Source organism: Pseudophryne corroboree, chromosome 7 (assembly GCF_028390025.1).
Source record: "Pseudophryne corroboree isolate aPseCor3 chromosome 7, aPseCor3.hap2, whole genome shotgun sequence".
Taxonomy (NCBI): domain Eukaryota; kingdom Metazoa; phylum Chordata; class Amphibia; order Anura; family Myobatrachidae; genus Pseudophryne; species Pseudophryne corroboree.
The window spans coordinates 363,560,618-363,704,796 of NC_086450.1; the positions used below are offsets into that span (position 1 = coordinate 363,560,618).

The 144,179-nt window shown below is 45.8% G+C and overlaps 1 long non-coding RNA gene across 2 annotated transcripts; it reads right to left on the minus strand.

The window, feature by feature from the left end:
- Positions 1–640: 640 nt before the first annotated feature.
- LOC134943710 (uncharacterized) lies at positions 641–120,120 on the minus strand. Of its 2 annotated transcripts, XR_010181696.1 has the most exons (9): positions 120,021–120,120; positions 9,808–9,914; positions 9,622–9,721; positions 9,434–9,535; positions 9,257–9,347; positions 9,022–9,041; positions 3,462–3,597; positions 1,911–2,058; positions 641–782 (listed from the first exon to the last, which is right to left on the minus strand). It is a non-coding gene; the product is annotated as an uncharacterized LOC134943710 (long non-coding RNA). The 2 variants fall into 2 exon arrangements; XR_010181695.1 differs by lacking the exon at positions 1,911–2,058.
- Positions 120,121–144,179: the final 24,059 nt, after the last annotated feature.

Below are 144,179 nucleotides of genomic sequence, written 5' to 3' on the forward strand. Positions count from 1 at the left end.
AACGAAGAAAAAACCTCGTAATGCCGTGAGTAAAATACCAAACTTCTTAGCAAATTTACTTGGCGCAGTCGCAGTGCGAACATTGCGCATGCGCAATTAGCGGAAAATCACTGCGATGCGAAGAAAATTACAGAGCGAACAACACGGAATGAGGGCCAGCAATGGGGTTTTTTTTTAAGTTAAATTACATCTTTCAGTTAAACCTCCACAAGCCTTCCTAAATTACGATTACAATTAGTGTAATGAATGATAATGGTCATGACCAATTAAGTCTTCAAAGAATACCTGAAGAACACTTTGTAGGCATAATTGGCCATCAACATTGAAATGTATAAAAGTAAAATATAGATGTGATAAATGTGCCTGGTCTAAAGCTAATTTGTTTATTTTTGTGTAGTGGTGTAATTTGTGAATAAATGTGGTTACATGTTTTTATAAACAATAAGCTCCTAACTCTATTATTATTATTTTTTTGTTTAAAATAAAAAAAAAATAATCTTAAGTTAGATGTGTAAAATGTTTAAGGTAACCAATTTCTGCTAGCCAATCTGCTTTTCCTTTATTGCATTAATAAACACAACACCCGTTAAACTTGAAATACATTTTTTTTTAATTTATGAACATAAATTTTTTGGTAGCCTTTAACTTTTTTTTTTTTAAATTAAACATGTATTTTTAAGAATTTTTTTGCAGTAGCTCCACATTGGCCAGCAAGGCTTGAATGTGCTGTTGCATGCTGGCCAGAATGCCCGCAAAGGATGTTGTATGTCCAACTGCAACATCTGAAATTAAGAGGCAAAATAAACATTACTAACTTCCTCACATTACCTATTATACAAGCAAGGCACAAAGCACACTTTAATGCAGGCATGTCCAAACTGCGGCCCTCCAGCTGTTGTGAAACTACATATACCAGCATGTCTTGACCCAGTTTTGGTGTAAGAGAATGCAAAAGCTGTGTCAGGGCATGCTGGGATGTCTAGTTTCTCAACAGCTGGAGGGCCGCAGTTTGGACAGGCCTGATTTAATGGCAAAGTGACTACATCATGGATGTTTTAAGGATAAAACAGTAGCTGAACAACACACAAGCCTGCTCAGCAATGTTTTTTTTTTTAGAAAGTGTACCACACCATGGTATATTTACTAATATGGGAGTTCTATTTAAGATGGGACGTTGCCCATAGCAACCAATCAAATTCAACATATTATCTTGTAGAAGGGGACAAAAAAATTACAAGTATAATCTGATTGGTTGCTACGGGCAACATCCCATCTTAAATAGAACTACCATCTTAGTAAATGTAACACCATGTTGGGATTCATTCACATCTGGAGTGAAGCAGACTTATCTTTTTTGGGGTTGGCCCTGCATCATCACACTGCATATCAACATCTTCAGAAGGACAACATATCCTAGCATGCCCACACTCCCTGAAAGCCTGCCTTACTACATAAGGTCAAACAGCTTTTAAAATGTAAAAAAAATTTTTGTAGGAGTGTAACTTTCACAACACAAATCACTGTGTCCTTAGCCTGCCTGACAAAGTGAAGCATGCGACTTCAATGTGCAAATATTGGAATACCCAGGCACAAGTGTAAAACTCAAACAACATACTAAACTCCACTCAGGTCTAACTGTTTTGCTGATAATGTCGCACATATAAACCCTGTTGTCCAGGCAACCCTGTCAACATAATGAGTGTCGACCTAGAGTGGGCATCCTCAACATTGCAGACGTAGACACTGTACATCTAATGTTCCTCACACAAATGTAAATGCAACATCCATAACATGATGAAGAAGACAAACATTTTATCTTGGCAAAAGATTGGCCCCAGTACAACACTGCATTTATTAGAATGTGAAGTTAAATAATTTTCTAAATGAAATGTCAATGTGTGTGAACTTACTCTCCTCTACCACTTGACCACCTCCCTGAAGTGGCTCCGGGGCCTCTGCTGCCCATTCTGAAGGCGGGGATGGCGGCTGGATGGGGGATGGCGGCTGGATGGGGGATGTTATCTGGATGGGGGATGTCGGCTGGATAGGGGATGGTGGCTGGATGGGGGAAGGAGGCACTTAACATTAAAATATTCTGCAAATAATCTAAGTGTAATAATCATATTTTATGTAATGTGTTTAACTTACTGCGTCTACGGCGGATGCTAATTTGTTGGCGCAGCTCCGCCAACAGCTCTGGCGTGCGACGGCGGAGGTCACTTCACCACCTTTCGAGCTGTATGATGCTGCGCCGTGTCCGGGTGTGTGTCCGCAGTTTGCGGCGGACATCCGCGTAGGCCTCGCGCTTAACCCTATTGGGTATAAAGGGTCCTGCGCAGCCTACGCGGTGGTCCATGACCGCTATTAGCACGCGCAGTTCCCGGCGTGAAAAGGCAGCTGCGCGCATAGGGCCTAATTCTGAGTTGATCGCAGCAGGAACTTTGCTTGCAGTTGGGCAGATATAACATGTGCAGAGAGAGATAGATTTGGGTGTGGTGTGTTCAACTGCAATCTAAATTGCAGTGTAACAATAAAGCAGCCAGTATTTACCCTGCACAGAAACTAAATAACCCACCCAAATCTAACTCTCTCTGCAAATGTTATATCTGCCCCCCCTGCAGTGCACATGGTTTTGCCCAATTGCTAACAAACTTGCTGTTGCGATCAACTCAGAATTACCCCCATGGTGCCAATGGCGTTTTCCATACATGGGCATATATTTATAGTGTGTGGTGGCATTTGGTTGGTTGTAATTCTATGGTGTCAACTGTATTAAACTTTATTGATGTGTACATTAATGTGCAGGACAGTGTGTACAGTTAGCATCAGCGGAGATTCGCACCCGCGGAAACACACACACACACACACACACACTCACACTCACTCACAATCGCACACACACACACACACACACACACACACACACACACACACACACACACACACACACACACACACACACACACACACTCTTATTGTTTAAAATTTGTATTCCAAAGTCATGCTTCTAAATTACTATCATGGTAGGTTTGTAGGATAAAAGCAAAAAAACCCAAACATGTCAATGCTTCTATATATGTCTCTAGATAGTTATATAGATACATACACATACATATACCAGTAATATTTTCCCAGTATTCATAAACATATAAGTCTATATATATATATATATATAAAATTTAAAAATAAATATATATATATATATATATATATATATATATCTATGCAGTAACCCCGGCACTCACGTAATCCACAGCGGGATATGGCTTGCTCCTGTGCCTTCCCCGTCCGGGGTCTCCCTCCGGTATATGCAACAAAGGAACAAAGAGGCGGCACTCGGAGTCTTTATAATCAAGGTGTATTCACAAAAAGTGTCATCAACGTTTTGGGGACCAGTTCCCCTTCTTCAGGATAAAGTGACAGTGCATAAAACAGTTTAAATAACATTCCCCATTACTCACCCCCTTTACACGTGTGTTCCAACTTCTCAGCGTTACCAGCTGGCCGCCCGTCGGAGCCTCCGCTCGGCGCCTCCGTTCGCGTCAGCATGACCCGGAAGTGACGTCGCGGGACCCCTCCGATGTGGCCATGGTAACACTGTACACAAAACAACCAGATCATCAGTGTAACCAGCGTTTGCTGCAACATCTTAATGTATAAAATGACAACTCAGTCACTAAGTGCTTCTGTGCAAATCATTAAAACCATGCTATGCTCTAAATGATTAAACATATATTACAATAAAAGTTATACCTATGTAATCAATACGTGATTTAGAAGAAAATTCATTTCTAGAGCAACGAACCACATGCTTGGCATCCTGGTTACCCAGTGCTTCCACTATCATTGTTATATTAAACACCATACATGCCTCATCTAGGGCTGAAATACATATGTGTCATTCTACTGCGACTGTCACACAGTGCGCTGTCGATCAGAAAATGACACTACTCAATTAAATTCACTTAAAACATTACTTATTACCCTATCAAGGTGCATGAAAGATAAAAGGACCATTAAGTAATTTCTAAAAATTTATGGATCTTTCTACAAAATTTTATTTGAAATTTTTTTTTTCTTTATAGAAAATTAATCAGGCCCAAGTTGTCGTTGAGACCATTTGGTTTTAGCGTATTAAGCCTATGTATCCAAATTGACTCAAGTTGTAGGAGTCTTTTGCCCCTGTTGCCCCCCCGAGCTGACTCTGGGATGTGGTCTATAATACGATGTTTTAGGGTGGCCATACTATGACGATGTTCCACGAAGTGCTTAGCAACAGGCTGGTCCCCTCCTCCTGAGGCTAGAGCGTTTCTAATAGCCTGCCTGTGCTGTGCCATTCTAACCTTGAATTGGCACTCCGTTTTGCCTATATAGTAGCGCCCACACGGGCACATGATGGCATAGATCACAAATTTTGAACTGCAGGTTAATGGCCATTTGATTTTATAACTCTTCCCTGAACAAGGGTGGGAAATGGAATCACCTGGTGACATGTACGTGCAGGTCGTGCACCCGGTGCATTTAAAACACCCATTTTTTCTTGTCATGAAGTGGGTAGGTTTTGTCTTAAGTTTGGACATGTCTGTTTTAACCAATAAGTCTTTAATACTCCTGCCCTTTGTGTAGCTAGGCATCACTCGTGCACCCCGAAAAATTTCCAAATCTGGGTCACTTGATACTATAGGCCAAAGGGCCCGAAGTTTATGCTGCACTTGCCTGCTATTGGTTTTATATTCACATACCCAGGGGATAGTTTTAGACATATCTTTGGTATTAGCTGGTATAAATAAATCGTTTCTCTTTGCCGCAGTTGCTTTAATGCAGGCCGCAGAGAGTAATTTCTGTGGGTACCCTCTCTCTAGGAACCTGTGTTCCATTTCATCAAGTTGTGCATCCCTCATTTGTTCCTGACTATTGGTCCTGCACACTCGGAGGAACTGCGAATAGGGCAGGCCTTTGATGGTCGCAGGTGGATGGAAACTGTCGTGACGCAGTATTGTATTGCGGTCTGTAGGTTTCCTATACAGACATGTATCAAGCCTACCATCTTGAAGTTTGATCAAAATATCTAAAAAACAAATTTCTTGGGGACTGCTGACCAAAGTTAGTTTGGCTGGGCAATCGGATTGATTATGTAACTCGACCGCATTAATTAAATCCAAAACCTCCCCTCGCCACAGTATGAGTACATCGTCAATATAGCGAAAGTATAAAAATAGACGTTCTGCTATTGTTGGATTAGCCAGAAAGAGGTCACTTTCCACCTCCCACATGTAGGCGTTCGCGAACGAGGGTGCCACGGAGGATCCCATGGCACACCCCGTTCGTTGGCGAAAAAATTTGCCATCAAAAATGAAAAAATTATGTGACAAAGTGAATTGCAACAACTGCATAAAGAAATCAATGTCAGGGCCTACGTAAGAGATGTTGCCAGTAATCAGTCTCCTAACTGCCTGTAAACCCACCTGGTGCGGAATGCAGGTATACAAGCTGGTCACGTCTATGGTAACCAGGGAAACATCCCCTGGAACCTGTTCTATGTTGGCTAGTGTTTTCAACAAAGAACTGGAATCTTTCAAATGTGTACTGGTGCCCTGTACACAGGGTTGCAAATAAACATCGAGATAAATAGCCACTGGCTCACACAGAGACCCCCGGGCAGAAATGATGGGTCTGCCCGGTGGTCTCTGTGCGTCCTTGTGGATTTTCGGTATAGTATAGAACAGCGGAGACACAGGATATTCAGTTAATAATTTCGCATGCAAAGATCCATCGCGGGAGTATAAAGAAGAACTTAAAGTACTATTAGATCAAGCATGGGCGGAAGGCATTATTTCTTCTGAGGTGCATGAGGTCCACCGCGGCACTTCCTGAGCATTTTCAAACCCCCCTCTCCTCCCAAGTGCCCAGCTCGGGGGGCGGGGTTTCGCGGAATGACGCATTTGCGTCGTGACGTCACGACGCAATCGCGTCATTCTGCGAAACCCCACCCCCGAGCTGGGCACTCGGGAGGAGGGAGAAGGGGGAGCCAAGTCAGCCAGCGCTGCGCAGACGAGGGAGAGGCGGCTGAAGAGCAGGAAGAACCGCTTCAAATGTAAGTCAGCCCCTCTCCCTCTCTCTCTCTCCCCCCCCCCCACCACCTGCCGTACTGTGTAAAATGGGGACACCTGTCTGCCAGAATGTGTAAAATGGGGACACCTGTCTGCCGAAATGTGTAAAATGGGGACACTTGCCTGCTGGAATGTGTAAAATGGGGGCACGTGCCTGCCGTAATATGTAAAATGGGGACTCTTGCCTGTTGTACTGTGTAAAATGGGGACACTTGCCTGCCGGAATGTGTAAAATGGGGACACTTGCCTGCCGGAATGTGTAAAATGGGGACTCTTGCCTGCCGTAATGTGTAAAATGGGGGCACGTGCCTGCCGTAATGTGTAAAATGGGGACACTTGCCTGTTGTACTGTGTAAAATGGGGACTCTTGCCTGTTGTACTGTGTAAAATGGGGACTCTTGCCTGTTGAACTGTGTAAAATGGGGACTCTTGCCTGTTGTACTGTGTAAAATGGGGACACTTGCCTGTTGTACTGTGTAAAATGGGGGCACGTGCCTGCCGCAACACACTCTGAACTTTACCAACCTACCTAAATGCCATCAGTCCAAAAAAAAAAAAAAGTACAGACAGTTTTGGGATATGTTCCAATAATGAAAATTACAAAACTCAACCAATAGCCACATGTCTTGGCCTTCCATCGTACTTAATCTTTGCCATATCCCTGATTGTCTAATGACATGGGCATCATGGGAGTTCTCAGGGAACTTAGCATTCAGGGACAGGATCTGGAGGGATGGGCCACAAACAACCATTACATTCAGAGAATGAAACAGTTTCCTGTTTCTAAAGATTTCTTAATTATGTCTTGGCGCAACAATAGCAACATGTGTCCCATCCACAACCCCAATAACGTGTGGGAAGCGACTACCCCCTTCCTGAAATTGGCGCTTCACCACAGCCAGGGCACCAACATCCAAAGGCATTGATATAAATTGCTTAACTCGGGTTAGGAAAGCTTGGCTGACACGCCGCAGGACCTTACTGAACTGGCCCTGCGACATGCCAAACAGATCTCCTACGACATGCTGGTACGAACCAGTGGCCAAAAAATGTAACACAGCAAGGAATTGTGTCAATGCTGGTATTGCCTGCCGGAATGTGTAAAATGGGGACACTTGCCTGCCGGAATGTGTAAAATGGGGACTCTTGCCTGCCGCAATGTGTAAAATGGGGGCACGTGCCTGCCGTAATGTGTAAAATGGGGACACTTCCTGTTGTACTGTGTAAAATGGGGGCACGTGCCTGTTGTACTGTGTAAAATGGGGACTCTTGCCTGTTGTACTGTGTAAAATGGGGACTCTTGCCTGTTGTACTGTGTAAAATGGGAACTCTTGCTTGTTGTACTGTGTAAAATGGGGACACTTGCCTGTTGTACTGTGTAAAATGGGGGCACGTGCCTGCCGCAATGTGTAAAATGGGGACACGTGCCTGCTGTAATGTGTAAAATGAGGACTTTTTTTTCTTTTATCCTGTGGTGGCCGTGATGATGAGATCAGATGAGGCCACGGCCATCTTAACAAAGCCACGCCCATTTTAATGAGGTCACGCCCCTTACTTTTCCTCTTTATATCTATGGGGGGGGGGCGCATTTTTTCTTATGTGAATGGGGGAGGGGGGCGCATTTTTAAATCTCGCACTGGGAGCCAAATTGGCTAGAAACAGCCCTGGGTTAACACAATTAACCCAAATAAAAAAAACAAAAAAAACATTGTCTACAACAATCTTACACAACAAATATGATAAGGAGAACATTACAGATTAATTATCTAGTGAAACAATAATAAATACTCACAAAACACAAGCAACACACTCTGAACTTTACCAAGCTACCTAAATGCCATCAGTCCAAAAAAAAAAAAAGTACAGACAGTTTTGGGATACAAAACTAAATAAAAAAAAACACAAAACCTGAAATAATCCCGCACAATTTGAGCCCTTACAGCATTCCCACGGTTGGGCACACTCCCCCCAGGGAATGTCCGGCCAACCCCTGGCTCCTCATCCGGCAATTCCTCCGTGTGGGGAAGCTCTACGCGACTCCTTACAGCGATGTTATGTAGGATAGCGCACAGGACCACAATTTTACTTACCATCTCCGGCGAATACATGATGTTGCCACCAGTGCGGTGGAGCACACGAAAATGCCCTTTAAGAACACTAGTCGTGTGCTCCACCAGCTGTCTAGTGGCAGTAAGCGTGGAGTTAAATGCCGACTGTGGTCCTGGCCTGGGTTTACTGTAAGGAGTCATGAGCCAGGGGGTGCAAGGATATCCACGGTCTCCTGTTTGATAATATGAGAATAGAAAAAGGATAAAAAAAACATTAAAGAATGTAATTCCAACAATATGACTGTTCCAATAATGAAAATTACAAAACTCACCCAATAGCCACATGTCTTGGCCTTCCATCGTTCTTAATCTTTGCCATATCCCTGATTGTCTAATGACATGGGCATCATGGGAGTTCCCAGGGAACTTAGCATTCAGGGACAGGATCTGGAGGGATGGGCCACAAACAACCATTGTGTCAATGCTGGTATTGCTGTAGGATACCTAATGGATTGTTCTAGATCACTCTATATTATGGAGAGAGTGTCTAGGATTAGATGAGGTGGCAGTCTGTATCTGCGCAACACAACATCATCAGGCATCCTAAAAAGGAGGACACGGGTACAGAAAATTGGTGGCCTTGCACGCCTCCGTTGCCTTGGAGGATGAGGAGCCGGTTGGGGTTGGAGGGCTTGCGCCGGTTGGGGTGGGAGTGGTTCCTTGGGTTGGGGTGGGAGGGCTTCCACTGCCACATGAATGGACATCACCAACTTCAAATGAAGGTAAGAATCATTAAAACACACAATTAACACAACACATTGACATAAATTAAAAAATTTAAAAAAGTATGGGTGTTCACTTACTGCAGGAGCGTACTCCATATCTTCATGATGAAAATACGGAACAAACAACCCAAAAAAAAAACATTAATCCACAGTTAGCTAAGTACCTACAAAATAGGTTACCATCACAAATAACAAAGAGTTTTTGCAAAAAAACATACCCATATAATTACTGCAACAAGATATTAAATAGCTACTAAGTATGTTTTGTTTTTAACACAAAAAAAAAACAATAACCAAAAAATAGGCCACTTACCTGCTCAGAAAACCAACACAAAACTATGCACCAAAACACCAAACAAAACAGGCCTACTTCGGCAAAAAAACAAAAATAAATATAGAGACACCTACAAGAGAGAGAAATGGCAATAAGAAAAATAACATACACACTCTCCTAAACCCACACCATGCCACCCAGGGACAGGCAACTTACCTGCTCAGAATATAAAGGAACACTTGGTTGGTAAGTAGAAAAGAAAACTGGCCTACTTTGGCTCTCCAAAACTTTTATGCACCAAATTAACAATAGAGACACCTACAAGAGAGAGAAATTGCCAATAAGAAATAACATACACACTCTCACCAAACCCACACCATGCCACCCAGGGATAGGCAACTTACCTGCTCAGAATATAAAGGAACACTTGGTTGGTAAGAAGAAAAGAAAACTGGCCTACTTTGGCTCTCCAAAACTTTTATGCACCAAATTAACAAGAGACACCTACAAGAGAGAGAAATGGCCAATAAGAAATAACATACACACTCTCACCAAACCCACACCATGCCACCCAGGGATAGGCAACTTACCTGCTCAGAATATAAAGGAACACTTGGTTGGTAAAAAGAAAAGAAAACAAAACTGGCCTACTTTGGCTCTCCAAAACTTTTATGCACCAAATTAACAATAGAGACACCTACAAGAGAGAGAAATGGCCAATAAGAATTTAAAAAAACACTCTCACCACTAGAACGGGAACACTGCAAATTACATGTAACATAACTATTAGATACTACATGTAAACAAATATAATAAAATAAACATTAAACACCAAACAAAAAAAAAAAACATTTTAAACTACTACAAAGGACCATTGCACACCCATACATACTTGGTTTGGTAATATACTTTTTTATTTTAAAATACAAAAAATAGATGTGTTAAATACGCCATCCGCAACACAACAGTAAGAAATGTGCAAGCTAACAAACGCTCATTTTCATGCTATATACAGCAATAAAAACTCACTCTGAAATGTGCTAGGCCAGTGGTTTCCAAACTTTTTTGAGTCATGGCGCCCTAGCGTATAATAATTCTTTTCACGGCACCCCTAGTTTCTTATTGAGAAATTTGGAAAGAAATATTAAATTAAGTAAATTGTGTTTATATGTCATCCTTATGTTCAACTGTGTTGAGGGGAAAGATTTGCTTCTGTTTGTCTACATAGTTTATGACTTGCAGCCACCAGCACTAGTTTTGCCTATTACATTGACCATAAATAATTTGAATTGGTCCCGGACCACAAATCCAAGGCACCCCTGCAAGTGTCCTGAGGCACCCCAGGGAGCCACGGCACACAGTTTGGGAACCACTGTGCTAGGCACCACGTCCAGCTTGCTTGTGTCTTGATTCACGAATTCTCATCATACACCCACTCACACAGGCTGCAGTCAAGGCTTTTAAATAGCCAGGACAACAATTACTGGAAGTATTAGCATAATTGACACCTGTGCGAATTACCGCACTCGAAATCACACGCAGCTATAAATCGCTAGACACCTTTGCAAACACACATGACACCAGCAACATGGCTACTCGTGAGCAGATGGCAGCAGAGATGGAGATGGTGCAGCAGCAGATGTCCGCTTTGACACATAGGCGCCTAGCGCTGCGGAGGCAGATGCTGGAAGCTGCCAGTGCGGATGTTGAAAGTGCAGGACCCAGTACTGTTCAAACTCCATCTTCTGATACACAGGAGTTAGGAGTGAATCCCCTGCCAGACATAGATACTGGGGAAACTGAGGGAGATTCAGGACTACCATCTCAAACCCAAAGTACACAAGCAGCTAGTGAAGAGGAAGATGGTGAGGAGGGTCAGGACGATAGCTCACAGGCTTCATCAAAAAAACGAAGAAGACCCGCCTTCACTAAGTGGGAGTTACGTGTTTTGGTCACACAGGCCATGGAAAAAATTCATTGAGGCAGCAAAAACATGGGTGCTGCATCCAAAGATAGAATCTGGAGGGACATCACTGATTCTGTTAATGAAGTCGGCTCAATTGTCCGCACATCACAGGAAGTTAGAAGACGGTAAGTGTACACCATTTTCTGTCCAAATTATTATTATTACAAACTTAGCTAGATGTGATGTTGCCTATAGCAACCAAATACATAACATGTGTACTATCAAGGAAAACAGGTATTCTTAACTTTTATGTCCCTTGCCCCTAATTCTCATCACATATGCAGTTGGGCCGACTTCAAATCCCGCCTGAAGGGCAAGAGGTCCGCGGAGTGGAATGCCTCGAGGGCAACAGGGGGAGGTCCAGCTGCCACTGTGGAACCAGCTTGAGGAGCTGGCGATGGACTGTGTGAGCTACGAGGAGGGGGTTGGGGTGTCTCATATGGACACGGACCTGCCTGAAATAGTGAATCCACATGACTTGCCAGGTAAGTTTACACACACATATTCCGAAAAAAGAAATTTAGTGGTTCCAAAAGTCTAATGTTGTTTTTTTCTACCCTTTTTCCAAACATTCTTCTATTTTATTTTAACATAACACAGCACAGGTGGGTGAGCAGGTAGAGTCACAGGAGGGTTATGTGGCTGAGGCTGAGGTGGGGGGACCTAGTGTCTCTGCCACTGTGGGACCACAGATTCCATCGGTCCAGATTCCAACTGGCCCCCCACCCAACCCTCTGCTATCCCGGACATCCTGTCTCAAATTACCAGGTATGGTGAGAGCCTGAATGCTTTTCAGGACAGGATGATCCGGGAGGTAAGCCAGATACCTGTCCGGCTCACTGAGCACAGAACCAGTGTGGAGCAAGGTGTAGGTCAACTCTGCCAAGGTCTGGCAGAGATCAGGCAGGGCCAAGAGCAACTCGCCTCCTCGTTCCAACAAATTGCCAATTCCATTCTGCAAGGGCTCCAGGACATCACTGGCTGCCTTGCCCACAGTGGCAGAGAGCCAGCCACATCTGCTCCCTCCCCTCCCTCTGCCCAGGAAGAACATCCCACTGGGCAGGGCCCTCGAAGGTCACTTCGCAGACCGAGCCGTGAAGAACAACATCAGGCGGGGAAAAAGAAGAGAAAGTGACGTCTCTCCAGATGCCCAGCACCCATGTTTGACATGTTGCCTCGATGTTTTATTTTTTTTTGCTTGTGTGGCCAGAATGTACAACTCCCTCAAGGTGAAAGGTTTTTTTATTTTATTTAAGATTTGTAGCCTGTGAGTTATTTTCGTGTACACCTGAGCCATCTTCCTCTTCCTAGCGTGCTGTGTATGTTTGGGTTGGTGTATTGGTTCCAGAATCGACCTCAGTTGCCCTGAAAGTATCGTCTGGCTGGGGGTTCACAACATATACGTAGTAAATATTAAACATCATATTTTGTCAGAAGATGGGGTTACCATAGTACTGGGTTCTGCTATGTCAAATTTGGCACTGCCATCTGCTTGTTGCTATGTCCATCTTTGTATGTGATGCTCATTTGTAGCCATGTTGTGTTGCTGCTTTACTTTATTTATTGAAGTAAAATAAAAAAAAATAAAAAAATTGTTTGTGTGTTTTATTAAAGGTTATGCACTCTGGAAAACTGTGCCCTGTAAACTTTAACATGGCATATTGACATTTGTAGAACAAGGGAACAATCAGAATATTCATACAAACATTGAATATTATAATTGTAAAAATGTATGCCTTGCACAACACCTAACTGGGCATATAAAAAATACAAACATTAGATTTGAACTTGGGTTACTAGCAGTGGTGCAAGTGTGTGGGTACGGGTGGGTACGGCGTACCCATAAGAATTTAGCCGTGGGTACGCCGTACCCACACCGACGGGCCGCCGCTCCTCTTCCCTCCCTCCCTCTGCTGCTCCCCACCACACCGCCGCTGATGTGAGGGAAGGAGAGCGCAGCCTGCGCCTCTCCTTCCCCTCAGTCTCCGGCGGGTGTCTCAGTTTAATTCAGCGCCGATCCGTGAGCCAATCAGAGCTCGCGGGTGCGAGCTCTGATTGGCTCACGGATCGGCGCTGAATTAGACTGAGACACCCGCCGGAGACTGAGGGGAAGGAGAGGCGCAGGCTGCGCTCTCCTTCCCTCACACAGACAGGACGGCGACGGCAGTGGCAGCGGTGAGCAGGGGAGGGGGGGGCATGTATACCTGACACTGGGGGATATCTGGCACTGGGGGGGCATGTTATACCTGGCACTGGGGATATCTGGCACTGGGGGCATATCTGGCACTGGGGGATATCTGGCACTGGGGGATATCTGGCACTGGGGGGGGGCATGTATACCAGGCACTGGGGGGTATCTGGCACTGGGGGGGCATGTATACCTGGCACTGGGAGCATATCTGGCACTGGGGGACTTGTGTACCTGGCACTGGGGGATATCTGGCACTGGGGGGGCATGTATACCTGGCACTGGGAGCATATCTGGCACTGAGGGGGACTTTTGTACCTGGCACTGGGGGATATCTGGCACTGGGGGCATATCTGGCACTGGAAGGACATGTGTATCTGGCACTGGGGGCATATCTGGCACTGGGGGGCATATCTGGCACTGGGGGGACATGTGTATCTGGCACTGTGGCCATATCTGGCACTGCGGAGACATGTGTATCTGGCACTGGGGCATATCTGAGACTGAGGGCATAAATGGCAATGGGGGCATACTTGTGTATCTGGCACTGGGGGCATTTCTGTATCTGGCACTGGGGGCATATCTGGCACTGTGGGCATATCTGGCACTGGGGGCATACTTGTGTATCTGGCACTGGGGGCATATCTGGCACTGTGGGGGCATTTCTGTATCTGGCACTGGGGGGCAATGTATATTTGACACAGTGGGGGCATTTGTGTATCTGGCACTGTGGGGCAATGTGTATCTGACACTGTAAGGCAATGTATATCTGGCACTCTGGGGGCATTTGTGTATCTGGCACTGTGAGGCAATGTGTATCTGGCACTGTGAGGCAATGTGTATCTGGCACTCTGGGGACATTTGTGTATCTGGCACTCTGGGGGCATTTGTGTATCTGGCACAATGAGGCAATGTGTATCTGGCACTGTGGGGCAATGTATATCTGGCACTGTGGGGCAATGTGTATCTGGCACTATTGGGGTCATATGTGTATCTGCCCCTTCCCCCATATGTGTATCACGCCCAATTTTCATTGGCCACGCCCCATGTGGCATTTGGCCACACCCATTTTTTTGCGTGCGACTTCGGCACGCGCACACAGTACCCGTAAGACATTTTTTATACTTGCACCACTGGTTACTAGGGGCAACATGGCATAGTGTTAGATATGGACACATATTCCCACAAACAAATAAAACATTTGTATTAAGTAACATTAAGTGTAGGCTGCATTATGTAACTCATGTTATTTGGTATGTACAAAGGAAGATGTCTATGTCGAGAACATTTAGCTGATGTAGTTTATAAGTTGGTTTATTCACACTTGATTAAATTGCAAAGTATTCATCAAATAATTAAAACATGCAGTTAACATCAAAGTATTTCACCAAATAATTAAAATACAGTGCATTATTTGTGAGTATGTCAGATTTATACCTGGTAAATTTAAAATTGCTATGTGGGCATACAATTGCTGTTTGGAGTCATTTGTAACTGCAGTGTTTGGCAAGTAATTGGTCAACAGGTGAATTAATTTGCCAATTAATTGCTAATTAGGGCAGACACACTTGTAACAGTACTTCGCAAGTGCTGAGTATTCGCAGACTTACTCCTCGGCTGCGTCAAGATAGCGAACATTTGTTGTGTACTTTATACCATCGGCTACGCATTTCTGCACAAAACACGCCTACTGCCGGTTGCATACTCCCACACTAGCCGCCCACTTTCACATCCATTTCGTTAGATAGCGAAGCCGAGCCTCTGCCACACCTCCATCACTCCCTGTTTTCGGTGATGTATTACGAGCTGATTTTCAGTTATTAATTTTGCACAAGCGTCGTATCGCTCCCTTTGCGCACGCGCATTTCTGCTTTCGCGCATGCGCAGTTTGCGATTTTTTGCCGTTTGCGATGCGATGAACTGCTACGATCAACTCGGAATGAGGGCCTGAGTGAGATACATGAAATGGAGATCACACAGCAGCTATATTCACACACACAGAGTCACGGTTTTTACAATGCAGAAATTATGACATGCAATAAAACTGCACTGGACTAGCAATACATAGTAGTACTAAAAACATAGAAACATAGAATTTGTCGGCAGATAAGAACCACTGGGCCCATCTAGTCTGCCCCTTTTTTTTTTACATTATTTTTATCTCTAACCTTATTTGATCCTTATTTCTTTGTAAGGATATCCTTATGTCTATCCCATGAATGTTTAAATTGCTCTACTGTCTTAGCCTCTACCACCTCTGATGGGAGGCTATTCCACTTGTCCACTACCCTTTCTGTTAAGTAATTTTTCCGCAAATTTCCCCTTAACCTCCCCCCCCTCCAGTCTCAGTGCATGTCCTCGTGTCCTATTGCTTCTCTTCATTTGGAGAATGTTTCCCTCCTGCACTTTGTTAAAACCCTTGATATATTTGAAAGTTTCTATCATGTCCCCCCTTTCCCTTCTCTGCTCCAAACTATACATATTGAGATTTCTTAGTCTTTCTGGGTATGTTTTGTGATGTAGGCCGTGCACCATTTTAGTTGCCTTTCTTTGGACAGTTTCTAATGTATCAATAACCTTTTGAAGATATGGCCTTCAGAATTGAACACAGTATTCTAGATGAGGCCGTAGCAATGACCTATACAGTGGCATTATCAGAGCCGTAACTAGGACAGGCTAAGGGGGCATGTGCCCAGGGTGCAGGATTCGAGGGGGCGCCAAGGAGTTAGAGATGAGCGGGTTCGGTTCCTCGGAATCCGAACCCACCCGAACTTCAGTTTTTTTTACACGGGGCCGAGCGACTCGGATCTTCCCGCCTTGCTCGGTTAACCCGAGCGCGCCCGAACGTCATCATCCCGCTGTCGGATTCTCGCGAGGCTCGGATTCTATCGCGAGACTCGGATTCTATATAAGGAGCCGCGCGTCGCCGCCATTTTCACACGTGCATTGAGATTCATAGGGAGAGGACGTGGCTGGCGTCCTCTCCGTTTATAGAGAAGAGAGTGAGACTAGAGTAGAGAGAGACACAGTAGTAATTTTGGGGAGCATTAGGAGGAGTACTTTAGGAGGAGTACTACTACTTGCTGAAGTGATAGATAGATAGTGTGACTGTATAATGTATATCTGACTTGTGGGGGAGACACTGACAGTGGGGAGCAGTTAGAGTCTGAGAGCAGGACTTGCTGCCAGAGTGCCACACTGCCATTGTGACCACACTGACCACCAGTATAATATATATTGTGATTGTCTGCTTAGGAGTACTACTTGCAAGTTGCTGATAGTGTGACCAGTGACCTGACCACCAGTTTAATAATCACCACCAGTTTAATATATATAATATATATATATAATTGTATATAATATATATATAATATTGTATACCACCTACCCGTTTTTTTTTTCTTTCTTCTTCTTTATACATACTACTATAGTAGCTTACTGTAGCAGTCTGCGGTGCTGCTGAGCTGACAGTGTCCAGCAGGTCCGTCATCAGTCATTACATAATAAATATATATTATATACCTGTCCGGCTGCAGTACTAGTGATATTATATATATATATATATATATATTGATTTCATCTCATTATCATCCAGTCTATATTAGCAGCAGACACAGTACGGTAGTCCACGGCTGTAGCTACCTCTGTGTCGGCAGTCGCTGGTCCATCCATAATTGTATACCACCTACCCGTGGTTTTTTTTCTTTTTCTTTCTTCTTTATACATACTACTATAGTAGCTTACTGTAGCAGTCTGCGGTGCTGCTGAGCTGACAGTGTCCAGCAGGTCCGTCATCAGTCATTACATAATAAATATATCTACCTGTCCGGCTGCAGTACTAGTGTGATATTATATATATATATATTGATTTCATCTCATTATCAACCAGTCTATATTAGCAGCAGACACAGTACGGTAGTCCACGGCTGTAGCTACCTCTGTGTCGGCAGTCGCTGGTCCATCCATAATTGTATACCACCTACCCGTGGTTTTTTTTTTCTTTCTTCTTTATACATACTACTATAGTAGCTTACTGTAGCAGTCTGCGGTGCTGCTGAGCTGACAGTGTCCAGCAGGTCCGTCATCAGTCATTACATAATAAATATATATTATATACCTGTCCGGCTGCAGTACTAGTGATATTATATATATATATATATATTGATTTCATCTCATTATCATCCAGTCTATATTAGCAGCAGACACAGTACGGTAGTCCACGGCTGTAGCTACCTCTGTGTCGGCAGTCGCTCGTCCATCCATAAATATACTAGTATCCATCCATCTCCATTGTTTACCTGAGGTGCCTTTTAGTTGTGCCTATTAAAATATGGAGAACAAAAATGTTGAGGTTCCAAAATTAGGGAAAGATCAAGATCCACTTCCACCTCGTGCTGAAGCTGCTGCCACTAGTCATGGACGAGACGATGAAATGCCAGCAACGTCGTCTGCCAAGGCCGATGCCCAATGTCATAGTACAGAGCATGTAAAATCCAAAACACCAAATATCAGTAAAAAAAGGACTCCAAAATCTAAAATAAAATTGTCGGAGGAGAAGCGTAAACTTGCCAATATGCCATTTACCACACGGAGTGGCAAGGAACGGCTGAGGCCCTGGCCTATGTTCATGGCTAGTGGTTCAGCTTCACATGAGGATGGAAGCACTCAGCCTCTTGCTAGAAAAATGAAAAGACTCAAGCTGGCAAAAGCACCGCAAAGAACTGTGCGTTCTTCGAAATCCCAAATCCACAAGGAGAGTCCAATTGTGTCGGTTGCGATGCCTGACCTTCCCAACACTGGACGTGAAGAGCATGCGCCTTCCACCATTTGCACGCCCCCTGCAAGTGCTGGAAGGAGCACCCGCAGTCCAGTTCCTGATAGTCAGATTGAAGATGTCAGTGTTGAAGTACACCAGGATGAGGAGGATATGGGTGTTGCTGGCGCTGGGGAGGAAATTGACAAGGAGGATTCTGATGGTGAGGTGGTTTGTTTAAGTCAGGCACCCGGGGAGACACCTGTTGTCCGTGGGAGGAATATGGCCGTTGACATGCCTGGTGAAAATACCAAAAAAATCAGCTCTTCGGTGTGGAAGTATTTCAACAGAAATGCGGACAACATTTGTCAAGCCGTGTGTTGCCTTTGTCAAGCTGTAATAAGTAGGGGTAAGGACGTTAACCACCTCGGAACATCCTCCCTTATACGTCACCTGCAGCGCATTCATAATAAGTCAGTGACAAGTTCAAAAACTTTGGGCGACAGCGGAAGCAGTCCACTGACCAGTAAATCCCTTCCTCTTGTAACCAAGCTCACGCAAACCACCCCACCAACTCCCTCAGTGTCAATTTCCTCCTTCCCCAGGAATGCCAATAGTCCTGCAGGCCATGTCACTGGCAATTCTGACGAGTCCTCTCCTGCCTGGGATTCCTCCGATGCATCCTTGCGTGTAACGCCTACTGCTGCTGGCGCTGCTGTTGTTGCTGCTGGGAGTCGATGGTCATCCCAGAGGGGAAGTCGTACTCGTAAGCCCACTTTTACTACTTCCACCAAGCAATTGACTGTCCAACAGTCCTTTGCGAAGAAGATGAAATATCACAGCAGTCATCCTGCTGCAAAGCGGATAACTGAGGCCTTGGCATCCTGGGTGGTGAGAAACGTGGTTCCGGTATCCATCATTACTGCAGAGCCAACTAGAGACTTGTTGGAGGTACTGTGTCCCCGGTACCAAATACCATCTAGGTTCCATTTCTCTAGGCAGGCGATACCGAAAATGTACACAGACCTCAGAAAAGAGTCACCAGTGTCCTAAAAAATGCAGTTGTACCCAATGTCCACTTAACCACGGACATGTGGACAAGTGGAGCAGGGCAGGGTCAGGACTATATGACTGTGACAGCCCACTGGGTAGATGTATGGACTCCCGCCGCAAGAACAGCAGCGGCGGCACCAGTAGCAGCATCTCGCAAACGCCAACTCTTTCCTAGGCAGGCTACGCTTTGTATCACCGGTTTCCAGAATACGCACACAGCTGAAAACCTCTTACGGCAACTGAGGAAGATCATCGCGGAATGGCTTACCCCAATTGGACTCTCCTGTGGATTTGTGGCATCGGACAACGCCAGCAATATTGTGTGCGCATTAAATCTGGGCAAATTCCAGCACGTCCCATGTTTTGCACATACCTTGAATTTGGTGGTGCAGAATTTTTTAAAAAACGACAGGGGCGTGCAAGAGATGCTGTCGGTGGCCAGAAGAATTGCGGGACACTTTCGGCGTACAGGCACCACGTACAGAAGACTGGAGTAACACCAAAAACGCCTGAACCTGCCCTGCCATCATCTGAAGCAAGAAGTGGTAACGAGGTGGAATTCAACCCTATATATGCTTCAGAGGTTGGAGGAGCAGCAAAAGGCCATTCAAGCCTATACAATTCAGCACGATATAGGAGGTGGAATGCACCTGTCTCAAGCGCAGTGGAGAATGATTTCAACGTTGTGCAAGGTTCTGCTGCCCTTTGAACTTGCCACACGTGAAGTCAGTTCAGACACTGCCAGCCTGAGTCAGGTCATTCCCCTCATCAGGCTTTTGCAGAAGAAGCTGGAGACATTGAAGGAGGAGCTAACACGGAGCGATTCCGCTAGGCATGTGGGACTTGTGGATGGAGCCCTTAATTCGCTTAACAAGGATTCACGGGTGGTCAATCTGTTGAAATCAGAGCACTACATTTTGGCCACCGTGCTCGATCCTAGATTTAAAACCTACCTTGGATCTCTGTTTCCGGCAGACACAAGTCTGCTGGGGTTCAAAGACCTGCTGGTGAGAAAATTGTCAAGTCAAGCGGAACGCGACCTGTCAACATCTCCTCCTTCACATTCTCCCGCAACTGGGGGTGCGAGGAAAAGGCTCAGAATTCCGAGCCCACCCGCTGGCGGTGATGCAGGGCAGTCTGGAGCGACTGCTGATGCTGACATCTGGTCCGGACTGAAGGACCTGTCAAGGATTACGGACATGTCGTCTACTGTCACTGCATATGATTCTCTCCCCATTGAAAGAATGGTGGAGGATTATATGAGTGACCGCATCCAAGTAGGCACGTCACACAGTCCGTACTTATACTGGCAGGAAAAAGAGGCAATTTGGAGGCCCTTGCACAAACTGGCTTTATTCTACCTAAGTTGCCCTCCCACAAGTGTGTACTCCGAAAGAGTGTTTAGTGCCGCCGCTCACCTTGTCAGCAATCGGCGTACGAGGTTACTTCCAGAAAATGTGGAGAAGATGATGTTCATTAAAATGAATTATAATCAATTCCTCCGTGGAGACATTGACCAGCAGCAATTGCCTCCACAAAGTACACAGGGAGCTGAGATGGTGGATTCCAGTGGGGACGAATTGATAATCTGTGAGGAAGGGGATGTACACGGTGATATATCGGAGGATGATGATGAGGTGGACATCTTGCCTCTGTAGAGCCAGTTTGTGCAAGGAGAGATTAATTGCTTCTTTTTTGGTGGGGGTCCAAACCAACCCGTCATTTCAGTCACAGTCGTGTGGCAGACCCTGTCACTGAAATGATGGGTTGGTTAAAGTGTGCATGTCCTGTTTATACAACATAAGGGTGGGTGGGAGGGCCCAAGGACAATTCCATCTTGCACCTCTTTTTTCTTTAATTTTTCTTTGCGTCATGTGCTGTTTGGGGAGTGTTTTTTGGAAGGGCCATCCTGCGTGACACTGCAGTGCCACTCCTAGATGGGCCCGGTGTTTGTGTCGGCCACTAGGGTCGCTTATCTTACTCACACAGCTACCTCATTGCGCCTCTTTTTTTCTTTGCGTCATGTGCTGTTTGGGGAGTGTTTTTTGGAAGGGCCATCCTGCGTGACACTGCAGTGCCACTCCTAGATGGGCCCGGTGTTTGTGTCGGCCACTAGGGTCGCTTATCTTACTCACACAGCTACCTCATTGCGCCTCTTTTTTCTTTGCGTCATGTGCTGTTTGGGGAGTGTTTTTTGGAAGGGCCATCCTGCGTGACACTGCAGTGCCACTCCTAGATGGGCCCGGTGTTTGTGTCGGCCACTAGGGTCGCTTATCTTACTCACACAGCTACCTCATTGCGCCTCTTTTTTTCTTTGCGTCATGTGCTGTTTGGGGAGTGTTTTTTGGAAGGGCCATCCTGCGTGACACTGCAGTGCCACTCCTAGATGGGCCCGGTGTTTGTGTCGGCCACTAGGGTCGCTTATCTTACTCACACAGCTACCTCATTGCGCCTCTTTTTTTCTTTGCGTCATGTGCTGTTTGGGGAGTGTTTTTTGGAAGGGCCATCCTGCGTGACACTGCAGTGCCACTCCTAGATGGGCCCGGTGTTTGTGTCGGCCACTAGGGTCGCTTATCTTACTCACACAGCTACCTCATTGCGCCTCTTTTTTTCTTTGCGTCATGTGCTGTTTGGGGAGTGTTTTTTGGAAGGGCCATCCTGCGTGACACTGCAGTGCCACTCCTAGACGGGCCCGGTGTTTGTGTCGGCCACTAGGGTCGCTTATCTTACTCACACAGCTACCTCATTGCGCCTCTTTTTTTCTTTGCGTCATGTGCTGTTTGGGGAGTGTTTTTTGGAAGGGCCATCCTGCGTGACACTGCAGTGCCACTCCTAGATGGGCCCGGTGTTTGTGTCGGCCACTAGGGTCGCTTATCTTACTCACACAGCTACCTCATTGCGCCTCTTTTTTTCTTTGCGTCATGTGCTGTTTGGGGAGTGTTTTTTGGAAGGGCCATCCTGCGTGACACTGCAGTGCCACTCCTAGATGGGCCCGGTGTTTGTGTCGGCCACTAGGGTCGCTTATCTTACTCACACAGCTACCTCATTGCGCCTCTTTTTTTCTTTGCGTCATGTGCTGTTTGGGGAGTGTTTTTTGGAAGGGCCATCCTGCGTGACACTGCAGTGCCACTCCTAGATGGGCCCGGTGTTTGTGTCGGCAACTAGGGTCGCTTAGCTTAGTCATCCAGCGACCTCAGTGCAAATTTTAGGACTAAAAATAATATTGTGAGGTGTGAGGTATTCAGAATAGACTGAAAATGAGTGGAAATTATGGTTTTTGAGGTTAATAATACTTTGGGATCAAAATGACCCCCAAATTCTATGATTTAAGCTGTTTTTTAGTGTTTTTTGAAAAAAACACCCGAATCCAAAACACACCCGAATCCGACAAAAAAGATTCGGTGAGGTTTTGCCAAAACGCGGTCGAACCCAAAACACGGCCGCGGAACCGAACCCAAAACCAAAACACAAAACCCGAAAAATTTCAAGTGCACATCTCTACAAGGAGTTACAGAGAAGCAGTTTTTTTTGTTTAGTTTTTTTTACCGGCAGTGCTGTGCTGCTCCAGTGAGACAGCAGACAGCTCCCAGGGCAATGTATCTTACCCACCTGTCTGCCCGCAGCTGGCTCCGACGCTGTGTGGGTTAGCTCCAGTACCTGGGATCTCTCCCATGTTGGCTACTGTCTTAAACTCTCTTCTTTGCCATGCAATGCTGCGACTAGCATGCGGTGCACCATACAAGCTACTATAGAAGCGCACTGTGCACCCAGTTAGCAGTATCAACCTACGCTTTGCCTCCCAGATGTGGGGATTTGGTGTAGCTTATAGGGGGGTGTAGTGCAGTGATGTAGTGTACCATATAGGGTATGTAATGTGGTCATGTATTGCAGTATACAGGGGCATGTAGTGCACCGATGTGGTGTAGCATATAAGGGGATGTAGTGTAGTGATGTAGTGTAGCATATAGGGTATGTAGTGGAGTGCATAGGGGCATGTAGTGTAGTAATGTAGTTCAGTGTGTAGGGGATGTAGTATAGTGATGTAGCGCAGTGGATAGGGGAGTAGCGCAGTGATGAAGTGTTATGATATAATGCATGGTATGGGGACACACAGAGGAGCATGTAATTGAACATGCTGGCGGGGCATGTGACGCATAGGGCATTTGAGGCACAAAGGGGAATATTGTCCAGTGGTAGCCCCTTTTTTCAAAATATTTGAAAATCTGATTATTTTAGTCTGATAGGTTTATTTTTTGTGTGGTGGTGGTGGGGTATGGGGGTAGGGGGGCTTCAAATTACTGCCTTGCCTCGGGTGACGAAGTTTCGGCCCTGGCATTATTACTTCTTTCTTTCTGCTGCTGATTCCTCTCCCAATGCAGCCAAGCATCTGACTAGCCTTCCTCATTACCTTGTTACATTGCTTACCTGCCTTTAAGTCATCTGAAATAATGACGCCTAGATCCCTTTCCTCCTCAGTAGTTTCCAGTATAGTGCCATTAATACTATATTTAGCCTTTGGATTTTTGAGACCCAAGTGCATGATTTTGCATTTTTTGGCATTAAACTATAATTGCCACACTCTTGACCATTCCTCTAGTCTACCTAGATCCTCAATCATTTGTTTTACCCCACCTGGTGTGTCTACCCTGTTGCATACCTTTGTGTCATCTGCAAAAAGGCATACATTCCCTTTAATGCCATTTGCAATGTCACCAATAAAGATAATAAAAAGCACTGGTCCAAGTACAGATCCCTGGGGTACTCCACTGGTAACATTTCCCTCTTGTGAATGCACTCTGTTTACCACAACTCTCTGTTTTCTATCCTTCAACCAAGATCTTATCCATTCAATAATCCTAATATCCAAACCCAAACTTTCAAGTTTATTTAGCAGCTTGCGATGTGGAACAGTGTCAAAAGCCTTACTAAAGTCTAGATAAGCTATATCCATGGCTCCACCTTTATCCATCACTTTAGTCACACAGTCAAAAAAGCCAATAAGATTTGATTGATATGATCTCCCCCCAGTGAATCCATGCTGTTTGGGATCCTGTAAATTGCTGGATTTGAGATAATCTACAACTCTTTCTTTTAAGAGTGTTTCCATCAATTTCCCTACTACTGAAATTGATGGAAACACTCTTAAAAGAAAGAGTTGTAGATTATCTCAAATCCGGTAATTTACAGGTATAGAAGAAAACCGAAGCCTCAGCTGTAGGTACCCAGCAACTAAGTATAGCTATACACTCAATAGATATAACAATGCACAGTAAAGACTGGATGTATATTACAGGGTACTTGTACTAAATAACCCTGACTAAATGCACTTTTTCTTAACTAACACTGTCAGCAGACATGTAGAATACTTAAGTGTCCTGTAAAATGCACAGCGCTGATAGACAGGTGGCTTTACAGAGGAGGATTTGCCCAAACAGTCCCAGGATCAGCTCAGCTTGTCCTAATGGCTGCACAAACGCTGACAGGGAGTGAGAGAGAGAAAGATATGCAGCTCCAGGACGGGAACATTTACTCTAAATGGCGCCCTGGGGCTGGGGGAGGAGCTACATGTCAAAGCCTTATCCCTCTGCTGGACTTCACCACCGGGTGCTGGGGGCTTAAATAAACGGTTTTATGAGAGAAAACCAACCTGTTCCCATGCCCTGGTGGTCTAATGGGGTCCCTGTACTGCCACAGAGTCCACGCCAGCGCGTGCACCCCGCCTCCCACCGGCAGCGCGGATCGCGATTTACAGCGGGTCCCGCCCGGGGGACCCAATAACCTCCTCCCTGTGTGCGGCCACGTGACCCGGGAGAACATCGGTGGTGTGTGTGACTAATTGGATGAAAACTGAAGCCTCCGCTGTAGGTACCCGGCAACCAGGGCGTGGGAGTGTACAGTGCCGCTGGGGGAGGTGATGGAGCTGCAGCAGGAGATGTCTGACTGACATCTAACACAGTCAGTGTCTCTGCTGCAGCCCTTGAAGTTTTCATTTTTCTTTAAAAGCTTCTTCTCAGGGCTGCAGGAGCAGCCCCCCTGTTGTATGCCTGCTTACTGCATGGCACTAACTACAAAACTGAGCTCCTGTGCACAGAGGCGAGGTTATAGAGGAGGCAGCGCTAGGCATTCTGGGAACAGTCAAAACCTTGAGCCTGTTGGTGCCTTGGATCAAGATCCTACTCTACACCCCAAAGTCATTCCCTGTGGAGTCCAGTGTACCCCGCAGCAGAAAATTGTATAGCGTATGCCCAGTTTAAGGGATTGAGTTATCAACAAGTTTTATCATATGCAACGAGTTTGAAAACTCGTGCTTCGGCCAATCAGCTCCAATCAGCGTCTCCCATTGCCCGACAACTGTTTCCAGCCGCAGCGCTGATTACAGCACACCAAGGATTAATTTGGAGGCTACTAAGCAGAGCTGAAAGTAGTGTGGTTTCTTGTCATTAAGAAATATAGCCCACTGCCGGCACCACAGGGCGCAGGGTCTCTGTCCGCAATGAGCATGCAACCCCTGGCAACGAGCAAGAAACTAGAGATGAGCGGATTCGGTTTTACTCGGTTTTACTCGGTTCTCAAAACCGAATCTTATTGGCTCACGGATGTCACGTGTTTTGGATAGCCAATAAGATTCGGTTTTGAGAACCGAGTAAAACCGAGTAAAACCGAATCCGCTCATCTCTACAAGAAACCCCTGACAATGAACATGTAACACCTGGCAATGAGCAAGAAACCCCTGACGATGAGCATGTAGGGCAGTATGTACTATTAGAGGCATTATGCATGTAAGCAGCACAGCAGGGGGCATTGTGTGAGTTAGCAGCACTACAGGGGGGCATTATGCGTGTAAGCGGCACTACAGGGGGCATTATGCGTGTAAGCGGCACTACTATACCATGGGGGGGGGATTGGGGGGGGACACAAAATGTATATTTACACCACTGCATATATAGTGTTATCCTGAGGTGACGAGAATGCTGGCGCCGCCAGGAGATGATGCAGAAAGTTGCAACTTTTGCCAGGAAACCACTGGCAGCAAGTAAATAGAAGCCTTACTGTGGGGCATAATTTGTAAGGGGCATTTTTGTGTGTGGGACATAAAATGGTGTCAGTGGCATAACTGTGTGTGGTATAATATGTAATAGGCATTACAGTGTATGGTATAATATGTAATGGGCATTACGGTGTCTGGCATAATGTGTAATAAGCATTCCGGTGTGTGGCATAATGTGTAATAAGCATTACGTGTGTGGAATAATGTATAAGGGCATTACCGTGTGTGGCATAATGTTGCCATGCCCCTATTGTCGTGTAGCCACTACCCTAGTTTTGTGTGACCACGCCCCCTCATAACACATGACCATGCCCATTTTTACTATCAGTACCACTAAGAAAAAAAATCTACTTGCACCACTGCTACTAAGCCACTTATGGTCTTAGCGTGAGATAACACATTTATATCTGGTTAAAATTCATTCAATCAGGTGACATGCTAGCGGATCTGGCAGACTGTAGTGCCGCCGCTGTTACCCTATGGACGGCTGACCAAGCGGTAATTTATCCAATACCACTGGACCCTTAGTGCACTTTAAGTTCTGTTCATTCAGCGAATAGGCTGTCTCATTTTATTTAATTCTGTATTCCTTTAATTTATTCTGTGAGATATACCATGTTATTTTTATATGTCTGTTAAGTGCATTTTTTATATATATACCCCCGGGAGGTTTATACATTTTTATTAAATATTATTCATCTATATTCCTGCTGCCTGGGTATTATATACAGCACATTACACTGACAAAAGGGTTTATCACCTGTGCTGTTCTGAAGGAGGAAGTGGATCTGTGGGTCATTACTGGCAAAAACAGAGATATGGGGACCATATTAATAATAATAATAATAATAATAATAATAATAATAATAATACTTTAATTTAAAATTGATAGATTTTGTTTAAGTTTCATTTGCTCAAAGCCCTAAAAAGCATACCTCCCTACCACCCTCACGCCATTTTCAGTGAGGCCACTCCCCTTTTTTTGCAAACGCAAATGTCCCTGCTTGGTAGATCACAAAAGATTTTCAGCTTTTAGAGTAGATCACCAAGCTCCAAAATCTGGCCACCCCTGTTTTAGACATTTTTCCATACAGTATATGACATAGAGATTCGGATTGGTTGTACTAGGGACTGGTTGTACTAGGGATTGGTTGTACTAGGGACTGGTTGTACTAGGGATTGGTTGTACTAGGGACTGGTTGTACTAGGGATTGGTTGTACTAGGGACTGGTTGTACTAGGGATTGGTTGTACTAGGGACTAGGGTTGTACTAATACTTTATTAAAACCTAGTAGTGCGTGTGTATTTTGCAAGCAGAACACATGATTAAAAGCATGGAGCGTGATTCCAAGCTGAGTTTGAAGCAAAAAGACAAGTACAGTAACTGCGCACATTGGCAAACCATGTTGCACTGCATGTGGGGCAGATTTAAAATGTGCAGAAACATTTATATGTGTGTCTAACCTACAGTAAATTGCAGTGTAAAATAAACATCTTTATGTGTGGGCTAGATGCAAAAGCAGCAAATATTTACCTTGCATGCAAAAAAAAAAAAACATTATCACCCTTTATATTGAAAGATGTTTTGTCCAGGTGCAGTTACTTACTTGTTTTGCTTGAATCCCCCCTCAGAATCAGGCCCATGGTTTTAAGTGTGATGTATACCTAGTGTAAACCTGGCACATTCACTATTAGTACAAACCTGCATGTATCTACTGGGTGTAGTATGTTATGCCGGCGGTCGGATTCCCGGCGGCCAGCATACCGGTGCCGGAATCCCGATCGCTGGCATACCGACAGGTGGTCGAGCGCAAATTAGCCCCTTGCTGGCTCGCTGCACTCGCCACGCTGCGGGCACGGTACACGCTATCTATTCTCCCTCCAGGGGGGTCGAGGGAGAAAAGCTGTCGGTATGCCGGTGGTCGGGATTCCGGTGCTGGTATGCTGGTCGTCGGGAACCCGGCCTCCGGCAAACTGAAGACCACCCATATCTTCAATTCTGCCTTTCAAAGTGAACATATTTTAGAACTGTCATTTGGGGAGTAATTGTGGCCAATTCTGCAATGGCCCATAAATGCAGTTCTGTCCTTTCTGAGCCATAGAGTATGCAGAGGATAATAGCATGTTCAGGGTTAGCAGCTTGTGAGTAGAGATGAGCGGGTTCGGTTTCTCTGAATCCGAACCCGCACGAACTTCATGTTTTTTTTCACGGGTCCGAGCGACTCGGATCTTCCCGCCTTGCTCGGTTAACCCGAGCGCGCCCGAACGTCATCATGACGCTGTCGGATTCTCGCGAGACTCGGATTCTATATAAGGAGCCGCGCGTCGCCGCCATTTTCACACGTGCATTGAGATTGATAGGGAGAGGACGTGGCTGGCGTCCTCTCCATTTAGATTAGGAGAGAGAGAGAGAGATTGACCTGAGGCTGATACTGTAGAAGAGAGTGCAGAGTTTAGTGACTGACCACAGTGACCACCAGCAGTGCAGTTGTTTTATTTAATATATCCGTTCTCTGCCTGAAAAAAACGGTACACACAGTGACTCAGTCACATACCATATCTGTGTGCACTGCTCAGCCCAGTGTGCTGCATGCCTGCATCATCTATGTATATATTATATATCTGACTGTGCTCAGCTCACACAGCTTATAATTGTGGAGGAGACTGGGGAGCACTGCAGTGCCAGTTATAGGTTATAGCAGGAGCCAGGAGTACAAGACAGTCACATACCATATCTGTGTGCACTGCTCAGCCCAGTGTGCTGCATCATCTATGTATATATATTATATATCTGACTGTGCTCAGCTCACACAGCTTATAATTGTGGGGGAGACTGGGGAGCACTGCAGTGCCAATTGTAGGTTATAGCAGGAGCCAGGAGTACATATTATATTAAAATTAAACAGTGCACACTTTTGCTGCAGGAGTGCCACTGCCAGTGTGACTGACCAGTGACCTGACCACACTGACCACCAGTATAGTTAGTAGTATACTATATTGTGATTGCCTGAAAAAGTTAAACACTCGTCGTGTGACTTCACTTGTGTGGTGTTTTTTTTTTTATTCTATAAAAAACTCATTCTGTTGACAGACAGTGTCCAGCAGGTCCGTCATTATATAATATATATACCTGTCCGGCTGCAGTAGTGATATATATATATTTTTTATATCATTATTTATCATCCAGTCGCAGCAGACACAGTACGGTAGTTCACGGCTGTAGCTACCTCTGTGTCGGCACTCGGCAGTCCATCCATAATTGTATACCACCTACCCGTGGTTTTTTTTTCTTTCTTCTTTATACATACATACTACTACATCTCTTTATCAACCAGTCTATATTAGCAGCAGACACAGTACAGTACGGTAGTTCACGGCTGTGGCTACCTCTGTGTCGGCACTCGGCAGTCCGTCCATAATTGTATACCACCTAACCGTGGTTTTTTTTTCTTTCTTCTTTATACATACATACTACGACATCTCTTTATCAACCAGTCTATATTAGCAGCAGACACAGTACAGTACGGTAGTTCACGGCTGTGGCTACCTCTGTGTCGGCACTCGGCAGTCCGTCCATAATTGTATACCACCTAACCGTGGTTTTTTTTTCTTTCTTCTTTATACATACATACTACGACATCTCTTTATCAACCAGTCTATATTAGCAGCAGACACAGTACAGTACGGTAGTTCACGGCTGTGGCTACCTCTGTGTCGGCACTCGGCAGTCCGTCCATAATTGTATACCACCTAACCGTGGTTTTTTTTTCTTTCTTCTTCATACATACATACTACGACATCTCTTTATCAACCAGTCTATATTAGCAGCAGACACAGTACAGTACGGTAGTTCACGGCTGTGGCTACCTCTGTGTCGGCACTCGGCAGTCCGTCCATAATTGTATACCACCTACCCGTGTTTTTTCTTTTCTTTCTTCTTTATACATACATACTACTACATCTCTTTATCAACCAGTCTATATTAGCAGCAGACACAGTACAGTACGGTAGTTCACGGCTGTGGCTACCTCTGTGTCGGCACTCGGCAGTCCGTCCATAATTGTATACCACCTACCCGTGGTTTTTTTTTCTTTCTTCTTCATACATACATACTACGACATCTCTTTATCAACCAGTCTATATTAGCAGCAGACACAGTACAGTACGGTAGTTCACGGCTGTGGCTACCTCTGTGTCGGCACTCGGCAGTCCGTCCATAATTGTATACCACCTAACCGTGGTTTTTTTTTCTTTCTTCTTCATACATACATACTACGACATCTCTTTATCAACCAGTCTATATTAGCAGCAGACACAGTACGCTAGTTCACGGCTGTAGCTACCTCTGTGTCGGCACTCGGCAGTCCGTCCATAATTGTATACTAGTATCCATCCATCTCCATTGTTTACCTGAGGTGCCTTTTAGTTGTGCCTATTAAAATATGGAGAACAAAAATGTTGAGGTTCCAAAATTAGGGAAAGATCAAGATCCACTTCCACCTCGTGCTGAAGCTGCTGCCACTAGTCATGGCCGAGACGATGAAATGCCAGCAACGTCGTCTGCCAAGGCCGATGCCCAATGTCATAGTACAGAGCATGTCAAATCCAAAACACCAAATATCAGTAAAAAAAGGACTCCAAAACCTAAAATAAAATTGTCGGAGGAGAAGCGTAAACTTGCCAATATGCCATTTACCACACGGAGTGGCAAGGAACGGCTGAGGCCCTGGCCTATGTTCATGGCTAGTGGTTCAGCTTCACATGAGGATGGAGGCACTCAGCCTCTCGCTAGAAAAATGAAAAGACTCAAGCTGGCAAAAGCAGTAGCACCGCAAAGAACTGTGCGTTCTTCGAAATCCCAAATCCACAAGGAGAGTCCAATTGTGTCGGTTGCGATGCCTGACCTTCCCAACACTGGACGTGAAGAGCATGCGCCTTCCACCATTTGCACGCCCCCTGCAAGTGCTGGAAGGAGCACCCGCAGTCCAGTTCCTGATAGTCAGATTGAAGATGTCAGTGTTGAAGTACACCAGGATGAGGAGGATATGGGTGTTGCTGGCGCTGGGGAGGAAATTGACCAGGAGGATTCTGATGGTGAGGTGGTTTGTTTAAGTCAGGCACCCGGGGAGACACCTGTTGTCCGTGGGAGGAATATGGCCGTTGACATGCCTGGTGAAAATACCAAAAAAATCAGCTCTTCGGTGTGGAACTATTTCAACAGAAATGCGGACAACAGGTGTCAAGCCGTGTGTTCCCTTTGTCAAGCTGTAATAAGTAGGGGTAAGGACGTTAACCACCTCGGAACATCCTCCCTTATACGTCACCTGCAGCGCATTCATAATAAGTCAGTGACAAGTTCAAAAACTTTGGGTGACAGCGGAAGCAGTCCACTGACCAGTAAATCCCTTCCTCTTGTAACCAAGCTCACGCAAACCACCCCACCAACTCCCTCAGTGTCAATTTCCTCCTTCCCCAGGAATGCCAATAGTCCTGCAGGCAATGTCACTGGCAATTCTGACGAGTCCTCTCCTGCCTGGGATTCCTCCGATGCATCCTTGCGTGTAACGCCTACTGCTGCTGGCGCTGCTGTTGTTGCTGCTGGGAGTCGATGGTCATCCCAGAGGGGAAGTCGTAAGCCCACTTGTACTACTTCCAGTAAGCAATTGACTGTTCAACAGTCCTTTGCGAGGAAGATGAAATATCACAGCAGTCATCCTGCTGCAAAGCGGATAACTGAGGCCTTGACAACTATGTTGGTGTTAGACGTGCGTCCGGTATCCGCCGTTAGTTCACAGGGAACTAGACAATTTATTGAGGCAGTGTGCCCCCGTTACCAAATACCATCTAGGTTCCACTTCTCTAGGCAGGCGATACCGAGAATGTACACGGACGTCAGAAAAAGACTCACCAGTGTCCTAAAAAATGCAGTTGTACCCAATGTCCACTTAACCACGGACATGTGGACAAGTGGAGCAGGGCAGGGTCAGGACTATATGACTGTGACAGCCCACTGGGTAGATGTATGGACTCCCGCCGCAAGAACAGCAGCGGCGGCACCAGTAGCAGCATCTCGCAAACGCCAACTCTTTCCTAGGCAGGCTACGCTTTGTATCACCGGTTTCCAGAATACGCACACAGCTGAAAACCTCTTACGGCAACTGAGGAAGATCATCGCGGAATGGCTTACCCCAATTGGACTCTCCTGTGGATTTGTGGCATCGGACAACGCCAGCAATATTGTGTGTGCATTAAATATGGGCAAATTCCAGCACGTCCCATGTTTTGCACATACCTTGAATTTGGTGGTGCAGAATTATTTAAAAAACGACAGGGGCGTGCAAGAGATGCTGTCGGTGGCCAGAAAAATTGCGGGACACTTTCGGCGTACAGGCACCACGTACAGAAGACTGGAGCACCACCAAAAACTACTGAACCTGCCCTGCCATCATCTGAAGCAAGAAGTGGTAACGAGGTGGAATTCAACCCTCTATATGCTTCAGAGGTTGGAGGAGCAGCAAAAGGCCATTCAAGCCTATACAATTGAGCACGATATAGGAGGTGGAATGCACCTGTCTCAAGCGCAGTGGAGAATGATTTCAACGTTGTGCAAGGTTCTGATGCCCTTTGAACTTGCCACACGTGAAGTCAGTTCAGACACTGCCAGCCTGAGTCAGGTCATTCCCCTCATCAGGCTTTTGCAGAAGAAGCTGGAGACATTGAAGGAGGAGCTAACACGGAGCGATTCCGCTAGGCATGTGGGACTTGTGGATGGAGCCCTTAATTCGCTTAACAAGGATTCACGGGTGGTCAATCTGTTGAAATCAGAGCACTACATTTTGGCCACCGTGCTCGATCCTAGATTTAAAGCCTACCTTGGATCTCTCTTTCCGGCAGACACAAGTCTGCTGGGGTTGAAAGACCTGCTGGTGAGAAAATTGTCAAGTCAAGCGGAACGCGACCTGTCAACATCTCCTCCTTCACATTCTCCCGCAACTGGGGGTGCGAGGAAAAGGCTCAGAATTCCGAGCCCACCCGCTGGCGGTGATGCAGGGCAGTCTGGAGCGACTGCTGATGCTGACATCTGGTCCGGACTGAAGGACCTGACAACGATTACGGACATGTCGTCTACTGTCACTGCATATGATTCTCTCACCATTGAAAGAATGGTGGAGGATTATATGAGTGACCGCATCCAAGTAGGCACGTCACACAGTCCATACTTATACTGGCAGGAAAAAGAGGCAATTTGGAGGCCATTGCACAAACTGGCTTTATTCTACCTAAGTTGCCCTCCCACAAGTGTGTACTCCGAAAGAGTGTTTAGTGCCGCCGCTCACCTTGTCAGCAATCGGCGTACGAGGTTACATCCAGAAAATGTGGAGAAGATGATGTTCATTAAAATGAATTATAATCAATTCCTCCGCGGAGACATTGACCAGCAGCAATTGCCTCCACAAAGTACACAGGGAGCTGAGATGGTGGATTCCAGTGGGGACGAATTGATAATCTGTGAGGAGGGGGATGTACACGGTGATATATCGGAGGGTGATGATGAGGTGGACATCTTGCCTCTGTAGAGCCAGTTTGTGCAAGGAGAGATTAATTGCTTCTTTTTTTGGGGGGGTCCAAACCAACCCGTCATATCAGTCACAGTCGTGTGGCAGACCCTGTCACTGAAATGATGGGTTGGTTAAAGTGTGCATGTCCTGTTTTGTTTATACAACATAAGGGTGGGTGGGAGGGCCCAAGGACAATTCCATCTTGCACCTCTTTTTTCTTTTATTTTTCTTTGCGTCATGTGCTGTTTGGGGAGGGTTTTTTGGAAGGGACATCCTGCGTGACACTGCAGTGCCACTCCTAAATGGGCCCGGTGTTTGTGTCGGCCACTAGGGTCGCTAATCTTACTCACACAGTCAGCTACCTCATTGCGCCTCTTTTTTTCTTTGCGTCATGTGCTGATTGGGGAGGGTTTTTTGGAAGGGACATCCTGCGTGACACTGCAGTGCCACTCCTAAATGGGCCCGGTGTTTGTGTCGGCCACTAGGGTCGCTAATCTTACTCACACAGTCAGCTACCTCATTGCGCCTCTTTTTTTCTTTGCGTCATGTGCTGATTGGGGAGGGTTTTTTGGAAGGGACATCCTGCGTGACACTGCAGTGCCACTCCTAAATGGGCCCGGTGTTTGTGTCGGCCACTAGGGTCGCTAATCTTACTCACACAGTCAGCTACCTCATTGCGCCTCTTTTTTTCTTTGCGTCATGTGCTGATTGGGGAGGGTTTTTTGGAAGGGACATCCTGCGTGACACTGCAGTGCCACTCCTAAATGGGCCCGGTGTTTGTGTCGGCCACTAGGGTCGCTAATCTTACTCACACAGTCAGCTACCTCATTGCGCCTCTTTTTTTCTTTGCGTCATGTGCTGATTGGGGAGGGTTTTTTGGAAGGGACATCCTGCGTGACACTGCAGTGCCACTCCTAAATGGGCCCGGTGTTTGTGTCGGCCACTAGGGTCGCTAATCTTACTCACACAGTCAGCTACCTCATTGCGCCTCTTTTTTTCTTTGCGTCATGTGCTGATTGGGGAGGGTTTTTTGGAAGGGACATCCTGCGTGACACTGCAGTGCCACTCCTAAATGGGCCCGGTGTTTGTGTCGGCCACTAGGGTCGCTAATCTTACTCACACAGTCAGCTACCTCATTGCGCCTCTTTTTTTCTTTGCGTCATGTGCTGATTGGGGAGGGTTTTTTGGAAGGGACATCCTGCGTGACACTGCAGTGCCACTCCTAAATGGGCCCGGTGTTTGTGTCGGCCACTAGGGTCGCTTATCTTACTCACACAGTCAGCTACCTCATTGCGCCTCTTTTTTTCTTTGCGTCATGTGCTGATTGGGGAGGGTTTTTTGGAAGGGACATCCTGCGTGACACTGCAGTGCCACTCCTAGATGGGCCAGGTGTTTGTGTCGGCCACTAGTGTCGCTTAGCTTAGTCATCCAGCGACCTTGGTGCAAATTTTAGGACTAAAAATAATATTGTGAGGTGTGAGGTATTCAGAATAGACTGAAAATGAGTGGAAATTATGGTTTTTGAGGTTAATAATAATATGGGATCAAAATGACCCCCAAATTCTATGATTTAAGTTGTTTTTTAGTGTTTTTTTAAAAAAACACCCGAATCCAAAACACACCCGAATCCGACAAAAAAAATTCGGTGAGGTTTTGCCAAAACGCGGTCGAACCCAAAACACGGCCGCGGAACCGAACCCAAAACCAAAACACAAAACCCGAAAAATTTCAGGCGCTCATCTCTACTTGTGAGAGTCTCAGTGCTGCAGTTTTTCCCGGGCAGGATCATCTCCTGGTTTGACCGCATTTAGTGCTTGTCCTAAATGACCAGGTCACATAGAGGTCTTATATTATGTTGATGAAAGGAGCCAACATTAGCTAACGACTTCCCATAGTTGAACATGGCCATGATCATGGCTGTAACTAGGGTGGTGTAGCTGGTGGCATCGCACAGAGCTCATGTTACCATTGGGTCGGAGCCGGCGGCTGCGCAGTGTCCTTTTGCAGAGCGCCCTCTCCTTCTCAGAGTATAGCAGCACTATACCAGAGCCCGCTGCGGAGCTCAGCTTTCCCGCTCCAGGGAGAGGCGTCATGAAATCTCTCCCACAGTGCTGAGTAGCCATTGTTTGGTGGGAGTGTGATACCAATGTCTGGGTACCCCTACATCATATTATTGCAGCCCTGAACAGCAGCCAACGCTGCCTGCAAAACTGTTTGAGTGGCCCTGTGAAGGTTAACTTCTCTCCCCCCTTCCCCCCTGCGTTGCCTAGCAACATTTTCTGGGATCTGCGCGGGAAGCGCTGGAGCCATCGGGATTGGTGGAGAGCTGCGCACCAGAAAAAAGGAGGAGACTCACTGTGAAGTGGCGGAGTGCGGTGGGAAAACTAGGCAGCGTGTAGCAGCTGAGGAGAAGGAGCCGCAGCGTGAGTGAGCCGAGCAGAGGAGAGCCGGGACCTGACGCCGCCGGGAAGGAGAGCCGCCAGTGAGAGCTGGGACTGGAAGTAGCCGCTGAGGAGAGTCGCAGCAGAGAGAACGAAGTGGGCAGCGGCGGCTGTAATTGGGGAGCGGGTGAAAACGCGGCTACCGCAGCACCCAGGCAGCGGACCTGGGGGCAGATGTATTAACCTGGAGAAGGCATAAGGAAATGATAAACCAGTGATATGTGCGAGGTGATAAAGGCACCAGCCAATCAGATCCTAACTGTTAATTTACATATTGGAGCTGATTGGCTGGTGTGTTTACCACCTTGCACATATCACTGGTTTATCACTTCCTTATGCCTTCTCCAAGTTAATACATCTGCCCCCTGGTGTCCGTGGGCACTGATTAAGAGCCGCGGTGGGTGCCGGAAGGAAGCACCGCTGTGTGAGCTCAATTAAAGAGACACCACTGCACTGCAAGGGGCATACAAAACAACATTAGCTAGGAGGGATCCTGGCATTAAGTACCCCTAAATTAAAGCTGCCTCAAGCAGCCACAGCAACCCAAAGCAGCCGCAGACAAGGAGACGACCTGCAGGAGCACCCACTCCTGCAACAGGTACCCGGTCACCCTTCCACTTAAGCAGGTTTACATATAGTGGGGTCCGTCAGTAACAATATACCCTGGGCAAAACAAGGGGGATGCCCCGGCCCAGAAATACCCCAATCAGAACCTTCCTTATACCCAAGGTGCCTTACCACTGTCCCATACCGTGACAACTCCACATGAACTCCATTCATACCATGCTTCACCGTACCTGGAGTAACTTTATTTTCTCCGACTTAATTTTCTGTGGATACAAATATTCTTACCAATATAGAGGCGTATAGTTTCGCTAACTGACTTACTTTTTCTGTGGATACAAAAACAGTTATCACTGTTATTCGTTGTTGCTGTGTTATATTGCAATCAGCTCATCCTGCACATCTTCCCCGAAATACTTACCTGGTGTCCGCTGACACTATCTCAGGGAAATACCATTACTGTGTAGACTTTATTAATCCGAGACACTGATATTACACAGAGACCACATTGCGGGAACTGAATATTACTACTTGGCGCCCAGCGCCACCATGTGGACAGTCTAGACAGTTGTGTAAATCTAGTATCAAACCAGTCTTACCTGGTAATTCTTAAAGTTGATACTTATACTGCAATGCTTGATTTTTGCTATTACCACATGCCTTAATATTAATACTTGTGTTGCTGATGCCTAATGTATGTGTTTCACTGTTAACGCAATTGGCCTTATAGCGGTGACTAATCGTCTCCTTACAAATAAAATTGTTGTCACTGTCGATTTGTCTTATCCGTTATCTGCGGGGTCCTCTTTGGGGTGTCCATTCTTCTGGCACAGGCTCCGACAGAAGAAATAGGAGGTACAGAACCAGCCAGCGTCATCGGGAGAAAGCAGGTACGACTCCACTCTCACACATGGGTACTATTACAGGAGCAGTGGCAGACTGGCAGCAGACTCACTGTCAGTGACTGATGGACAGACTGTGAGACAGGGTCATGGCTGACTGAGCGGCTGGGTGAGTCACATTATGTAAGCTGGGGGAAACGGGGGAGGGGGGTAACATGGGAGTATGACAGAGTTTAATTAAATTACAGACTACATAACACTAGTCTTGTGCTCTTAGATCAAGTTTAGCGAGAGGGCAGAGGGGTAATGTGGATACAGGGTGTATAAGTGGTACTACTGTGTGGCATAATGTGTAAAAGGGGTACTACTGTGTGGTATATAAGGGGTAGTACTACGAGGGGTAATGCATACTTACCTACTCTCCCGGAAGCTGCGGGAGGTTCCCATTTTTTGGGGTAGCCTCCCGCACCCCCAGAAGAGTGGGCAGGTCTCCCGCATCCTGCTCGCACCCTAGTGATGCGAGCAGGATGGAGAGATTACCTCCCGCATTCGCGGGTCCGTCGGGTGGAGAAGGGGTTAAAATGATGCAAATCGCGTCACTTTAGCCCCGCCCCCTTCCCGCGGACCCGCGAATCGCGGCATTTCCCGATGCTGGGGGCGGGGCTTGGTTATGTCACAGTCCGGCCCCGCCCCCCGAAGACACGTGCAGCGTCTCCTCTCCGGGCTTCTCCCGGAGAGGAAAAATCAAATGTAGGTAAGTATGGGGTAATGTGAATAATGGGTACTACCAGGGCCATTTTTCTAGCCAATCTGGCTTCCAGTGTGAACATCAAAAAATGTCCACTCACAAATTTTTGCAGGAAAAGACTACCTTACACTTCAGTTGTGACCCTGACATTATATTATGCCCCACACAACAATGCCGCTTAAACATTATACCCCACAGTTATGCCCCCTGACACCATAATATGCCCTACACAGTAATGCCCCTTACACCATAATGGGGCACACACAGTAATGCTCCTTGCAAATTATGGCACACACATGCAACTTACTTTTAAAGTAACTGCGTTGTGTCAGGGGTTGGTGCCCGCATCTCCCCCCCCCCTTCTCCCGGCGTGTCAGCACGATCTCTGCACTTTCTAGTACCGCTCTGAGCGCCTGTGTCAATTTCCTGTTACTAGAAGTCCTCTCAGGCGGCAGAAATTTTGGCAGGGCCATTTTCAGGTGTATTACATGAGGAAGGCCAGTACACATGTAATACAGCTGCAGACAGTGGCTGCAGCGCCCCATGTGATTGCACAGCTTGCCCAACCCTAGAAACGGCCCTGGGTACTACTGTATGGCATAATGTGAATAAGGGGTACTACTGTGCGGGGTAATGTATGTGACAGGTTCATTTGGGTATTTGATGTTAAAGAATCAAGGAAATATATTTGTTCAAATTACTGGTAGGTTAATTGGTAATTGGCTTTTAACCAACCCTAGTGGACACATACAGTATGTCTGTGACTGTATGGTAAGTAATATCGATTGTAAGCTCCATTAGGGCAGCAAAATGTTTTAAATTATGAACCGTTATCTGTACAGCGCTGCACATTATGTAAGTAATAAATAAATAATGTAATAAAGAAAGAAATGTCAACATTTGTCTGTTGGAAAGACTGCGCTGCCATCTAGAGGTTATACTGTACATTTATGTATATTTAATTCCTTCAGCAAGGCGTAGCTGTCAGACTAATCCAATCATGAGAAACATCTCATCGCATTCTACACTATTGCTATTAACGAGCTCATTAAAATGAGCTTTGATGATATTTACATTTTGTTTATACTTTAGCAAAATATGCAAAGTAAATTAGATACCCTAATAATTAACACAACTTTGTTAATAGACTATAAGAGTATGCACACTGGACCTGATTCAGAGATGGACGCAGAGCGCTGCATACGCAGCCAGATTTGCGCCCATCTCCTCACATGCTGGGGTCCGCTCAGCACAGGGCAATGGGTCACCTCCCGATGCATCCACAATTAGATTGTGGATGCATCAAACTATGGTTGACCCCTGGCAGTGCAGCCTGGATGCAATGTCAGGCGGTTGGCCGCCTTTTTTTAATCTGAGCGACTGCGTGTGACGTCATGCAGCCGCCCCAAAAACGGTCACGACACCCCCCCATTCAGCCCAGTGGCGTAACTAGGGCCCCGCAGCCACTGCGATTGCTTGGAGGCGCAGGGCTGCGGGGGCGCTGGCGCCACTGATTGTTGCTATTTTGGGAAGGACATGGAGGGCACAGTGCGGGCCTCTCCTGTGTGTCCCTCCTGGGTCTCCGGCGCCAGCGGCGTGTCTGTTAAATGAAGTGCCAGATCGTGAGCTCTGCGAACAACGGCAGCTAGCGATCAACTCGGAATGACCCCCATAGTGTGTACACACTGAGCAATACTGCAAACGATATCACTCAGTAACGTCATGCCGTGGCTGGCCCGTATTTTGCCCGATATAGCCAAACTTGACCTGCATGCACAGACGACAGAGGGGGTCATTAATGACCCCGCAGGAATGCGCATAGGCCGTTGTTTGCAGCATACACACTGTGCAATATTTTAGTCAATATCGCTCATAAGGGGGAAAATGAGAGCTATTATTATACTCGAGGGTCATAAGTTCATACTACGTGTCCGGAGGCACTTGGCCTACAGACCAATAAAATACTGGGGCATTAGCGGCCAATCCCGTTGAAGCCAATAACACCATAATCACATGGGAAGCAGACTCTTATCAGCTTGCACAATAACAGAATCAGTAATGTGATCATGGGGTAGATGTATCAAGCAGTGCCCATTGCAGCCAATCAGCATCTACCTATAATAAAGCATGTACTTGATAAATGCTACCTTGAAGCTGATTGGTTGCTATGGGCAACTTCTCCTTTTATCCACTTCTCTACTGCTTGATACATCAACCCCCTTGTCAGTTATGGAAGTCTCCATTCAAAAGCCAAAAGTGATTTCTTTCATCTGCTCCAAGATCTAACTTAAAAATTAAGGGGTCTATTTACTAAGGCTTGAATAGAGATAAAGTGGATGGAGATAAAGTACCAGCCAATCATCTCGTGTCATGTAACAGGCTGTGTGTTTGAAAATGATAGTTAGGAGCTGGTTGGTTGGTACTTTATCTTCAATAAAACATTGTAGCATGTAGCTAACACCATGTCACCAGAAATGGCTGCTGCACATTCGTGTTCAGTAGACCACCACACATGCACAGTAGTGCTCGGGGGTCCCAATAGAGGAGTGAAGTGATCGCTAATGCGGTCACTTCACTCTGAACACATTGCAGTTTCCTTTCCAAAGCCCTGTCCCTGCATGTGAATTTTTTATTATTTGGGTGGTATATTGGGCCTAATTCAGACCTGATCGAAGCAGCAACTTTGTTAGTAGATGGGCAAAACCATGTGCACTGCAGGGGGGGTGGGGGGCAGATATAACGTGCAGAGAGAGTAAGATTTGGGTGGGTTATATTGTTTCTGTGCAGGGTAAATACTGTCTGCTTTATTTTTACACTGCAATTTAGATTTCAGTTTGAACACAAATCTAACTCTCTCTGCACTTGTTATATCTGCCCCCCCCCCCTGCAGTGCAAATGGGCCCTCATTCCGAGTTGTTCGCTCGCTAGCTGCTTTGCACGCTAAGCCACCGCCTACTGGGAGTGAATCTTAGCTTAGCAGAATTGCGAACGAAAGATTCTCAAAAATGCGAATAGAAATTTCTTAGCAGTTTCTGAGTAGCTCGACACTTACTCTGCCACTGCGATCAGTTCAGTCAGTTTCGTTCCTGGTTTGACGTCACAAACACACCCAGCGTTCGCCCAGACACTCCCCCGTTTCTCCAGCCACTCCCGCGTTTTTCCCAGAAACGGCAGCGTTTTTTCACACACACCCATAAAACGGCCAGTTTCCGCCCAGAAACACCCACTTCCTGTCAATCACACTCCGATCACCAGAACGAAGAAAAATCCTCGTAATGCCGTGAGTAAAATACCTAACTGTTGAGTAAAATAACTAAGCCCATGCGCTCTGCGAACATTGTGCATGCGCAGTAAGCGACTAATCACAAAATAGAGAAAATCGGCAACGAGCGAACAACTCGGAATGAGGGCCATGGTTTTACCCATCTGCTAACAAATTTGCTGCTACGATCAGATCTGAATTAGGGCCCTCATTCCGAGTTGTTCTCTCGCAAGCTGCTTTTAGCAGCTTTGCACACGCTAAGCCGCCGCCTACTGGGAGTGAATCTTAGCATATTAAAATTGCGAACGAAAGATTCTCAAAATTGCGACTACACACCTCTTAGCAGTTTCTGAGTAGCTCCAGACTTACTCGGCATCTGCGATCAGTTCAGGGCTTGTCGTTCCTGGTTTGACGTCACAAACACACCCAGCGTTCGCCCAGACACTCCTCCATTTCTCCAGCCACTCCCGCGTTTTTCCCAGAAACGGTAGCGTTTTTTCGCACACACCCATAAAACGGCCTGTTTCCGCCCAGAAACACCCACTTCCTGTCAATCACATTACGATCACCAGAACGAAGAAAAAACCGTGAGTAAAATACCTAACAGCATAGCAAATTTACTTGGCGCAGTCGCAGTGCGGACATTGCGCATGCGCACTAAGCGGAAAATCGCTGCGATGCGAAAAAATTTACCGAGCGAACAACTCGGAATGACCACCTAGGCCCATAATTTCTTATTGATTTTGAATTGCAGTTAAGAAATTGCACTGATCGGGTCAAAAACCCGATAATTGGTAAATATGCCCCTTGCATTTTCTTTTTCTCTAACGTCCTAAGTGGATGCTGGGGACACCGTAAGGACCATGGGGAATAGACGGGCTCTGCAGGAGGCTGGGCACTCTAAGAAAGATTTAGTACTATATCTGGTGTGCACTGGCTCCTCCCTCTATGCCCCTCCTCCAGACCTCAGTTAGAATCTGTGCCTGATCAGAGCAGAGGCACCTAGTGGGCTCTCCTGAGCCTACTAGAAAAAGAAAGATATTTGTTAGGTTTTTTATTTTCAGTGAGCTCTGCTGGCAACAGACTCACTGCTACGAGGGACTGAGGGGAGAGAAGCAAACCTGCCTGCATGCAGCTGGGTTGCGCTTCTAGGCTACTGGACACCATTAGCTCCAGAGGGATCGAACACTGGCGGTCCGTTCCCGGAGCCGCGCCGCCGTCCCCCTCACAGAGCCAGGAGCACTGCAGTCCAGGAGAAGCAAGAAGACTTCGAAATCGGCGGCACGAAGACTCGGGTCTTCACTAAGGTAGCGCACAGGACCGTAGCTGTGCGCCATTGCTCCCCAGCACACTTACACACTCCGGTCACTGTAGGGTGCAGGGCGCTGGGGGGGCGCCCTGGGCAGCAATAAGATACCTTTGGTGGCTAAAAATTCCCATATATACAGTCCTAGACTGTATATGGGGATACCCCCGCCATTTTTTACACAGATTAGAGCGGGACAGAAGCCCGCCGCTGAGGGGGCGGGGCCTTCTTCCTCAGCACACCAGCGCCATATTACTTCACAGTTCCGCTGGAAGCAAGCTCCCTGGGCTCTCCCCTGCAGTATCCAGGTACTCCAAGGGCAAAAAGAGAGGGGGGGGGCACATAAATTTAGGCGCAAAACGGTGATACTCAGCAGCTACAGGGTAAACACATATTGTAGTGTATATCCCTGGGTTATATAGCGCTGTGGTGTCTGCTGGCATACTCCTTCTCTGTCTCCCTAAAAGCCTTAGTTGGGGTCCTGTCCTCAGTCAGAGCATTCCCAGAGTGTGTGAGGTGTGTCGGTACGTCAGTTGGCTGGATATGTGGAAGATGTTAAATGATAATGTAACCTCTTTACATACGAGGTTGGATAAAGCTGAAGCCGGGGGACATGCAGGGTCTCACCCAGTGCCTGATCCCACAGGGCATGGGCCGTCAGGGTCTCTCAAGCGTCCACTATCTAAGTTAGTCGACACGGATGTCGACACGGAGTCTGACTCCAGTGTCGACGAGGATGAGACTAAATTGCAGCCTAAAATGACTAAGGCCATCCGATACATGATTATAGCAATGAAAGATGTATTGCACATTGCTGAGGAAATCCCTGTCCCTGACAAGAGGATTAATATGTTTGGGGAGAAAAAACAAGAGGTTACTTTCCCCCCTTCACATGAATTAAACGAATTATGTGAAAAAGCCTGGGAATCCCCGGAAAAGAAGGTCATAATTCCCAGGAGGCTACTTATGGCGTATCCTTTCCCGCCAACGGACAGGTTACGCTGGGAAGCCCCTCCCAGTGTAGACAAAGCCTTGACACGCTTATCCAAGAAGGTGGCCCTACCGTCTCCGGAGACGGCCGCACTCAAGGATCCTGCAGATAGAAAGCAGGAATCAATCCTGAAAGCTGTGTACACACATTCAGGTACTATCATGAGGCCTGCCATTGCGTCAGCATGGATGTGCAGCGCAGTTGCGGCTTGGACTGATTCTCTGTCGGAGGAGTTAGACACCATGGACAGAGATAATATCTTATTGACCCTGGGACATATCAAAGACGCGGTCCTGTATATGCGGGATGCTCAGAGGGACATTTGTTCTCTCACCTCTAAAGTAAATGCAATGTCCATCTCTGCCAGAAGGGTCCTATGGACTAGGCAGTGGACAGGGGATGCTGATTCGAAAAGACATATGGAGGTTTTACCATATAAGGGTGAGCAATTATTTGGGGACGGTCTCTCAGACCTCATTTCGACGGCGACTGATGGGAAGTCAAAATTCTTGCCGTATGTTTCCTCACAGCCTAAGAAAGCACCGTATTATCAAATGCAGTCCTTTCGTCCCCCAAGGAGCAAAAAGGTCAGAGGTGCGTCTTTCCTTGCCAGAGGTAAGGGAAGAGGAAAAAAGCTGCATCAGGCAGCCAATGCCCAGGAGCAGAAGTCCTCCCCGGCCTCCTCTAAATCTACCGCATGACGCTGGGGTGCCACAGGCGGAGCCAGGAGCTGTGGGGGCGCGTCTCAAGAACTTCAGCCACCAGTGGGTGTGTTCACGGGTGGATCCTTGGGCGATACAGATTGTGTCTCAGGGATACACGCTGGAATTCGAAGAGACGCCTCCCCAACGCTTCCTAAAATCTGCCTTACCGGCCTCCCCCATGGAGAGGGAAGTAGTGCTAGCGGCAATACACAAACTATATCTCCAGCAGGTGGTGGTGAAGGTTCCCCTTCTTCAGCAGGAAAGGGGTTACTACTCCACAATGTTTGTGGTACCGAAACCGGACGGTTCGGTCAGGCCCATTTTGAATTTAAAGTCCCTGAACATTTATCTAAAGAAATTCAAATTCAAAATGGAATCGCTCAGGGCGGTCATTGCAAGCCTGGAGGAGGGGGATTACATGGTGTCCCTGGACATCAAGGATGCTTATCCCCATTTTTCCTCCTCATCAGGAGTACCTCAGGTTTGTGGTACAGGACTGTCATTACCAATTCCAGACGTTGCCGTTTGGCCTGTCCACGGCACCAAGAATATTTACCAAGGTGATGGCGGAGATGATGATACTCCTTCGGAAGAAAGGAGTTACAATTATCCCATACTTGGACGATCTCCTAATAAAGGCAAGGTCCAGAGAGCAGTTGCTGATCAATGTGGCACACTCTCAGGAAGTGCTGAGACAGCACGGCTGGATCCTGAATATTCCAAAGTCGCAGCTGATTCCTTTGACACGTCTGCCCTTCCTGGGCATGATTCTGGACACAGACCAGAAGAAGGTGTTTCTCCCGGAGGAGAAGGCTCAGGAGCTCGTGACTCTGGTCAGAGGCCTCCTAAAACCAAAAAAGGTATCGGTGCATCACTGCACGCGAGTCCTGGGAAAGATGGTGGCGTCATACGAAGCCATTCCCTTCGGCAGGTTCCATGCGAGGATCTTTCAGTGGGATCTGCTGGACAAATGGTCCGGATCGCATCTTCAGATGCATCGGCTGATCACTCTGTCCCCCAGGGCCAGGGTGTCGCTTCTGTGGTGGCTGCAGAGTGCTCATCTCCTCGAGGGTCGCAGGTTCGGCATACAGGACTGGGTCCTGGTGACCACGGATGCAAGCCTCCGAGGGTGGGGGGCAGTCACTCAGGGAAAAAACTTCCAAGGACTGTGGTCAAGTCAAGAGGCTTGTCTGCACATCAATATCCTGGAACTAAGGGCAATATACAATGCTCTGACTCAAGCGGAGCCGCTGCTCCGAGAAAAACCAGTGCTGATTCAGTCAGACAACATCACTGCGGTCGCTCATGTAAATCGCCAGGGCGGCACAAGAAGCAGGGTGGCAATGGCGGAAGCCACCAGGATTCTTCGTTGGGCAGATAATCACGTACAAGCAGTGTTCATTCCGGGAGTGGACAACTGGGAAGCAGACTTCCTCAGCAGACACGACCTACACCCGGGAGAGTGGGGACTTCATCCAGAAGTCTTCTCGCAGATTGTAGATCGATGGGAACTGCCACAGGTGGACATGATGGCGTCCCGTCTCAATAAAAAGCTGAAAAGGTATTGCGCCAGGTCAAGGGACCCTCAGGCAATAGCTGTGGACGCTCTGGTGACACTGTGGGTGTTCCAGTCAGTCTACGTGTTCCCTCCTCTACCTCTCATACCCAAGGTGCTGAGGCTCATAAGGAAAAGAGGAGTAAGAACAATACTCGTTGTTCCGGATTGTCCAAGAAGGACTTGGTACCCAGAACTGCAAGAGTTGCTATCAGAGGACCCGTGGCCTCTACCTCTCAGACAGGACCTGTTGCAACAGGGCCCCTGTCTGTTCCAAGACTTACCGCGGCTGCGTTTGACGGCATGGCGGTTGAACGCCAGATCCTAGCGGAAAAGGGAATTCCGGAGGAAGTTATCCCTACGCTAATAAAGGCTAGGAAGGACGTGACAGCAAAACATTATCACCGAATATGGCGAAAATATGTTGCTTGGTGTGAGGCCAGGAAGGCCCCTACAGAGGAATTTCAGCTAGGGCGATTCCTACACTTCCTGCAGGCAGGTGTGACTATGGGCCTTAAACTAGGATCCATAAAGGTCCAGATTTCGGCCCTGTCCATTTTCTTTCAAAAAGAACTGGCTTCACTGCCTGAGGTTCAGACATTTGTTAAAGGAGTGCTGCATATTCAGCCCCCTTTTGTGCCACCAGTGGCACCGTGGGATCTCAATGTAGTTTTGGATTTCCTGAAATCCGACCCGTCCGCAGTTTCTGCCGAAGGTGGTGTCATCTTTTAACCTGAACCAACCTATTGTGGTACCTGCAGCTACTCGTGACATGGAGGACTCCAAGTTACTCGATGTAGTCCGGGCTTTGAAGATTTATGTTTCTAGAACGGCTGGATTCAGAATGACTGATTCGCTGTTCATACTGTATGCACCCAACAAGCTTCAAAGCAAACTATTGCTCGCTGGATCTGTAACACGATTCAGCAAGCTCATTCTGCGGCAGGATTGCCACATCCAAGATCAGTAAAGGCCCATCCCACGAGGAAGGTGGGCTCTTCTTGGGCGGCTGCCCGATGGGTCTCGGCATTACAAGTTTGCCGAGCAGCTACTTGGTCGGGTTCAAACACTTTTGCTAAGTTCTACAAGTTTGATACCCTGGCTAAGGAGGACCTTGAGTTTGCTCATTCGGTGCTGCAGAGTCATCCGCACTCTCCCGCCCGTTTGGGAGCTTTGGTATAATCCCCATGGTCCTTACGGAGTCCCCAGCATCCACTTAGGACGTTAGAGAAAATAAGATTTTACTCACCGGTAAATCTATTTCTCGTAATCCGTAGTGGATGCTGGGCGCCCGTCCCAAGTGCGGACTTTCTGCAATACGTGTATATAGTTATTGCGTAAGACAGGGTTTTAATATGAGCCATCTGTTCAGTTAGGCTCAGTTATATTCATACTGTTAACTGGGTAAGTTTATCACGAGTTGTACGGTGTGATTTGGTGTGGCTGGAATGAATCTTACCCTTGGTTCCAAATCCTTTCCTTATTATGTCAGCTCTTCCGGGCACAGTTTCCTTAACTGAGGTCTGGAGGAGGGGCATAGAGGGAGGAGTCAGTGCACACCAGATATAGTACTAAATCTTTCTAAGAGTGCCCAGCCTCCTGCGGAGCCCGTCTATTCCCCATGGTCCTTACGGAGTCCCCAGCATCCACTACGGACTACAAGAAATAGATTTACCGGTGAGTAAAATCTTATTTTTTGTCATACTAAGTTCACGTCAACCAGGGATGTTATCCGTTTTTCATTAGTAGACTCTCTCATTACACTATTGATATATGTGAAGGCGGAAAAGGGTAATTAAGTTGGTTGAAGGTATAGATGTGCGGCAGGCACTTAACGTATTTTGTGTTTTGGTTTTGGATCTGTATCCTCGCCCGTGTTTTGGATCTGGATTGGTTTTGCCAAAGCCACCTTTTCGGGTTTTGATTTTGGATCTGGATGATTTTTGAAAAAAAACCCAAAAAGGGCTAAAACCACAGAATTTGGGGGTAATTTTGGTCCTACGATATTATTAACCTCAATAACATTTATTTCCACTCATTTCCAGTCTTTTTTGAATACCTCACACCTCACAATATTGTTTTTAGGCCAAAAGGTTGCACCAAGGTCGCTGGATGACTAAGCTAAGCGACACAAGTGGGCGATACAGACAGCTGGTCCATCTAGGTGTGGCACTGCAGTGTCAGACAGGATGGCAGATTTAAAAAATAGGCCCCAAATAGCACATCATGCAAAGAAGTAAAAGAGGTGCAATGAGGTAGCTTTATGACTAAGCTAATCGACACAAGTGTGCGGCACAAACACCTGGCCCATCTAGGAGTGGCACTGCAGTGTCAGACAGGATGGCACTTAAAAAAACTAGTCCCCAAACAGCACATCATGCAAAGAAGAAAAAGAGGTGCACCCGAGGTTGCTGTATGACTGAGCTATGCGACACAGTGGCTGAATGTTGAAAGTGACCCACAATTTTTCGGGCCACCGACAGCATCTCCTGCACGCCCCTGTCATTTTTAAAAAAAATTGTGCACCACCAAATTAATTGTATGTGCAAAACATGGGACGTGCTGGAATTTGCCCAGATGTAATGCACGTACAATATTGGTGCCATTTTCCAATATCACATATCCCCAGGAGAGTCTAAGTGGGGTAAGCCATTGTGCGATGATGTCCCTCAGTTTCCGTAAGAGGATGTCAGCGGTATGCCTCTTATGGAAATTGGTGATACACAGCATAGCCTGCCTAGGAACGAGCTGGTGTTTGTAAGATGCTGCTACTGGTGCCGCTACTGTTGTTGCTGCGGGAGGCAATACATCTACCCAGTGGGCTGTCACAGTCATGTAGTCCTTAGTTTGCCCTGCTCCACTTGTCCACATGTCCGTGGTTAAGTGGATAGTGGGTACAACCGCATTTTTTCAGGACACTGAGGACACTTTTCTTAATGTCCCTGTACAGTCCGGGAATCGCTTTCCTAGTGAAGTAAAATCTATCTAACTCCATCAATTGTTTAAATCCCACTTCACTAATGGCGGACGCACGTCTAACACCAACATAGCTATCGAGGCCTCAGTTATCCGCTTTGCAACAGGATGACTGCTGTTATATTTCATCTTCCTCGCAAAGGACTGTTGGACAGTCAATTGCTTAGTTGAAATAGTACAAGTGGTCTTCCGACTTCCTTTCTGGGATGACGATCGACTCCCAGTAACAACAACAGCAGCGGCAGCAGCAGCAGTAGGAGGAAGTGGTTCTTGATCTTTCCCTATTTTATCCTCCAAATTTTTGTTATCCATTATTTTTTTTGAGTTATATAACAATATGCAGCACTGGAGAGCGTACCTCTACACCACACTACATCTAGCTCTATATCCCTGTAAAAAAATAAATTGTAGTAAATATTAATAACCCCTTTATTTGGAGTAAATAATATAGAGCACAGAACAGCACCACTGAACTTATATGGCAGCATAACTGGACTGGACTTATACGGCAGTACCACTGGATTTATACGGCAGTACCACTTGACTGGACTTATATGATAGTATCACTGGACTTATATGATAGTACCACTGGACTTATACGGCAGTACCACTGGACTTATATGGCAGTACCACTAGGCTTATACGGCAGTATCTCTGGACTTATATGGCAGTACCACTAGGCTTATACGGCAGTATCTCTGGACATATATGGCAGTACCACTTGACTTATACGGCAGTACCACTGGACTGGACTTATACGGCAGTACCACTTGACTGGATTTATATGGCAGTATCACTGTACTTATACGGCAGTACCACTGGACTTATATGGCAGTATCACTGGACTTATATGGCAGTACCACTGGACTTATATGGCAGTACCACTGGACTTATACGGCAGTACCACTGGACTGGATTTATACGGCAATACCACTGGACTTATATGGCAGTACCACTTGACTGGATTTATACGGCAGTACCACTGGACTTATACGGCAGTACCACTGGACTTATACGGCAGTATCACTGGACTTATACGGCAGTACCACTGAACTTATATTGCAGTACCACTGGACTTATATGGCAGTACCACTGGACCTATACGGCAGTACCACTGGACTGGATTTATACGGCAATACCACTGGACTTATATGGCAGTACCACTTGACTGAACTTATACGGCAGTATCACTGGACTTATACGGCAGTACCACTGGACTTATACGGCAGTACCACTGGACTTACATGGCAGTACCACTGGACTTATACGGCAGTACCACTTGACTGGACTTATACGACAGTACCACTGGACTTATATGGCAGTACCACTTGACTGAACTTATATGATAGTACCCCTTGACTGGACTTATACGGCAGGATCACTGAACTTATATGGCAGTACCACTTGACTGGATTTATACGGCAGTACCACTGGATTTATATAGCAGTATTACTGGACTTATACGGCAGTACCACTTAACTGGATTTATACGGCAGTACCACTGGACTTATACGGCAGTACCACTGGACTTATACAGCAGTATCACTAAACTTATATGGCAGTACCACTGGTCTGGATTTATACGGCAATACCACTGGACTTATATGGCAGTACCACTTGACTGGACTTATACGGCAGTACCACTGGACTTATACAGCAGTACCACTGGATTTACACGGAAGTACCACTGGACTTACATGGCAGTACCACTGGACTTATACGGCAGTACCACTTGACTGGACTTATACGGCAGTATCAGTGGACTTATACGGCAGTACCACTGGACTTATATGGCAGTACCACTTGACTGGACTTATACGACAGTATCACTGGACTTATACGGCAGTACCACTGGACTGTATTTAGACGGCAGTACCACTGGATTTATATGGCAGTATTACTGGATTTATACAGCAGTATCACTGGACTTATACAGCAATATCACTGGACTTATATGGCAGTACCACTGGACTTATACAGCAGTACCACTGGACTGTGTTTATACAGCAGTAATACTGGACTTATATGGCAGTACCACTGGACTTATATGGCAGTACCACTGGACTTATATGGCAGTGCCACTGGACTTATACGGTAGTACCACTGGACTTACACAGCAGTACCACTGGACTGGATTTATATGGCAATACCACTGGACTTATATGGCAGTACCACTTGACTGAACTTATACAGCAGTACCACTTGACTGGATTTATACGGCAGTATCACTGGATTTATACGGCAGTATCACTGGACTTATACAGCAGTACCACTGGACTTATACAGCAGTACCACTGGACTTATACAGCAGTACCACTGGACTTATATGGCAGTACCACTGGACTGTATTTATATGGCAGTACCACTGGATTTATACGGCAGTACCACTGGACTTATACGGCAGTACCACTGGACTTATACGGCAGTACCACTGGACTTATACGGCAGTACCACTGGACTTGTAAAGCAGTATCACTGGACTTATGGCAGCACAGGGACACCACCACTGGACTGATGCAGGACAACACAGCACCACTGCAATGGACTGGACTTATAAAGCAGCACTGGACATATATCAGCAGAGGACACCACCACTGTGACTGGACTGATGCAGCACAGGGACACCACCACTGGACTGATGCAGGACAACACAGCACCACTGCAATGGACTGGACTTATACAGCAGCACTGAACATATGGCAGCAGAGGACACCACCACTGTGACTGGACTGATGCAGCACAAGACACCACCACTGGACTGATGACACATAAGACAGAGCAGGTTGCCACTCCACTTTCCCGCAGAAAGACAGACTCTGAGGAGGAAGACACGTCCTCTCACTACACTCTCCAGGACTGAAGTGAAAATGGTGGCGGCACGCGGCTCCTTATATGGAATCCAAAACCTGCGAGAATCAGACAGTGGGATGATGACGTTTTGTTTCTTTATGGTTTCCGAGTTTGGAGGAAAGTCCCAAGCCGGGCTCTGATCCGGGCTCGGGACGTGAAGTTTGGGGGGTTCGGTTCTCAGAGAACCGAACTCACTCATCTGTAGTTAAAGGTAGGATCTAGCTGTGCCCTCCATGGTGCTAGCCACTCACCATAATCCCTATACTGACCACGCACCCACAGCATTGGTTATGCCCCCACATTACCACTCACACACCTGAAGCATTGGTAACACCCTGTGCGGCATCACACAATAGGCCTTTCATAATTTTCAGATGTAGGCCCTTGTGGACCTTAATCTTGCACTGCCGTCAACCATGGTTGAAGACAGCAATTCACAAATAAGTTCTAATACGTAAAATGGTTATATTGTCACTTTGACTCTTATGTGCGAAGAACCTGTGTTTATATATTCATTGGTCAATTGGGTGCACCCACAATTGTGGGTACAAACTCAGCTTTAGCTAATCATTACTATAATTATCCTTATAACTCTTTGCTATCCAATATTAGCACACTGGTACAGATTTAAGTTGGTACTGTAAGTATACTGTTGTGAGACAATTTTCTAAAATGTATGAATAAAATATTCACATTGAAAATAATAAATTAATACAAAATAATTCATAAATACACACATATTACTTAGTAATTTGTGACAGGAAATGACCATAAATGACAAAATTACTGTATCTTCTAGCCCTTAAATTTCCACTGATGTTCACAATATATACAGTTGTATAATCTGATATGTATATCACTAGAAAGGTTCACCTTAATTAGCAGTGATGGTAAGCAGTGATAGACTGAGGGTCTAAATCAGCGCTGGTACTGTACCATGCACATGCTTGTAATAAGGGGGCGTGGCTATGAATCATGGGGGCCTGACTTTGTTGCACGCCCCTGTTTCTCTGGGTGCCAGGTGGCCGAGCAGAGCTCCGGAAGGTGCAGCTGTCTATCTGGGAGCTATGCGCCTGAGCAGATCTGCTCAGACAGACTTTTATTCCAGACTACTGTCATTTGCCAGAATGCCAGATGGCCAGTACAGTCCTGTTGGTAAGTATCATCTATACTGGGTGAGGTAGCCAGTTGAATATATATTAGAGATGAGCGGGTTCGGTTCTCAGAGAACGGAACCGTACCGAACTTCACGCTCTGAACCCGGTTCCAAGCCCGGCTCGGGTTTTCCCGCCTGACTCGGAAACCCGAATGAGGCAAAACATCATCCCGCTGTCGGATTCTCGCGGGATTTAGATTTCATATAAGGAGCCGCGTGTCCCCGCCATTTTCACTCCGGCATTAGAGAGTGTACAGAGAGGACATGTCTCCGTTCTCTCAGTGTCCTCAGTGTCCGTGGCTTGTGCCGAATCTGTCCAGTCACAGTGCTTGTGTCCTCTGCAGCCATATATCCAGTGCTGCTGTATAATAAGTCCCTTACAGTGTTGCTGTGTTGTGCTGCATCAGACCAGTGGTAGTATCCTGGCCATCAGTCATTCCAGTGACCAGGCAGTCACAGTGGTATACGCTGCTGCAGTATAATAATAATAATAATAATAATAATAACAACAACAACCACAAGTCCCTCACAGTGTTGCTGTGTTGTGCTGCATCAGACCAGTGGTAGTGTCCTGCCCATCAGCCATCAGTCATTCCAGTGCCGCATATTGGCCCTCATTCCGAGTCGTTCGCTCGGTATTTTTCATCGCATCGCAGTGAAATTCCGCTTAGTGCGCATGCGCAATATTCGCACTGCGACTGCGCCAAGTATCTTTGCTATGAAGAAAGTATTTTTACTCACGGCTTTTTCATCGCTCCGGCGATCGTAATGTGATTGACAGGAAATGGGTGTTACTGGGCGGAAACACGGCGTTTTATGGGCGTGTGGCTGAAAACGCTACCGTTTCCGGAAAAAACGCAGGAGTGGCCGGAGAAACGGGGGAGTGGTTGGGCGAACGCTGGGTGTGTTTGTGACGTCAAACCAGGAACGACAAGCACTGAACTGATCGCACAGGCAGAGTAAGTGTGGAGCTACTCTAAAACTGCTAAGTAGTTTGTGATCGCAATATTGCGAATACATCGGTCGCAATTTTAAGATGCTAAGATACACTCCCAGTAGGCGGCGGCTTAGCGTGTGTAACTCTGCTAAATTCGCCTTGCGACCGATCAACTCGGAATGAGGGCCATTGTGTTATATAACTCCAGAAAAATAATGGAGAACAAACATTTGGAGGATAAAATAGGGAAAGATCAAGAACCACTTCTTCTTATTGCTGAAATTGCTGCCACTAACCATGACATATACGATGAAATGCCATCAACGTCGTCTGCCAAGGCCGATGCCCATTGTGATAGTAGAGGGCATGTAAAATCCAAAAAGCCAAAGTTCAGTAAAAAGACCCAAAACATTTTTTTAAAATGGTCTGAGGAGAAACGTAAACTTACGACACGGAGTGGCAGCTTCACATGACACGGAGTGGCAGCTTCACATGACGATGGCAGCCCTCATAACTGGGGCCTTGACACTTATGTTGGTGTTAGACGTGCATCTGGTATCCGCCATTAGTGCAGTGGGATTTAGACAATTGATGGAGGTATTGTGTCCCCGGTAACAAAGCCCATCTGGATTCAACTTCACTAGGCAGGCGACACCGAGATTTTGCCATATAATTCCAGTGGTTTGGACATATAATTATTAATTACAGTGATTTTGCCAATTAATTACAGTGATTTGGACGTATAATTACAGTGATTTTGCAGTATAATTACAGTGATTTGGACGCATAATTATTAATTACAGTGATTTTGCGAATTAATTCCATTGATTTGGACGTATAATTATTAATTACAGTGATTTGGACGTATAATTCCAGTGATTTTGCACTATAATTCCAGTGATTTGGACATATAATTATTAATTACAGTGATTTTGCCAATTTATTCCACTGATTTGGACGTATAATTATTAATTACAGTGATTTTGCCAATTAATTACAGTGATTTGGATTTATACTGTAATTCCAGTGATTTGGACGTATAATTCCAGTTGGAATCGTTTGTGTCACTTCACTTAGTCATACAGCTACCTCATTGCACCTCTTTGACATCTTTGCATGAGGTGCTGTTTGTGGCCTAGTTTTTGAAAAGTGCAATCCTATCTGACACTACCATATGAGTCCAGGGGTACTGCTGTATTAGTCCTTGGGTACTGCCGTATAAGTCCAGCAATTGCAGAATTTTAAAAAAATGACAGGGGCGTGCTGGAGATGCTGTCAGTGGACCAAACAATTGCGGCCCACTCTCGACATTCAGCCACTGCCTGACACTACTAAATGGGCCAAGTGGTTGTGTCGCTTAGCTTAGTCACACAGCAACCTCGATGCACCTTTTTTTCTTCTTTGCATCATGTGCTGTTTGGGGCCTTTTTTTGATATCTGCCCTCCTGTCTGCCACTGCAGTGCCGCTCCTAGATGGGCCAATTGTTTGTGTCGCTTGGCTTAGTCATACAGCTACCTCATTGCACCTCTTCTACATCTTTGCATGAGGTGCTGTTTGGGGCCTAGTTTTTGAAAAGTGCCATCCTGTCTGACACTGCAGTGCCACTCCTAGATGGGCCACGTGTTTGTGCCGAACACTTGTGTCGCTTGGCTTAATCGTACAGCAGCCTCGGTGCACCTCTTTTTCTTCTTTGTATCATGTGCTGTTTGGGGACTAGTTTTTGAATACTGCCATCTTGTCTGCAACTGAAGTGCCACTCCTAGATGGGCCAGGTGTTTGGGCCACACACTTGTGTCGCTTAGCTTGGTCATACAGCCACCTTGGTGCAACTTTTAGGCCTAAAAACAATATTGTGAGGTGTGAGGTGTTCAGAATAGACTGGAAATTAGTGGAAATGAATGTTATTGAGATTAATAATACCGTAGGAGCAAAATTACCCCCAAATTCTGTGATTTTAGGTGTTTTTATGTTTTTTAAAATAATCTTCCAGATCCAAAACCAAAACCAAAACACAAAAGGGTGGTTTTGGCTAATCCAAGCCAAAACCAAAACACGAAAGTGGAATTAGAACCAAAACCAAAACACGAAAAAAGTTCCCGCCACACATCTCTAAATATGCATATAAGATCAGATCTATTTACCTATTCAGAGTGATTCAGAGATGGATGCAGTTAGCATCACAGCTGCATCTTTGGATGCAGAAGCTCCAGTATGTGAAAAATCCTAATGCTGCAGGAGGCATTTGAAGAAAAAGACGCCACCTGCCAGCTTCGCAGATCTGAGTGCTGCAGCCATTGGCCAACTGAGTAAGCCTAAACTTACTCAAAATAGCCACTGGAACTCATCTGTTGGGGCCAGGAAATCTGCAGGCCTTGACATTGGCACACCTACAAAACAGGGTCCATGCCCTCATTTTGTGAATCAGTCTTCATTGGTTGCCACCCCCGCTCTGCCCTCCAAATAGCTGCAGCATTACAATTATGCTGCGGTGTGGGATACTGAGAGAGACACCGCAGGACGCAGTCCACCCACCTTCACAGTAGTTCATGCAGCTCACGATATATATACACGCTCCCAAAACGACCTTGAAATGTCTGAGTTTTTGCTGCCACTCGCCGTTACCACCCCCAAATGGTCAATTCCTGTCAATCACTTTGAAATGAAATCTTTGCTGCAAGCAAAATCGCAAAGACACCTTTATACATGTGCAGTGCAATCGCGCCGCATGCGCAGTCTGCAGATAATCGCTCAGATGCATGAACACCGGCATTGCATACAAACATGAATTAGGCCCAGTGTCTCTATATGACTAATAGTCTGAGGTACAGTGCTGCTCTTTTCTGAACTATAGTATACCGAAACAAAGTGAACAATATAATGAGTGCAGCTCTCAGAATACCGAGAGCAAAAAAAAATGGTTTGAGACCGCGATCGGTTTGAGACCAGCATATTTCAGTCTTCCAATAATTAAACAACCTCTTAATGTGACTCCATTATTTTATATAAGCAGAAAAGGAAACTCAAGGAGAGGAGGTGCATTCGAGTAGTAGAGGAGGATGGACCTCAGACCCGTACGGATCCCAGACTTGGGAGGACACTGCTTGGAGTAACCACCGGTGGACAGCAGCATGAGGCAAAGAAGAGCAGTGGAGCAGGACAGTCATCACTGTCACCCACAGACCAGAGAGAGAAGAGACCACAGACAGTCACAGAGAGGACAGTGGACAGAGATGAGCAGACTTGTTCACAATTAAAACTGGGTAAGGAGGTTTACATGGATAAGTGACTGGACCTGGGGATGAAAAAGAAAATTATATTAAGTGGGGGTAGCAGTATCTAGGGTGTGTGGGGCAGAAAATCAATAAATATATATAAAGAGGGAGAGGATCAGGGAGCTTGCACTGGCTCAGTGACTAGGCATGGACTTCAAAAATTAAATGAATAGATTTAAAGTGGGGGCAGAGGTGTCTGGGGTATAAAATCAATAAATAAAGAAAAAGATGGGCCGTGATGGTGAAATGTGATATTGAGATGCAGGAGGGGTGGCGCTTGTGCATACGTGCCTTCTCACCCAGAATGGCAGGGAGGCTCCCGACAATCGGGTGGCACTCCCGGATCCCCACCACCAGCTCCTCCCCTTTCACCCACTCACCCCCAGGGCGATGATGCTATTGGCGTTAAATCGCGTCATCGTTGCCCCTCCTCCCGCTTTACAGTGCTGGTAATGTGGGTATTGTAAAGCGGTGGGTGGGACTATGATGATGCAATGCATCATAGGATTACCCCCTTCATGCCCCCGGAGCACCCCTTCCTTTGTGACCTGGCTGCTCCATCCCGGAGGAAGCAGCCAATAGGTAGGCAAGTATGCGCTGGTGAGGTGCAGGAATGATGGCACTGGCGAGATGCTGGAATGATGGCACTGTAGAGATGCATTGTGGATAGTGCTGGAGAAATGCAGGGGGGATGGTGTAGAGTTGCAGTGAGGTTAATGCTGGAAACACACAGGAAAGACACTGGGGAGATAAGGCCAGAGACTATTCAGGGAGGGGAGGTTAGGGTTAGGCTGCAGTGAGATAGGGGTAAGCTTAAAATAATTACCAGGAAGGATCCATCAGGAATTTGACCATCGGGATCCCGTTGAATTTGACCATTGTGATTGTAACTCCTGGGATATCATACCCAACCCCCTCAGCAATACCTGGGTGATTAAACCATTGCTCTGAGAGCTTGTTGCCCACTGGCGTACAATCTGTAACAGGATAGAATTATGTTGTGAGTTACTACTCACAACATAATTAGACTGGCATAATATTGGGAAGGAATATGTGGTTTTAATTTTTGGTAGTATCAAAGCATAAAGTTGAACTCAAAATTTATCTCTCCCAAAATAGACAACAATCAAGTCAAGTTTGTGGGCCAAACATGCTGCCGCCAATGGGTGTGGTACATAATGCTGACATCCTGAATCTTGACATGGTCTGAATGTCGACATATGATACATGGACATGTCAACATAACATTTTTCTACTGTTATATCATAGAAACATAGAATTTGACGGCAGATAAGAACCACTTGGCCCATCTGAGTGCATTCACCCCCCGGCAAGGACAAGACCAACCCTAAATGTGTAAGGCTGACATACTACATACATGCATTGGCCAATATAGCAAGCTCCACCTCTTTATAGAAGATTTAAAGGTATTTCATAGTTTGTGGCTCTTGAAGAACTTTGGTTATCTGTTACAGGTGCTCTAATATGCTACATAGTCTTTGGGGTCAATTCAATTAGGAGCGTGGTGGGTACTATCTATGGGCCTAATTCAGACCTGATCGCAACAGCAAAATCTTTCTCTAATGGGCAAAACCATGTGCACTGGTAGTGGGGCAGATATAACATGTGCAGAGAGAGTTAGATTTGGGTGGGGTGTGTTCAAACTGAAATCTAAATTGCAGTGTAAAAGTAAAGCAGCCAGTATTTAACCTGCACATAAACAAAATAACTGGAGATGTGTGGCAGGCACTTTTCATGTTTTGGTTTTGGATCTAGATCCTTGCTCGTGTTTTGGATCTGGATTGGTTTTGCCAAAACCACCCTTTTTTCGGGATTTGGTGTTGGTTTTGGATCTGGATGATTTTTGAAAAAAAAAAACCCCCAACACAAAAACAGCTAAAATCACAGAATTTGGGGGTAATTTTGATCCTACGGTATTATTAACCTCAATAACATTAATTTCCACTCATTTCCAGTCTATTCTGAACACCTCACAATATTGTTTTTAGGTCAAAAGGTTGCACTGAGGTAGCTGGATGACTTTGCTAAGCAACACAAGTGTGCGGCACAAACACCTGGCCCATCTAGGAGAGGCACGCAGTGGCTGAAAGTCGAAAGTGGCCCAATTTTTCGGGCTACTGATAGCATCTCCTGCACCACCAAATTAATTGTATGTGCAAAATATGGGATGTGCTGGAATTTGGCCAGATGTAATGCACACACAATATTGGTGGACTATTGAGGTGTTGTGTCGCTTAGCATAGCCGTCCAGCGACCACAGTGCACCTCTTTTTCTGTTTTCTTTGCATCATGTGCTGTTTGGGTCCAATTTTTTTAAGAGCCATCCTGTCTGACACTGCAGTGCCACTCCTAGATGGGACAGGTGTTTGTGCCACCCTCTTGGGTCGATTTGCTTAGTCATCCAGAGACTTCGGTGCAAATTTCAGGACTAAAAATAGTATTGTGAGGTGTTTAGAATAGACTGGAAATGAGTGGAAATTGTGGTTATTGAGGTTAATAATACTATAGGATCAAAATTACCCCCATATTCTATGAGTTAAGCTGTTTCTAAGGGGGTTTTGAAAAAAAAAAAAACACCTGAATCCAAAACACACCCAAATCCGACAAAAAAATTTCAGGGAGGTTTTGCCAAAACGTGTCCAAATCCAAAACACGGCCGCAGAACTGAATCCAAAACCAAAACACAAAACCTGAAATATGTCCGGTGTACATCTCTAAAAATATATGAAAATTATAAGTGATGTTAATTGATGAAAAAACACCTATTTATTTACTTCAGTCTATACAATTAAAATATGGAAACCGGCAATAGTGAAAAGATGTAACTAGCAATTACTCTATTTAAATATTCTTGAATGTATACAGAAAAGTATATAATAACAGACGACAATAAATACATATATGTAAAACAATAATAAATGTGATCAGAGATAAATGAAACACCTCATGTATTCCAGAAAACAAGTGCAACTATGCATGTCCAGAGAGATTTCATGACACTCAGTAAGCCAAGATATTGGTGAGGAGTAACATTAGAGGACCGCATTTAGTTCAACAGATTCATTTAACCCATCAGGAAATTGCTGTTCATTCTGAACATCCAGTAGACCTCCTGTCGGCAAAGTTTATTATACCTATCCCCACCACGTTTTGTGTGTGATATATATTCAAGTCCCAATAATTTAAGGCATCTTGGGTCTCCATTATGAATTTCATTATAGTGCCTGGAGACACTATGTGTAAGAATTCTGTTCAGAATATTTTGCCAATGTTCCAAGAAACTGACTTTTAATGGGCGAGTAGTTCTGCCAATATACTTTAGATGGCATCCGCAAGTCAGCAAATATATGACATATGAACTCTCACAATTAATGAAAGTCCCTATGTCATACAGTTTTACTTCCCCTTCAATTGGAACCTGTGTTGTTCTAGATTGAATGTATCCACACATAATGCATCTATTTTTTTCCGCATTTAAAAAATCCTTTAGGTGGATTTTTCTGTAACCAATTCTGTTCTTTGATAATGGGTTTCTTGTGTTCCCTTAGATAGCTTTAGTGATTTATTTTTACAGAAAACAAATTCAGGTCTATGTAGTAAAAGATCTCTCAATACAGGATCCTGTTTAAGGATATTATCATTTTTAGATACAATTCCCTTTATTTATGAGTATTCACTATTGTAGGTAGAAATAAATGCGAGATCGGTTTTAGGGTCCCGATTGTTTAGTTTGTTCTTATTTTTATTTACAAACAGGAGATCGTCCCTGTCTAGATTTTTTACTTCTTCGAATGCATTTTTAACCAATTCCTTGGGGTATCCTTGACTATAAAAGGATGTAATCATGCTATCTGCTTGTGTTAAGAAGGAATCCATTGTAGTACAATTCCTTCTAAGCCATGTTAGTTGGCCCTTGGGTATATTTTTGATCCAGGGTGGGTAGTGGGCACTTTTAAAATGTAAATAGGATCCTGTGCCCACCTCTTTAGTGTAATTAAAGGTAAAAATACAATTGGACCCTAAGTCCAGGGATAAATCGAGAAAATTCATATGTGAGGGGTGGACGTGATGGGTGAATTGAAGATTGAAACAATTGGAGTTAAGATGAGTGACAAAAGAGTGAACAGATTCGTGATCACCATCCCAAATAATAAAAAAATCATCTATATAACGGCCATAAAGGACCAGGTGCACGCCGAACCCCCTCCCCATACGAGTCAGTCCTCGACCTGACCCATGTACAGGTTGGCGTAACTCGGCGCGAACCTGGTCCCCATGGCCATTCCCATCACCTGTAAATAATATGTGTTCTGAAATAGAAAATAATTGTGTTGAAGGATAAAGGAAATAGAATCAAGTAAGAAATCCACGTGTCTCTGGGTGAGATCACCATCCTTAGACAGTTGATCCGAGATAGCTTTTAAACCCAGATTATGTGGAATATTAGTATATAAGCTCTGGACATCCAGAGTTAAAAAAACGTATGTGTCCTTCCACTAAAAATATTTGATCAAGTTAAGAAAATGAGTGGTATCCTTTATGTGGGATCTCAGCCCAGAGACACGCGGCTGAAGATTAGAGTCAACATATTGGGATAAACTTGAGGTGAGAGAATTAATGCCTGATATAATGGGACGCCCAGGTGGTGAAGTGAGGGATTTGTGTATTTTGGGTAAATGATAGTAAATGGGTACTGAGGGGTGCGGGTTGGAAAGAAATTGATATTCATCCCTGGAGATAACCCCATCTGCTAGGGCCTGATCAAAAATACTTTTTAATTCTTGAGTATATACTTGTGAGGGGTCTCTTGACAGAGTATGATAAAATTTACTGTCACCCAGCTGTCTATTGGCTTCTTGAATATAGTCAGTAACATTCTGAATCACAAGACCCCCCCCCCCCCCAACCTTTATCGGCCTCCTTGATTATGATTGTAGAATCTTTCAGTAGGTTGCGGAGAGCCTTTCTCTCCCACTTATTAAGATTATTTTTACCATTACTTTGTGTTTTTGTATTGCACATGTTTTTAAAATCATCCAATGTGGTCTTATAAAAACTCTCGATGCTAGTTCCTTTAGACTTTATTGGATAGAACTCAGACTTCAATTTGAAGATCTTATGTTCACTATTCACATTGTAAATAGGTTGAATTTTATCAGGTAGGGTAGTACTGTTCTCTTCCCGTAGTTCGGTTAGCTCTGCTAGTGCTGGTGCGTCATTAACATCCAAAAGAATGGGAGATGTCTGATCATTCTGTTTCAATAGATTTTGTTTGGCAAAATATTTTTTCCTACATAAAGACCTCACAAATCTATTTAGATCCACATATAGGCTAAAAATGTTAGGGGTTGCTGTAGGGGAAAACTTTAAACCTTTTTTGAGAAGGAGCAATTCTGTTTCACTTAATTGTTTCGATGATAAATTACAAATACTTTTAACCTCTGTGTTTTCTTTCTCTGTACTTTTAATCTCTTATATTGTTCTCTTTTTTCCCCATCTTCTCCCTCGTAACTTGATTTTCTTCTTCTTTTGGATGTTTCCAGATGCCAATCTCTGTCCTGCGGGATTTCCCTCTGAAATCTCCTTTTCCGTTGGTCTAAAAAAACCTTGGGAGTAGGTTCTCTAGTTCTGGGGTTATCAGTATATTTCGGTCTTGCACCCAACTCTTTTCTCAAGGGACTTGATTTTTCCAGTTCTCTTGCTGGAGGTGGCCGGGCGGTGAGCGGAGTCGATTCACCGTCTCTCCGTATCCGCCCATCTCCCTCTGGGACGGGAGAGATTCCGGTTTGTCTCCATATTTCGTCTATGTACCATATAAGGAGACATGTACGAATGAGTTTCTCTTTTGGGATACTGCTTTCTGTTTTTTGTGTAAGTTATAACCTTATCCTGCTCGTTGTCTTGTATCCCTATGGAATTTCTTACATTTACCATCTATCAGCTGTTGTTCATACCTAATTACTTTCTCTGTAGTAATTCTGTCCTTTTCCATATATTCCTGAGTGTGTTTAACAGGTTCTAATTTATTTTTCAATATCTCAATTTCAGTTTCAATTATTTTGGTTCAGTTTCAATTATTCTGTATTCAATTACTATTTCCATCAACTTAAAAGAACATTGATCCAATGTAGTTTCCCATCTCTTTTGGAACTCAATGTTCTCCTGAAAGATTGATGGTTTAGTATGTCTTAATCCTCTCGGGATTATTTTTTTGTCAATATATTTCTGGAGATTTACCCCATCTAACCAATGCTTAGTTTCATCTCGTAATAAATCCTCCAATCTATGAAAGTCTTCCCCGAGTTGGTCCTCTAATTTATCTATATTTTTTTCTGTTGGTTTATCCCATTTAGAAAAATAGGTCTGCCTCCTATGTTGTCTTTCAGAAAAATTTGAGAAGAGTCCCATGGTAGCTGTCAAGGCTGACTATGTGTAGATGCAAAGAAATGTAATTAACCAATTGGATAATTGCTTCGGCGCAAACCCAAGGACTCGTCTCCAATAGCTGCTGCTATATAAGAATAGTCAATTCAGAAATAGCATGGACAAATGGAAATAAAGTAGCAGCGCTATTACAAACACATACAAACTGTTGTCATAGGAAGTTTGTTATAGTTTTAATAGAATTCAATAATAAAACAACAATGATTTAAAGGTGTGTGAATTAAAATAAGATTTTAGTCACCGGTAAATCTATTTCTCGTAGTCCGTAGTGGATGCTGGGTACTCCGTAAGGACCATGGGGAATAGCGGCTCCGCAGGAGACTGGGCACAACTAAAGAAAGCTTTAGGACTACCTGGTGTGCCCTGGCTCCTCCCACTATGACCATCCTTCAGACCTCAGTTAGGATACTGTGCCCGGAAGAGCTGACACAATAAGGAAGGATTTTCAATCCCGGGTAAGACTCATACCAGCCACACCAATCACACCGTATAACTCGTGATACTATACCCAGTTAACAGTATGAACTATAACTGAGCCTCTCAACAGATGGCACATAACAATAACCCTTTAGTTAGGCAATAACTATATACAAGTATTGCAGACAATCCGCACTTGGGATGGGCGCCCAGCATCCACTACGGACTACGAGAAATAGATTTACCGGTGAGTAAAATCTTATTTTCTCTGACGTCCTAGTGGATGCTGGGAACTCCGTAAGGACCATGGGGATTATACCAAAGCTCCCAAACGGGCGGGAGAGTGCGTGTGACTCTGCAGCACCGAATGAGAGAACTCAAGGTCCTCCTCAGCCAGGGTGTCAAATTTGTAGAATTTTGCAAACGTGTTTGACCCTGACCTAGTAGCAACTCGGCAAAGTTGCAAAGCCGAGACCCCTCGGGCAGCCGCCAAAGATGAGCCCACCTTCCTTGTGGAATGGGCTTTTACAGATTTAGGATGCGGCAGTCCAGCCGCAGAATGTGCAAGCTGAATTGTGCTACAAATCCAGAGAGCAATAGTCTGCTTAGAAGCAGGAGCACCCAGCTTGTTGGGTGCATACAGGATAAATAGCGAGTCAGTTTTCCTGACTCCAGCCGTCCTGGAAACATAAATTTTCAAGGCCCTGACTACGTCCAGTAACTTGGAATCCTCCAAGTCCCTAGTAGCCACAGGCACCACAATAGGTTGGTTCAAGTGAAAAGCTGATACCACCTTAGGGAGAAACTGGGGACGAGTCCTCAATTCTGCCCTATCCATATGGAAAATCAGATAAGGGCTTTTACACGACAAAGCCGCCAATTCTGATACACGTCTGGCCGAAGCCAAGGCCAATAGCATGACCACTTTCCACGTGAGATACTTTAAATCCACGGTTTTAAGTGGCTCAAACCAATGTGATTTTAGGAAACTCAACACCACATTGAGATTCCAAGGTGCCACTGGAGGCACAAAAGGGGGCTGAATATACAGCACTCCCTTTACAAATGTCTGAACTTCAGGCAGTGAAGCCAGTTCTTTCTGGAAGAAAATCTTCAGAGCCGAAATCTGGACCTTAATGGAACCCAATTTTAGGCCCATAGTCACTCCTGACTGTAGGAAGTGCAGAAATCGACCCAGCTGAAATTCCTCTGTTGGGGCCTTCCTGGCCTCACACCACGCAACATATTTCCGCCAAAAACGGTGATAATGGTTTGCGGTTACTTCTTTCCTAGCTTTAATCAGCGTAGGAATGACTTCCTCCGGAATGCCCTTTTCTTTTAGGATCCGGTGTTCAACCGCCATGCCGTCAAACGCAGCCGCGGTAAGTCTTGGAACAGACAGGGCCCCTGCTGCAGCAGGTCCTGTCTGAGCGGTAGAGGCCATGGGTCCTCTGATATAATTTCTTGAAGTTCTGGGTACCAAGCTCTTCTTGGCCAATCCGGAACCACAAGTATCGTTCTTACTCCTCGTCGTCTTATTATTCTCAGTACCTTTGGTATGAGAGGCAGAGGAGGGAACACATAAACCAACTGGTACACCCACGGTGTCACTAGAGCGTCCACCGCTATCGCCTGAGGGTCCCTTGACCTGGAGCAATATCTCTCTAGCTTTTTGTTTAGGTGAGACGCCATCATGTCCACCTGTGGCCTTTCCCAATGGCTTACAATCAGTTGGAAGACTTCTGGATGAAGTCCCCACTCTCCCGGGTGTAGGTTGTGTCTGCTGAGGAAGTCTGCTTCCCAGTTGTCCACTCCCGGAATGAACACTGCTGACAGTGCTAACACGTGATTTTCCGCCCATCGGAGAATCCTTGTGGCTTCTGCCATTGCCATCCTGCTTCTTGTGCCGCCCTGTCGGTTTACATGGGCGACTGCCGTGATGTTGTCTGATTGGATCAGTGCCGGCTGGTTTTGAAGCAGGGGCCTTGCCTGACTTAGGGCATTGTAAATGGCCCTCAGTTCCAGAATATTTATGTGTAGGGAAGTCTCCTGACTTGACCAAAGTCCTTGGAAGTTTCTTCCCTGTGTGTCTGCCCCCCAGCCTCGAAGGCTGGCATCCGTGGTCACCAGGACCCAGTCCTGTATGCCAAATCTGCGGCCCTCTTGAAGATGAGCACTCTGCAGCCACCACAGCAGAGAAACCCTTGATAAAGCCCACAGATTTATCCTATATTAAACACTTTAAAAGGTTAATAGACAGTACGCAATTGGCGTATGAGATACCGTGAGGGTACGCACTTAGCGTAGCAGACGCTTAGCCGTGGTCGAGATGCACGAGCGGCACGTTCGCTCACGGCTTAATGCGTAGAGTCAAGCACTCTATAGGCTGCCGACTACCGTATTGATACGCTACCAGCGTAGCGGACGTTCGAGACCACGAGGAGATCACAAGCGGCGCTGACGCTCACAGAATTAAACCTTAATAACTATACCATAAGGAATGTACTTATACTGTAAACCTTTGTGGAGTGATAAGGTGTAGATGCAATGCAGTGTAACCTTGTTAGTTTAAAAGCTGTATGAGCGTCTGTGACGCTCAGAGAACACTTAGCAATATAGTAAACACTCAAATACCGGTCTAAGGTTCTAACACCTTTAAGGGAGAGAATGAACATTCAATTGCAAAAGAATATACAGTACAGTTTATACACTACCAGGCAAACATAAATACCTAACAGAATTACTACACGTTAAAATACAATAGTGGCACAATTACATTTAAGGGGAAGGAGAGAGAGAATGGCTTACAACAAAATAGGAGGTAATATTGGCTGCAGAGAACTTACGCACAAGGGGAAACAATCGCAAGCGCCTTCCTGGATATCCAGCTCCCGATTATCAGTGATGAGAACCGTTGAGAAGAGTAGAGTGGAGCTGGCCCAGGTCGGTTTGTCTTTATATACACTACACACAGTACAGTACAATGGTCCCTACATTCTTATTGTTCATTGGACACAGGAATTCGTCTCCGCATTATAACAAAAGGTCATAGGTTGGTTCATACAGGTGGGCTGTGACTATTTCAAACTGCTCAGGTGGGAGGGAAACTCAGGTTTCCCGCCGCATGGGTAATAAACTGCAAATATAGTAAATGTCCATAAACTTCTTATAGTCATAACTATACGCACGAGCGATTAATCTGTTTCTAACCAACACCAGAATATTGCTAATTATATACTCTTCCGATGGATACTAAACACCACTGCGTAACCCCTGTCTGACCCTTCGTATCAAACAAAGAGGGATCTCTTTGTCTCTGAACATGCTATATTAACTAAACTTTCAGATTCTATCAAAGGGACCATAATCTACAAAATACATTATATGACTAAAATATGTAACGATCGAGTCGCATGCTAGACGCACACAAACTCTACCGTAAATGCGCATACCGTGCGCCCGTGACGGCGAGTATGCGCACGCACGGGAGGGTTCATGCACGTGCAGCGTGCACACGCATGGGGAGAAAACAAGGCAATGTAGGTTTAGATATTTTTCGACTTTGACAGTCCACCCTTTGGCAGTCACCTATAACTGCCACTTTCTAAACATTTCAAACAGAAAAATATATGTCATCATCAAATACCTTTTTATGATTGGGAAGAGAAGGAGAGGAGAAGGTGGGAAAAGTTATGACCTAGTGAGATAGCAAAGCGTGTGTGTATGAAATCCATGTCTTGAGGGGTCATGTATCATCGTGCCATACGTGTTTTAAATCAAGCTTCGAGGTATTGCGAAGTATACATTTGAATCCTTCTTATCCCGTATTAAGGGTCTGTGGATGGCCTGTCAAACTTTACCGAGCTCTTCTTGGCTTTTGGTTGCAACAAATGGGGAGCACATTTAGTTGATGATACATGAATGGGGGAATATGTGAATGCTAATATCTGTGTCTATATTCCCTATCAACTATGTGTGTCGTTACCTAGAGGTTGTAGAGGTGAAAAATGAGAAGTGTCGTTACGGGGTAGAGATACCATTATGTGAGGTTAATTTACATTTCGCCAACTGAAGTCTTGTCTGAAGGCTGGTCTTGATGTACATGTTGCCTGATGTCTCTTTGGGCTTTTGCCAAAATGCGAGCAAAAAGCCATTCCAATGTCCATAAAAAAAATTACTAACTCTAAAGTTCTGGGCTAGCGTTTTCATTAAAGTCACTAGGGATATTGGGGCTGGCAACATAGTCCATAAAAGAAAATCTTTGTATAAATGTGGTCCTCAAATTCTTCTTCCAAGCGAGTCCTTGTACCTTGGAGGAAAACAAAGGAGAAACGGGTGAAAGAAACAGGTCGTGGAATCACATTTTATCACAGCGTGGTCTCAATGGTTGGGTCGTAAATCAAATCAATTGGAATTACAATGTCCTCACTCCTCAGACTCATCACCCTAGTACTTCGTTTACACTTCGTTAAAGCCCGAACGCATCTAAATACCAAACCAATCAATATGACGATACCCAAGATACACAGAAGAAATTTCCCTACATCCATTATAATTCCTTGAGCCCATTCTCCTAAACCGGAGAACCAATTTCGCGGGTTCAACCATGACACCCAACCGGTCAGCTCATTACCCACAGCAGCAAGGGTGAGATTGTGTCTCCTGCGGAACTCCCATTTTAATTGAAGAATGTCGTCCATCTTTTGGTCTATGACCTCGACCGGGTCCTCTGTGCTGTTTGTAATATAAGTGCAGCATTTTACGCCGTACTGCGTTGCCAGTGTGACACAATATCCACCTGTCACTGCCGTGAGATAATTGAGAACCATCCTATGCTGAACCAGTTCTGTTTTATAAGCTTGGCACTCCCTTCCAGTATACCTAAAAGTGTCGTCATACATTTCAGTGATATTGTCTATCAAATTCGCGAGCGCGTTTATGTATTTGAAATTTATCACCCCCCTGGCGGTACGGGTGATATCCATTGCGAGGAGAAACTGAATCCCGGTGGACTCATAGATCAGGTCAGAGGCATGATGCTCTGTCCTTTCTACCAGGTGCCTTTTAACTACGTGCTCGTAATGGGTGTGAGTATAAGGAGCTGGGGCACTGCGGTGAATATCTTTCATTTTTGTATGCGATACAGTCATTACCTCAGGCAATACTTTTCCAATATAACATAATCCCTCTGAGTTTGGGGCAAGCCACTTATACGCCTTTCTCCCGCATATGAAATATGCGTCATCGGGGAGAACATATGGGACTGAATATGTTAGAACCATGTTACACATCTTCCATGTGAACCCTCCTAACCCTAATTCTCCCATCTGTCTAGTACACGTATCCGGTTGTATGATATGTGCACAGTATCCTGGTGATACTTCTCCAACTCTCATGGTCCTACTTCCTAAGGTGTACCTATACCGAAAGAATTTCCTATGGTCGGCTATCGGGCGTATAAGTTCTGTGTCTATGGGCAATCTGTCGGCTCTATGTGAGAATGTCATGGTTTGATTACTCCATGACACTTCCCAATTTCCCGGCTTTCGGGGATTGGAAATGTTAAAGCATACTAGGGATCTATCCACATGATATTGGTGGAGCTTCAAACTAGGAGGACTGGAGATATTAAACCTCCTGTCCACCGGCCTCCCACCACTTAGCTCAAGTACCTCTCCTATAGTTAAAGGGAATGGTACTAGTCCTGATTTGCTATGGCCTTGAGGTACTTGAGAGCATACCCAACAATCTGTCTGGTTTAACACTTTACCCACTAAGGAGTGATAGTCACTCAATAGATGCCGGTCCATGTGGATATTAAAACTGGACTGACATTTCTTGATGCACCCATCCTCAACTATACTGTCACAGTGTCTACAGATACAGTTCTCTTCAGCTAACAATCCTTCACAATTCCTTCTATTGTCAATGCTATCAGATCGTTTTCTGATACTCGCCTTTACTCTGTGATTATGTTGTTCTTGGAAATTTACGCCTCCATCCTGGCCATCAGAACCCATTCCAGAACCTCTCTCGACCTCCATGGTACTCTCGCCGGAACAGACTGCTCTGGTCAACATCATGGTCAACAGAAAAATCCGGATCACAGTCTCTTGGGGCAAGTCCATCTTATAGGAGGAAATGGAGAAAAATGAGAAGGGGGAGAGAAATAATTGAGGGAGATGGGATGGGAAGTGGAGAAAAACAATAAAAGGGAACAGGGAATCGACAACTGCCTCCGATCTTATTATTCTCAATGCTCAGGTGCCGTCTCAATCTTCCTGAAACAGACACTCCAGTGATACAACTTCCTCTACCGTCTGTTCTTTATCACGAGACCTCTCTGGATCAGCAACCTTCTTACAATGGGACGAATGAACCCAAGTCTCCCTCTCGGCAACCTTCAATGCTGTCGTGCTAATCAATAAGACTTGGTATGGTCCTTCCCATCTGTCAATAAGGCAACCTGAGCGTAGAAAATTCCGTATCATTACATAATCCCCAGGTTCAATGTCATGACAATTACTATCTGGTAGATCAGGAATCACCAACTTCAAATTATCATTCTGATTCCTTAGCTGTTTACTCATGTTAACCAGGTATTTTACAGTCACTTCATTGTTACACTTCAAATCATCCTGAGGGTTAATCATAACATGCGGTTGTCGACCAAACAGAATTTCAAAGGGGGACAGATTAAGAGGGGACCTGGGAGTGGTTCTGATGCTGTATAGTACAATGGGTAAAGCTTCTGGCCATGTCAATCCTGTTTCTGCCATAACTTTGCTCAATTTATTTATAATAGTGCTGTTCACTCTTTCTACCTTCGCACTCGCCTGGGGGCGGTACGGAGTGTGCAGCTTACTATTAATTCCCATCAACTTACACATTCCTTGAAAGACATCACCTGTAAAATGGGTACCCCTATCACTTTCAATTATTCTAGGGATACCGTATCTACACACAAATTCCTGCACAATTTTCTTAGCAGTAAACATAGCGGTATTTGTGGCCGCAGGAAATGCTTCGACCCAATTTGAAAACACATCTATACAAACTAGTACATACTTCAAATTTCGACAAGGGGGTAATTGTATGAAATTAATTTGTATTACCTGAAAAGGGCCGTCTGTAGGTGGGATATGAGATGGCTCTGTTGGTATTGCCTTTCCGATATTCTTCCTCAAGCAGGTGAGGCATGTCATCGCTCTCTTTCCCGCATGGGAAGAAAATCCTGGGGCGCACCAATATGCTCTTACCAACTTACACATTCCTTCCTTGCCTAGATGAGTCAGCCCATGTGCCGCTTCCGCTAAACTTGGAAGGTATGCTCTGGGTGCCACTGGTTTACCCTGTCCATCTGTCCAGAGTCCTGAGGACTCCTGGCCATATCCTTTTGCCCTCCAAACTGCCTTTTCCTGTGTGGAACACAAATTTTGCATTTCACACAATTTCTGTGTGTTGACAGTATTAAATACCATCAGTTGTGTGATGTCTGTCTGTCTGGGGGTACCAGCTGCTAACTTAGCAGCTTCGTCTGCTCGGCTGTTACCAAGTGATACTGGGTCTTGGCTATATGTATGTGCTTTACACTTGATAACAGCCACTCTGTCGGGTTCCTGTATCGCTGTTAGAAGCCTTTTGATGTGGGCTGCATGCGCTACCGGTGTACCAGCTGCCATCATGAAATTTCTGAGGCGCCATAGGGCTCCGAAATCATGGACTACCCCGAAGGCGTATCTAGAATCCGTATAGATATTGGCTGACTTTCCCTTAGCCAATTCACATGCTCTGGTTAGGGCAACCAGTTCAGCAACCTGGGCTGAGTGAGGTGGGCCTAGCGGTTCTGCTTCTATGGTGCCTTGGTCATCTACGACTGCGTATCCAGTACACAAGTCTCCCGAGTCCGTCTGTCTGTGACAACTACCGTCAGTGTAGAAAGTAAAATCTACATCTTCCAGTGGGTTGTCACTGATGTCAGGCCTTGCCGTGAAATTTTGGGTCAAATATTCCATACAATCATGCATGTCTTTTCCTATACTAAATCCTCCTTCACCATCACTCTCATCCTCCACCCTTTGTGCCTGTCCAGGCACACCTGGAAGATATGTTGCAGGATTTAGTGTACTGCATCTTTTTATAGTGATGTTTACCGGGGCCATCAATGCCAATTCCCATCTTGTAAACCGTGCTGAAGAGACGTGTCTGGTTTGAGCCGAATTTAGCAAGGCTGACACTGCATGCGGCGTATGGATTGTGAGGTTGTGTCCTAGCACTACATCTTCGCTTTTCGTTACTAGCAATGCTATCGCAGCAACACTTCGCAAGCATGTGGGGAGGGATCGCGCTACCGTATCTAGCTGAGCGCTGTAGTATGCTACCGGCCTGCTGGCATCACCGTGCTTTTGGGTTAGGACGCCTGCCGCGCAACCAGCACTTTCTGTTCCGTACAGCTCAAAGGGTTTCCCATAGTCTGGCATACCTAATGCTGGTGCCTGTGTTAGGCACTGTTTAAGTCTCTCAAATGCCATCTCAGATTCGTCTGTATGCGAAATCCGATCAGGTTTGTTTGATGAGACCATCTCCTGTAAATGTATTGCTAGTATGGAAAAACCTGGGATCCAGTTACGGCAATACCCACACATTCCTAAAAACGTTCAGATCTGTTGCTGGGTTTGTGGCAGAGTGATGTCTCGAATTGCTTGAATTCTATCAGCGGTCAGGTGTCTCAGTCCTTGTGTCAGACAGTGTCCCAAATATTTTACCTTAGTCTGGCATAATTGCAACTTATCTTTTGAAACCTTGTGTCCGGTTTCTGAGAGATGAAACAGGAGTTGTTTCGTATCTCTCAGGGACGAATCGAGTGAATCAGAACACAGAAGTAGATCGTCTACATACTGTATTAATATTGATCCACTCTCAGGTTGAAAAGACTGTAAACAATCATGCAAGGCTTGTGAGAAAATGCTTGGACTGTCAATGAAACCTTGTGGTAAGCGAGTCCAGGTGTATTGAACTCCTCTGTATGTGAACGCAAACAAATATTGGCTGTCAGGTGTCACGAACCGGTCTCTTACCTCTGCGGGTTCTGGGGTTCATCCATTGCCAGTGCGGTTGCTCGCGGTGCTGTGCGCCCGTGTGGGGACGCAGCGTGATCAGTGGCACAAGTAATGCAGAGTCTGGGAACTGGGAGTGCGGGGACCAAATGGCCTAAGGCACTGCGGTGTGTCTGCTGTATAGGAGGTGGCCATGTTGGAGACCAAATAGGTAATACAGAGCACTTGTGAAAACACCTGTGGGCAGGTGTAAGCCAATCCCGTGCGTGTGCTGCCTTTAAGTAGGCTGGGATTATGTTACTCTGGGCCAGTGCTTTGTTGTATCAACGCTGTGCTCTAGCTCTGAGCTCTCTCCGTGCATTCCTGTGTGATTCCCGTGGTCCAGATATCGCCTCCGTTCCCAGAGGCCCGTCTGCAGCCTTCACTGCTAAAAGATCCACCAGCTCCCCGCTGTGCTGTCAGTTAATTGCACACCTACTGGAAATAGTTGGATTCCCAGAGTCTTGCATGAGGTTACCTTGTCTGCCTACCATACAAAGTTTGGAGGATTCCATTTCCCTCAGCTGTTCGTTTGTTCAACTCTGCATTTAGCCCATTCATCACCTTGTCATCTACTACAGTTTCACAGTGATCTCCGGAACCCGCAAGTAACCCAATTCAGTACTTTATATTTGCTATGTTGTCATAACAAGGATAATTCTTCACAGTCTCTCAGTTAACTCTCAAAACTCCATTGCAAATCCTTACAGTTATTTCTTGATGTCTGCATTAACCAGTTAAACACATTCTGCAGTTCAGCATCAAAGCTAGTTTATATTTGGACTATTCAACAGTTATTCATCAGCTTGTTTTGCATACGTTTCCATGAACATTTCTTTTATTTGTCTTTGAGTTTTATCCTGCATATTATTTCTGCCATTCCTGCAATACTTCAGTATTATATGATGATTAACAACTTGTCATTTAACTCTTTACTGGAATTGTTAATTTCAATAAATATATGAAACAGAACTTTCTTCGTCCTCCCTGCTTTCTTCATACCCCAGCACCTACACCTGTGGTTGGTCCCGGGTTAACGGATTCACAAAAACACCCGGGCCTGACAGTAGGGTGCAGAGGTACCGAGAAGAAGGCGGAGCAGAGGTCAATTACAGTGAAAAATTTTGCAGTGGGAGGGATTTGCATAAGGATGACAGCTGGATTTGGCACTACGGGGAACTGACTCTCAACTATTTTGTTAATCCCCCTTAGATCCTGCACTAGCCTGTAACCCCTCCCCCCACTCTTTTTAACAGGGAAGATGGGACTATTGGCAGTGCTGGATGTTCTTACCAGAATGCCCTGTTGTAGCAAGCGCTCTATTACGGGGTACACTCCTAACTCCACCTCTGGCTTCAGAGGGTATTGTGGGATTTTTGGAGCTATCCTACCATCTTTTACTTGCACAACTACTGGAGCTACGTTTGCCATTAATCCAGTGTCTTGTCCATCTTTAGTCCAAAGTGACTCTGGTATTTGGGATGTCATTTCTTCTACCTGGGATGGACTCCTATTTATCATAACAGTATGTGACATTAATTTTGATGGGGAGTCTAGCATATCTTGTACTTCCTGAGCGTGGTTCTCAGGTATGTCTAGGAATACACCTTCAGGACTACAATTTATGACGCACCCCATTTTACACAATAAATCTCTTCCCAGGAGATTAGTCGGTGCCGATGCAGCCAGCAAAAAGGAATGCTTGGTATGCAAAGGCCCTATTGTAATCTCTGCTGGTTTGCTAACAGGGTAGTGCTGTACTACTCCCGTTACTCCCATGGCTGGAATTGTCTTACCAGTGGTTCTCATGCCCACTGTCGAATTTATCACTGATTTGGCCGCCCCTGTATCTACAAGGAAATTTAATGGTTTACCAGCTACATCAATTGTGACCTCGGGTTCACTTCCAAGACTCGCAATTAATTTCACTGGCTGCAGATTACAGGTGTGGCCACACCCCTATTGGGTATGGTGACCTCCCTGAATCGTGCTGGCAGCAATTACTTGTGGTGGGGGTAGATGGGAACTATCAGAGATTTGCCAGTCTCTTCTTGGGGGATACCTTTTTGTTTCCCCAGCATGTGGCTCATAGCCCCGCCTCTGCGGTCCTTGATCCCAATATCTCATATCAGGTCGTTGTCTAGGGGGTTGATATGAATTTTGTATTTGTCTTGTTTCACAATCACGTGCCATGTGTCCCTCTCTGTGGCAACAATAACATTTTATACCTCTTGACTTACCCTCAGGGGTCACAGTTCTGGGCTGAGGTGGCCTGGTAGTAAGGGCCTGTATGCTCACAGCCATTAACTTATCACTCTGTGACTCCCTGTGTCTGATGATATTCCAATCATGCCCAGCAGCAGCCTCTCCCAATGCATCCACCGACATACCTCTCCAATCAGGCCTAGTGGTTTGTATTCTATTCCTTAAAACCTCTTTTCTCTAACGTCCTAGTGGATGCTGGGGACTCCGAAAGGACCATGGGGAATAGCGGCTCCGCAGGAGACTGGGCACAAAGTAAAAGCTTTAGGACTAGCTGGTGTGCACTGGCTCCTCCCCCTATGACCCTCCTCCAAGCCTCAGTTAAGATTTTGTGCCCGAACGAGAAGGGTGCAATCTAGGTGGCTCTCCTGAGCTGCTTAGAGTAAAAGTTTAAATAGGTTTTTTATTTTCAGTGAGACCTGCTGGCAACAGGCTCACTGCATCGAGGGACTAAGGGGAGAAGAAGCGAACTCACCTGCGTGCAGAGTGGATTGGGCTTCTTAGGCTACTGGACATTAGCTCCAGAGGGACGATCACAGGCCCAGCCATGGATGGGTCCCGGAGCCGCGCCGCCGGCCCCCTTACAGAGCCAGAAGAGTGAAGAGGTCCGGAAAATCGGCGGCAGAAGACGTCCTGTCTTCAATAAGGTAGCGCACAGCACCGCAGCTGTGCGCCATTGCTCTCAGCACACTTCACACTCCGGTCACTGAGGGTGCAGGGCGCTGGGGGGGGGCGCCCTGGGACGCAATGAAAATACCTTAAATGGCTAAAAATACATCACATATAGCTCCTGGGCTATATGGATGTATTTAACCCCTGCCAGTTTTCCACAAAAAAGCGGGAGAAAGGCCGCCGAAAAAGGGGCGGAGCCTATCTCCTCAGCACACAAGCGCCATTTTTTCCTCACAGCTCCGTTGGAGGAAGGCTCCCTGACTCTCCCCTGCAGTCCTGCACAACAGAAACAGGGTAAAACAAGAGAGGGGGGGGCACTAAATTGGCATATTAATATATACAGCAGCTATATTAGGGAAAAACACTTATATAAGGTTATCCCTATATATATATAGCGCTCTGGTGTGTGCTGGCAAACTCTCCCTCTGTCTCCCCAAAGGGCTAGTGGGGTCCTGTCCTCTATCAGAGCATTCCCTGTGTGTGTGCTGTGTGTCGGTACGCTGTGTCGACATGTATGAGGAGGAAAATGGTGTGGAGGCGGAGCAATTGCCTGTGTTAGTGATGTCACCCCCTAGGGAGTCGACACCTGACTGGATGGTCTTATGGAAAGAATTACGTGATAGTGTCGGCACTTTCCAAAAGACTGTTGACGACATGAGACAGCCGGCAAATCAGTTGATACCTGTACAGGCGTCTCAAACACCGTCAGGGGCTATAAAATGCCCGTTACCTCAGGTCGATACAGACACTGACACGGACACTGACTCCAGTGTCGACGGTGAGGAAACAAACGTATTTTCCAGTAGGGCCACACGTTACATGATCACGGCAATGAAGGAGGTTTTGAACATTTCTGATACTACAAGTACCACAAAAAAGGGTATTATGTGGGGTGTGAAAAAACTACCCGTAGTTTTTCCTGAATCAGATGAATTAAATGAGGTGTGTGATGAAGCGTGGGTTTCCCACGATAAAAAACTGCTAATTTCTAAAAAATTATTGGCATTATACCCTTTCCCACCAGAGGTTAGGGCGCGTTGGGAAACTCCCCCTAGCGTAGATAAGGCGCTCACACGCTTATCAAAACAAGTGGCGTTACCGTCCCCTGATACGGCCGCCCTCAAGGAACCAGCTGATAGGAAGCTGGAAAATATCCTTAAAAGTATATACACACATACTGGTATTATACTGCGACCAGCAATCGCCTCAGCCTGGATGTGCAGTGCTGGGGTGGCTTGGTCGGATTCCCTGACTGAAAATATTGATACCCTGGACAGGGACAATATATTATTGACTATAGAGCATTTAAAGGATGCATTTCTATATATGCGAGATGCACAGAGGGATATTTGCACTCTGGCATCAAGAGTAAGTGCGATGTCCATTTCTGCCAGAAGAGGATTATGGACGCGACAGTGGTCAGGGGATGCGGATTCCAAACGGCATATGGAAGTATTGCCGTATAAAGGGGAGGAGTTATTTGGGGTCGGTCTATCGGACCTGGTGGCCACGGCAACGGCTGGAAAATCCACCTTTTTACCCCAAGTCACCTCGCAGCAGAAAAAGATACCGTCTTTTCAGGCTCAGTCCTTTCGTCCCCATAAGGGCAAGCGGGCAAAAGGCCACTCATATCTGCCCCGGGGCAGAGGAAGGGGAAAAAGACTGCAGCAAACAGCCTCTTCCCACGAACAGAAGCCCTCCCCCGCTTCTGCCAAGTCCTCAGCATGACGCTGGGGCCTTACAAGCAGACTCAGGCACGGTGGGGGCCCGTCTCAAGAATTTCAGCGCGCAGTGGGCACACTCGCAAGTGGACCCCTGGATCCTGCAGGTAGTATCTCAGGGGTACAAATTGGAATTCGAGACGTCTCCCCCTCGCCGGTTCCTGAAGTCTGCTTTACCAACGTCTCCCCCCGACAGGGAGGCGGTATTGGAAGCCATTCACAAGCTGTATTCCCAGCAGGTGATAATCAAGGTACCCCTCCTACAACAGGGAAAGGGGTATTATTCCACGCTGTTTGTGGTACCGAAGCCGGACGGCTTGGTGAGACCCATTTTAAATCTGAAATCCTTGAACACTTACATAAAAAGGTTCAAGTTCAAGATGGAGTCACTCAGAGCAGTGATAGCGAACCTGGAAGAAGGGGACTATATGGTGTCTCTGGACATCAAGGATGCTTACCTCCATGTCCCAATTTGCCCTTCTCACCAAGGGTACCTCAGGTTTGTGGTACAGAACTGTCACTATCAGTTTCAGACGCTGCCGTTTGGATTGTCCACGGCACCCCGGGTCTTTACCAAGGTAATGGCCGAAATGATGATTCTTCTTCGAAGAAAAGGCGTCTTAATTATCCCTAACTTGGACGATCTCCTGATAAGGGCAAGGTCCATAGAACAGTTAGAGGTCGGAGTAGCACTATCTCAAGTAGTACTACGACAGCACGGATGGATTCTAAATATTCCAAAATCACAGCTGATTCCGACGACACGTCAGCTGTTCCTAGGGATGATTCTGGACACAGTACAGAAAAAGGTGTTTCTCCCGGAGGAGAAAGCCAAGGAGTTATCCGACCTAGTCAGGAACCTCCTAAGACCAGGCCAAGTGTCAGTACATCAATGCACAAGGGTCCTGGGAAAGATGGTGGCTTCTTACGAAGCGATTCCATTCTGTAGATTCCATACAAGAACTTTTCAGTGGGATCTGCTGGACAAATGGTCCGGATCGCATCTTCAAATGCATCAGCGGATAACCCTGTCTCCAAGGACAAGGGTGTCTCTCCTGTGGTGGTTACAGAGTGCTCATCTCCTAGAGGGCCGCAGATTCGGCATTCAGGATTGGGTCCTGGTGACCACGGATGCCAGCCTGAGAGGCTGGGGAGCAGTCACACAGGGAAGAAATTTCCAGGGCTTGTGGTCAAGCATGGAAACGTCACTTCACATAAATATCCTGGAACTAAGGGCCATTTACAATGCCCTAAGTCAGGCAAGACCTCTGCTTCAGGGTCAGCCGGTGTTGATCCAGTCGGACAACATCACGGCAGTCGCCCACGTAAACAGACAGGGCGGCACAAGAAGCAGGAGGGCAATGATGGAAGTGGCAAGGATTCTTCGCTGGGCGGAGAATCATGTGATAGCACTGTCAGCAGTGTTCATTCCGGGAGTGGACAACTGGGAAGCAGACTTCCTCAGCAGACACGATCTTCACCCGGGGGAGTGGGGACTTCACCCAGAAGTCTTCCACATGATTGTGAACCGTTGGGAAAAACCAAAGGTGGACATGATGGCGTCCCGCCTCAACAAAAAACTGGACAGATATTGCGCCAGGTCAAGGGACCCTCAGGCAATAGCTGTGGACGCTCTGGTAACACCGTGGGTGTACCAGTCAGTGTATGTGTTCCCTCCTCTTCCTCTCATACCAAAAGTACTGAGAATCATAAGAAGGAGAGGAGTAAAGACTATACTCGTGGCTCCGGATTGGCCAAGAAGGACTTGGTACCCGGAAATTCAAGAGATGCTCACGGAAGACCCGTGGCCTCTACCTCTAAGAAAGGACCTGCTCCAGCAGGGACCATGTCTGTTCTAAGACTTACCGCGGCTGCGTTTGACGGCATGGCGGTTGAACGCCGGATCCTGAAGGAAAAAGGCATTCCGGATGAAGTCATCCCTACCCTGATCAAAGCCAGGAAGGATGTAACCATACAACATTATCACCGTATTTGGCGTAAATATGTTGCGTGGTGCGAGGCCAGGAAGGCCCCTACAGAGGAATTTCAACTGGGTCGTTTCCTGCATTTCCTGCAAACAGGACTGTCTATGGGCCTCAAATTAGGGTCCATTAAGGTTCAAATTTCGGCCCTGTCAATATTCTTCCAAAAAGAACTGGCTTCTGTTCCTGAAGTTCAGACGTTTGTCAAGGGAGTACTGCATATACAGCCTCCTTTTGTGCCTCCAGTGGCACCTTGGGATCTCAATGTAGTTTTGGGATTCCTAAAATCACATTGGTTTGAACCACTCACCACTGTGGACTTAAAATATCTCACATGGAAAGTGGTAATGCTGTTAGCCCTGGCTTCAGCCAGGCGTGTCTCAGAATTGGCGGCTTTATCCTATAAAAGCCCTTACCTAATTTTTCATACGGACAGGGCAGAATTGAGGACTCGTCCTCAATTTCTTCCTAATGTGGTTTCAGCATTTCACTTAAACCAGCCTATTGTAGTGCCTGCGGCTACTAGGGACTTGGAGGATTCCAAGTTGCTGGACGTAGTCAGGGCCCTGAAAATATATGTTTCCAGGACGGCTGGAGTCAGAAAATCTGATTCGCTGTTTATCCTGTATGCACCCAGCAAGCTGGGTGCTCCTGCTTCTAAGCAGACGATTGCTCGTTGGATTTGTAGTACAATTCAGCTTGCACATTCTGTGGCAGGCCTGCCACAGCCAAAATCTGTAAAAGCCCATTCCACACGGAAAGTGGGCTCATCTTGGGCGGCTGCCCGAGGGGTCTCGGCTTTACAACTTTGCCGAGCAGCTACTTGGTCAGGGGCAAACACGTTTGCTAAATTCTACAAATTTGATACCCTGGCTGAGGAGGACCTGGAGTTCTCTCATTCGGTGCTACAGAGTCATCCGCACTCTCCCGCCTGTTTGGGAGCTTTGGTATAATCCCCATGGTCCTTTCGGAGTCCCCAGCATCCACTAGGACGTTAGAGAAAATAAGAATTTACTTACCGATAATTCTATTTCTCATAGTCCGTAGTGGATGCTGGGCGCCATCCCAAGTGCGGATTGTCTGCATTACTTGTACATAGTTATTGTTACAAAAATCGGGTTATTGTTGTTGTGAGCCATCTTTTCAGAGGCTCCTTCTGTTATCATGCTGTTAACTGGGTTCAGATCACAAGTTGTACGGTGTGATTGGTGTGGCTGGTATGAGTCTTACCCGGGATTCAAAATCCTTCCTTATTGTGTACGCTCGTCCGGGCACAGTATCCTAACTGGGGCTTGGAGGAGGGTCATAGGGGGAGGAGCCAGTGCACACCAGCTAGTCCTAAAGCTTTTACTTTGTGCCCAGTCTCCTGCGGAGCCGCTATTCCCCATGGTCCTTTCGGAGTCCCCAGCATCCACTACGGACTATGAGAAATAGAATTATCGGTAAGTAAATTCTTATTTTAAACCGTCCATTACTACAGAAACAGCTACTTCCCTGTGGTGTACATTAGTTTTAATGTCATCTATACCAGTGTACCTAGCCATATCCTGCAGAGCCCGGTGAAAATACTCTGGTGTGGATTCATCTTCTTTTTGTTTTATTGTAAAGATTTTATTCCACTTTACTACTGCAGGAAAATATACTCCTAACTGTAAGTTGATTCTCTTTACATTATCCTGATTATACTCGTCTGTTAGTGGTACTTCCTCATCTAACTTGCAATTAGCGATAAACTTTAACAAATCAACATTGGGGGGTAAACATGCCCTCAAAACTGTCCTCCAATCTTTGTTATTTGGCTCTGCAGAATTTCCTAGCTCTCGAATATACTTTTGACATGCAACTAAGTCTTTCCTAGGATCAGGGAATTCAGACATCATTGATCTTAATTCTGCTCGGGAAAAGGGACAGTGCATGGCGATGTTCCTGACAGGAGTTGCTCCTGAAGCGTCAGTTCGCCCATTTGGGACCGCAATTACCCTGACAGGATTAAGCTCAATGATATCATTCTGCGTAGATTCTACAATACTTGGTGTAATGGTTTCTGCATAATGTACAGTACCGTACTTACCAGTCGACGATACCTCACCTATCCCTCCGCTAGGGGCTTTTGTTACCGCTCTGGGGGGTTGGGCTGTACCAACAGTAGTCTCTCTTATGGTGGCTGCTAGGGAGAGTGCTGATATTGTAGTGGGCTCATCCTCTTGGTCACAATCCTGGGGAAAGTTCAAAACAGGGTACAACTTGCACGGATTAGTCTTAGCATTAATTACTTTGGTTACATTATCTTTAACTTCTATACATTTATCATAACCCTGTGTGCCATTCTCTGCAACCAATTTCTCTCCAGGTATGTATGGTGGTGGGGGTGCAGTGGCTATCAGTTTCCTGATAGGGTTAGATCCAGCGGCTTGCGCCAACCCCCTTTGTATTTCACCTTCCTGTTGCCACAATGTTAAATAGTCATAATGTCTAATACGCCTTTTTGAAGATTTAATCAGGCAAACTCTTCTCCTTAAATTCTGTAATACTTCTGGGTTAAAACTACCTACCCGGGGAAACTTCTCCCCGTCATGCACAGTCATCCTTTCCCATTCATTGCACAACATCTCTGTGTGATGACCATATTTCTCACACATGATATACCTTGCCGACCCGATTGGTCGGTTTACCAAATCAACCTGAACCTCGGTTGATCGCCCCTTACCTGAACAACTGGCCCCCATCTTTGCAGGTGCTGCTTTCACTACCTCTGACTTCAAATCAGGGTCTTCGGCAACCCTTACAAAAACCAAGATGTCCGGGGTAAGGCTGCGGTGGGGGTTTTGCACCGAGGTCCGCCCACTTAACTCCGCCCACGCTGGCCAATACGGCGACCAAAGTTCCCAGAGGTTCCGTACCCAACCTAGGGCCCCTATGAACGTCTACTTGCTCGGGCGTGTGGGAGTATGTTACCCTCCCCAGCAAGTATCAGTCGTTGGAGTGTCCCTGAGTGATCAGGCTACCTCCCTTAAAATAAAAACAATTACACAAATCACGTTAACAATGTGCAAGTAGCGTTCTTATGAATATTCAAGACACGCCAATGCACACAATCACATGCGGTACAATCGTATCTGCACACAAGCAACTAATCTTATGTGCGGAACGATGTTATGCACACCAGTGCCTGCAGGAATGTACTGGTGTCTGAACTGTTATGCACACCAGGGCCTGCAGGAATGTACTGGTGTTTGAACTGTTATGCACACCAGTGCCTGCAGGAATGTACTGGTGTCTGAACGGATAGGGATGCAAAACAAATGAACTCATAGACAGACTGGGGAATATGACATTACGTACACAGAAGGTTATAGGGTAACAAAATAAACACAAAGTGAACAGAAAAGCCCAGAGGCTAAGAAACTGGGTGTCTCCCAAGTATTAGTAATGCTCAGATGGAAAAAGCAAGATGTTGTGTTTTAATACGTAGAGAACCCGAAATGCTGTTGCTAAGGGCAACAGCAAAACCCTAAAGGGTTACCAACGGGTGTGGCAGTAAACTCCTTGGTCAGAGATGGAATGATAGACACAAGGAGAGTCTCCACAATCCTAATCCTCACTTGCAGTGCACAGGTTCAGCTTACTGCCACTAAACTGACACCTGAACACCTTGCACAGTGAGACAGGATTTAGGCAGGCAAATCTGAGAATACAGCCGCAAACTTGCTAAGTTCACAGAGTAGCAAAAGAACCCCAGCAAGTTAAACGACTGACTCCAGTCTTACTGCTAGGTCTGGATTGGCAGAGTGTAGTACCAAATCCCCAGGCCTATTTGCAGTAAGCAACAACAAATACAAAGCTACACAGTACTGGCTAACTTTCAGGAACTGACTAACCAACAAAGATTCAGCAGCATCTGCTTAACCTGAGAAGAGGCCTTATATAGCAGGTGCTGTCCACGCCACACTCAGACCTCACAGACTGTGAGCACAAAAACCAGCACCGGATCCCCTGCCGTGCACAGAGCCTGTAACCACTGCACAGCAAAAGACCCGAACCAGAGTATCAGCTGCGCTCAGGTTACTCTGCTAGCACTTGTCTCCCGGTTGCCTTGACGACGTGGCAGCACAGGGCAGGAGACCCTAACAAACGATCAGCGGAATTGAAAATTTCGGCTGCAAATTCCTTCAGCAATGAGCTTTGTTGGCCTATATGGGTCTCGCACCAACCCTCTTCGGTTGTGCTCTCTACTTCTAGTCTACTGTACCTGAACCTCCTGGTCCGTGACCTCCTGGTCTGTTATGTACAGCAGACTCTACTGCTCATAATATGTCGAGACTAACAAGGGACGCCTCCCAAGCCACCCCGCGCTATCACTTTCGCTGGTGTACCTCTTTCTAATTTCCTATGGTTCCCACGTCCGTAAAAAGAGAGAAATCTTATATATACACACTCTTACATTCGAACACTCTTATTTCTGTACAGAATTCCTTTTATTCGGTATTAGTCTAACCCAGAAGAATTGCAACAGAGAAGTTTTTCTTTTAACTTTAACTTTTGGATTTGAGATAGATTTGCGTTATTATCGCGTTACTTCCTTATCGCCTACTAAAACAATACTATCGTGCGGTTTGTATTATGTGGGCGTATCCATACGCTCCGTTGTGTAATATACGCTCCGTGCGTTGACCCTTGCGTTGTGTACGCCCCGCCCTTGTAAGGACACGTGTACACAGACCAAGTACGTCCACAGTAACACAGCTACACGTTTATCAATGTAAATGATCTTTAACAGTAATCATTCACTGGACACCACCCAAATCTCCCTTGTATTTCTAGGCGAGACTGTGTGCGTGCCTTTACAATTATTCCCTTAAATATTACTTTTTATCTTTTAACTATTAATAACAACAAATCTCTCAGCACGTTATCACTGGTATGTGGCAATCAGGAGAATGAGATACGGACAAATACTACTAAGCAAGAAATACAGGTGTGTGTGCTTATGCGTACGTACGCAAAACAGAAACTAAACAGTTTTAAAAGACAATAACGTACTGTTCCTACCTTCCGGTTCCGGATTCCCTCAGCACTCCTTACTAAGCGAAGCAGACGCTTATCTGGTCAGCACTACGAGGGATACCACCTTCCCGCCCTTTGCTGACCGATAATGTCTGCTAAAGTTACCTAGTGCAGATATGTGAAGAGCGGAGGAGCCCCCAATTGATAAAGCCCACAGATTTATCCTATATTAAACACTTTAAAAGGTTAATAGACACAGTACGCAATTGGCGTATGAGATACCGTGAGGGTACGCACTTAGCGTAGCAGACGCTTAGCCGTGGTCGAGAAGCACGAGCGGCACGTTCGCTCACGGCTTAATGCGTAGAGTCAAGCACTCTATAGGCTCCCGACTACCGTATTGATACGCTACCAGCGTAGCGGACGCTCGAGACCACGAGGAGATCACAAGCGGCGCTGACGCTCACAGAATTAAACCTTAATAACTATACCATAAGGAATGTACTTATACTGTAAACCTTTGTGCAGTGATAAGGTGTAGATGCAATGCAGTGTAACCTTGTTAGTTTAAAAGCTGTATGAGCGTCTGTGACGCTCAGAGAACACTTAGCAATATAATAAACACTCAAATACCGGTCTAAGGTTCTAACACCTTTAAGGGAGAGAATGAACATTCAATTGCAAAACAATATACAGTACAGTTTATACACTACCAGGCTAACATAAATACCTAACAGAATTACTACACGTTAAAATACAATAGTGGCACAATTACATTTAAGGGGAAGGAGAGAGAGAATGGCTTACAACAAAATAGGAGGTAAAATTGGCTGCAGAGAACTTACGCACAAGGGGAAACAATCGCAAACGCCTTCCTGGATATCCAGCTCCCGATTATCAGTGATGAGAACCGATGAGAAGAGTAGAGTGGAGCTGGCCCAGGTCGGCTTGTCTTTATATACACTACACACAGTACAGTACAATGGTCCCTACATTCTTATTGTTCATTGGACACAGGAATTCGTCTCCGCATTATAACAAAAGGTCATAGGTTGGTTCATACAGGTGGGCTGTGACTATTTCAAACTGCTCAGGTGGGAGGGAAACTCAGGTTTCCCACCGCATGGGTAATAAACTGCAAATATAGTAAATGTTCATAAACTTCTTATAGTCATAACTATACGCACGAGCGATTAATCTGTTTCTAACCAACACCGGAATATTGCTAATTATATACTCTTCCGATGGATACTAAACACCACTGCGTAACCCCTGTATGACCCTTCGTATCAAACAAAGAGGGATCTCTTTGTCTCTGAACATGCTATATTAACTAAACTTTCAGATTCTATCAAAGGGACCATAATCTACAAAATACATTATATGACTAAAATATGTAACGATCGAGTCGCATGCTAGACGCACACAAACTCTACCGTAAATGCGCATACCGTGCGCCCGTGACGGCGAGTATGCGCACGCACGGGAGGGTTCGTGCACATGCATGGGGAGAAAACAAGGCAATGTAGGTTTAGATATTTTTCGACTTTGACACCCTGGTCCTTGGAGACAGGGTTATCAGCCGATGCATCTGAAGATGCGATCCGGACCACTTGTCCAATAGGTCCCACTGAAAAGTTCTTGCATGGAACCTGCCGAATGGAATTGCTTCGTAGGAAGCTACCATTTTTCCCAGGACTCGCGTGCAGTGGTGCACCGATACCTGTTTTGGTTTCAGGAGGTCTCTGACTAGAGATGACAGTTCCTTGGCTTTCTCCTCTGGAAGAAACACTTTTTTCTGGTCTGTATCCAGAACCATCCCCAGGAACAGTAGACGTTTCGTAGGAACCAGCTGTGACTTTGGAATGTTTAGAATCCAACCGTGCTGTTGTAGCACTTCCCGAGATAGTGCTACCCCGACCAACAACTGCTCCTTGGACCTCGCCTTTATCAGGAGATCGTCCAAGTACGGGATAATTAAAACTCCCTTTTTTCGAAGGAGTATCATCATTTCCGCCATTACCTTGGTAAATACCCTCGGTGCCGTGGACAGCCCAAATGGCAGCGTCTGGAATTGGTAATGACAACCCTGTACCACAAATCTGAGGTACTCCTGGTGAGGATGGTAAATGGGGACATGCAGGTAAGCATCCTTGATGTCCAGGGATACCATGTAATCCCCCTCGTCCAGGCTTGCAATAACCGCCCTGAGCGATTCCATCTTGAACTTGAATTTTTTTATATATGTGTTCAAGGATTTCAAATTTAAAATGGGTCTCACCGAACCGTCCGGTTTCGGTACCACAAACATTGTGGAATAGTAACCCCGTCCTTGTTGAAGTAGGGGCACCCTGACTATCACCTGCTGGGAATACAGCTTGTGAATTGCCTCTAGCACAGCCTCCCTGCCTGAGGGAGTTGTCGGTAAGGCAGATTTGAGGAAACGGCGGGGGGGGGGGGAGACGTCTCGAATTCCAGCTTGTACCCCTGAGATACTACTTGAAGGATCCAGGGATCCACCTGTGAGCGAGCCCACTGATCGCTGAAATTTTTGAGGCGGCCCCCCACCGTACCTGGCTCCGCTTGTGGAGCCCCACCGTCATGCGGTGGGAGGGCCTTTGTTCTTGGGAACCGGCTGTTTGTTGCAGCTTTTTTCCCCTACCTCTGCCTCTGGGCAGAAAGGACCCGCCTTTTTCCCGCCTGCTTTTCTGGGGCCAAAAGGACTGTACCTGATAATACGGCGCTTTCTTAGGCTGTGAGGGAACATGGGGCAAAAATGCTGACTTCCCAGCTGTTGCTGTGGAAACTATGTCTGAGAGACCATCCCCGAATAACTCCTCTCCCTTATAAGGCAAAACTTCCATGTGCCTTTTAGAATCTGCATCCCCTGTCCACTGCCGAGTCCATAAGCCTCTCCTGGCAGAAATGGACATTGCACTTATTTTAGATGCCAGCCGGCAGATATCCCTCTGTGCATCTCTCATGTATGAGTCTTTAATATGCTCTATGGTTAGCAATATAGTGTCCCTGTCTAGGGTGTCAAGATTTTCTGACAGGGAGTCTGACCACGCAGCTGCAGCACTGCACATCCATGCTGAGGCAATAGCTGGTCTCAGTATAATGCCTGAGTGTGTATATACAGACTTCAGGATCGCCTCCTGCTTTCTATCAGCAGGCTCCTTAAGGGCGGCTGTATCCGGAGACGGTAGTGCCACCTTCTTTGACAAGCGTGTGAGCGCTTTATCCACACTAGGGGGTGTCTCCCAACGTGACCTATCCTCTGGCGGGAAAGGGTACGCCATTAGCAACCTTTTAGAGATCACCAATTTTTTATCGGGAAAAGCCCATGCTTCTTCACACACTTCATTTAATTCTTCAGACGGGGGAAAAACCACTGGTAGTTTTTTCTCCCCAAACATAATACCCTTTTTTGTGGTACCTGGGGTAATATCAGAAATGTGTAATACATTTTTCATTGCCTCAATCATGTAACGAGTGGCCCTAGTGGACATTACATTAGTATCTTCGTCGTCGACACTGGTATCAGTATCCGTGTCGACATCTGTGTCTGCCATCTGAGGTAGCGGGCGTTTTAGAGCCCCTGATGGCCTTTGAGATGCCTGAGCAGGCACGAGCTGAGAAGCCGGTTGTCCCGCATTTGGCATGTCGTCAAATTTTTTATGTAAGGAGTCGACACTTTCACGTAATTCCTTCCATAAGTCCATCCACTCAGGTGTCCGCCCCGCAGGGAGTGACATCACATTTATAGGCATCTGCTCCGCCTCCACATAAGCCTCCTCATCAAACATGTCGACACAGCCGTACCGACACACCGCACACACACAGGGAATGCTCTGACAGAGGACAGGACCCCACAAAACCCTTTGGGGAGACAGAGAGAGAGTATGCCAGCACACACCAGAGCGCTATATAATACAGGGACTAACTGAATTATATCCCCTTATAGCTGCTATATAGTTATATTGCGCCTAAATTTAGTGCCCCCCCTCTCTTTTTTACCCTTCTGTAGTTGCAGACTGCAGGGGAGAGCCAGGGAGCTTCCTTCCAGCGGAGCTGTGAGGGAGAAATGGCGCCAGTGTGCTGAGGGAGATAGCCCCGCCCCTTTTTCGGCGGACTTCTCCCGCGTTTTTAAAACTCTGGCAGGGGTATTAATTTACACCTATATAGCCTCTGGGACTATATATGGTGTAGATTTGCCAGCCAAGGTATGTAATATTGCCCTCAGGGCACCCCCCCCCAGCGCCCTGCACCCATCAATGACCGGAGTGTGAGGTGTACATGAGGAGCAATGGCGCACAGCTGCAGTGCTGTGCGCTACCTTGGTGAAGACTGAAGTCTTCTGCCGCCGATTTTCCGGACCATCTTCATGCTTCTGGCTCTGTAAGGGGGACGGCGGCGCGGCTCCGGGAACGAACACCAAGGTCGGGTCCTGCGGTCGATCCCTCTGGAGCTAATGGTGTCCAGTAGCCTAAGAAGCCCAAGCTACCACCAGTTAGGTAGGTTCGCTTCTTCTCCCCTTAGTCCCTCGCTGCAGTGAGCCTGTTGCCAGCAGGTCTCACTGTAAAATAAAAAACCTAAAATATACTTTCTTTTTCTAGGAGCTCAGGAGAGCCCCTAGTGTGCATCCAGCTCAGCCGGGCACAAGATTCTAACTGAGGTCTGGAGGAGGGTCATAGTGGGAGGAGCCAGGGCACACCAGGTAGTCCTAAAGCTTTCTTTAGTTGTGCCCAGTCTCCTGCGGAGCCGCTATTCCCCATGGTCCTTACGGAGTTCCCAGCATCCACTAGGACGTCAGAGAAAAAGGAATTTCAATCATAATGACTGATTACTCATATAGGAACCTAGTAGTGTCCAGTACAATTTTGCGGACCTCAAATATATAATCCACATGTGATATGGCTTTCAAGGACCCTTAAGCAATGATAATGGACATTGTTCGTGGAGGTAACGTTACAGAAGGAGGGCCGCTGGAGGAAGATCTGTAGCTCGGTCGAATTGAACTTGTTTGGAAATAAAGCTGTCCTCTCTAGTGTGCGGTATCCAATCCAGGCAAATCTTTCAAAGATGGCAATGAACCAAATGTATTGGTGGTGTCCATGAATAAAGGTGTCCTATCAGTACAGAGAAGGAAAACAGAGGTTAAAAGTATTTTTAATTTATCATTGAAACAATTAAGTGAAACGGAATTGCACCTTCTCAAAAAAGGTTTAAAGTTTTCCCTTACAGCAACCCCTAACATTTTTAGCCTATATGTGGAGCTAAATAGATTTGTGAGGTCTTTATGTAGGAAAAAATATTTCGCCAAACAAAATCTATTGAAACAGAATGATCGGGCATCTCCCATTCTTTTGGATGTTAATGATACACCAGCACTGGCAGTGCTAACCGAACTATAAAAAGAGAACAGTACTACCCTACCTGATAAAATTCAACCCATTTACAATGTGAATAGTGAACATAAGATCTTCAAATTGAAGTCTGAGTTCTATCCAATAAAGTCTAAAGGAACTAGCATCAAGAGTTTTTATAAGACCTCATTGGATGATTTTAAAAACGTGCAATACAAAAACACAAAGTAATGGTAAAAATAATCTTAATAAGTGGGAGAGAAAGGCTCTCCGCAACCTAATGAAAGATTCTACAATCATAATCAAGGAGGCTGCAAAGGTAGGGGGGGGAGGGGGGGGGGGTCTTGTGATTCAGAATGTTACTGACTATATTCAAGAAGCCAATGTACAGCTGGGTGACAGTAAATTTGATCATACTCTGTCAAGAGACCCCTCACAAGTATATACTCAAGAATTAAAAAGTCTTCTTGATCAGGCCCTTGCAGATGGGGTTATCTCCAGGGATGAATTTCAATTTCTTTTCAACCAGCACCCCACAGTGCCCATTTACTATCATTTACCCAAAATACACAAATCCCTCACTTTACCACCTGGGTGTCCCATTATATCAGGCATTAATTCTCTCACCTCAAGTTTATCCCAATATGTTGACTCTTATCTTCAGCCGTGTGTCTCTGGGCTGAGATCCCACATAAAGGATACCACTCATTTTCTTAACTTGATCAAAGATTTTCAGTGGAAGGACACATACGTTTTTTTAACTCTGGATGTCCAGAGCTTATATACTAATATTCCACATAATCTGGGTTTAAAAGCTATCTCGGATCAACTGTCTAAGGATGGTGATCTCACCCAGAGACACGTGGATTTCTTACTTGATTCTATTTCCTTTATCCTTCAACACAATTATTTTCTATTTCAGAACACATATTATTTACAGGTGATGGGAATAGCCATGGGGACCAGGTTCGCGCCGAGCTACGCCAACCTGTACATGGGTCAAGTCGAGGACCGACTCGTATGGGGAGGGGGTTCGGCGTGCACCTGGTCCTCTATGGCCATTATATAGACGATCTTTTTATTATTTGGGATGGGGATCACAAATCTGTTCACTCTTTTGTCACTCGTCTTAACTCCAATTGTTTCAATCTTCAATTCACCCATCACGTCCACCCCTCATATATGAATTTTCTCGATTTATCCCTGGACTTAGGGTCCATATTGGTGATACGATTTGGGTTTGGATGGGAATCGAACACAGGTCTAGTGGCATACGTGACTCCTGCATTAGTCTGCTGTGCCACTGACCTTTTTGGTATTTATATTGGTTGTTTTCTATTAGTTGAAATCTATTCCTTGGAACATGAATTGCGGTGATGCCTTCTTATAACAAACAAAACATCAATTGTTTTTGTAAAAAAACGTTTTATATATATAAAAATATTGAAAGCCTGTGTATATATTAATAAATATTGTTGATGTTTTATGATATTATTTTTAAAAAGTGGAGTTAGAGATTAACTCTACTAATATTGAACACTTGTTTTAGACTATTAAGTACACCTGTTTGCTGTTAAATGGCCTCTGTGGATTGGCCAACTGCACAATAAATATCGGATCAGCTTGACACCTAATTATACCTTCTGAGGAAACCGCTATACGTTGACAGCGGAGAAACGCGTAAAGGCTACCCCCGTGAGGACCACAACACTGCCGGGCTCTGTCTCCACTGTTCCACTGCCAGTCTACAGCCGCGCTCCTTTCCACGTGTACCCTGAGAAACATCTCATCAAGCTCGCCCCTAATTGTGGAGTACGGAGCACGGGCTGACAGGGACACTGTGAGCGGCGCTGCTGACAGCCACTCTTTCCTCTCTTCATACGGCATTTGGATCCAGAGAGGTGTATGCTCCTTCTCCCTCCGCTGCATCAGATAATGGGAAGTTTATTGCTATTGAACTCCAGCAGCGGTGAGCATCAGATTTACTTTTAAAAAACCATCATTCTGTGGAACTTTATTCAAACATAGTAGAAAAAGCTACCAACATTTGAGACAGTGATTGATTTACAGACAATTACCGGATCAGTTACAGGTTGTGGAACCCTCTGGGGGTGTGTCAAGCACCAATAATTTATTTGACTTTTTAGAATAACCTTTTAGAATAACTTTGTTTTTAATTTTGTCTAATATATGTTGTGCATGTATTAAAGTATTTACTATATTTTTAATTGCAATTGCGCTCTCATTTATTTCCAAATAGTGCCCACTACCCACCCTGGATCAAAAATATACCCAAGGGCCAACTAACATGGCTTAGAAGGAATTGTACTACAATGTATTCCTACTTAACACAAGCAGATATCATGATTACATCCTTTTATAGTCAAGGATACCCCAAGGAATTGGTTAAAAATGCATTTTAAGAAGTTAAAAATCCAGACAGGGATGATCTCCTGCTTGTAAATAAAAATAAGAACAAACTAAACAATCGGGACCCTAAAACCGATCTTGCATTTATTTCTACCTACAATAGTGAATTCTCACAAATAAAGGGAGTTGTGTCTAAAAATGATAATATCCTTAAACAGGATCCTGTATTGAGAAATCTTTTACCACATAGACCTGAATTTGTTTTCCGTAAAAATAAATCACTAAAAAGCATTTTAGCCCCCAGCTATCTAAGGGAACACCAGAAACCCATTATCAAGGAATAGAATTGGTTACAGAAAAATCCAGCTAAAGGATTTTTTAAATGCGGAAAAAATAGATGCATTATGTGTGGATACATTCAATCTAGAACAACACAGGCTCCAATTGAAGGGGAAGTAAAACTGTATGACATAGGGACTTCCATTAATTGTGAGAGTTCATATGTCATATATTTGCTGACTTGCGGATGCCATCTAAAGTATATTGGCAGAACTACTCGCCCATTAAAAGTCAGTTTCTTGGAACATCGGCGAAATATTCTGTACTGAATTCTTACACATAGTGTCTCCAGGCACTATAATGAAATTCATAATGGAGACCCAAGATGCCCTAAATTATTGGGACTTGAATATATATCACACACAAAATGTGGTGGGGATAGGTATAATAAACTTTGCCGACAGGAGGTTTACTGGATGTTCAGAATGAACAGCAATTTCCTGATGGGTTAAATAGATCTGTTGAACTAAATGCGGTCCTCTAATGTTACTCCTCACCAATATCTTGGCTTACTAAGTGTCATGAAATCTCTCTGGACAAGCATAGTTGCACTTGTTTTCTGGAATACATGAGGTGTTTCATTTACCTCTGATCACATTTATTATTGTTTTACATATATTTATTTATTGTCCTCTGTTATTATATACTTTTCTGTATACATTCACCCAAGTATATTTATATAGAGTAATTGCTAGTTACATCTTTTCACTATTGCCCGGTTTCCATATTTTAATTGTACAGACTGAAGTAAATAAATAGGTGTTATTTCATCAATTAACATCACTTATAATTTTTATGTATTATTATATATTTTTTATTATTTCCAGTATTCCTTATTGAATTTTTTATAGATTAGGTCTAAATCAGGGGTGGGAAACCTCTGGCCCACAGGCCGTCTAAGGCCCGCAAAGCCGTTTGCTCCGGCCCACCCGCTTCTTCCAGTGAGACACGCCGCCGCTCAGTCCGGCGGCAGCGTGTCTCAGCTGTCAGTATCAGGACAGGGAGGAGAGCGCGGCGGCGGCGTGTAGAACTTGAAACCAGCCGCTGGTTCGTGAGCCAATCAGAGCTCGCGGATCGGCAGCATATCAGGAGCCGCGGCTGCTGGTCCGCGAGCTCTGATTGGCTCTCGAACAGGCTGCTGGTTTCAAGTCCTACACGCCGCCGCCAAACATAGCTGCGCTCTTCTCCGTGTCCCGCCGAAAGGAGCGGTAAGTAGCACAGAAGGGGGGGGGGGCACTGTGGGGCCATCTGTATACCTGGCACTGTGGGGGGCATCTGTATACCTGGCACTGTGGAGGGCACCTGTATACCTGGCACTTTGGGGGGCATCTGTATACCTGGCACTGTGGGGGCATCTTTATAACTGGCACTGTGGGCACATCTGTATAACTGGCACTGTGAGGGGAATTTGTAGACCTGGCACTGTGGGGGGCATTTTTATACCTGGCACTGTGGGGGCATCTGTATACCTGGCACTGTGGGGGCATCTGTATACCTGGCACTGTGAGGGGCATTTGTACACTTGGCACTGTGGGGGCATTTGTATACCTGGCACTGTGAGGGGCATTTGTATAGCTGGCACTGTGGGGGCAATTGTGGATCTGGCACTACACTATTGGGGGCATATGTGTATCACGTCCCACTTTAACTGGCCATACCCATTTTTTTGGCGTACGCGCCTCCGGCGTGCACACACAGTACCTCTATGGGGCAGATCTGCTGGGGGGCAGGGTAATTTTTTTAAGTTGAGAATTTTTGTATGGCCCCCGAAGGATTTTATAAATATCCAAATGGCCCTCGGTAGAAAAAAGGTTCTCCACCCCTGGTCTAAATATACAATATATATTCTCTCCATCTATTCACGTAATGGTATTTAGGGAAGAAGGTGATCAAAATATATGTGTGGCCTTTGAAAATAATAGTGTGCACTATGTAAATCCTCAATCACGTGACTTTTGGCTGATTCAAAAAACATATACAAAGGTATCACCATAGAAACAGGCGGTTCACGATTACAAGTGACCGCTATAGTTTGCGTCCCAAAGACCGGAACCGGAAGTGATTTTTTTAACACATCCGGAAAGATAAACATTGGACTAGCGGTCCACGGTCTATGATGTGACCGCTTACCTATTAATAAGTAATGTGCCAGCCCTAATCCAAACGTATATCTGGCCAATATCTAAATTGTAATCATAGACAATTGCTATACATGAGTAGAAGGCACAAAAGCCCAGTCCTAAGTGGGTTTTGAAATAGACAGAAAGTCACGTGATCGCATCCTGCGTTCCAAATACAGGAAACAGGATGCTCCACTAATAAGTAGTAATTAAAAAACGTTTTTTTTAAGTATTTCCAGTGCTTGTTTCTATAAATATCTAACCATATGAGAATGTGGTCTGCCTCCTATGTTATATTTAATTTAAATCTATTGATTTTTTTAATCAATATTTTAAGGTATATGTTTGAATGGTACCAGGTGTGTGTAATCTTTTAATTAAGTAAAGTATATATACTCCCATTGGGGATTCTCATAATCACCTTTGATAAAGCTGCTAGATAAGCAGCGAAACACGTCAGGCTATTTGTTATGCACACCAGTGCCAGCAGGAATGTACTGGTGTCTAAACGGAGAGGGATGCAAAACAAATGAACTCACAGACAGACTGGGGAATATGACATTACATACACAGAAGGTGATAGAGTAACAAAATAAACACAAAGTGAACAGAGAAGCCCAAAGGCTAAGAAACTGGGTTTCTCCCTAGTATTAGGAATGCTCAGATGGAAAGAAGCGAGATGTTGTGATTTAATACGTAGAGAACCCGAAATGCTGTTGCTAAGGGCAACAGCAAAACCCTAAAGGGTTACCAATGGGTGTGGCAGTAAACTCCTTGGTCAGAGATGGAATAATAGACACAAGGAGAGTCCCCACAATCCTAGTCCTCACTTGCAGTGCATCGGTTCAGCTTACTGCCACTAAACTGACACCTGGACACCTTGCCCAGTGAGAAAGGATTTTGGCAGGCAAGTCTGAGAATACAGCCGCAAACTTGCTAGGTTCACAGAGTAGCAAAAGAACCCCAGCAAGTTAAACGGCTGACTCCAGTCTTACTGCTAGGTCTGGATCGGCAGAGTGTAGTACCAGACCCCAAGGCCTATTTGCAGTAAGCAACAAGCAAATACAAAGCTACACAGTACTAGCTAACTTTCAGGAACTGACTAACCAACAAAGATTCAGCAGCATCTGCCTAACCTGAGAAGAGGGTTTATATAGCAGGTGCTGTCCACGCCCCACTCAGACCTCACAGACTGTGAGCACAAAAACCAGCACCGGATCCCCTGCCGTGCACAGAGCCTGTAACCACTGCACAGCAAAAGACCCGAACCGGAGTATCAGCTGCGCTCAGGTTACTCTGCTAGCACTTGCCTCCCGGTTGCCATGACGATGTGGCAGCACAGGGCAGGAGACCCTAACAGTACCCCCCCACTGACGAGGGGTCAAAGAACCCCTACCACCGGGTTTATCGGGGAACTGCGAGAAGAAAGAGCGTATCAGTCTGGGGGCATGAAGATCACAACTGCGCACCCACGACCGCTCCCCTGGGCCATACCCCTTCCAGTGCACCAAAAATGACAGCTGACCCCGAACCATCTTGGAGTCAAGAATCCTTTCAACAACAAACTCCCTCTGGCCACGTATCAGAAGAGGGGAAGGTCTTCCACTGGAAGAAGGATTACTAATCGCCCGTTTTAAAAGGGAACAATGAAATGTTTTATTGATACCCAAAGAACGGGGCAGATCTAACTGAAATGCCACCGGATTGATAACCCTGGTGATCTTATAAGAGCCGATGAACCGGGGGCCTAACTTATGAGATGGCTGTCTCAACTTCAAATTCTTGGTAGACAACCAGACGAAGTCTCCTAATTTGAAGCTGCAGGGTCTTTTCCGCTTATCAAAAACCCTTTTGGTCACTAATGACACAGACACAAGGGCTTTCTTCATTTTCCTCCAAATACCCCTAAGGACCGAAACCACAGAGGAACCACCAGGCGTGGAGTCCAGGGGGTCAAAAGAATTGGCCTTAGGATGATGCCCATACACACAAAGGAAGGGAGAGATCCCTGTAGCAGAGTGAGCCGCGTTGTTATAGGCAAACTCCGCCATAGACAGATGAGCAACCCAGTCAGTCTGACACTTGGAGACATAACACCTGAGGAACTGCTCCAAGGACTGGTTCACCCTTTCAGTCTGCCCATTAGACTGCGGATGGTAGCCTGAAGACAAGCTGACAGAAATCTGGAGATCGGAACAAAATGCCCTCCAGAATTTGGCCACAAACTGGGATCCGCGGTCAGAGACCACATCAAGTGGCAACCCGTGGAGGCGCACAACATGCAGCATAAATAATTCAGACAGGCGTCTGGCCGATGGCAGCCCAACCAGTGGAACGAAGTGCGCCATCTTCGAAAACCTGTCAACGACAACCCAGATGGCTGTCATCCCCGAGGATTTGGGCAAGTCCACCACAAAATCAATTGAAATGTGGGTCCATGGCTTAGATGGAATAGAGAGTGGATGTAATGGGCCAACAGGAACCCCTCTAGGAGTTTTATTTTGGGCACAGATGTCCCATGCCCGAACCCACTGATCCACATCCCTAGCCACCGAGGGCCACCAGACCGCCCTAGATAGCAACTCCCGAGTTCTGGCAATACCCGGGTGACCTGCCGACTTCTTGGCATGGAATTCCAGGAACACTCGCTGTCTTAACCTAGGAGGCACAAACAAAAGACCTACCGGAAGGTCTGGAGGAGCCTGCTCCTGTGCTCTAAGGACTAATGACAAGAGGTCCTGGGTAATGCCCACTTTAATACATGATGGGGACACAATGGGCAATGGCTCCTCGGTGGTCTCCTGGATTGGAGCAAAACTCCGCGAGAGCGCATCAGCCTTGATGTTTTTTGACCCAGGGCGATATGTTATCAAAAAATTAAAGCAAGCAAAAAACAAAGCCCATCGTGCCTGCCTTGCATTGAGGCGCTTCGCTGACTCTAAATATGCCAAATTCTTATGGTCGGTGAGAATTGAGACCACAAACTTAGCCCCCTCAAGCCAGTGTCTCCACCCCTCGAGTGCATCCTTAATAGCCAACAATTCCCGGTTACCCACGTCATAATTCATCTCGGCACGCAAAAATTTACGGGAAAAGTAAGCACAGGGATGAAGGCGATTATCAGACACCCCCATCTGAGAGAGCACTGCCCCAATACCCATCTCAGAGGCATCCACCTCCACCACAAAAGGACACTCTGGATCTGGGTGTCGCAGCACCTTGGCCGAGACAAATGCCCTTTTGAGACGGGCAAAAGCCGCTTTGGCCTCACAAGACCAGTGAGCAACATCCGCCCCTTTCTTAGTGAGTGCCACCAAGGGCGCCACTATAGACGAAAATCCAGCGATAAATCGTCTATAAAAATTCGCAAAGCCCAGAAAACGCTGAAGCGCCTTCAAACTAGTGGGCTGCACCCAATCCAGGACTGCCTGTACCTTGGAACCCTCCATTTGGAAACCTTCTGGGGAGATAATATATCCTAGAAATGCGATTTGCTAAACTTCAAATTCGCACTTCTCCAGCTTCGCCCCAAGCCGTTGGTCTCTGAGTTTCTGGAGGACTAAGCGTACATGCTTCCGATGTTCCTCCAGGGAATGGGAGAAGATTAGGATGTCATCTAAGTATACAACTAAGAATCTATCCAAATATTCCCTGAGCACATCATTCATGAAGTCCTGGAAGACTGCCGGGGCATTACAGAGCCCAAAAGGCATCACCAAATATTCATAATGCCCTGAGTGGGTATTAAAGGCAGTCTTCCATTCATCCCCCTCTCTTATTCGGATTAGATTGTACGCACCGCGTAAGTCAATCTTAGAAAAAATGGTGGCAGTACGAAGCTGGTCAAACAAGACCGAAATGAGAGGCAGTGGGTATGAGTTTTTAATCGTGATACGGTTCAATTCCCTGAAGTCGATGCAGGGTCGCAACGAACCGTCCTTTTTACCCACGAAGAAGAACCCCGACCCAACTGGAGACTGTGAAGGTCTGATAAATCCCTTAGCCAAGTTCTCCTGAATGTACTCTGCCATAGCCTGAGTCTCAGGACGTGACAGGGAGTACAACCTGCTCTTGGGAAGCTTAGCATTTGGCAACAAATCAATGGCACAGTCATAGGGGCGATGGGGAGGTAGTACCTCTGCAACTTTTTTGGAGAACACGTCCGAAAAATGTGCATAACATCCTGGCAATCCTGGCAAACTTAGCTGCGAAAGCCTGACTGGAAGGCTCAAGCAACTCCTGAAACAATCAGTACCCCAACTAAGAATCTCCCCAGAGACCCAGTCAAATTGAGGATTGTGGACCCTTAACCAGGGTAACCCCAACACCAATGGGGCAAAAGTACAGACAGTCACATAAAAGGACAATTTTTCAGAGTGTGTGGCTCCAATAAACAAAGAAATCTGGCTAGTGCAAGAGGTAATTTTACCCTGGGATAATGGTTCCCCGTTTAACCCACAGATCTCAATTTCTGATGCCAAGGGTACTAAGGGAACAGAGTGTTCCAGGGCGAATTGGCGGTCCATAAAGACCCCGTCGGCCCCACTGTCCACAAAGGCCTCAGTCTTGACAGTTTGACCGAGGACCTTCAAGGTCACCGGAATGATAAAAGTCTTCTTGGGAAATTCTGACTTCTGGCCTGACAGGATATTTCCCATCACCCTCAGGCCCTGAAGGTTTCTGGCTTTTCTGGGCATGATACTACCACATGACCTTTATTCCCACAGTACCTTTATTCCCACATGACCTTTATTCCAAACACAAACCCTGCTGTCTCCTCCGCGTCTTCTGATGCGAGGAGAGGCGGGTAGCCCCAATCTGCATAGGCTCCTCGGAAAATTCCTCAGAGTCTGAGGTTCCCTTGGGAAAGAAGGAAACCTCGGCCTCCCTTTCAAGCCTACGCTCTCTCAGCCGTCTATCCACCCAGATGGATAACTGCATGAGCTGATCCAAGCTATCAGGCAAGGGATATTGTACCAGTTGGTCTTTTATCTGGTTAGAAAGACCTCTTCGGTACTGGTGTCTCAGGGCTGGGTCATTCCACTGGGTATCATGGGCCAACCTCCGAAACTCCGTACAATAAACCTCAACTGGCCGTCGCCCTTGCTTAAGGATGGAAATCTGAGCCTCGGCTGAGGCCATCTTGTCAGGGTCATCATACAACATGCCCAGTGCCGTAAAAAAAGCATCAACACTTTTAAGCGACGGACAGTCAGGCTGCAACCCATATGCCCAGACCTGTGGGTCTCCTTGTAGCAAGGAAATCACTATGCCCACCCGCTGAATCTCCGACCCAGAAGACTGAGGCCTAAGCCGGAAATATAGCTTGCAGCTCTCCTTGAAACAAAAGAACTGCGAGCGATCTCCAGAAAAACGATCCGGGAGATTTACTTTCGGCTCCTTAACCCCTAAAGTTGCTACTGCTGCTGCTGCGGGAGCTCCGCCAGCGGCCTGCGAGGTGTGCATTTTAATGGACAAATCATTAAATTGTCGAGTCAGGACCTGCACCTGATCGACCACCTGTTGCAAAGTATTTTGAGGGGTATGCTCCATATTCCCACGAAATTTCAACAGGAGTATTAGGCTGCTGAATATGTTATGCACACCAGTGCCAGCAGGAATGTACTGGTGTCTGAACGGAGAGGGATGCAAAACAAATGAACTCACAGACAGACTGGGGAATATGACATTACATACACAGAAGGTGATAGAGTAAAAAAATAAACACAAAGTGAACAGAGAAGCCCAAAGGCTAAGAAACTGGGTGTCTCCCTAGTATTAGGAATGCTCAGATGGAAAGAAGCGAGATGTTGTGATTTAATACGTAGAGAACCCGAAATGCTGTTGCTAAGGGCAACAGCAAAACCCTAAAGGGTTACCAACGGGTGTGGCAGTAAACTCCTTGGTTAGAAATGGAATAATAGACACAAGGAGAGTCCCCACAATCCTAGTCCTCACTTGCAGTGCACCGGTTCAGCTTACTGCCACTAAACTGACACCTGGACACCTTGCACAGTGAGAAAGGATTTTGGCAGGCAAGTCTGAGAATACAGCCGCAAACTTGCTAGGTTCACAGAGTAGCAAAAGAACCCCAGCAGGTTAAACGGCTGACTCCAGTCTTACTGCTAGGTCTGGATCGGCAGAGTGTAGTACCAGATCCCAAGGCCTATTTACAGTAAGCAACAAGCAAATACAAAGTTACACAGTACTAGCTAACTTTCAGGAACTGACTAACCAACAAAGATTCAGCAGAATCTGCCTAACCTGAGAAGAGGGTTTATATAGCAGGTGCTGTCCACGCCGCACTCAGACCTCACAGACTGTGAGCACAAAAACAAGCACCGGATCCCCTGCCGTGCACAGAGCCTGTAACCACTGCACAGCAAAAGACCCGAACCGGAGTATCAGCTGCTCTCAGGTTACTCCGCTAGCACTTGCCTCCCGGTTGCCATGACGACGTGGCAGCACAGGGCAGGAGACCCTAACACTATTGGAACTTCTACTAATCCATCAGCAGACACCTCTAATTGAATCCTGCTTCATCAACGGACCTGATAGGACACCTTTATTTATGGACACCACCAATACATTTGATTCATTGCCATCTTTGAAAGATTTGCCTGCATTGGATACCGCACACTAGAGAGGACAGCTTTATTTCCAAACAAGTTCAATTGGACCGAGCTACAGATCTTCCTCCAGCGGCCCTCCTTTGGTAATGTTACCTCCACGAACAGTGTACATTATCATTGCTTAAGGGTCCTTGAAAGCCATATCACATGTGGATGATTATATATTTGAGGTCTGCAAAATTGTACGGGACACTACTAGGTTCCTATATGAGTAATCAGTCATTATGATTGACATTTCTTTTTAATTCACACACCTTTAAATCATTGTTGTTTTATTATTGAATTCTATTAAAACTATAACAAACTTACTATGACAACAGTTTGTATGTGTTTGTAATATCGCTGCTACTTTATTTCCATTTGTCCATGCTATTTCTGAATTGACTATTCTTATGACAATGCTAAATTCCTTTGTCGTATAAACAACCCTTAATGAAGTCTAAGAACACAGTACGCTGTTTACTTAAGAAGTACCGTAAGGGTACGCTAGTTGCGTAACGATCGCTTAGCCGTAGGCGAGACGCTCAAGCGTCACGTTCGCTCACGGCCCAGTGATCACAGGACAGCACGTTATTGGTGATGACTAGAGTAATGATTCGCTATGGCGTAGCGGACGCTCGAGACCACGAGGAGATCACCAGCGGCGCAGACGCTCACAACGCTATACCTTTATGTCTAAACCTTTTATCAATGAAATACACAGAATACCTTAATGTGAATACAGGGTGTAAGTGCAACCTTGTGTAACCTGACTAACTACAAAGCTGCTTGAGCGTCACCGACGCTCAAGTGAACACTTAAAACTATAGGAAATACACGGATACTGGTTTAGGGTCCAAAGCCTATTATCTGTATTATAACTATTATACTTGCAAAAAGAATCACAGTACAAATGATACACTACAATATAACAGAGACTTCCTAACCGAATAACTATACAAGAAATACAATACAATACTATGCTGATCTAATACAATACAATATTAGTCAATGGGAGATACGAGAGAAAGAGAAAGGAGAGAGAGAGAGAGAGAGAGAGAGAGAGACGGAGAGAGAGAGAGATTGGCCCACAGTAAGACAATATGATTACGGAGAAAAACTTACGCACACAGGGTATGATCGCATGCGCCTCTGGACATCCAGCTTCCCGATTATCAGCAATGAGAACCGTTTGATGAGAAGTGAAAGCTGGATGCCACAGGCCCGTCTTTTATGCTACTCACACAATGCAATCTAATGGTCCCTACAACCTCATTGTCCATTGGACGCAGGAATTCGGCTTCGCATTATAACAAAAGGTCATAGGGTGATTCATACAGGTGGGCTGTAACGATTTCAAACAGCTCAGGTGGGTGGGAAACTAGGTTTCCCGCCGCATACCTGAGCATGAGTAAATAATAGAAATGGACATAAACTTCTTATGTCCATAACTATCCGCACGAGCGATTAATACGCTCCAAACCAACACCGGAATATTGCTATTTAAATACTCTTCCGATGGGTACCAAACACTGCTGTATGATTCCTGTTAGACCCTTAGCACAATACAAAGAGGGATTCCTCCGTTCAGGGACATTCCATATTAACCAAACTTTCAGAATCTATCAAAGGGACCATGGTCTACAAACTACATTAATTGTGAAAATATGTAACGATTGGGTCGCACGCTACGACTACATACTCTTTACCGTAAATACGCATACCGATGCGAGCGGGTGCACGCATCAGCGGGTATGCGCTATCACGGGAAAGCGCACGCATGCGCAGCGCGGACCAGCGTGAGGTGCAAATATGGCAGCGTGTATAGGGATATTTTTCTGACTTTGACACTTATATAGCAGCAGCTATTGGAGACGAGTCTCTGGGTTTGCACCGAAGCAATTATCCAATTGGTTAAATACGTTTCTTTGCTTATACGGCAGTACCCCTGGACTTATACGGCAGTACCACTGGACTTATACGGCTGCACCACTGGATTGGACTTATACGGCAGTACCCTTGGACTTATACGGCAGTATCTCTGGACTTATACAGCAAAACCACTGGACTTATACGGCAGTGCCACTGGACTTTTATGGCAGTATCAATGGACTTATACGGCTGCACTACTGGACAGGACTTATACGGCAGTACCCCTGGACTTATACGGCAGTACCAATGGACTTATACGGCTGCATCACTGGACTGGACTTATACGGCAGTACCAATGGACTTATACAGCAATACCCCTGGACTTATACGGCAGTACCCCTGGACTTATACGGCAGTACCCCTGGACTTATACGGCAGCACCACCGGACTGGACTTATACAGCAGCAGCACTGACCTTACGATAGCACAGGACACCACCACTGGACTTATGGAAGCACAGGACACCACCACTGGACTGATGCAGCACAACACAGCACCACTGGACTGGACGTATACAGCAGCAGCGCTGGATTTATGCAGCACAGGACACCACAACTGGACTCAGGGATGGACTGGGGCCTTAATTCGGCCCTGGCAATTATGAACGCGCGCGCGCGCACGTCATGGGGGCACACGCGCATCACAGGGGGCATGCCGCATGACATGTGGGTACATGTCTCGAGTCATGGGGATGGTTGCTGGGAGCGGGGGCGCACCGCGAGTCTGGGGGCGATGGAACCAGAGAGCCGAAGGCTTACTGCACTGGACTGGATTTATACAGCAGTACTGGATTTATGGCAGCATAGGACACCACCACTGTGACTGGACTGATGCAGCACAAGACACCACCACTGGACTGATGCAGCACAACGTGCCACACCACTTTCCCGCACAGACACTGAGGAGACATGTCGTTTCACTACACTCTCCAGGGCTGAAGTGAAAATGGCGGCGACGCGAGGCCCCTTAAACCAAAACCCGCAAGAATCCGACAGCGGGATGATGACGTTTTGCCTCGTTCGGGTTTCCGAGTCTGGCGGGATGTCCTGAGCCGGGCTCTGATACGGGCTCAGGGCGTGAAGTTCAGAGGGGTTTTTTGGTTCTCGGAGAACCGAACCCACTCATCCTTAAAAATAACCCATCCAAATCTAACTGCCTCTGCACATGTTGTATCTGCCCTACCTGCAGTACACATGGTTTTGCCCATTAGAGAAAGATTTGTTTTTTAGGGCCATAGACAGGGGCTGACTAAGCAGCTCCACCTCTGCTCGGCCACCTGGCATAATGAGACATGGGGGCCGGGCCCCCGGAACCACTGCCCTTTTTTTCCGCCAGGGCTGTTAGGCAGCCCCAGTCCATCCCAACGCAGTGCACTAATTGGGGGGTCCAGGTGCCGGAAGGGAAATCTTAACAACAAAATAACATCAAAAATGCATGATTACATTTTCATCTGTTGACCATTTCCGTGTCAACATCTTGACCTTTTGGACACATTGATCTTGTGTGTGTCGACCATTTGGTGTCAACATAGACATTGTTGACCTTCTGACTGTCAACTCTTTGTTCCATAACCGGCACTATTATGGGGCCAGTAGCGGATCTTGCCACGGGCAAGCAGGACTTTTGCCCGGGGCGCCGCCTTCCGGAGGGCGCCGGCGCCATCCGGAGGGCGCCGCACCACGGCAAGATCCGCTGCTGCTGTGCCCCCCGCTGCCCGGTCTGTCCCGCTGCCCCCCGCTGTGAAGGGAACTAGACGCGTAGCGTATAATTTCCCTTCATGGAGAGGACCTCTGCTGTGCGGTGCGCGATGACGTCATCGCGCACCGCACAGCAAAGGTCCTCTCCACGAAGGGAACTAGACGTGTAGCGTCTAGTTTCCCTTCGTGGAGAGGACCTCTGCTGTGCGGTGCGCGATGACGTCATCGCGCACCGCACATCATTTCAGCGGCGCTCATACTGTACAGGGGGCGTAACTGACCACGCCCCCTGTATGAAGCCACGCCCCCATTGCCTGCCCGGGGCGCTGATAGCGCTCCAACCGGCCCTGTATGGGGCATAAAATTAACAACTGCTGCAGAGAGGGGTAGCTCTGGAATCACTGGGACAGAGGCCCCTACAATATGTTGCTATAGGACCCACAAAGTTCTGGTTACACTCCTGGACAGATCATAATAGTGTTTCACAAAGTATATCACTGCACTAGTCACAATTTACAGTATTGTAAAGAGAGTAAGCTGTCATTTTTTATACAAGTCCCAAATATACATTATAATATCATACCCTCCAACATTTTACACATGAAAACCGGTACAAATTAGGGAAGGGGCGTGGCCATGGGTAAAAGTGATGTGGCCACGCCCCCTTTCCTATACTTTCAATGTTAATTTGGACTGTCAAAAAATAAGATTTTACTCACCGGTAAATCTATCTCTCGTAGTCCGTAGTGGATGCTGGGGACTCCGTAAGGACCATGGGGAATAGCAGCTCCGCAGGAGACTGGGCACAACTAAGAAAGATTTAGGACTACCTGGTGTGCACTGGCTTCTCCCTCTATGCCCCTCCTCCAGACCTCAGTTAGGATACTGTGCCCGGAAGAGCTGACACAATAAGGAAGGATTTTGGAATCCCGGGTAAGACTCATACCAGCCACACCAATCACACCGTATAACTCGTGATACTATACCCAGTTAACAGTATAAAAAATAAATGAGCCTCTCAACAGATGGCTCTCAACAATAACCCTTTAGTTAAACAATAACTATATACAAGTATTGCAGACAATCCGCACTTGGGACGGGTGCCCAGCATCCACTACGGACTACGAGAAATAGATTTACCGGTGAGTAAAATCTTATTTTCTCTAACGTCCTAAGTGGATGCTGGGGACTCCGTAAGGACCATGGGGATTATACCAAAGCTCCCAAACGGGCGGGAGAGTGCGGATGACTCTGCAGCACCGAATGAGCGAACTCTAGGTCCTCCTCAGCCAGGGTATCAAACTTGTAGAATTTTGCAAATGTGTTTGACCCCGACCAAGTAGCTGCTCGGCAAAGTTGTAAAGCCGAGACCCCTCGGGCAGCCGCCCAAGAAGAACCCACCTTCCTCGTGGAATGGGATTTCACTGATCTAGGATGCGGCAGTCCAGCCGCAGAATGTGCAAGCTGAATCGTGCTACAGATCCAGCGAGCAATCGTCTGCTTTGAAGCAGGAGCACCCAGCTTGTTGGGTGCATACAGGATAAATAGCGAATCAGTTTTTCTGACACTAGCTGTCCTGGAAACATAAATTTTTAGGGCCCTGACTACATCCAGCAACTTGGAATCCTCCAAGTCCTTAGTAGCCGCAGGGACCACAATAGGTTGGTTCAAATGAAAAGCTGACACCACCTTAGGCAGGAATTGGGAACGAGTCCTCAATTCCGCCCTATCCATATGGAAAATCAGATAAGGGCTTTTACATGACAAAGCCGCCAATTCTGACACACGCCTGGCCGAAGCCAAGGCCAACAGCATGACCACTTTCCACGTGAGATACTTTAGCTCCACGGTTTTAAGTGGGTCAAACCAATGCGACTTTAGGAAATCCAACACCACGTTGAGATCCCAAGGTGCCACAGGAGGCACAAAAGAAGGCTGACTATGTAGCACTCCTTTAACAAAAGTCTGAACTTCAGGCAGTGAAGCAAGTTCTTTTTGGAAGAAAATCGACAGAGCCAAAATCTGGACCTTAATGGAACCCAATTTTAGGCCCATAGTCACCCCTGACTGTAGGAAGTGCAGAAATCGACCCAGCTGAAATTCCTCCGTTGGGGCCTTCCTGGCCTCACACCAAGCAACATATTTTCGCCATATGCGGTGATAATGTTTTACGGTCACATCCTTCCTGGCTTTGATCAGCGTAGGGATGACTTCCTCCGGCATGCCCTTTTCCTTTAGGATCCGGTGTTCAACCGCCATGCCGTCAATCGCAGCCGCGGTAAGTCTTAGAACAGACAGGGCCCCTGCTGCAGCAGGTCTTGTCTGAGCGGTAGAGGCCATGGGTCCTCTGAGAGCATTTCTTGAAGTTCTGGGTACCAAGCTCTTCTTGGCCAATCCGGAACATTGAGTATAGTACTTACTCTTCTCCTTCTTATTATCCTCAGTACCTTGGGTATGAGAGGAAGAGGAGGGAACACATAAACCGACTGGTACACCCACGGTGTCACTAGAGCGTCCACAGCTATCGCCTGAGGGTCTCTTGACCTGGCGCAATATTTTTCTTGCTTTTTGTTGAGGCGGGACGCCATCATGTCCACCTGTGGCCTTTCCCAACGGTTTGCAATCAACTGGAAGACTTCTGGATGAAGTCCCCACTCTCCCGGGTGGAGGTCGTGCCCTGCTGAGGAAGTCTGCTTCCCAGTTGTCTACTCCCGGAATGAACACTGCTGCCAGTGCTAACACGTGATTTTCCGCCCATCGGAGAATCCTTGTGGCTTCTGCCATCGCCATCCTGCTTCTAGTGCCGCCCTGTCAGTTTACATGGGCGACCGCCGTGATGTTGTCTGACTGGATCAGTACTGGCTGGTTTTGAAGCAGGGGTCTTGCCTGACTTAGGGCATTGTAAATGGCCCTTAGTTCCAGAATATTTATGTGTAGGGAAATCTCCTGGCTTGACCAGAGTCCTTGGAAGTTTCTTCCCCGTGTGACTGCCCCCCAGCCTCGAAGGCTGGCATCCGTGGTCACCAGGACCCAGTCCTGTATTCCGAATCTGCGGCCCTCCAGAAGATGAGCACTCTGCAGCCACCACAGTAGAGACACCCTGGTCCTTGCAGACAGGGTTATCAGCCGATGCATCTGAAGATGCGATCCGGACCACTTGTCCAACAGATCCCACTGAAAGATCCTTGCATGGAATCTTCCGAATGGAATTGCTTCGTAAGAAGCTACCATCTTTCCCAGGACTCGCGTGCAGTGGTGCACCGACACCTGTTTTGGTTTTAGGAGGTCTCTGACTAGAGATGACAACTCCTTGGCCTTCTCCTCCGGGAGAAATACCTTTTTCTGTTCTGTGTCCAGAACAATTCCCAGGAACAGTAGACGCGTTGTAGGAACCAGCTGCGACTTTGGAATATTCAAGATCCAGCGGTGCTGCTGTAGCACTTCCCGAGCTAGTGCTACTCCGATCAACAACTGTTCCCTGGACCTCGCCTTTATTAGGAGATCGTCCAAGTACGGGATAACTATAACTCCCTTTTTCCGAAGGAGTATCATCATTTTGGCCATTACCTTGGTAAATACCCTCGGTGCCATGGACAGACCAAACGGCAACGTCTGGAATTGGTAATGACAGTCCTGTACCACAAATCTGAGGTACTCCTGGTGAGGAGGGTAAATGGGGACATGCAGGTAAGCATCCTTGATGTCCAGTGATACCATGTAATCCCCTTCCTCCAGGCTTGAAATAACCGCCCTGAGCGATTCCATCTTGAACTTGAACCTTTTTATATAAGTGTTCAAGGATTTCAAATTTAAAATTGGTCTCACCGAACCGTCCGGTTTCGGTACCACAAACATTGTGGAATAGTAACCCCTTCCTTGTTGAAGGAGGGGTACCTTGACTATCACCTGCTGTGAGTACAGCTTGTGAATTGCCTCCAGCACTGCCTCCCTGTCCGGGGGAGCTGTTGGCAAGGCAGATTTGAGGAAACGGCGAGGGGGAGACGTCTCGAATTCCAGCTTGTACCCCTGAGATACTACTTGTAGAATCCAGGGATCCACCCGTGAGCGAGCCCACTGGTCGCTGAAGTTCTTGAGACGGGCCCCCACCGTACCTGGCTCCGCCTGTGGAGCCCCAGCGTCATGCGGTGGACATAGAGGAAGCGGGGGAGGGCTTTTGTTCCTGGGAACTGGCTGTATGCTGCAGCTTTTTCCCTCTACCTCTGCCTCTGGGCAGAAAGGACGCGCCTTTAACCTGCTTGCCTTTCTGGGGCCGAAAGGACTGTACCTGATAATACGGTGCTTTCTTTGGCTGTAAGGGAACATGGGGTAAAAATGCTGACTTCCCAGCTGTCGCTGTGGAAACGAGATCCGAGAGACCATCCCCAAACAACTCCTCACCCTTGTAAGGCAAAACTTCCATGTGCCTTTTAGAATCTGCATCCCCTGTCCACTGCCGAGTCCATAAACCCCTCCTGGCAGAAATGGACATTGCACTTATTTTAGATGCCAGCCGGCAAATATCCCTCTGTGCATCTCTCATGTATAAGACTGAGTCTTTAATATGCTCTATGGTTAGCAATATAGTGTCCCTGTCTAAGGTATCAATATTTTCTGACAGGGAATCTGACCACGCAGCTCCATGCACATCCATGCTGAAGCTGGTCTCAGTATAATACCTGAGTGTGTTTAAACAGACTTCAGGATAGCCTCCTGCTTCCTATCAGCAGGCTCCTTTAGGGCGGCTGTGTCCGGAGACGGTAGTGTCACCTTCTTTGACAGGCGTGTGAGCGCTTTATCCACCCTAGGGGATGTCTCCCAACGTGACCTATCCTCTGGCGGGAAAGGGTACGCCATTAGTAACTTTTTAGAAATTACCAGTTTCTTATCGGGGGAAGCCCACGCTTCTTCACACACTTCATTTAATTCATCAGACGGGGGAAAAACCACTGGTAGTTTTCTCTCCCCAAACATAATACCCTTTTTTGTGGTACCTGGGGCAATATCAGAAATGTGCAACACATTTTTCATTGCCGTAATCATGTAACGGGTGGCTCTATTGGAATGTACACTAGTCTCATCATCGTCGACACTGGAGTCAGTATCCGTGTCGACTTCTGTGTCTGCCATCTGAGGTAGCGGGCGTTTTAGAGCCCCTGATGGCTTTTGAGACGCCTGGGCAGGCACGAGCTGAGAAGCCGGCTGTCCCACATCTGCTATGTCGTCAAACCTTTTATGTAAGGAGTTGACACTGTCACGTAATTTCTTCCACATGTCCATCCATTCAGGTGTCGACCCCGCAGGGGGAGACATCACATTTATCGGCACTTGCTCCGCCTCCACATAAGCCTCCTCATCAAACATGTCGACACAGCCGTACCGACACACCGCACACACACACAGGGAATGCTCTGACTGAGGACAGGACCCCACAAAGTCCTTTGGGGAGACAGAGAGAGAGTATGCCAGCACACACCAGAGCGCTATATAATGCAGGGATTCACACTACACACAGTGATTTTTCCCCTATAGCTGCTAATATTATACTGATTGCGCCTAAATTTAGTGCCCCCCCTCTCTTTTTTACCCTATGGAGTCTGGAAACTGCAGGGGAGAGCCTTGGGAGCAACCTTCCAGCGGAGCTGTGAGGGAAAATGGCGCCAGTGTGCTGAGGGAGGTAGCTCCGCCCCTTTTTTGGCAGACTTCTCCCGCTTTTTTATGGAAGTTATGGCAGGGGATTTTACACATATATAGTCTTAATGGCTATATTATGTGGTAATTTTCCAAGTAAGGTACTCTTATTGCAGCCCAGGGCGCCCCCCCTCCCCCCCGTGCCCTGCACCCATCAGTGACCGGAGTGTGTGGTGTGCATGGGGAGCAATGGCGCACAGCTGCAGTGCTGTGCGCTACCTTAATGAAGACCGAAGTCTTCTGCCGCCGATTTCCAGGAACGTCTTCTTGCTTCTGGCTCTGCAAGGGGGACGGTGGCGCGGCTCCGGGACCGGACGACCAAGGCTGGGCCTGTGTTCGATCCCTCTGGAGCTAATGGTGTCCAGTAGCCTAGAAGCCCAAGCTAGCTGCAAGCAGGAAGGTTCGCTTCTCTCCCCTCGGTCCCTCGTAGCAGTGAGTCTGTTGCCAGCAGATCTCACTGAAAATAAAAAACCTTATTTATACTTTCTTTTCTAGAAGCTCAGGAGAGCACCTAGTGTGCATCCAGCTCGGCCGGGCACAAAATTCTAACTGAGGTCTGGAGGAGGGGCATAGAGGGAGGAGCCAGTGCACACCAGGTAGTCCTAAATCTTTCTTAGTTGTGCCCAGTCTCCTGCGGAGCCGCTATTCCCCATGGTCCTTACGGAGTCCCCAGCATCCACTTAGGATGTTAGAGAAATCGGTACAAAGACCTTTTTGGCAGGTACAGACCATAAAAAAGGTACAGTTGGAGGGTATAAAGTCAAATCCCCAAAGGGAGGGGAAGGAAAAAGAAATCAGTTATTTGTGCGGTGCACACAACCCAATATCTACTATATTAAAATTAATTTCTTTATTGATAATTCGTTAAAATCCCTATATTGTTCGCATATGTAGGCAAAAATGCCACATTCAATGTTTATTGTATATATATATATAATAGAAATAATTCTTTCAGACTAGTATTGTCCTAAATTGAGAATCAAGCGAGGTAATAAAAGATAGTAAGGAAAGTGAAAAAGAATGAAAATAAGTGAATAAAGATTAAAAACAAAGCTGATGTGTCGAGTGCATTTTGTATTCGTACTGTATGGTAATCCTAATATGCGTGGACCGTGCTAATTCCTGCTATGTTATACTCAAAAACAAACGTTCTCACTAGGAGATCTGTGGGTAATTGAATCCAATAAAATTCATTGATAAGTATACATATATTTATAGATAACTGTAGCAGAAAATAGATGCTGTGTTTAAATAATTATTGGGGATTCCATAAGATCTTACCCTTGGGATATTGCATATTATGCCTGCATGGTTAGGTTACTGAAAATAATTTATTATGTACTTTATTATTGTGCAGCAATTATATATGAGGTGAAATCCAAATCTTTTAATGTGACAACTGGAATTCTTATACTGCCCACATCTTGTGTTATAACGGCACAGTTGCCTAGAAAGTACTGGCAATATAAATTGTGAATCTGCTGTATGATACTATTAATATAATATCACAAGTTGTTAAACCACCATATTATGTTTTCCACATGATCTGCAGCTCAAAAGAACCTAGGTATGGTCAATTAATTCAGTAATTGGGGCTAACAAGAGCACCTGTATGATCATATAGTGCCACGCTTAATATAGTATGCACAATATATACGTGTCAATGTGCAGTCTGTAGTTATAAATGGTGCCTCTGTAGTCAAATTGTTACTTTCTATTGCTAGTATTGCGTAGTTCACAGTGTCATTATTGAGGTCTCTATTTAAATAAACCCGTATATGCATTTAGCATTAGACATATAGAATTATTAATCACTGCAGCTGCACCGCATAATTCAGAGTATCAAAACGGTTATTTCATATATGGTAACCTCATATGTTATAAAGCTGAGTAAGCATATTTAATATACCATTAGGTATCCACTCTAATGGTTCTTGTTTAGTAGAACACGTCAGTGGGATATCAGCAAGGAGAATTCTTAATTCCTATAGCTGCTGCCATAAAATTGGCAGTGCCGTTATTGATTTCTTATTCCTGAAGGTCACATATGATTTGCAGCAAGACGGGCAGTTGCAGTAGGTGCCTTTGTAATCAAATTGATGCTTTCTACTGCTGATATTACGCAGTTAACAATATCCTTATTAGGGTCTCTATTCACATGAACCCATATGTTTATATATTAAGCATAAAGCAAATAGGATTCTTAACCACTGCAGCTGCTCCCGCTCATAATATCTTCACAAATGTTTCGTATATAGTAACCTCATATATTATAGAGCTGAATCAGCATATATGATATATTAACTCTAATGGTTCCTAACTGATACAACACGCCAGTAGGATGTCAGCAAAGGAAGTTATTAATTCCTATAGCTACTGCCGTGAGATTGGCAGTGCCGTCATAGATTTCTTATTGCTGACAATCACATATAATTTACAGCAAGACGGGCGGCTGCACCGCTAGTCTAGAACGCTGTTTAAGGCTAATTATAGCAATACCCCTAAATACGGTGCACACATATGTTAATAGGACATTTTGTTAAATATTTATATTTTGCACATCAGACACATTAGCTCAAGGCCAATGCACATTTCGCTCATAGGCTTCCTCAGGGCACTATAGTAATCAGCGCCCGCCGGACGTGACATATTTATGGGAGCCGCAAATGAAAACGGACCAATAGCTCCCTGGATTTGTGTTTTTTGAAAAAGGAAAACGTTACTTCCCACTAGTCATGTGGACTCCTCTTTGCAATGATCTTAAACGGCAGCACCTGCTATCAATCAGACAGAATAATAGGATTGCATTGTGAGTCCTATACTTTTGAAATAGACTGATCGTTCACCCTCCAAAAACAAGAAGACATGGAAATTGGATTAATTAAGATATAATAGTCTCCAAATATGGATATTTCGTTCTATATATATTGTCATATATCCATCTGTGTTCGAATAGATAAACATGTAGTTGTCAATATATACTAATGTAATTTTAAGTATAAAATCTGAAACTCTGTGCATGTGATCTGTTTGCTTCAATTAAATAAACCTCTATATTGTCACACATACTGATGTTATGACATTGATTGCTTATTATTCTTATGTTAAATAAGCTTTTGATCACCTAACATTTAAGCTGGTGATCCTATATGTGGGGATCATTACAAGATAGATCCCATGGTTTCAATAAACCTCTAAATAATACGTTCCAGATCCCATATATAGTTCCTATACTATGGGATCTCAATATCTCATTTTCAAATAATGTGTCACATCTCAGGAATAAATTATCAAGTATATGAATTCGGACTATTAAAGCATATCGTACAATCCCTACATATATGATCCATATAGGGCTTTATGTATAGGTTGACAGTGTTATAATTAATTCTGTGAAATTATAACACTGTCAACCTATACATAAAGCCCTATATGGATCATATATGTAGGGATTGTACGATATGCTTTAATAGTCCGAATTCATATACTTGATAATTTATTCCTGAGATGTGACACATTATTTGAAAATGAGATATTGAGATCCCATAGTATAGGAACTATATATGGGATCTGGAACGTATTATTTAGAGGTTTATTGAAACCATGGGATCTATCTTGTAATGATCCCCACATATAGGATCACCAGCTTAAATGTTAGGTGATCAAAAGCTTATTTAACATAAGAATAATAAGCAATCAATGTCATAACATCAGTATGTGTGACAATATAGAGGTTTATTTAATTGAAGCAAACAGATCACATGCACAGAGTTTCAGATTTTATACTTAAAATTACATTAGTATATATTGACAACTACATGTTTATCTATTCGAACACAGATGGATATATGACAATATATATAGAACGAAATATCCATATTTGGAGACTATTATATCTTAATTAATCCAATTTCCATGTCTTCTTGTTTTTGGAGGGTGAACGATCAGTCTATTTCAAAAGTATAGGACTCACAATGCAATCCTATTATTCTGTCTGATTGATAGCTGGTGCTGCCGTTTAAGATCATTGCAAAGAGGAGTCCACATGACTAGTGGGAAGTAACGTTTTCCTTTTTCAAAAAACACAAATCCAGGGAGCTATTGGTCCGTTTTCATTTGCGGCTCCCATAAATATGTCACGTCCGGCGGGCGCTGATTACTATAGTGCCCTGAGGAAGCCTATGAGCGAAATGTGCATTGGCCTTGAGCTAATGTGTCTGATGTGCAAAATATAAATATTTAACAAAATGTCCTATTAACATATGTGTGCACCGTATTTAGGGGTATTGCTATAATTAGCCTTAAACAGCGTTCTAGACTAGCGGTGCAGCCGCCCGTCTTGCTGTAAATTATATGTGATTGTCAGCAATAAGAAATCTATGACGGCACTGCCAATCTCACGGCAGTAGCTATAGGAATTAATAACTTCCTTTGCTGACATCCTACTGGCGTGTTGTATCAGTTAGGAACCATTAGAGTTAATATATCATATATGCTGATCAGCTCTATAATATATGAGGTTACTATATACGAAACATTTGTGAAGATATTATGAGCGGGAGCAGCTGCAGTGGTTAAGAATCCTATTTGCTTTATGCTTAATATATAAACATATGGGTTCATGTGAATAGAGACCCTAATAAGGATATTGTTAACTGCGTAATATCAGCAGTAGAAAGCATCAATTTGATTACAAAGGCACCTACTGCAACTGCCCGTCTTGCTGCAAATCATATGTGACCTTCAGGAATAAGAAATCAATAACGGCACTGCCAATTTTATGGCAGCAGCTATAGGAATTAAGAATTCTCCTTGCTGATATCCCACTGACGTGTTCTACTAAACAAGAACCATTAGAGTGGATACCTAATGGTATATTAAATATGCTTACTCAGCTTTATAACATATGAGGTTACCATATATGAAATAACCGTTTTGATACTCTGAATTATGCGGTGCAGCTGCAGTGATTAATAATTCTATATGTCTAATGCTAAATGCATATACGGGTTTATTTAAATAGAGACCTCAATAATGACACTGTGAACTACGCAATACTAGCAATAGAAAGTAACAATTTGACTACAGAGGCACCATTTATAACTACAGACTGCACATTGACACGTATATATTGTGCATACTATATTAAGCGTGGCACTATATGATCATACAGGTGCTCTTGTTAGCCCCAATTACTGAATTAATTGACCATACCTAGGTTCTTTTGAGCTGCAGATCATGTGGAAAACATAATATGGTGGTTTAACAACTTGTGATATTATATTAATAGTATCATACAGCAGATTCACAGTTTATATTGCCAGTACTTTCTAGGCAACTGTGCCGTTATAACACAAGATGTGGGCAGTATAAGAATTCCAGTTGTCACATTAAAAGATTTGGATTTCACCTCATATATAATTGCTGCACAATAATAAAGTACATAATAAATTATTTTCAGTAACCTAACCATGCAGGCATAATATGCAATATCCCAAGGGTAAGATCTTATGGAATCCCCAATAATTATTTAAACACAGCATCTATTTTCTGCTACAGTTATCTATAAATATATGTATACTTATCAATGAATTTTATTGGATTCAATTACCCACAGATCTCCTAGTGAGAACGTTTGTTTTTGAGTATAACATAGCAGGAATTAGCACGGTCCACGCATATTAGGATTACCATACAGTACGAATACAAAATGCACTCGACACATCAGCTTTGTTTTTAATCTTTATTCACTTATTTTCATTCTTTTTCACTTTCCTTACTATCTTTTATTACCTCGCTTGATTCTCAATTTAGGACAATACTAGTCTGAAAGAATTATTTCTATTATATATATATATACAATAAACATTGAATGTGGCATTTTTGCCTACATATGCGAACAATATAGGGATTTTAACGAATTATCAATAAAGAAATTAATTTTAATATAGTAGATATTGGGTTGTGTGCACCGCACAAATAACTGATTTCTTTTTCCTTCCCCTCCCTTTGGGGATTTGACTTTATATCCTGACCCAAATCAGTTGGTAGCACCTATAATTACCTTGTTGATGTTCCATGATTTATTCACTCAATAGTGATAGTGGCATTATTCTATGTAAAGGTATCCCTAGCATACATATTACGTGTATAATTATATCTTGGTGCGGGTTACCCTCCAACTTGGAAGAGAGCTATACTCTCTCCATTGTTTGGGAAATTTGAAAACAGTTGGAGGGTATGTAATATGTGCACAGCCGCCCATACAGAATTCATGCAGGATCACTATCAGGAAACGTCACAAGTCCCCAACTTATAGGAGAAAAACAAAACTTCGTACAGTAGCTTACGTCAAAGGAATCTGCAGGTCAGTGGTTATGATCCTTTTAAATCTAGAGCTTGTGCAGCATACAGTGTGATACAGGGGCGGATCCAGAACAAAATGACGGGGGGTACCACAATAGGGGAAGGAAGGGGGGGGGGGGAAGTTCGGCACATGTGCTCCTGTGAAAAGAGTGTGGCATTGTAACAAGGGGTTTGGCCTCACAGAGAATGCCATACCCATGCGTCACGCCCTCGTTTTCATCACGCTGGGGGCATGGAGTACTAGGGCAGTGGGTGACAGGATGAGAGTGCGGGGACGGTGAGTGAGCAGGGACAGGCCTGATAGGGGACAAGGCGATGTGCGGGGACAGGCCTGGTAGGGGACAGGGTGAGTGTGCAGGGACAGGCCTGGTAGGGGACAGGGTGAGTGTGCGGGTACAGACCTGGTAGGGGATAGGGCAAGTGTGCAGGGACAGGCCTGGTACGGGACAGGGTGAGTGTGCGGGGACAGGGCATGTGTGCGGGGACAGGCCTGGTAGGGGACAGGGCAAGTGTGTTTTTAGTTACAGCGTCCCTTTCTGTAATTATTTTTTGTATAGTCCCCATTTTTGTTGGAGTGGTCCACCTGCTTTTTTTTTTTCTTATAGTGCTCCTCCTTTTTTATTTTTTGTTATATACCCCTCAGCTCCTGCCAGTGTGTTTTTAATATAGTGCCCTCTGTCAGGGGCGTCAGAATGATTTCACGCTGGGGGGGCAAGTTTGAATTTCATTCTGGCGCCCCTGCTGTGGTGCCGATCTCCTCTCCTTCAAACACCCTCCCCTCCCTCCCCTCCGCTTTCGCTGTGGTGCTGGTCTCTCTCCTTTAGTGCGGGGGGGGCGCTTACCTCTGCATCCCCGTGGGCGGCATCCAAAGCAGGGTGCAGTGTCCCCTCTTCTGTAATACCCAGCTGTCTCCTCAATGGTGATGCATTACTGGGAGAAGGCGTGGCCCACAGCCATGCCTCCTCCCAGTAATACATCACCAATTGAGAGAGCCGGCTAGTACAGAAAGGGGCGACGCATCATGTTTGTGTGGGGGGGGTCAAGTTGCCCCCCCCCCGTTCCTACGCCTATGCTCTCTGTCCCCCGTCCTGTTTTCAGCATCTACCTGTCCCCTGACGTTCACCCACCTCACAGCAGCAAAGCCTGCTTTCTTCTCCCGGCTCCCCTGTCAGGCTGTGGCAGTGTCGCATCCTAATTACAGCAGATGTGCGACGTTGCCGGGAGCCGGGACTGGTGCTGCTGTAAGGGACACGGAGGCAATGTATGCTAACTCAGCTGACTACGCACCCTGTTACTGTATGGTATCAGTGGCAAACGCAGGATTTTCATGGGGGGGGGGTTCCGTACGAGTGTGTGTTTGTAATTGAGCAGCCAGCACACTGCACAAGGTGTGTGTGTGTGTGTGTGTGTGTGTGTGTGTGTGTGTATATATATATATATATATATATATATATATATATATACATACACAGGTTGAGTATCCCTTATCCAAAATGCTTGGGACCAGAGGAATTTTGGATATTGGATTTTTCTGTATTTTGGAATAATTGCATACTATAATGAGATATTATGGTGATGGGACCTAAATCTAAGCACATTTATGTTTCATATACACCTTATACACACAGCCTGAAGGTCATTTTAGACAATATTTTTTATAACCTTGTGCATTAAACAAAGTGTGTGTACATTCACACAATTCATTTATGTTTCATATACACCTTATACACACAGTCTGAAGTTCATTTAATACAATATTTTTAATAACTTTGAGTATTAAACAAAGTTTGTGTACATTGAGCCATCAAAAAAAAAAAGGTTTCACTATCTCTGTCTCACTCAAAAAAGTCTGTATTTCGGAATATTCCGTATTTCGGAATATTTGGATATGGGATACTCAACCTGTATATACACACACACACACACACACACACACACACACACACACACACACACACACACACACACACACACACACAGCATCTGTACATAGACATACACACACATACTGTACACAGCATACATGTGTACAGTTTACATGCACACATCATACACACACACACACACACACACACACACACACACACACACACACACACACAGTATACATGCACACAGTATACATACATACATACTAACACGGTATACATGCAAACATACATACATAGTATGCATGCACGTACATAGTATACATGCACACAGCATACTATACATACACACACTTTACATACATATACACAGTATATATGCTCACAGCATACACACACACTATACATGCACACAGCATACTGTACACACACACACACACACACACACACACACACACACACACACACACACACACACACACACACACCATATATGCACACACAGTACACATGCATACAGCATATATACATAGTTACACACACACACACACACACACACACACACACACACACACACACACACACACACACACACTATATATTTACATAGCAATACACACACTCATTAACAGTAAACAGAACCCCCTCCTCACCTTACACTACAGTGGGAGCCGAAGACAGCAGCCACTGCCTCACGTAGCTCTGTGTCATGGCCCCTTGAACTGCCTGAGAGGAGCTGCGCTTCCGCTGCAGCTCCCCCTACAGGCAGCCACCAGCGGCAGCAGCAGCCAGGTTCTCACTGTCACTCGGACAGTGTAAGGAGCTTAACAAGCTTCTCCTCGTTAAAAAAAAAAAAAATGACAGCCCCCCCCTGGATCCGCCACTGGTGTGATATAAAGTTTACAGGACATTAAGGACACATTGAGGGAAATTAAATTACTAGCGCCCAGGCAGGGGTTTCCTCTTGCAGAGTTTATCTGCAATGTGCGCAGTTTGAGGTTCTCCGTTCAGTTTAAATAAGCTAAATATGGGGAAGGATGGTTAATTGAAAGAGAATACATTAATTTGTACAGTCTGTACTCCCCTATTTCCTTACATAGACTAAACTGGTATAGGCATATGTGATCTGCTGTACAATTAAATTGAGCTAGGTTTTACTGAAAATCGGTTATATACTGCCCTCTAGTGATAAATGATAACTGTAACATCTAACTTTACAGTCATAAAGACTGAAACCCAAAACAAAACAAAAATACAGGGACTCCCCAACCCCCACTAGCTCCCTAAAATAAATTCATAAGTGATTTTGAGAAAGAAAATGAAAACTACCTAAAAGGATAGGAACAAACTTTATTAATAAAATAAGTTAGGCACTGTGTTAAGCATACATGACATTTACTGTATCCACCTAATGTCCAATATTTAGTGTGAACACCTTCGGGTTCTTTTACTTTATTACTTTAATGCCAACTGCAATAGCCAGTGCCCTAAGACTGCTATTGGTGGTCATTCCGAGTTGATTGCTCGCTAGCAGTTTTTAGCAGCCGTGCAAACGCATTGTCGCCACCCACTGGGGAGTGTATTTTCGCTTTGCAGAAGTGCGAATGCTTGTGCAGCAGAGCGCCTGCAAAATCTTTTTGTGCAAAACAAGACCAGCCCTGAACTTACACTTCATGTGCATTGATTCTAACATTGGAGGGTTGGCTTTTGACGTCACACACCCGCCCAGTGGTCGCCCAGCCACGCCTGCGTTTTCCCTGGCACGCCTGCGTTTTTCTAAGCACTCCCTGAAAACGGTCAGTTGACACCCAGAAACGCCCCTTTCTTGTCAATCTTCTTGCGGCTGCCAGTGCGAATGAAAACATCGCTAGAACCTGTGCAAAACCACAAATGACTTTGTACCCGTACGTTGCACGTGCGCATTGCAGTGCATACGCATGCGCAGAAATGCCAATTTTTTTTTGCCTGATCGCTGTGCTATGAACAACGGCAGCTAGCGATCAACTCGGAATGACCCCCATTGTCTCGTTACATCCGCAAGAATGCACTTGCTGTTATCTCATTTTCAGAACAAATCACTCTCGTCATGGCCAGCGCTACATAATAATAGTGTATCTGGCCCTTGGTTAAGAGGTTCCAACAAACGTTAAGAACCAAATGCCTCTTTGGTGCCCAATTCCACCTCCATCGAAAATAACTCATGATGTCATAAAGATTGTGCATTACAATCACCAGTGTTCAGGTACAGTTTGTTACACTTGAACATCGCAGGTCATTTCATGTGTGTGTAACCCACCCCTAGCGACCAAGTGAGAAGTGTGCCTCCAGCCAAATATAAGTGTAATGTGTACACTATGGGGACTACTTAGGAAAACCCTAAACGATAATGGGGGTCATTCCGAGTTGATCGCTAGCTGCCGTTGTTTGCTGCGTAGCGATCAGTGTAAAAAAGGCTAATCTGCGCATGCGTATGCACCGCAATGCGCACGCGCATTGTACGTCTACAAGGTCCTTTGTGGTTTTGCACTTGTTCTAGCGACGATTCCAATCACTCAGCCGAACGCACAAGATTGACAGGAAGAGGGTGTTTATGGGTGTCAACTGAGTGTCAACGGAGTGTTTGGAAAAATGCAGGCGTGGCCGGGCGTTTGCTGGGCAGGTGTCTGACGTCATTACCGTGTCACTCGTCGCAGCAATCATCGCACAGGATAAGTAACTACAGGGCTGGTCTTGTTTTGCACAAAGGGGGTCATTCCGAGTGGTTCGCTCGTTGCCGATTTTTGCTATGGAGCGATTAATGCAAAAATGCGCATGCTCATGGTTCGCAGAGCGCATGCGGTTAGTATTTTAACTCAAAACTTTGTAGATTTTCTCACGTCCGAACGAAGATTTTTCATTGTTGAAGTGATCGGAGTGTGATTGACAGGAAGTGGGTGTTTCTGGGCGGAAACTGGCCGTTTTCTGGGTGTGTGCGGAAAAACGCAGGCGTTTCAGGGAAAAACGCGGGAGTGTCTGGAGAAACGGGGGAGTGGCTGGCCGAACGCTGGGCGTGTGTGTGACGTCAAGCCAGGAACGAAACTGACTAAACTGATCGCTATTTGTGAGTAGGTCTGGAGGTACTCAGAAACTGCTAAGAAATTTCTATTCACTATTCTGCGAACCTTTCGTTCGCTATTCTGCTAAGCTAAGATACACTCCCAGAGGGCGGCGGCTTAGCGTGTGCAATGCTGCTAAAAGCAACAAACGAGCTAACAACTCTGAATTACCCCACAAATGTGTTTGTAGGCGCTCTGCTGCACAGGCGTTCATACTCCTGCAAAGCTAAAATACACTCCCCCGTGGGCGGCGACTATGCGTTTGCACGTCTGCTAAAAACTGCTAGCGAGCGATCAACTCGGAATGACCCCCCATGCCTAAAGAATTTGTTGCAAGATGGAAAGGTATAGTGTAAATATTATCAAGGTCAGGTGTAACCACTTTCACAAAACTCTGTATACTGGGGTATGGGTCGTTGGTTCGACTCAACTTAGGTCGACAGTCATTAGGTCGACCATGGAAGGTCGACATGCATTTAGTCAACAGGGGGAAATATGTTGACATGGACATTAGGTCGACATGTACTAGGTCGACAGGTCAAAAGGTCTACATGGGTTTTTGGACTTTTTTTTGGTGTCGTTTTCTTTGTAAAGTGACGCGGAACCCCAATTAGTGCACCGTGTCCCCTTGCATGGCTCGCTTCGCTTGTTTCGGGCAAGGTTACGGTTTCCAATTGTAATCCACGTGGATCGTCGAGTATGAAAAAGTCCAATTTTTTTCCCATTTTGTTTAAAACTCATGTTGTCCTTTTAACCTAGTACATATGACTTAATGCCCATCTCGACCTATTGACCATGTCGACCTAATGCATGTCAACCTAATGACTGTCGACCTAAGCTGTGTTGACCTAATGACCGTATCCTGTATACTGCTCCTTGAAAGGTATATTCATGTATTTATTCTCGTCACTGCTCATGTACCGTAATGAACAACCAGGCTTGGACTGGCCCACGGGGGTACAGGGGAATCCACCAGTGGGCCCCACTGCCTGGTGGCCCACCTCCTTCTCTAAGGATCAGGTTCCAGACTATGTACTTGATGGTGCATTTTCTACAGTGCATTGCGGTTATTAATCTGGTACATTGTCATGCATGCAGCAGCTGAATTTACTGTATATATTAATGAAGGGGCCCAGACATTGCACTCTCTAATGGTTAGTCAAACCAATGAGGTGGAAGGCCACACCCCCTCTACAGACTGTCCACACCCCTAACATGGGGCCCTGACACTGCATTCCCCCGAACAACTGAATAAAACAGTATTCAAACAAACATAGTTGTTTGTGTTTCCCAATTCACACGTTCCCTCACTCGTGGAACACACTAATATCCCTTTCACACCGCAGCTATAACCCAGTAAATTGCCATTTTTTATGCCTTCCAAAACAGTTCTAGCTGCGGTGTGAAAGGGCCACTTTGAATTTACCGCTTACAGATTACTAGTATTTTAAAACGGTTAAAAAGCAGGGTCCTACACGGTTCAGACCCGTTTCATTGTGCAATGGGAAAGGCTCTGAAACGGTATTTCCAAATCACAGAAGGTGATAGGCTGTCTACATCATACTTGCCTACTTTTGAAAAAGCATTTCAGGGAGATTGTGAAAGTATCACCTATCAGCGCAGACGCCTACTACTACATAGGAGAGGCGTGTCATGAAAGTGACTTAACATCCAAATGTAAATGACCCCCAAAGTTAGTAAGATCTACTTGTTGAAGAAAAGACACTGAGATTTTGCAGGCTTTGTTTGTGTATTGTGTTTTACAAGAGGTTCCATATACTGTAAGTGACCATAGGGATCATTGGGCTGTATAACCAATGCAGGGAAATGGCACTGATGATCCCATTTGAATGTATGTATCTCTGATTTATTTTTCCCCCAAGAATGTAATAGCTGCATAATGGGGGTCAGGTGCAATCAGGGAGATTGCTGGACTTTTCAGGGAGTGAGGGAGATTGCTGCTGTTTCAGGGAGTCTCCTGCAGAATGAGGGAGGGTAGGCAATTATGGTCTACATGCGTGATGTCACCAGGCAGAAGCAGGAAATAAACTGGAGGAAACACATGCGAGTGAAGAAGCATTTTCTTTTATACAGAATACAGTTTAAAATGGCAAATTGGAGTGATGAGGAGGTTAGGGAGCTTCTTAGGATGAGAGGGGATGAGGAAATTGCTAGACAAATCACTAGGACAGTGAAGGATGCAGTAATCTACAAAAACATAGTAAAGATGCTTGAAGCTGCTGGGTTCCATCGTACGACTAGCCAAATTATTAATAATTAATTAATAATTATTAATAATGTGTGGGCCAGAAAAGTCCATTTAAAATGACAACCACTGTTTTCTATGGGAGAAACGGGTTCAGTGTGAAAGGTACCAAAACGGTAATGAAACGGTAATATACCAGTTACAACAAGCGATGTGAAGGGGGTTTAACTGCTCAGACCCGTTTTAAGAACCGGTTAAAGAACCGTTTCAAAAAGCAGGTTTTGCGATGTGAAAGCAGCATTAAGCTTTGGAGCACCATGACACTTTTATATAGTTTAGTTACTGTTTAACCTTTAACCATACCTCCCAACTGTTCCGATTTTCGCGGGACAGTCCCGTTTTTTGGGGACTGTCCCGCTGTCACACCTGCGGGCCGCAGTATCCCGTGGTGGGGGGGGGGGGGGGGGGGGTGGGGGGCAGTTGGGAGGCTCTGTCTCTCGCTGCCCTGTATGCGCACAGCGTCTATTCACTGGAGTCAGAGGGAGAGGGGGCATGCCAGCGGCTCACAGAGCACTGGGCATGCCCCCTTAGTGACGAAAATTGGGCCGTGGCTCGCGATCGCGGTCCTCTGTGAAGCCACGCCCCATTTTCTCACCGCGCATGTGGCCCTCTTTAGAAAATGGAGAAGTTGGGAGGTATGCTTTAACGTTATCTATAAATATACCTGTATGGGAGAGGCCCTATAGTCCCAGTGTGTTACATGACCACTGAAATTGGTTATTTATTCACATAACATATCACATAAATACATAAGAAACACTAAAAAGGTACAACATTATGCAATGAATTCAACTATGACTGTAGTTACACCATTCTTTCTCAGCTCTCATGCCTACAGTAAGCAATATCCTTGGTTTGTATGTATATGCATACAGTATCTATACAAAAGAAAGTCAGCACTAAGAGACTGTTGAATCACAATAACGCTGTATTCAGCAACACATGACACATACAGTTTAACGTTTTCAGGGACAGAGTCCCATCCTCAGAACCACGCCTACAACTTACATATATATATTAATCAATTAATTCAATGACAGGCTTCACTCCAATAAATCTGATTGAAATTCTAGTAGCGGTTGGAGTGATGCAGCTGTATTGTATTTTTCTCCAGAAGTTAGGTGTAACTGCTCTCCCAATGAGATAGTTCTTACATTAACTTTGTACCTAGTGCTGCCATGGGTAACTGAGATGATAGGCAGGATGTAATACCAGACGAGTTAGGCCGACGTGTGGGATTTCGGCTGAACTCGGATGTTTTTTTAAAGGGGCAATCACTTACAAGGCAAAACCATACCCTGTAAGTGATTGTCCTTTTAAAAAAAATGTCAGAGTTCATGAAACCCGCACGTCGCAAAACTCAGGCGGCCAAACTCGGGTGGCAACACATCTCGCTCGTTATCCTGGTAAATTTCACTCTTACAGTTCCTCGGTCTATCTGCTGAATACAATTTTAATTAATAAATAATCCTCTCCCTAAGAGGTATGTATCAATGTATCTCCCTCTCGGTAGAGTTCCCTGTAACATACCATGGTCCTGTGAATCAGTTTAATAGGGGATGGAAACTTTACATACACTTCCACTTGTTGGCCACTAGATGGGGCTATATACTAGAAGTAAGTCTGACAGCCAAATAAAATATATGAAATTAGTGCATCTTTTGGAAGAATGTGCAGTAGTTCTTTAAAATACCTGTACCTGCTATAAAGATGCAGATGAGCTGCGGGCAAACTAAGGGTTTAATACAGTAATTGTTTACCCTAGTCTAAGTGATTTAGGTGTCAAGTGCACTATGCTGATACTTTTCAGTAGCGCTGACCGTTCTGACATCTGCATCTATCGATTTTGACAGTAGGTGTCGTTGCCAGGGGTTAAAGTGGGCCGGAATGGGGCGGAAATGCGTTCCGACAGTTTTAAATGGAGGTGGAACATGTTCCACCTCTGCCCGCCCACCTTGCCCAGGCCACAGCAGCATTAGTCAAGCCCCTCTCTGTCCAGCCTTCCCTGTTCTATCCCGCTTCCACAGCCAGATTAAGGGGGGGATGCAGGGCATACTGTACCCCAGAGCACACTGACATCACTAGCTTTCCTTCTTAAGCAGCAGCAGCAGAACCAGTAGCCAGAATGCGAGAAGGACAGTATATAGTGTAATGAGAGACACAGGAATATCATGTTTCATGAGCTACCGACAGAGGTTTCTGACCATAGGAGAGATAGAAGGGTAGAGAGAGCTGTAAGTGACTCAGGGATCCCAGGATCTCCTCCTCCCTGCCTGGGTGTCTGAGTCCTTTGTAAACTGTTATGCAACTAAACCATTTGGGTCTAGAGATAGAGACACACACAGAGAGTCCTCCTGAGTACTGTCCCAGTGTGTAAATAGTACAGAGGTTGCTGCTATTCTTGCATGTGACAAGATAAATTATTTTATTTTTCTACGTATATTTTAAGGTTAAGTTGTAGTTGTCTTTCAATTAGGTGACGCTATAAACAGAACCCAGGCATTATTAAACCATTAGTTAAAACTAATATATGCCATTCGCTTAAATTTAATATACACAATCTATACCTTCCACCATGACCCATTCCAGGAGGGATAAAATGCTCTATGGTGGTCATTCCGAGTTGTTCGCTCTGTAAATTTCATCGCATCGCAGCGATTTTCCGCTTAGTGCGCATGCGCAATGTCCGCACTGCGACTGCGCCAAGTAAATTTGCTAAGAAGTTAGGATTTTTACTCACGGCTTTTTCTTCGCTCAGGCGATCGTAGTGTGATTGACAGGAAGTGGGTGTTTCTGGGCGGAAACAGGCCGTTTTATGGGCGTGTGGGAAAAAACGCTACCGTTTCTGGTAAAAACGCGGGAGTGGCTGGAGAAACGGAGGAGTGTCTGGGCGAACGCTGGGTGTGTTTATGACGTCAAACCAGGAACGACAAGCACTGAACTGATCGCAGATGCCGAGTAAGTGTTGAGCTACTCAGAAACTGCACAGAGATGTCTTATCGCAATATTGCGAATCTTTCGTTCGCAATTTTAAGAAGCTAAGATTCACTCCCAGTAGGCGGCGGCTTAGCGTGTGCAATGCTGCTAAAATCGGCTTGCGAGCGAACAACTCGGAATGACCACCTATACCGGTACTTCCTTCTTAATTTATGATTGCAATCACCTGTGTTTAAGTACCTTTCTTATCAATTAAATAGTTCAACACAGGTGACGCCAATCATATATTAAGTGGGAAGTCCAGGTAGAGAGCATTTAGTCCCTCCTGGAATAAGACATGTTGGAAGGTATGCACAATGTAATATACATCCCCCACCTTCCATCGGGGCCGCCCGTCTTATGTGCCCTGGGCACCCCCAAGACTTAATCCGGCTCGGCTCGCCTAACGCATGCCACCTTCTGCCTGTCCTGTCTCCTCCTCCCTGGCCTGTTCTGCTTGTATTCATTGCATGCTTCCTTATTGGGCCACCCCTGTCTCTTCCCCGTACTGTCTCCTCTCCATGCCACTACCCCCCTGCTCTGTGCCTTCCATTAAATCCTAGTTAGCGGTGCACTGCAGCCCAGTGTCGGACTGGAGCATGAATGGCCCACCATGGGTATGTAGTAGTAAGGGTCCATGTTTAGGGGTGTGACTAGTACCCAAACAGCACATCATGTAAAGAAGTAAAAGAGGTGCAAAGAGGTAGTTGTATGACTAAGCTAAGCGACACAAGTGTGTGGCACAAACACCTGGCCCAACTAGGAGTGGCACTGCAGTGGCACACAGGATGGCACTTAAAAAAAAAGAACCAAACAGCACATCATGCAAAGACGTAAAAGAGGTGCAATGAGGTAGCTGTATGACTAAGCTACGCGACACAAGTGTGCGGCACAAACACCTGGCCCATCTAGGAGTGGCAAAACTAGGCTCCAAACAGCACATGATGCAAAGAAGTAAAAGAGTTGCAAGATGGAATTGTCCTTGGGCTCTCCCACCCACCCTTATGTTGTATAAACAGGACATGCACACTTTAACAAACCAATCATTTCAGTGACAGGGTCTGCCACACGACTGTGGCTGAAATGACTGGTTTGTTTGGGCCCCCACCAAAAAAGAAGCAATCAATCTCTCCTTGCACAAACTGGCTCTACAGAGGCAAGATGTCGACCTCATTCTCCGATTCCTCACCCCTTTCACTGTGTACATCCTCCTCCTCACAGAGTATTCATTCGTCCCCACTGGAGTTCACCATCACAGGTCCCTGTGTACTTTCTGGAGGCAATTGCTGGTCAAGGTCTTCCCGGAGGAATTTATAATTAATTTTGATGAACATCATCTTCTCCACATTTTCTGGAAGTAACCTCCTACGCCAATCGCTGACAAGGTTACCGGCTGCACTAAACACTCTTTCAGAGTACACACTGGAGGGGGGGGGGGCAACTTAGGTAAAATAAAGCCAGTTTGTGCAAGGACATCCAAATTGCCTCTATTTCCTGCCAGTATATGTACAGACTGTCTGAAATGCCTACTGTGATGCTGTAACTCATATAATCATCCACAATTCTTTCAATGGTGACAGAATCATATGCAGTGACAGTAGACATCATACCGACACTATTTCTCCCTCTTGGGGGTCCACAACCCCCCTGGAGGGAGAATAAATAGCGTGGCACGTGTAGCGCACCACCGTGCCTGCAGGGGGCTCATTTGCGCTCGCCACGCTGTTGGTATGCCGGCGGTCGGGATCTCGGTGCCGGTGTACCGGTTGCCGGGAGCCCGGCCGCCGGCATAGCATGCTACACCCGTCAGTTCTCGTTGGCAGGAACTTCAGTCCGGAAGAGATGTCAGCACTCACTCCTTACTGCCCTGCATCACTGCCAGCGGATGGGCTAGGAAATCTTATCCTTTTCCTCACAGCCCCAGTTGCGGGAGAAAATGAAGGAGGAACTGTTAATGGGTCACGTTCTGCTTGAGTTGACAATTTTCTCACCAGCGGGTCTTTGAACCTCTGCAGACTTGTGTCTGCCGGAAAGAGAGATACAACGTAGACTTTAAACCTAGTATCGAGCACGGTGGCCAAAATGTAGTGCTCTGATTCAGTGGCGTAAGTTTGTCCCAGTTGCCCGGAGGCAAGAAATATGTTGGTGTCCCCCGTATGTATGTATGTATGTATGTATGTATGTATGTATCTATCTATCTATCTATCTATCTATCTATCTATCTATCTATCTATCTATGTGTGTATGTATGTATATATATATATATATATACACACATATATATATATATATATATATATACACATATATATATATATACACACACACACACACACACACACACACACACACACACACACACACACACACACACACACACACACACACACACACACACATATATTAGGTGGGAATAGTCAAGCTCAGCCAGTGACTAGACATTTTGCTAAATTTAAACACAATCTAGCTACACTTAAATACAAAATCATAGACCAGCAACCAGATAATATCAGGGGGGGGGATAGACATAAATTATTACTACAGAGAGAAACAAGGTGGATACACCGTTTAAAAACAATCACTCCAAGAGGTCTTAATGAACAATTTAATCTAAATTGTTTTCTTGAATAAGATATATATAGGATTGATTTACATTGTGTTTAGGTTAGCAGTCAGCGCTGAAACAGATATGTGTCAATTGTCAAAGTGCATGGCCACGGACTTTCCGGTATCCTTAGGGGTATTTTAAATGTTTTTTCTTTCTTTGTATAGAGTATGTCTCCATGGTAACCGGAGCGGCGACGGGGAGGAGCGTTCTGGCAGTGGTGCGGGCTGATGACGTCATCCATTCCCCGCCGGCGTGACCGAGCCTGGGATGTGCACTCGGGTGTTTGGTGTGGGTATAAAGGTATGTGCTTTTCATTATGTATGTTGTTCTGAAGAAAGTTGCATAAACTGAAACGTTAACAGCAGACTTGAGCTGTGTCTCTTTTTCCTGAGCTGAGAAAGTCCCTAGTGAGTGCCGCCGATATTCTTATATTTACACAGCTTTGTGACGGAGGGCACCGGGGCATATTCTAATAGGGAGGTACTGAGTGCCGGTAACTGCATGAAACTATATATATATATATATATATATATACATATATACACACTGCTCAAAAAAATAAAGGGAACACTAAAATAACACATCCTAGATCTGAATGAATTAAATATTCTTATTAAATACATTGTTCTTTATATAGTTGAATGTGCTGACAACAAAATCACACAAAAATTATCAATAGAAATCAAATGTATTAACCCATGGAGGTCTGGATTTGGAGTCACACTCAAAATTAAAGTGGAAAAACACACTACAGGCTGATCCGACTTTGATGTAATGTCATTAAAACAAGTCAAAATGAGGCTCAGTAGTGTGTGTGGCCTCCACGTGCCTGTATGACCTCCCTACAACGCCTGGGCATGCTCCTGATGAGGTGGCGGATGGTCTCCTGAGGGATCTCCTCCCAGACCTGGAGTAAAGCATCTGCTAACTCCTGGACAGTGTCATGATCTAGGTAATTCCTTATCAGTATTTACCTTCCAAATGCCTCCTGAGACTGTCCCAGTGCATACCTCCCAACTGTCCCGATTTTCGCGGGACAGTCCCGTTTTTTGGGGACTGTCCCGCTGTCCCACCCGCGGGCTGCAGTGGGGGGGGGGGGGGGGGGCATTTGGGAGTCTCTGTTTCTCGCTGCCCTGCTTAGCAGAGCAGCTGTGAATTGACGCTGTGCGCATGCGCACAGCGTCTATTCATTGGAGACAGAGGGAGAGGGGGCATGCCAGCACTCACAGAGCGCTGGGCATGCCCCCTCAGTGACGAAAATGGGGGCGTAGCTCGAGACCGCGGGCATACCCTCCAACTGTACCTTTTTAATAGGTACAGTACCTTTTTTTATGGTCTGTACCTATTTTTGGCTCTTCAAACTTCCATTGAAAGTATAGGATAAGGGGCGTGACCACGGCCCCTTTACCCGTGGCCACGCCCTTTTTCTAATTTGTACCACTTTTTGTGTGTAAAATGTTGGAGGGTATGCGCGGGTCCTCCCGCGAAGCCACGCCCCCTTTTCATAGGCCACGCCTCTTTTCACAGCGCATGTGTCCCTCCTTGGGGAACTCTAAAGTTGGGAGGTATGCCAGTGTTCCAAGCCTGGATTCCATCTGCACTGTCTGTGTGCAGCACGCTGCATCTCATTGTCTCAAATCTCTTTACTGTGATTCTGGCAGCTTCATGGTTAAAGCTCACATTCAAGTTACACATACCCTCCAACTGTACCTTTTTAGTAGGTACAGTACCTTTTTTTCATGGTCTGTACAGATTTTTGGCTCTCCAAACTTCCATTAAAAGTATAGGAAAAGGGGACGTGGCCACGCCCCCTTTACCCGCGGCAACGCCCCTTTTTCGGATTTGTACCGATTTTCCTGTGTAAAATGTTGGAGGGTATGTGTGACCGGAGAGACTAACCAGCCACACGTGAAATGACCGCCGCGGCACTGAAAGGGTTAACCCCTAGTGCCCGGCGCCATTACAAGGACAATGGGCGCTTAGCGCCACTTTTAAACTGTGCACTGGCGCTAGTTGCCATCTTTAAATGTATTGTGGGTGCTAGGCACCGGGTATTTAAAGTATGTTTAATAAGGTGTCATATGTTCTATCGCTGCGCAGTGCGCAGTTGGAGAATGATGAACTGATGGACAGGGCACTTATGAGGAAAGTACAAGGTATTTTGTTTCTAAAAGACCTTGACAATTGTTGTTCAGCAACTTGTACATAGCCAGTCACATGTTAATTGTCCTAGCTAAAGCAGGGTGTTGATTAGCAGGCCTTTTGGTTGACAAATGTTTTCTTTCAGGTACAAATGAAGTTTGGAAAGAAGACTGTGCCTTCAGCATCTCCTGTGGTGTGATGACTCAAAACAAGGGGCTGCTAAATCAGATTGTGTTTTATGAATGCAAACTAGTGGGTTTCCTTTACCAACAGTTTGATGTAAGATTTCTTAGGCTGCATTATGTGTGATGCAGATTATGTTTAATTTACAGTATAAGAACGTTGTCTGTGTGAGAGGGTGAATGCAATTGAAATGCAAGTTACATTTACATTTGTGAAAGAGACAGGAAGATGATAATCAGATTGTGTTTGGGAAAGCCACTGGTTTGGTTATATATGAAGAGGAGCAGGAATGTGCTTTATCTAATTCTTAACTTTTGAAATGTAACTTGTATTTATATATATTTTCTGCGATAACCTGATTGGTTGGAGAAGACAGGGAGGGCTTACCCCCCTGTGGTACTGTGTGTAGAACTGAGATAAAAAGAGGATGCCTGTGAGCCTCCAAGTAGGTAGTTATACCATCTTATTCTGCTGGAACATCTTGCTGTATGCTGTTGCCCCTAGCAATAGGGAAGAGTTCTCTTTAGAACTATATTTAGCAAATAAACATCATTGCCTCAAGAAGATTGCTTCATCTTGTGACCTACAGGGTTATGCTAACCATAGCCCCGTCCTCCGGCTGTCCAGGGAAGCACCTAACGCCTCCAAGTTCCGCCTTCCGCCAGCTACCGGTAGAGGCCTAGCAAGTGGCTAGTGGGGATTCGTCAGCACCACACAGGTGTGCTAAGGCAGTGCGTTGGCACATACAGAGCAGAACCGTGGTTCCAAATGCTACGGCAGGTTAGGAGTTTGGTGGAGGCAGCATAAACCCACCCACAACGCAGTGGGTGGAGTCAGTAACAGGCGGTTACTGACGGTAAGCGTGAATCCCCTATGTGGTCAGGCCTCGTGTGACTTGACCTTCCATTCTGTGCGCAGCCAACGGGACGCGAAAGCGGCGAGTGCTTTCGTACGGGACCGTCCTGTCACAGTATGGTTACAAACAATCTTTCCCTGCAAAAGCTACCATGGGCGCAGCCATGTTTTCCTAATCAAATGTAACCTTTCAGCCTATCAGCTGCACTCTGCTCCCAGCCTGATTACACAGCAGCTGCACTCTGGTCTCTGGTTAATCAGTCAGCCAATCCCTGCTTCCCAGCAGGTATAAATATCCTGTTCCTGGGGTGGAAAGATGTCAGTGCTTCAATTGTCTTCAGTGATTCCAGTGTGCAGTTCTCCCATGGACTTTCTCTGCAGTACAGCCTGACCCTGCAGTGTCTCATCATTGCACCCTGTGACTGGCAGTTACCCGACACCGGCTTCCAGCGGTGCTCCGCCCTGCCAGTAACCATCGGTGTTCCGCCATTGATCCCAAGTAACCATCGTGTTCCACCTTCGATCCCAAGTCACCATCGGTGTTCCGTCATCAATCCCAAGTCACCATCGGTGCTCTGTCATCGATCTCTAGCATCACCAGTGTTTCTGCATCTGATATTCCATTACACTGGTATCTGACATTTCACAGCTCACCACCTGTGTCGGTTCTATCCGGCATTTCCCGGCAGTTCAGTCATCAGCTTCTGTTTCCTATCAGCTACCCAGTGCATCGGTGTTGGTAAGGAAATATCATCTCCAAGTCCTTCAAGACTGTGCTTAATTAAACCACACCTAGAGACTGCCTATATGCACTCCTGGGAACTGTGACTTATATGCTGTTCTTAATATTGCTAACTGCCGACATATGCTTGTGAGCTGAGTTTCAATAAAACCTTTGAACTTTCCTTTGTTGTCGTGGTCACGCCTTCGGGCATCTGTGGTAAAGGTTCTCTGCATGTCTAAGAACTCTGTACTGCTTCCCAGGTTCACATATACCTCTGCCCCTACAATTGAGGCTTCCCCTGGTCAGTACCAGCCCTCAGTTGTGACAGTCAGTCTGTGGTGCAACGTGGCATTGGTGGATGGAGCGAGACATGATGTCCCAGATGTGCTAAATTGGATTCAGGTCTGGGGAACGGGCGGGCCAGTCCATAGCATCAATGCCTTCGTCTTGCAGGAACTGCTGACACACTCCAGCCACATGAGGTCTAGCATTGCCTTGCATTAGGAGGAACCCATGGCCAACCGCACCAGCATATGGTCTCACAAGGGGTCTGAGGATCTCATCTCGGTACCTAATGGCAGTCAGGCTACCTCTGGCAAGCACATGGAGGGCTGTGCGGCCCCCCAAAGAAATGCCACCCCACACCATTACTGACCCACTGCCAAACTGGTCATGCTGGAGGATGTTGCAGGCAGCAGAACGTTCTCCTTGGCGTCTACGGACTCTGTCACGTCTGTCACATGTGCTCAGTGAGAACCTGCTTTCATCTGTGAAGAGCACAGGGTGCCAGTGGCGAATTTGCCAATCTTGGTGTTCTCTGTGAAATGCCAAACGTCCTGCACGGTGTTGGGCTGTAAGCACAACCCCCACCTGTGGATGTTGGGCCCTCATACCACCCTCATGGAGTCTGTTTCTGATCGTTTGAGTACACATGCACATTTGTGGCTTGCTGGAGGTCATTTTGCAGGGCTCTGGCAGTGCTCCTTCTGTTCCTCCTTGCACAAAGGCGGAGGTAGCGGTCCTGCTGCTGGGTTGTTGCCCTCCTATGGCCTCCTCCATGTCTCCTGATGTACTGGCCTGTCTCCTGGTAGCGCCTCCATGCTCTGGACACTACGCTGACAGACACAGCAAACCTTCTTGCCACAGCTCGCATTGATGTGCCATACTGGATGAGCTGCACTACCTGAGCCACTTGTGTGGGTTGTAGGGAGGTCATACAGGCATGTGGAGGCCACACACACTACTGAGCCTCATTTTGACTTGTTTTAAGGACATTACATCAAAGCTGGATCAGCCTGTTGTGTGTTTTTCCACTTTAATTTTGAGTGTGACTCCAAAACCAGACCTCCATGGTTTAATAAATTTGATTTCCATTGAAATTTTTGTGTGATTTTGTTGTCAGCACATTCAACTACGTAAAGAACAAAGTATTTAATAAGAATATTTCATTCATTCAGGTCTAGGATGTGTTAATTTAGTGTTCCCTTTATTGTTTTTGAGCAGTATATATATATATATATATATATATATATATATATATATATATAATATTATAATATAATATAATTTGCTCCTGCATAGCAAGCCTGCAGATTCTAACTATATGAAGCTACTACAAAACCATTGCAACTAGGCAGATCTATGTAGGGGTCCAGCCACACACTACGTACAGGTAGATCTGCTCAGTCCCTCACAATGCTGATTATTTCACTGACCATTCATTTGCAAGTGTCATATCCGGGATTAGGACCCACAACCTATTACACTGGAAGCAGGCACCTTACTGACGGAGATATATGCTGTTGCCTAGAAAGTATGAGAATTCTAACTACATGAAGTTACTTGTAATTGTCAGAGAAACAACGTCATATAGTTAGAATTCTCATGCTTTCTTTATAGGAGCAAATATCAGTAAGGTGTCTGCTTCCAGTATATCTATAATAAAGAGGGTGTGATTGTAAGGTGTAGTGGCTGGTGGGGAAGTCGGCTACGGAAGAGTTACCGGCTGCTGTCAACTTAATTGATTAATGTCACTGAACACATAGAACAGGAGGAGAGGTGCCCCCCTTCAAAGCAGGACCTCTGCGGCAGCTGACTCCGTTGCCTCACAGAGTTCTGCCTCTGCTCTGATTTCAACAGATTGACCACCCGTGAATCCTGGTTAAGCGAATTAAGGGCTCCATCCACAAGTCCCACATACTTTGTGGAATCGCTCCGTCTTAGCGTATCCTTCAATTTCTCCAGCTACTTCTGCAAAAGCCTGATGAGGGGAATGACCTGACTCAAGCTGGCAGTGTCTGAACTGACTTCACATGTGGCAAGTTCGAAGGGTTGGAGAACCTTGTACAAGATGGAAATCATTCTCCACTGCGCTTGAGTCAGGTGCATTACCCCTCCTTTGCCTATATCGTAGGTAGATGTATAGGCTTGAATGGCCTTTTGCTGCTCCTCCATCCTCTGAAGCATATAGAGCAGAGGTTCTCAAACTTGGTCCTCGTGGGCCTACACAGTGCATGTTTTGCAGGTAACCCAGCAGGTGCACAGGTGTATTAATTACTCACAGACACATTTTAAAAGGTCCACAGGTGGAGCTAATTATTTCACTTATGATTCTGTGAGGAGACCTGCAAAACATGCACTGTGTGGGCCCACGAGGACCAAGTTTGAGAACCTCTGATATAGAGTGTTGAATTCCACCTCGTTACCACCCCTTGCTTCAGTTGATGGCGGGGCAGGTTCAGGAGTGTTTGCTGGTGCTCCAGTCTTCGGCATGCAGTGGCAGAATGCCGAAAGTGGCCCACAATTTTTTTGGCCACCGACAGCATCTTCTGCACACCCCTCTCATTTTTCAAAAAATTCTGCACCACCAAATTAATTGTATGTGCAAAACATGGGACATGCTGGAATTTGCCCAGATGTAATGCACGCACAATGGTGGTCATTCCGAGTTGATCGCTCGTTATTTTTTTTTGCTACGGAGCGATTAGTCGCAAACTGCGCATGCGCAATGTTCGCAGTGCGCCTGCGCCAAGTAAATTAGCACAAAAGTTTGGTATTTTACTCACTGCGTAACAAAGTTTTTTCATCATTCTGCTGATCGGAGTGTGATTGACAGGAAGTGTGTGTTTCTGGGCGTAAACTGGCCGTTTTCTGGGAGTGTGCAGAAAAACGCAGGCGTTTCAGGGAAAAACGTGGGAGTGGCTGGAGAAACGGGGGAGTGTCTGGCCGAACGCTGGGTGTGTTTGTGATGTCAAACCAGGAACGAAACTGACTGAACTGATCGCAGTGTAGGAGTAAGTCTCGAGCTACTCAGAAACTGCTAAGAATTTTCTATTCGCAATTCTGCTAATCTTTCGTTCGCAATTCTGCTATGCTAAGATACACTCCCAGAGGGCGGCGGCTTAGCGTGTGCAATGCTGCTAAAAGCAGCTAGCGAGCGAACAACTCGGAATGAGGGCCAATATTGGTGGCGTTGTCCAATATCACAAATCCCCAGGAGAGTCCAATTGGGGTAAGCCATTCTGATGTTCCTCAGTTTCCGTAAGAGGTTGTCAGCTGTGTGCCTCTTATGGAAAGCGGTGATACATAGCGTAGCCTGCCTAGGACAAACTTGGCGTTTGCAAGATGCTGCTACTGGTGCCGCTGCGGGAGGCCATACATCTACCCAGTGGGCTGTTACAGTCATATAATCCTTAGTCTGCCCTGTTCCACTGGTCCACATGTCCGTGGTTAAGTAGACACTGTATACAACCGCATTTTGGCTTTTTGGATTTTACACGCCCTCTACTATCGCATTGGGCATCGGCCTTGGCAGACGACGTTGATGGCATTTCATCGTCTATGTCATGGCTAGTGGCAGCAGCTTCAGCACTAGGAGGAAGTGGATCTTCTTGATATTTCCCTATTTTCTCATCAAAAGTTTTGTTCTCCATTATTTTTTGGGAGTTATATGAGACAATATGCGGCACAGGAATGATTGATGAGACAGGACACTACCACTGGTCTGATGCAGCACAACAGGTTGTTATAATTGTTATACTGCATCAGTGGACATATAGCAGCAGCATATATCATCACTGGAATTACTGATGACACAGGACACTACCACTGGTCTGATGCAGCCCAACAGGTTGTTATAATTGTTATACTGCAGCAGTGGACATATAGCAGCAGCGTATATCATCACTGGAATTACTGATGACACAGGACACTACCACTGGTCTGATGCAGCCCAACAGGTTGTTATAATTGTTATACTGCAGCAGTGGACATATAGCAACAGAGTATATCGTCACTGGAATGACTGATGACAGATGACTCTACCACTGGTCTGATGCAGCCCAACAGGTTGTTATAATTGTTATACTGCAGCAGTGGACATATAGCAGCAGCGTATATCGTCTCTGGAATTAAGGATGACACAGGACACTACCACTGGTCTACACAACACAGCACCACTTTATACAGCTACACTGGATATATGACAGCAGAGAACACCGACACTGTGACTGGCTGGACTGATAATGCACAATACACTGACTACACTGGACTGATCTGCACAACACAGCACCACTTTACAGCTACACTGGATATATGGCAGCAGAGGGGTGTAGTATGGAATGCCGGCGTTCTGGCTCCCTGCGACCAGCATACCGGCATCGGAATCCCGACCGCCGGCATACTGACAGCTGGGCGAATGCAAATGAGCCCCTTGCAGGCTCGCTGAGCTCGCTATGCTGTGCTCGCCATGCTGCAGGCACAGTGGCATGCCACGCGCACCACGCTATCTATTCCTTCTCCAGGGGGGTCGTGGACCCCCAAGAGGGAGAAGAAGTTTCGGTATGCCAGTGGTCGGGATTCCGGTGCCGGTATGCTGGTTGCTGGGAGCCCGACTGCCGGCAAAGTGAAGACCACCCGCAGCAGAGAACACCAACACTGTGACTGGCTGGACTGGTACAGAACAATACACTGACTACACTGGACTGGTCTGCACAACACAGCACCACTTATACAGCTACACTGGATATATGGCAGCAGAGAACACCAACACTGTGACTGGCTGGACTGATACAGCACAATACACTAACTACACTGGACTGGTCTGCACAACACAGCACCACTTACACAGCTACACTGGATATATGGAAGCAGAGAACACCAACACTGTGACTGGCTGGACTGATACAGCACAATACACTAACTACACTGGACTGGTCTGCATAACACAGCACCACTTATACAGCTACACTGGATATATGGCAGCAGAGAACACCAACACTGTGACTGGCTGGACTGATACAGCACAATACACTAACTACACTGGACTGGTCTGCACAACACAGCACCACTTATACAGCTACACTGGATATATGGCAGCAGAGAACACCAACACTGTGACTGGCTGGACTGATACAGCACAATACACTAACTACACTGGACTGGTCTGCATAACACAGCACCACTTTACAGCTGCACTGGATATATGGCAGCAGAGAACACCAACACTGTGACTGGACTGATGCAGCACAATACACTGAGTGACTACACTGGACTGGACTGAGCAGCACAACACTTGCCACCCCACTTTCCCGCCCCAACACACAGACACTCAACACTGAGGACACGTCCTCTCTATACACTCTCCGAGACTGGAGTAAAAATGGCCATGACGCGCTGCTCCTTATATGGAATACAAATCCCACGAGAATCCGACAACGGGATGATGATGTTTTTCCGCGTTAGGGTTTTCGAGTCAGGTGGGAAAACCCGAGCCGGGCTCGGATCCGGGCTCTAGACGTGAAGTTCCGTAGGGTTGGGTTCTCTGAGAACCGAACCCGCTCATCTCTAATACATACATAACAAAACACAAACAGTTTTACAAACTTAAACAATTAATACACATACTGTACACTTGCAAAAATATGAGGGCAAAATTCATAGCTACCATCTTAGGATCCTATCTCCCTCTGGACTTTGTTCCTTCTTCTCTTTCTAACTCTTTAGCTATCAGGCCTGCCCCTTTTATCCCATCTTACAACAATTCAAACTTGTATATTTCTATTGTTTCCCTTGTAACTGATAACTGCCAGATTCGAAAGCGTTGAAAACCATGTCAAATTATTCTGCCTCAAGGTGGCAAACAGGACATGTAGTCTGGGGTCCTAAATATTGTTACTTCCTCAAATCATCAAATATCTTCCTTTGGCTATTTGAAGTGTAACTATATTAGTTTGTCTCAGGTGTTAGCATCAACAATTGGAACTAGTTGGTACAGTAGAAGTTCAATAGATCTCATGTTATCATTGTTTCTGGCCTACCATATAACTGGACAAAAGACAGATGGCTTACACATTTCCTAAAGATATGCAGATCCTTGGTTGTGGTCTTAACTCTGCATCTAAACATTCCCTGCGCACACAAGCATATGTTTGCATATTATGGGCCTAAGCCAAGTGACTTACTCACTTTCTCTACCAGATTCTAATTATTTATTTGTTGTGAATCAAGTACACAGTATACATATAACTCCATCTATATACATGTTACTAAATTCTCTAAATATATAACTAATATATTCAAGCCTATGTCATACCTATTTCTTACGATTAACTGTATATACTCCTAACTGGTTAAAATCACATTAGGTCACTAATCATAATTCCATTCCAAGTATTTGCTCTACTGCTGGCACCTACTAAATTATATTTTGTTTTTATGATTACATATATGGTAAAACTACACAGGGGAGAAAAAGGAGATGTTACCAAACCTAAGGGCTTAAACTGAAGGACTGAGCTGTGTGTTGCTGAGGAGAAGCCAAACCAAAGAAGCCAGGCCAGTGAGAATGCCAGGAGGTGCAGTGCGTAATGCCTGTGACCAGTGCTATTTTTGTTTGAAAATAGGTTTAGGAACAGTGGGTGAGGCAGAGGTGGTTGGTGTTGTGTGTGGAGCTACCAAAGGGGCATCAATTGGTGCATTTGTTTTAACACAGCAGTTCCAGTTACACAATACCCCCAGCAGTGCCAGATAAACAATGGCCTGAGCAGTGCCAGTTACACAATGCCCCCAGCAGTGCCAGTTACACAATGCCCCCAGCAGTGCCAGTTACACAATGCCCCCAGCAGTGCCAGTTACACAATGCCCCCAGTAGTGACAGATACACAATGCCCCTAGCAGTGCCAGATACACAATGTCCCCAGCAGTGCCAGTTACACAATGCCCCCAGCAGTGCCAGATACACAATGCCCCCAGCAGTGCCAGATACACAATGTCCCCAGCAGTGCCAGTTACACAATACCCCCAGCGGTGCCAGTTACACAATGCCCCCAGCAGTGCCAGATACACAATGCCTCCAGAAGTGCCAGTTACACACTGCCCTCACTATTGCCAGTTACACAATGCCCCCAGCAGTGGCAGATACACATTGCCCCAGTAATACCAGATACACGATGCCCTTAGTATAGTGCTCACCTCTGCTGCTGCTCCCGTTGATTACTGTGCCTGATGGGAGGGGAGGAGAGTGCAGCATGCATCTCTCCTGCTCTTCACTGTGTCCTAATGCCAGCGGCCATTTGAAATATGGCACTGACTTGTAAGCCAATCAAAGCTAGCAGGCTGGCAGCCAATCAGGAGCCGCCACTGCTGGTCCATGAGCTCTGATTGGCTGATATTTTAAATGGCCACCAGAGATGGGGCCACAATGAGGGGCAGGAGAGATGCGTGCTGTGCTCTTCTCCAATCAGACATGGGAAGCGGTTGCAACAGCAACCACAGCAGGGTAGGCCGCAGACATTCCAGAATGCCATTCCTGATAACCTCATTTTAGAAAAGACCTTCAGGTATGGTATTTTGGCCCAAAAATAGCCCTGCCTGTGTCTACTCCCTGTAAGAGACAGGACTATGACTGTGTGAGAAGCCAGAGGCCAAAGCCAGGCCAGGCTAAATACTGTATCTCTGGAAAGGCTGAGAGACTTTGAACATTATGGGGTATATGCAATAAGAGTCGGGTCCATTCCGACATGCAGTTGTCAGAATGGACCCGACAACCCCTATTCAAAGAGCGGCCAAATCCGACTGTCGGATTTGGCCATTCCCTGTGTGCTGTCCTGCCGCTGCTGTCAGCGGCTGCCGGGTGCGCTGACAGCAGCAGCGGAGGGAGCAGTGTGCGGCGGCCGGCGGGGGGAGCAGTATGCGGCGGCCGGCGGGGATAGCAGTGTGCGGCGGCCGGCGGGGATAGCAGTGTGCGGCGGCCGGCGGGGGAGCAGTGTGCGGCGGCCGGCGGGGGAGCTTCCAGCGGCGGCCGGAGTTGGCAGCGTGAGTGATCTGTGGGGCGGCGGAGGAGGCACTGCAGGTACTATCATCCCCGTAGCCCGCCGCACTGCTTCCTGTCTCCTCACCTCAATCTGACTTGTTTTCATGTCGGATTGAGTTTGTCGGAGAGGGGGCCAAAACCTGTTGGATTTGGCCCCGTTTCCGAGAGCAGCAGGTGGATCGGCGGGTATTCCACTGATCCACCTGCTTTCCGACAGCATTCCGACAAGTCGGGTTTCCCGACTTGTCTGAAAAAATGTGCCCCTATTGAATAGGTCGGAACCCCTTCCGTCCTACTCCAGTCGGAAACTACCGTCTTTCCAACAAGACGGCAGTTTCCGACTCTTATTGAATATAGCCATATGTTTGAAAGCTAGCAGCCCTATTATAGTGAGAGTTCAAGAAGTGAGTTTAGTTGCTCTGAATAGAGTTGGCCATTTTTTATTTTCTGTTCATTTGTGTTGTTTTCTGTTTTCATGCTGAAAGTAAAGCACCATTACATTACCATCTGGAAAATGAAAAAAAACAAATCAGCCAGCACCCACATCACATATAACAGAGTGCAGCAAAAAACAAATGCTGTAACTTACAACAGTATAAACATATTGTTACTGTGACCACCAGTGTTCCTAACTAGGTGATCTACTGTTGGTCTTACTGGAGAAGACTATCTCTGCCACTGGACCAAGGGCCTAATGCAGACCCGATCGTAGCCTGATGGCAGCAACAGTGATCGTGGCTTAATGCCCTATGTCTAGGGCGCATACATTGATCGCCTCTGCCTGATTGACAGGCAGAGGCAGTCATGGGGCAGGAGGGGGTGTGCCAATGGCATTAGAACGCTGTTGGGGGGGCACGGTCTGGACAACGCAGCCGTGCACGGACCATTGCTGAGGCTGGCTATAGCCTCCCTGTCCGTGGCCCCCTACATACTGCTCGGCATGTCCCGGGCCGCGTAGCCCATTGCTGGTGTAACTGGGTGCAGTGAGAGCGGCTATGGGGCCCTTGAGGCGGTCCAGGCCCCATAGTAGCTGCATCCTCTGCACCCACAGTAGTTACACCACTGCATACAGTATTAAACAAGAAGGCTTGGAAAAGATATCTTGTGTTTTTAATATGTATGTTTTGTTCCCCCCTCTAGTGGCTCTTTCACTCTGACTACGACGGGACCTCTAGCTGGCTGGATGGAGCGCAGGAAGCCGGCTTGTGGGACACACACAAAGCGGTTTCCATAGCAATGGCGGCCGCGCACCAGGAAGTGAAGCAGAGGATGTTTCCGGTGGGCGGGATGCTTGAGCGCTGGACGGAGCAGGAATCGGGTGTCGGGTAAGGGTATTTAGGTAAGCTATCTCTGTTTGTGTCTTTGCTGTAGATGTTGTCCTAAAGACGGGGCAGACGCTCCGAAAACGTTCGACTTTAACATCCAATACAGATGTCTTTTTTCATTATTACCAGACTCTGAGTGCCATCCTTGTTGCCATTGGATATTGTTTTTTGTTGTTGGGCACCTGAGCAGTTTGGGTAGTTATGACGGCAGACCGTGGACTGGTATGTTTGTGCTGTTTACAGCACCCGTTACAAGGCACCACCACTTTCATTAATTTATTGTTATCCTTGAGTGATTTACATAATTTACAACAATTCTAGCACCCA